The 104991-nt window shown below is 40.7% G+C and overlaps 1 protein-coding gene across 2 annotated transcripts; it reads left to right on the top strand.

The window, feature by feature from the left end:
• The first annotated feature begins 4991 nt into the window (after window positions 1-4991).
• LAMB4 (laminin subunit beta 4) lies at window positions 4992-104569 on the top strand. 2 transcript variants are annotated; one of them, XM_024249888.3, is made up of 33 exons: window positions 4992-5025; window positions 12012-12169; window positions 16232-16367; window positions 18963-19036; window positions 20398-20586; window positions 21646-21709; window positions 22187-22401; window positions 23600-23720; window positions 24985-25173; window positions 29634-29813; window positions 32956-33065; window positions 35855-35934; window positions 36496-36646; window positions 48496-48679; window positions 49969-50086; window positions 51216-51336; window positions 58383-58560; window positions 60112-60255; window positions 61668-61899; window positions 62347-62504; window positions 64272-64496; window positions 65262-65482; window positions 70329-70425; window positions 72235-72610; window positions 75993-76153; window positions 78720-78925; window positions 80126-80329; window positions 84331-84475; window positions 90498-90705; window positions 93724-93862; window positions 97065-97238; window positions 98851-99004; window positions 103834-104569. In XM_024249888.3, the coding sequence occupies exons 1-33, from the start codon at window positions 4992-4994 to the stop codon at window positions 103971-103973; spliced, it is 5286 nt and encodes a 1761-aa protein (XP_024105656.2). In that variant the 3' UTR covers window positions 103974-104569. The 2 variants fall into 2 exon arrangements, with proteins under 2 accessions (XP_024105656.2, XP_054415628.1); XM_054559653.1 differs by lacking the exons at window positions 58383-58560; window positions 60112-60255; window positions 61668-61899; ... (12 more) ...; window positions 98851-99004; window positions 103834-104569 and adding an exon at window positions 52348-52542.
• Window positions 104570-104991: the final 422 nt, after the last annotated feature.

Raw genomic sequence — 104991 nt, 5'->3', positions numbered from 1 at the left:
GTTTCTCAAGATCAGCACTGTTGATATTTTAGGATGTTTAATTCTGTGTTGTAGGGCCCAGGACTGTCCCGTGCATCGTAGGATATTTGCTTAGCAGCATCCCTGGCCTCTACACACTCAATGCCAGTAGCGTCTGTCATGCTAGAACCCTATTGACTTCAGTAGGGATGACACCATGTTTGAGAGGCCAAAGAAGGGACTTGGAACCAGCGAACAACACATAGGGTTTATTGAAGGGGACTTATATACAGGGCAGACCCATGGCTGTATGTAAGGCTGGACTGGAGAACCGCTCCTGCTTGTAAAAATCATGCAGTTCATACAGCATTTTCACTGAGCACCCTCCCTCTAACAACCTCCACCTGGCAACCTTTGTTTACAAAAAAACAAAGGGCCTCGATCCCCTGTATCGGCCGTGTTCCATGGAATGGGCCAGGGGTTCAGATGTTCCTTATAGATAAGGAATGAATCTTCAGGTTGGCTACTCCTGGATTCCTTAGCTTGGAACTCCAAACACACATTCCTTTTAGACCACAGGTCATTCTCAGGGTCCGCTTAAGTTATTGCTTTCAGGTGTGTCTGCCATACAGCATCTTCCTCTCATTATGACAGCCAAAAATGTCTGCAAACATTGCCAAATGTCCTGTACTCACCCCAACACGACAGCCTGCAGAGTCTTACTACTGAGGAGCCGTCAGTCTTTGTAGTGCAAAGACTTGGGAGTTGCTTAGGGCAGTGGTTCTCAAGCTTGAGCGTTCATCAGACTCACCTGGAGGGCACGTGGCAGCATGCTGAGCCCCATCCCAGAGTCTGTGAATCAGTAGGTCCCTGGCTGGGCCCTGATCATTGGCATTTCCACATGATGTTGATGCTGCTCATCTGGTAGGGTGACCAACCATGTAAGTTTGCCTGGGACTGAGGGAGATTGCCGAACCTGGGGATTTGCAATGAGAATATCAGAAAAGTCCCAGGCAAACTAGGATGAATTGGTTATCTTATTAAGTCCATGGACTATGCTTGGAGAACCACTGTTTAAGGAGATAAGATCAAATGGGCTTGATGAGAAGAATTTAGATTTGAAGGGTAAGAAAAGGAGGAATCAAAGGTAACCCTCAAGTTTCTAGTCTGAGACAGTTGGTCCATGCTTATGCAGTGGGTTTCAAATTTTGCTGCCCATTGGAATCACCTGGAATCTTTAAAAATACTGCTGTCGGGACCTTATCCCCAGATATTGTGGTGTAATTGGTATGGAATGTGACCTGGGAAGCAGGATTCCAAAAAAAAAAAAAAAAACCCTGGTGATTTTAATGTGCAGTAAAGTTTGGAAAGCACTGGGTTATGCCCTTCTCTTAGAAGGGAATCCAGGAGCAGAGCAAGTGTGAGGGGCAAATTAATCAGTTTTAGGTGTTGGCAAGCCATCAGTGGTTCTCACCCTGGCTACATCTCAGAATCCCCTAGGGAGCGTTTTATACACATTGACACCTGGGTCCCACCCCAGAGATTCTGACTTAATTAGTCTGAGTTGGGCCTGAGCATTGGTGGTTTAATATCTCCTCAGGTACATACAATGGTATATTATTCAGCCTTAAAAAGGAAAGAAATTCTGACACATCCTACAACATGGATGAACCTTTAGAACATTATGCTAAGTGAAATAGGCCAGTCACAAAAAAGACAAATATTGTGTGATTCTACATATATTAGATACTTAGAGTAGTCAAATCCATAGAGACAGAAAGTAGAATGGTGGCTGCCAGGGGCTGGGGGAGACATGAAGACTTCTTGTTTAATGGATACAAAGTTTCAGCTTTGCAAGATGAAAAGTGTTCTGGAGATTGGTTGCTCACAATGTAAATGTAATTAACACTACTGAAGTGTACAGGTAAAAATGATTAAGATGGTCAATTTTATGTAGGTGTATTTCTACCACAATTAAAAATAAATATTTCAAAAAGGAAGTCATTAAAAATATCTTCTCAAGTGATTCTCAGTTGCATCCAGGGCTGTGGCCTGCTAATCTAACAGAATTATTGGCAAGCTGTGTGATTCTGTCATTTATCTCTTCACATAGCAACTGTGATAATCCTTAACCAATTATCAGTAAGGAAATGGTATCTCTTCTAGTTCAGTTTGGGATCTGCTTCTGACTCCTCCTGCTGCTCCTTTGGGGCAGGTCATTTTTAAACCTGGCTGATGTACACTGGGAAGTCCAGTAGTCTTTGTACCATGACCTTTATTGTTGCTTGAAGAGAATTCCCATATGGACTGAAGAAATTTTCAGCAGGTCATTTTTATCATAGAAATGTGGTGAACTGTGGTACTGAGGAAGCTTTGTTTCCCCAAATGCTCTGCAAAAGGCATTCCGCTTGTTCTTTTACTCCTGCACTCAGCGTTAGAGTTCCACCTCCTGTCTTTCTAAATCTGAGTCCTGGGAATTCGGCAGTCTGCTTCACTCCCACCTGTCCGATGTAGGAAGAGATTAGCCCATCATTTGTAGCTGGAAACAGTCTTTTGCTTTGGACTCTGCCCTGTGAATAAGTTCTCCATTGGAGAGAAGCAGGAATGCCATGATATATCCTATGTAGCACTTTACCCCAGCAACTCAGAGCCTAGATCATTACAAGCCCTGAATCGCAGGCTATTCACAGAGATTGTCATCTCACTGAATTCAGTTTCTTTGGTTATAGAGAATCATATTTTCAAACTTTGCTAATAATGCCCATTCTTATTAAATGACCATAATGCCAATCATTTTGCATTTCTGGACAGAATGAAGCACACTGGCAGTTCTAAATACAGGACAGCATCAGAATTAGATATTTCATTTATCAGAAGTGTATCTGGGCGGCTGAACAGAAGCCAAGCTCCTGACTTGCCTGTGAGAAAAAAGCAGTAAGAAAGTACCACCTAGAAAAGTGCCTGTGCAGGTTCAGGTGGCCTATACAGAATGGACCTTCCTATAGCTGCAACCTGGATTCTCCTATAGGTCTTCACAAGGTTTTGTATGAGGCCATTAGCCCAAGATTGCAGACTTTTCCAACAGGTGGGGCTCATTCTGATGGAGCTCCTATGGGAGGACTGTTTCTCAGTGAGTCTCTTTCCAGCATTGGACTTCCAAAGCGAACCCTAGGCTTCATAAAGAGCCTGAATCACAGAATGGGATATTTGCCTAAAATCAGGCATTGCAAAACACCCTAAAAAGACTTCATAGGGAGGCTGACATTTGGGCTTAGGAGGGTGACATTCAAGGCAAAGGAAACAGCGTGCGAGGTAGGTTCAGAAAACAGAAACCGGAGTGCTGAGGCTGGAGCGCAGGGACTGTGCACGTGCAGGGACTGGGAATATGGGAGTAGGAGGGTAATGGATTCACCAGGAAAAGCCTCGAAGGTAGAATGTGAAAAAATAGTCCCACTTGAAAATACATGAAAGAGGTTTTATATTTCCTACTATTCAAATAAATTATAGTGAGGTGTTTTTTGTTTTTTTTTGCCTTTTAAACTGACAGATATTTAAAAATAATACTCCATGTTGGTAAGGGCTCATGTTAGCAGTGCTTGCAGTCTGGTTATAAGAGTGTGAATTGGAACAAACTTTCTGCATGGTAGTTTGACAGTGACATCAAAAGCTTTATACACACATATACGTATGTATATTTGTATATATGCGTGTGTGTGTGTGTATATATATATATACAGTCTTTGTATACATATGTGGTTATATGCACACACATATATGCTCTTTGGCTCATTATTTCTGTTCCATTTACTATATCCTAGTGAATAAGGCTATAAACAAAGATTTAGCAGAAATATTTATAATAGGCAAATATTATAAACCAAGTACACATCAACCAATAGAGAATTCATTAAATCAATTCTAGTTTCTACATTCAGACTAATACTATGCAGTAATTAAAAATACTGGTGTCCATCTTACAACACAGTGAGATTCCATCTCTACAAAAAATAAAATTAGCTGGGTATGTTGGCACATGCCTATAGTCTCTGCTACTGTGGAGGCTGAGGTGGGAGAATCAGCTTGAATCCAGGAGGCTGAGGCTGCAGTGGGCCACCATTGCACCACCGTACTCCAGCCTGGGCAACAGAGTGAGACATTGTCTTAAAAAAAGGAAAAAAAAAAAAACCATTACAAATTTTACCTTCTTTTCTCCAGACCCACTGAAGTGTATATATACCCCACTCTGGATCAGAACTCTCTTCAATGGTAACTTGGGGATGGAGGGAGGCCTTTCTCTCAACGGCCATGGCCAAATCTACAAAGAAGAAAATCACAAGTTTGCTTTATAGGAGACTCCAGGTGATCTTAATCTTGATAAAATATCACTAATTAAAAGTGCATTTGTTAGTACAGAAAGATGCCTGGAATGTATTGATCGAAATAAGAAAACAGTGTGATACTATTTTTGAAAATTATTTGTGCAAGGAAAAAGTATGGAAGAAAAGGCTCTTGAGAGAGGGGCCTCCCTTCATCCCCAGTGTCTTGCTCTGTTGCCCATGCTGGAGTGCAGTGGCGCAATCATGGCCCACTGCGGGTGGTATTATAGGTGATATTTTTCTTCATTTTTCCTGTCTGAATATTCTACTTTTTCTATAATAAGTATGTATTAACTGTGTAATTTTTAGAAGAAAAAGTTTCTAAATAAGAATGGGCAAAAAGTAGGTTAAAATTAAAATATGCAAAGGAAATTATATTTGTTTCCTCTTATTTCCCACAAACAGTTGAATTCTGTGATTTCAAAAAATGGCAAACATTAAGAGCAAACAAATATTTGTTAAAATGTTTATGCACTCTTATTTTTTGAGGATCTGGACAGTATGGTTATTTCGTATGTCTAAAGCATAAGAACCATTCAATAACTCTGAGCACTTTTACATGACATGTGATGATGGCAATTATTTCTTCTATCAGTGATTGACTTTAACCTTTTTTTAACCCAGTAGAATTGAATTTAATCATCTCCTGACAAAAGAATGCAATTTCAACTGACCCTTTTTTTGCACCTTGGTGAGTATTCGTTGTCAAAATCTATTTACTGCTTGTACTGTCCTAGAATATTTAGTGGAAATAGTTTTTAAACATATTCATTTCTTTCTTCTATAGTGCTGTATACTTGTATAGCTATTCTGTTGTTGTTGTGTAATTGTGTCAAGCAACTGAAAAATTCCACTCCAACATGTTTAGTATCCACATATAGCTATTTCTATCACTTTTTAATGGAATGTTATCTTCAGATAAGTAAAGTAAAATATTAAAGAACAGATAATAGTTTCAGTGTCTTAATTTACAAATACAATGCATCTAATTTTTTAAATAGCTATGCTTTCCATGTAACACTTGTCCCAGCAATGAGGTCTTGTGAAGAAGTTACAGGCAAAATTCCCTCTTCTAAGTAAGCAGCAGCTCTAAGCTAATAGGCCAAATTCTCCATGCTCCCGCCATCTTTAATAAGCTGAGAATAATTTGCATTAATCATAGAGAAGATGTTTCCAACAATTACTCTCTTTGATCTGACTTTTCTACGTCGAAAACAGGCCTGCCTTTGGTTACTGAGTACTAACTAAATTGCTTAGAATCTTCACTTCAAAGATTTATGCTGAATTTCTTTATGACAACAAGCCTTCAGAATCTCACCTTTTTTTTTTTCTTCACAATTTTCCAACCCTGAGGTAATTTTCCAGTTAGATTTGCTGGTAATGGTCCAGATGGTAAGCACTCATTTGTTCTCTGTTGAAAATCCCCTGCCTTGGAGAGGTGAGCCACAGCCCAGTGGGAACAGAAACTTGTCATTCATCTGGAGCCCTCAGTTCATCTTCCACATCCCAGGACTGGTCTCATTCAGAAAAATAGTTATTTTAACCTGCACCTGCCTTACATGTTCTCTTTGAAACTAAACCAATATCCAAAATCAGAAGGGACCACTGAGGATCACTCTACCTTCTCCCCAGCCTTTATATAGAATATCTTACTCACATCTTGCAAAAGTTCTAAACCGATCCACAGTTGCTGAGAGAGCCTTCCTCAATTAGGGGACTCCTCTCTCTGGAGAAGGAATCTTCTAAACTAAATTAGCTTGGGCAGAAAAGACCTCACTACAATCAATCGTACATTTCTAAATGTAAGCTTGCCCTGACCTAAACCAAACCTCTTGAGTTGCCGATGGTCAAACTCCCAAGCAGGTTAGCTACATATCATCAGCTTGGGAATTTTCCCATTGATAGTTTGAACATAGACACTTACATAAACACTGCAGCTTATTTAAACACTTAGTTTTGCCTTCTGACTGAGCAATATAAGGAGATATAATCATAAAAAGTACACTGCCCCATAGGTTTTAGGAACTTCACGCAAAGTGCAAACCTTATCTACATGCGTTCTTTTTTTTTTTTTTTTTTTTTAAGACAGAGTTTCATTCTTGTCGCCCAGGCTCGAGTGCAATGGTGTGATCTCGGCTCACTGCAACCTCCACCTCCCGGGTTCAAGCAATTCTCCTGCCTCAGCCTCCTGAGTAGCTGGGATTACAGGTGCTCCCACCATGCCCAGCTAATTTTTTGTATTTTTAGTAGAGACAGGGTTTCGCCATGTTGGCCAGGCTGGTCTTGAACTCCTGACCTCAGGTGATCCACCCACCTCGGCCTCCCAAAGTGCTGGGATTACAGGTGTGAGCCACCGTGCCAGGCCGCATTCTTGGTATTTTTTCTCACCCATTATAATCTGCATGAACGTATAAACATGTGTTTACATCCTCTAAAGCTCTGATGTGAACTCTAAAGTGTGAGAAAGCATCTCGTGTTTGAGAAAATTATGACAACATGCAGAAATACTAGAGAAATTATATAGTAACAGTAATTTCTATAAAACAACTCTTTACAGAAAATTTACTGTATATTTTCCTTAAATGACCAGATCTCCTAAATTCATTTTGGAATTTCATAACATTCATAAAATTCATAACATTCTATCTTCAGGTTGCGTCATTTTTTAGGAACGTGTTGATTGTCAAAAGACATAATCATGTTTCTTTTCTGAATTAATTCCAACCCGTTGCTAATGTGATTTGGCATTTGGAAACTTCATCCCAGGAAGGATATTGCTTAGTCTATGTTCAGGCATGAAACTTTAAGTTATTTACATTTCTAGTCACTTTTTACCAAATATTTTAGACAAGAAGTACATATTTGCACTTATAATATTACAGGAATAATAGTTCAATTTCCCTAAGTCCTGGAATATATTTTCTGGAAAAAAATTTCTGATGAAAACAAGTTTGGCCAAGTCAGGTTATAAAAACATGTTAAATCTCTAAGGCAACAATTCCAATTAAAAAAAAATCCAGGATGGAACTTGTCTAAAAGAATAAATCCCTGGAAGGGAAGTCTTCTTTTATTCACATGTAACATCAACGGAAATATTATACCTGATATTGTCCTTAAAAATCTTTGGTCTATTGGAGTCCAAACTTCTGAATAGCTATTTATCCTAGATACCAATTCTGGAAAACAAACAAACAGACAAAATATGAATGTGGGTTGCTGGTTAAATAAAAGTCCACATTAACCATTTATTATATCACAAAACAGCAAGTGTCCGATGGAGCTAGCTTTCTTCACATAGCTATCTCAGAGAAAGAGAAAGAAATGTGCCCTTCCTTTAGAATAATAATCTTTACATTGAGATTGAGAATAGAAAATTTCCTGTTCAAAGTGTCATTTAGTAACTTGTGTGGGTGGAGACATTATCACATTCTTAGCTGTAGAACTTATGATCCATGTCTGTTTCATGCCTAACGATACAAAATGACCAGATTAATAGTTCATGTGAATAATGTTTAAGTAAGAGAAATAACACGGTTTTTTCAATAACCATATAGGCTATTTTAGAGGTCAAACTGAAGGAAAGAAAGCCATTAAATGTAAAACAAGTTCATGAAAAGATTATTATATTTTTTAAACAGAGAAAACTGAGAAGAAACCAAGCTGATTTCACTGTATGGTTATTATTTCTTATTATAGGCCCATCCCTGTCACTCCTGTCTACTGAAATAAGCCTTGGCATAAATTTTCATGTCTCAAGGATAAAGTGTATAAGAGCAGCTAGAACATGTCACATGTGTATTTTTAGAGTCTGGGATTTGCTTGGTTTACCATCCAGAGGCTGATGGGGGTTGGGGATTGTTTGACTCTTTTACTTTTTATTTTGAAATAATTGTAAGGTCACACACAGCTGTAAGAAATAACACAGAGAGAGACCATATACCCTTCACCCAATTTCTCTCAGTCATAGCATCTTATATAACTATAGCACGATATCACAACCAAGAAATCAACACTGATGTCATTCACTGGCCTTATTCAGATTTCACCAGTTATACATGTACTCATGTGTGCATGTATTTGAGTCTATGCCATTTTATCACCATATAGATTTATGTGCCCATCACCACAGTCAAGATACAGAACAGTTCCACCACCTCAAGGATCCCTAGTACTACCCTTTTATAGCCACAACCACCTCCCTCCCCACCTGCCTTCCTAACCACTGACAACCACTAATCTGTTCTCTATCTTTACAATTTTGTCATTCAGTAATGTGATACAAATAGAATTATGCAGTACATAACCTTTTTTCACTCCGCACAGTTCCTTTCAGATCCATCCAAGTTGTTGCTTGTATCAATGGTTCACTACTTTTTTTTGCTAGGTTCCATAGTACAGATGTACCACACTTGGTTTAACCCTTCACCCAATGAAGGACATTGGGTTGTTTCCAGTTTTTTATTATTACAAATAAAGATGCTGTGGACATTTGTATAGGATTTTTGTGTGAACATAAGTTGTAATTTCTCTGCGATGAATACTCAAGAGTTCCCTTGCTGAGTTGCATGATCAGCACCTGCTTAGTTTTGTAAGAAATTACCATATTCTTCCTAGGAGTGCCTCTACCATTCTTCATTCCCACCAGCAAGGTATGCGGGATCTTCACATCCTTTCTAGCATCTGGTGTTATCACTATTTTTATCTTTGCTATTCTGATTGGTGTGTCGTGATATCTCAATGTGATTTGATTTGCATTTCCCCAGTGGCTAATGATGTTGAACCTCTTTTCATGTGTTTATTTGCCATCTGTGTATCTTCTTCACTGAAGTGTTCTGTTCATGTCACCTGCCATTTGCTCATTTGATTGGCTTTTTTAATGTTGAGTTTTGAAAGCTCTTATTAAATTGTAAGTACAAGAGCTTTGTTGGATATGTGGTTTGCAAGTATTTTCTCTTACTCCATAGTTTACCTTTTCACTTCTTCACAAGGTCTTTCTCAGAGCAAAAGTTTTTAATTTTGACACGGTCCAATTTTCTAAATTCTCCTTTTATGGATCATGTTTTTTTTTGGCAATTCTAAAAAGTATTCACCTAGCCCTAAATGCCAGATTTTCTCCTATGTTTTATATGAGTTTCATAGCTCTATAGTTTCACATTTTACATTTAAGTCTATGCTAAAGTTTTTAATTAATATTAATATAAGGTGTGAGGTTTTGCTTGCAGTTCATTTTTTCTTTTTCTTTTTTTGGCTGTGGATCCAATTGCTCCAGCACCATTTATTGAAAAGGCTGTTCCTCCTCCATTGAGTTGCATTTGCACCTCAAAAATCAGTAGGACATATTTTTGTTGGTCTATTTCTGGGTTCTCTATTCTGTTCCATTGATCTAGGTGTCTATTCCTCTGCCAAAATCGCAGTTTCTTCTTTATTATAGCTATATAGTAAGACTTCATATTGAATAGAGCTATTCCTTCGCCTTTATTTTCCTTTTTCAAAATGTTTTAGCCATTCTAGGTCCTCTGCCCATCCATCTAGAGGCTATTTTACGTCTACAAAATTATCGCTATCATTTTGAATTGCAATAAAGAGAAAACTAGTGCTTAGATTTGGCCTCCAGAATCAAACAGGATCCTAATGCTTTAACTGAATTAACAATAAAATAATATTGTCCTTTTCACATATAGTTTTTTAAAAGAAAAAATAAAACTATTTCTATAAGTGTCAGAGGCATGTGAACCAGAACAACTCCATCTTGAATAGCAGCTGGGTAAAATGAGGCTGAAACCTACTGGGCTGCATTCCCAGATGGTTAAGACATTCTAAGTCACAGGATGAGATAGGAGGTCAGCACAAGATACAGGTCATAGAGACCTTGCTGGTAAAACAGGTTGCAGTAAAGAAGCCGGCCAAAACCCACCAAAGCCGAGATGGCCATGACAGTGACCTCTGGTTGTCCTCACTACTACACTCCCATCAGTGCCACGACAGTTTACAAATGCCATGGCAACATCAGGAAGTTACCCTATATGGTCTAAAAGGGGAAGACATGAGTAATCCACCCCTTGTTTAGAATATCATCGAGAAATAGCTGTAAAAATGGGCAACCAGCAGCCCTTGGGGCTGCTCTGTCTATGGAGTAGCCATTCTCTTATTCCTTTACTTTCCTAATAAACTTGCTTTCACTTTACCATATGGATTCGCCCTGAATTCTTTCTTGTGTGAGGTTCAAGAACCCTCACTTGGGGTCTGGGTCGGGACCCCTTTCCTATAACATAAGTGGCTACCCCCAAAATACAGTAGACACTCATTATATATATGTTTAACTTTGTGTGTTAACTTTAGATCTTAACCCCCAGTAGGATTCCACTTTGTTTTATTCAATCTTCCCAACAATTAACAAATCCATTAATAAATTATTGCTTACCAAAGTGTATTAGATAACATGACAGAAGAAACCCTGCAGGAAAGAACTATTTCAGATCACCCTACTTGCCCCTCATGCCCGTATAGATGTTTAACAGTTATCTTAACTCGGAATGATTGGAATGCTTGCTCATTTGCATGTAGAGTTTCCTTTGTTTCCTTCTTTATCTAACTTGATAGTTCTCAAACGTTATGTTAGGATTTGTCTACACAAAACTATGTATGCTGTACTATATAGGTAATTTATGAAATTTTCCAGAATAATTTGATTATATGGATTTATAAATTAATTCCTGAGATTTAACTTTAAATTCAATCTCTAAGTAAGACATGTTGACCTCCCCACTTCCAAAATGATAGGATTGTTTTTGGTGTTGCTTTTGAGATAGGGTCTTGCTCTGTCACTCAGGCTGGATTGCAATGGCACCATTATAGCTCACTATAGACTTGAATTCCTGGGCTCAAGCAATCCTCCCGCCTCAGCTTCCTGAGTAGCTGGGACTACAAGCATGCACCACCATGCCTGGCTAATTTCTTTTAATTTTTTTGTGGAGATGGGAGTCTCACTATATTGAGGAGGCTGGTCTTGAGCTCCCGGCCTTAAGTACTTCTCCCACCTCAGTCTCCCAAGTGCTGAGATGTACAAGCATGAGCCAATGCACCTGGCAAAATTCATAGGGTTTTTAAGACTGGAAGACACTTAAACAAAATTGAGTTTAGGATTTCCCAAGTGTTTTCCTAGTATTGCACAAAATGTTAACCTGATTTGAATAAAAAATGCCTTCCATGGCGAAATAAATTTGGGAAATGCTAGACTAAACAACTTTAAAGAGTTTTGTTTTGTTCGTTTTATTTTCATGGAAGCATCTCTTGGACTTTCATATGCGGGTGTCCATTGTAAATAAGAGAGGGATACAGAATGCAGTATCTTTCAAGTGTATTTTTCTTGGCATCTCTTTTTGATGGAGAATCCTGCTGATATGGAGTTCAGTTCAACACATTTTAGAAGTATTTATCTTTAATCCAAATCTGTATTTTGAAATACAGATTTCAAAAGACTCAAAGAGTTATTACACCTCATGCCACCCAGCAAGCAAAGTAGGGACCATTTGTCATCTATTAACAAACTTAAAAGTCTGATACATCTTTGGCCAATATTAAATAAATACATAACTTTCCCCCTTAACCAGTCATTTCTGCAGGCCCTGTGCTATCCTTAGACTGCCTTCCGTGTAAGCTATTTCTGTTGTGTTCAAGGGTGGCTCAGTTACTCAAAAGCTCAAGATGACTGCAACAGGGGTGCCTGTCATCCCACCACTGGCGATCTCCTGGTGGGCAGGAACATGCAGCTTACGGCTTCTTCTACCTGTGGGCTGAGCAGAGCCCAGAAATACTGCATCCTCAGTTACCTAGAGGTTGGTTGGCTCTTTGTTTATTTGCTGGGACATTATTTAATCAATGATGTAGATTTTTCCAGGTACACCTGGGGCTACTCAGACATTAAAGGAGACAATTTCCTTCCTAAACAATGGAGACACTGGTGCAGTTGTCCCTCAGTATCCATGGGGCATTGGTGCCAGGACTCTTTCCCCAAACACCGAAATCCATGGATGCTCAAGTCCCTGATCTAAAATGGCATAGTATTTACATGTAACCTACCTATATCCTCCCATGTACTTTAAATAATCTCTAGATTACTTGTAATACCTAATATAATGTAAATGTTATGTAAATAATTATTACACTACATCTTAAAATTTGTGTTCTTTTGATTGTTATATTGTTATTTATCTTATTTTTATTTGATTAGGGACAGGGGTCTCACTCTGTTGCCCAGGCTGGAGTGTACCTCAGCCTCTGAAGCAGCTAAAAATACAGGCATGCACCACCACACCTGGCTAATTTTAATTTTGTCTTTTTAGAGACAGGGTCTCACTATGTTACCCAGGCTGGTCTCAAACTCCTGGCCTCAAGTGATCTTCCCACCTCAGCCTCCTGAGTTGCTGGGATTACAGGCTAAGCCACTGGGCCTACCCTGTTATTGTTTTATTGTTGTTATTTTTTCCCAAATATTTTCAATCCTTGGTTGGTTGAATCCACAAATATGGAACTTGCAGATACAGAAAGCCAACTTTCATATAGTTCAAAGTCCAGGAAACCTTAACTAATCAAAAATAAGGAAGATTTGCTTAATTTCCATTTCCTGTTACCTTCAGAATGAGACATAAAAGTCTTTTTGGTTAATCTTTGTAGGGAATTGCTATAAAATTTACTAGTCTACTTGGCTACCTTAGCCACTCCCATAGAGGAAACCTAATTGACTCATTTAATGAAGTTTGAAGATTCATCAGGGCCTGCTGCCATTATGCTGAACATGAGTCCTCATTGCTCTGCCTTGAGATGGAAGAGGTGTAGAACTTTGAATTGATTGTACACCAACATAATACCACTTGGAAGTTATACTGTCTAAAAATCATAAATTCCCAATGTGAACATATTTTTATGCCTTTTCCCCTTAAAGACTAGTTTTATAAAAGGATAAGTGGCTTTTCAGGTTTCTTTTCCTCTCCATGTACTGGCAGCAGAACAAGCATCCAAGGTCACCTGAGTATCGTCCCTACTGAAAACCCTGAGGTAATCACGTCCACCCCTTAAATGAGAGGATGTGCAGGAAGGAAGTTGGACATAAGCCTAATGTTAGTGGTCCAGGCTTTTCCATGTATTGTTCATTTAAAGCAACTGTTTAAGTCTCTGGGAAATGCTTTGTATTCAAATTGGTTTCTAGTAAAAGGTGACTATTATAAATAAGTGGAGACAATAGTTGGGTGCATATCACTGTTCTAAGTTTGGGAAGTACTTGTGTAAGAAAGCAAATTCTCTACATGTGCAAGGAAATTACATGGTGGAAGTTCTGCTCAACTCTAGGCCAGGTGACTACCTACTCCAGGTGCTGTGGACAAAGAAGTGGTTCTCAACTCAATTTATTTTTTAGATAGGGTCTCACTCTGTCACCCAGGCTGGCATGCAGTAGCATCATCACAGCTCACTGCAGCCCCAACCTCCCAGACTCAGGTGATCTTCCCACCTCAGCCTCCCAAGTAGGGGAGGCTACTCCACCTACTGGTGGAGTAGGCAAGCACCACTATGCCCTGTTAATTTTTGGTATTTTTATAGAGACCAGTCCCACTATGTTGCCCAAGCTGGTCTCCAACTCTTGGGCTAAAGTGATCCGCCTGCCTCAGCCTCCCAAATGCTGGAATTGCAGGCATGAGCCACCGCCACTTTCCAATATGAGCACCACCCATCTTGTTCTCCCACTGGCATTTGCTTACTGTTGCCTGAGCCAACATACTCTGATGGTAATTAGAAATTGGTGTTCTTATATCTCAAAGTTATACCACCAAAAATAGAAGTAACTCCAACTGTGGAGGCTTCTTTTGTCTAGAGAATGACAGAAATATTAGAAAGCTTAGAGCTGGAAAAAACCTCAAAATATTTCAGGCTGACAAAGTGTATTACAGAAGGGGCTACGACCACTGGTCTAGACAAACATTCACGCAGCATAGAGGATGATTTTTTCCCATCTGTTATCTAAGAAAGAGCTACCAAGCAAAACATTTTGTTCAGAAGCTTCCAGTCAACATTGACCTACTAAATTATCCAAGATTTAGTAGCCACAACTAAGCATCCTCTGAAGCCAACCTCATCAAAGATTATACTTCTAAAATGTTAACCAAAAAAATGGTTCACAAGCCCTGAAGTTAAACATTTTCTCAAGTAATTTCCATAGTATTATTGGAAATTATTTGAAGACCATTACTTCTGATAGAATCACAAAGCTTCTACTGGTCACTGGGATGAGCCTACCCCTGTGCAAAATTTATTCAGATCCATTTTGCCTTAATTTTCAAAAGGCATTTTGGCTTTCTTCAACCATAAGGCCTATAGTGACCAATGATGCTAAGATACACTGATTATATGAATCTCTTGAAGGGTTGATTTGTTTTGACAGACTGTAACTGAAATAATCATTAAAATCATCCTGCATTTAATAAATTTTACTGAACATCTACTATGTACCACACACTATTCTAGGTTATGGGGATACAGCAATAAACAAAACCAAGTCCTTGCCTCATTCAGTTTTTATTCTCATTATAGAGACAGACAATAAACCAACAACTGTATAATATAGCCTCAAGTAGTGATAAGGGCTTAGGAAATACATAAAGCAGGACAAAAAATAGAGAGTGGCAGAGGCCTACGGGGGTGAAAAGATGGTGGCATTTTAATAGGGTAGTCAGGGAAAGGCTCTTTGAAATGAAGGCATTCAAACAGAAACCTGAAAGAAGGGAAGGAGCAAGAGATAAGACTAACTGGGAGGAAGAACAACTTGAACTCTTCTGACTCTAAGTGCTTAAAAAATAGCAAGAAGCACGTGTAGCCAGAGTCAAGAGAGTGAAAAGCCAAGTAGACATAAAGGCAAAGAGGTGGCCTTGGCCAGATCATGTTGGGCCTTGTGAGCCATGGCTAGGACATACAAGCAACGTGCACTGAGTGCCACCAGCTGAGAACCTACGCTGTTGTAGGCAATTTCCAGCACAGAAGGTTATAATGATCAGCCCCCGCTTCCCAGAAGCTTTGCAAAAGAGCTCCTTCAGAGTCCTCTGAGTATTAGCCAGGAATAACTGCAGGCCACTGACAGTGCTTTGGAAATCCTTGTAGAGCCCCTTAGGAGTTTCAAGTATAGCTGCAAGTAGATGTATTAAATTAAGCAAACTCGAAGGCCAGGCTTTGCTGTTGTAACCTTCAAAAATCCATCCTAAGCAGGCCGGGGCGGTGGCTCACACCTGTAATCCCAACACTTTGGGAGGCCAAGGCAGGCAGATCACTTGAGGCCAAGAGTTCAAGACCCAGCCTGGCCAACATGGTGAAAACCTATCTCTAATAAAAATACAAAAAAATAGCCAGGTGTGGTGGTGCATGCCTGTAATCCCAGTTCCTCGGGAGACTGAGGCACAAGAATCTCTTGAACCCAGGAGACTGCAACACTGCACTCCAGCCTCAGTGACAGAGTGAGACTCTGTCTCAAAAAAAAAAAAAAAAATCCTAAGCAAAACTAGTTCCAATTCACTAAGACCTTCTAAGAGGTCTATTTCTAGTTTTTTATTTCTTCATATTAGTTGTGTACAGTTTAAAATAACTTCCAGATCCTCTGCCTCTTATATGACAGAAAATTAGTTTTGCATAAATTTGCATTTTTATTCCAAATATATAAATTTATAAAATTTTAGTTCATAGTTTATTGTTGTACTTAGGCACCTATTGATAGGCATTTTGATGTCTTGTTATTTCCTCTGCTTTTTATTTTTAGCCAGTTTGGAAAACAAATATAGTAAGTACAGCTTGCCTTTAATTTAGCCCAACAATATGTAATTCCAATTTTTATTTTTAATTTTAATGATGGTGTTTTCCAGGGGGAACAAAAATGCTTCATCTGTGACTCTAGATTTCCATATGATCCGTACGCCCAACCCAACAGCCACACCATTGAGAATGTCATTGTAAGTTTTGAACCAGACAGAGAAAAGAAATGGTGGCAATCTGAAAATGGTATGATTTAAGTTCCTTTCCAGTTGTTTATTTCTTCAATATTTTAATATGACATCTTATTCCTTGTATGGTTTTAATAATGTCACAGCAAAGTATTATATTGGAATGGAACAGTATACTCCAAGAATATAGAGACCCATGTAAGAATACAATTTATTTTCATTTTAACAAGAATACTTTCCTTTACAGGAAAATCAAAGTGTATTTTAAGCACATAACTCAGAATGTTTCACTCTTTCCATGTGGAAGAAAGTATCTCTGCATCCTTTTGTTCTTTGTAAAAAAATAAGAAGAAGAAGAAAGTTTATGAAGTGTTGGTAAATTAAGCCTAATACAAAACACTGATATAAACTGAATGAATAATGCCAAGGGAAGTCTGAGAGTTAGCGCCAAGTGCTTTTTCCTTCAACACATGAAGGGAAAGAGAAAAAGAATATTTTGCTTCTTACTGTAAGCCAAAGTAAAATCTCTGAATTGAAAGGATAGCTGGCTACGGACTGAAGTTCTTTCCTTCCTGGATGTATGCCTTTCTCTCTTTGTGAACAATTGTGATATTGAGCCTACATTGGCGCTGACCATCCAGATTCCTAGATGCTCACTATAAATGTGGACCTGATCAGGGATCCTCATGTCCCACCCCCAGTCATGGGCCTCATGTGCCCGAACGTACGTCCATCCAGGCCGGACTTTCCTAATGCAGGCTTGTATACTCTTGATGACCCCTCTTTAACACTAGTCAGAACTCTTCAGTTTTCCTTAACCCCCACAAGATGATTTCATTCACTACATTGCTATGTGTTGAACTTTGGACTATAATTCCTCTATTCTCTACAAACTCCTGAATGTATTTCCTTTAGGAGATTTTAGACCATTAGAAGGGAGTGTAGGAATAATCATAATATATGAGATAGTTTAGGGCAAGCATAGTATGAGGTTGTTTTATTTATGCCATCCACTTGACCAGTGATTGACTGGTGTCTACTAAATGTCATTTCATTTTGGATCCTAGTTATTGATCTCCAGCTGGACTCTCCTTAATGAATGTGAGGTGTTTTTTTCCACAGCCACCTGTCCTCCTGATGAATGGTGCCATTTTTGCTTAATGACTGTTTTGACCCCCACATCTAACATTTGTTCCACATCTCCTCACAAAGGGAATGTCACTCTGTCCAAGCCAATGACATAGAGCAAGGATTCTCAACCAAGAACCTTAGAGAGAGGGACAGATCTGTTTCCTAGAAAGGGTTAGGACCCTTGACACTCAGCCTGCAATGTGGCTGCCCACTCAGCAGCAAACACGTACCTAAGCTTTTCACCCTAGAACTCTAGGCTGAACCCCAATTCACTGTAGTGCAGTCACTGTTGTCTGGAGCCATACTGTCCTGTGTGAGCACTTGAAATATGTCTAATCCAAATTGAGATGGGCTGGAAGTGTAAAAACACCCCAGACTTCTAAGACATAGTTTTGGGAGAAAATGTATAATAAAGAATCACTGATTTTCTGGCAGGGTGCGGTGGCTCACACCTGTAATCCCAGCACTTTGGGAGGCCAAGATAGGCAGATCACTTGAGCTCAGGAGTTTAAGACCAGCCTGGCCAACATGGCAAAACCTTGTCTCCACTAAAAATACAAAAATTAGCCAGGCATGGTGGAGCAAGCCTGTAGTCCCAGCTACTCAGGAGGCTGAGGCAGTAGAATCCCCTGACCCGGGAGGCAGAGGTTGCAGTGAGCCAAGATCCTACCACTGCACTCCAGGCTGGGGGACAGAGCAAGACTCTGTCTTTAAAAAAATCACTAATTTTTAAAATATTGATTATATGTCAAAATAATTTTTAAATATGTTCGTTTAAGTATATTATTACAAACAAATTTACCTGTTTCTTTTTACCTTTTTTAATGTGGCTGCTAGAAAATTTGAAATTACATACATGTCTCATATTCTATTTCTGTTGGACAGTGCTGCTCTAGAGAGATCTGGGCTTCTCTTGTGTCCAGGTTAGGGCTGATACCCCACATCTGTGCTAGAGATGGATCATAACCAGCTCAGTGCAAAACCCTGACCAGGGTACCTCTGCCACCACCACAGCCACAAAGGAGCCCACAGGTCCCCACTCCAAGGGGAATATTCCAAGCTGTGTTATATGCCAGGTGACAATGAAATTCTAGTTCAAATGACTGTTAGCAGCTCTTGAAAGAAACGGGTGCATTGGTTTTTACCATCCTCTGGCTAGCTAGCTCATGTTTATGTGTAGTCAAGATTTCAGTACAAGGAAATGAACCCTCTCTTTCTCTCTTTCCACCTAGGACAAATGTCCTGAAACTCCCTTGGTCGTATGTAATGCTGCCACATAGTGGCCATGTGTGTTGCCACTAAAACACAGATGTGGGCACAGTCAGGGTGAAACCTATCCTGCTCTGCACACCTCCTGGGCTTGGAGTGGCATGGGATACCACTCCAACAGACTGGGAAGAGTGATCATCAGCCTTGTGGCATCAAAAAGATTTTATTACAGATAAGCCACAGTGGGGAATTAACACGATAAGCAGGAGTCTCTCAAAATCACTGATTTTCTTCTTTCTGGATTCTTCCTTAGGTCTTGATCATGTCAGCATCAGACTGGACTTAGAGGCATTATTTCGGTTCAGCCACCTTATCTTGACCTTTAAGGTACAGACAAATAGGCTTGCTGCCCCTCTTTTATCTATTCCCCAAATGCTCAGTGTTTATCTGGAATTTCACTGCCTTGCTTCCTTGCAGTGAACAAAAACAGAAAAAGTTCAGACTTGACCTTTGCCACCTGAGCTTTGACTCTTACATGAAGAAAAAAACCCACTTTTTAAAAATCAATGACCATGACTATATGATTTTTTAAAAAATTAGAAGACACAGAGAAAAGGAAAACTCCTAGTACTGAGGTGATAGGAACCACAAGAACTGTAAAGATAATTTTTGGGAGTAAAGGGCAAGAACTGGAAATTATTTAGGTAAAAATGGAAAGGTTGTAATCAAGGGGAAAGAAAAATTAAAAGAGTCTTTACTAAGGTTAGTCAGATGCCAGAGAAAATCATTGTGCTATAGTGCTTCTTTAATCATTCAGGGAAATTCTAATTTTGATGTCAGACTTTATGCTCATTTTGGTAAGAAAAAATGAATATGAAATTTAAAAAATGAAAAAAAGGACACCAGTCTTTGTCTCCAAAGAATTCACAATCTAGTCATGGATAGAAACATATAAATATAATAGAAAATTGTAATACAAAGTGATAAGTACAGAATTAGTGGGATGATTGATTTAAAATGCTGGGGAATTTAAGAGGCTAAATCTGCTGTGGGGAACCAGGATAAACTTCATGGATAGGGTTTGAAGGATGTATAAGAGTTTGCCAGAGGAAAAGCATGCTTGGCAAAGAGAATCACAACAAATTGTTGTAAAATATTAACTACATTAGCTTTTCAATTTATATGCCATCTTTCTTCAATTAATAATTCACAAAGCCATAAATATCTTTACAATGTAATTAGATTATGAGGACAAAGTGTGTAATACTGTAATACTCATAAATACTGAAAAGAGACTGTGGTGTGTGTATTGTGTAGTAGATTTTAAAAGATAGACCTTGCCAGGAACAGTGACTCACACCTATAATCCCAGCATTTTGGGAGGCTGAGGTGGGCGTTTGAGCCCAGGAGTTTGAGAACAGCCTGGGCAACACGGCAAAACTCTGGCTCTACAAAAAAAATTATCTGGGCATGGTGGCATGCACCTGTAGTCCCAGCTACTCAGGAGGCTGAGGTGGGAGGATCACCTGGGCCTGGGAAGTTGAGGCTACAGTGAGCCAAGATCATGCTACTGCACTCCAGCCTGGGCGATAGAGTGAGATCCTGTCTCAAAAACAAAACAAAACAAACAACAAAAAGATACATCTAAAGTTTTTAAAAATGGAATTAGAAAATATAAATATTCAATCTGAAGTTGATAATAAAATCTGCCTTTGTGAAATGTGCCAACTTTTACTCATTTTTCCTAGACTTTTCGGCCTGCTGCAATGTTAGTTGAACGTTCCACAGACTATGGACACACCTGGAAAGTGTTCAAATATTTTGCAAAAGACTGTGCCACTTCCTTTCCTAACATCACATCTGGCCAGGCCCAGGGAGTGGGAGACATTGTTTGTGACTCCAGATACTCGGATATTGAACCCTCAACAGGTGGAGAGGTAGCATTTCCTTCCTTGTATTTATTTTATATAAATTAAACTTTTTAAAAGTGTAATTAACTTAAATGAAAAACTTTTGATAGTGTTTACTGTAATGTAAGTTGGGCTGTTGCTTTTTTAAAAATGAAAGTGTCTAAATTGAAATGAGTCCCATATAAATACTAAATATGTTTTTAGAAGCAATCCTGCACAAGAGTGCTCAGCTGAAGGTGGGCGTGGGATAAAACTTAAACGGGGCACCATGGCACCAGGCACCCAGAAGAAGGAACGCCCATTTCTAATGCTTGCAAAGGAGCCATGTAAGCTAGCAGCAGCCTGGCATTAGCTATCTCATCCCCGTGCTCTGTAAACCACCACCCCAGGAGAATCTGCCAGGAACATCCCTCTGAGCAAAGCTGGTGCCTGACAGAAGGTTGGAGTGAGTGGGATTGAACAGGTACTATTTTATCAGGTAGAGCAGAAAGAATTAGTGGCAGAAGACAGCTCCAGAATTCACTACCAAATCCGAATTGATCATGGCTTGCCAAATTATCCGTCACTCCATCCCAACCCAGCATAAGCACTCTCTTTGCCTTTTCTGCCTGTATGAACCACTTGTACATAAAGAGCCGGAAATGACTGATAATACCTTTCATTTATTTCTGCTCCTGGTACTTCTATTCATATGGTAACCCAAATGATAATCTGTATTCTATGCCAGCTGGGAAGCAATGGCTCAGCCTTTTTGTAAGATCAGGGTCTCTTCTGTAAGAGTGCATTTCACGGTCAGGTGTGATGGCTCACATCTGTAATTCCAGCACTTTAGGAGGCTGAGGCAGGAGGATCACTTGAGCCTGGGAGTTCGAGACCAGCCTGGGCAACATAGGGAGAACCCCACCTCTACAAAAATCTTTAAAAATTAGCTGGGCGTGGTGGTCCATGTGTGTGGTCTCAGCTACTTGGGAGGCTGAAGTGGTAAGATTGCTTGGGCCTGGGAGGTTTGAAAAAAAAAAAAAAAAAGAGTGTGTTTGACAATTACGTTTTCGCGTAATATACTATAAATTTATATTTGTTTTACAGGTTGTTTTAAAAGTTTTGGATCCCAGTTTTGAAACTGAAAACGCTTATAGCCCCTACATCCAAGGTATGAATTCCTTTATATTTTTCATTTCAGCTTTAAAAAAATTTCACGTTTGGCATATTCCTTGTAATTGCTTTTCTTTTTTTTTTTTCTTGAGACGGAGTCTTGCTCTGTCATCCAGGCTGGAGTCCAGTGGTGTGATCTCAGCTCTTTGTAACCTCCGCCTCCTGGGTTCAAGCAATTCTTGTGCCTCGGCCTCCCGAGTAGCTGGGATTTCAGGCATGCACCACCATGCCCAGCTAATTTTTGTATTTTATGTAGAGACAGGGTGTCGCCATGTTGCCCAGTCTGGTCTTGAACTCTTGAGCTCAAGGGATCCTCCTGCCTCGGCCACCCAAAGTGCTGGGATTACAGGCGCAAGCCACCGCACCAGGCCTGTAATCGCTTTTCTATAGTATATTAAGTGTATATCAGTCAAGAAGAGTCCCTTGAACTGATGCACCTCAAATTCACTTTGATTCATTATTTTCCTTTCTTTAGACCTTGTGACATTGACAAACCTGAGGATAAACTTTACCAAGCTCCACACCCTTGGGGATACTTTGCGTGGAAGGAGGCAACATGATTCCCTTGATAAATACTACTATGCTCTGTACGAGATGATTGTTCGGGGAAGCTGCTTTTGCAATGGCCATGCTAGCGAATGTCGCCCTATGCAGAAGATGCGGGGAGATGTTTTCAGCCCTCCTGGAATGGTGAGTTATTAATCCGAAAGAACAGTGGGCTGTCCTACCTGCCTTTCACTGTCCTGGTGCTATATATAGATGAGACACTCCACATGGAGATCAACAAATCTAAGTGCCAATTTTATGCTGAGATGGGTACCATTCAACCTATCCTGATAGGCCACCTAGGGTCCTCCAGTTCCTCCAGCCACAGGTGCTTGTGGATTCTGCGGCATATGGACATCATTGAACTAGTGAGCAGAATTTATACTTTAGGATTTCAAGATACTTCATCTTGCCCTCTTTTCATTTATTTTGTAGAGCATGGAGATTTGGTGGGGAGGGATCATATTGGGTTGGTGCAAAAGTGCTGTTTTTGCCAACACTTTTAATTGCAAAAACCGAAATTACTGTTGTACCAACCTAATAATTTCACATTCATTCTCTCACAAAAATCTACTGAAGGACTTTTGTGTGCAAGACCCTGTAGTCAATGCTAAGGTGTTTCAGCAATATCTGATATCGTAAAATGTTCAATCCAAGTAGCATTCTTACACTGGGAATGGCTGTGTCTTAATACGGCAGATCTCTCTCATCTGGGGGGACTAGCCTTAAAAGACATTGTAGAAGAGTTGCAGTTTTATGCAGAGCCCCAGGGAGTGTGTCTACTAAATAAATGTCAACTGTTTATTAGGCCATAATTATACAAGGCTTAATGTTGAGCTAGTGTGCCTTCCCGTTCAGCTACCTCTGTTTCACTGGAAACAGAGCTTCTCTCTCGCATGTGAGCCATTTAGAGCATTTTTGGGAAAATCCAGGAGAATCACATGGCTTTCCTCAGCTTCGTTCCCTTTTCTAACTCCCTATTTTCTCTTATGCTCCTAACCAATCCCATATACTACTCTCCCCCAACTCCCCACAAACCCCCTAGCCATCCTGCCCCTCATTTTATTGAGGGCTGCAATGTGCTGCCCTGAAACTAGAACTCAGAAAAGCCAAAAAAAAAAGTATTGTATTTTAGAAGTTCACTGAACTTTTAAAATTTTTATAAAGTTTAAAGCTAGTTAAGAAAATAATAGAAGATAATCAAGGTTGGTATTGTAATTAACATATGGGAAACTAAGGATCAGAGAGGTACCAGGACCTGGTATTTCATTTCCCATTTAAAGAACCCCAACGTCCCCAAGGACAAGCCCTCTTTCAACGCTCTATTTATTGCACAATGCAGGTTCACGGTCAGTGTGTCTGTCAGCACAATACAGATGGTCCGAACTGTGAGAGATGCAAGGACTTCTTCCAGGACGTTCCTTGGAGGCCAGCTGCAGACCTCCAGGACAACGCTTGCAGATGTGGGTGAAACTCAGTTCCCTGCATAGACTGAGTGTGCTCTGCATTTCCTTATTTTGAGAAACACTTCGTTCACTTCTGTGGGGCTGCAGGCACCAAAGTGGGGAGGCTGTCCTCCCAGCTCCTATAGTGTGATATCCCGATGTTCCCAATTATCCCACATAGAAGAATCGCCAACTTCTCCAACCCTCCCACCACAAATTAAGTTTAATTTTAAAAATGAAACAGTAAGCATGTTGTGTGGCACCCTTCCAGTAGAGGGATGGAGCCATCTAATGGCAATATCAGTGGGGACAAGGCAACTTCAAGAATTTGGTGAACACTAGGCTTGGTTCAGAGATCTGTACTGCCATCCTGAACAGTCATATATTCCATGAACGTGAACTTAAACCCATCTGTAGGATAATAGGAGAAATGAGGCCCAGGAATGAGTTTGACAGGCCATTGTATTGTTTTAAATAAAATACTCAGGCTAATAAAATGCTGGTTTTGTTTTGGCTAACATGTTTGCTGCCTCTGAATTTTAATGAACTTCCAAACAAATTTGTTATTCAATTTCTTTTCCCAGACTAGGAAAAACAGAGTTTAAGGGAATGAAATGTCCCTAGAAGAGCTCTAATAAAAAAGCCTCATCCATGAGAGTCACAGTATACAAGACCCGGGAAAACGCAGCCTGACCTTAGACTGTTTACAGGAAAAGAACCAAAAAGACAAACAGTGTAGACATTACCATAAAGACAAATTCCTCCAAACAGACTGCCTTTCCCTCCAGGCCTCTGGCCTAGCCTCAGATGAGATAAAATTGACCGCAGCCCTTGCAGCTCTCTGCTCCTGTGGAAAGAGGGGCCAGGCCGGTTGAGCTCTGCCGTCTTCTCTAGGAATCCCAGAGCATGCAGAACATGTCATGTAAAAATTTCAGTTGCACAAAGCATAAGTCAGTAAATGCATCCTTTAATGAACACCACAAATATTGCACTCTGTGGCTTTAGATCACCGAAATGATTTACTTTTGTTCACTTGATTTTTAAAAACTACATATTTAACGTATAGGGAGCACATTTTATAGAAAGCGTAGGAGCAGAATCAGAGTGTTAGAACGATCCCCCGAGGACACACATTTTGGCCCTTTGTTTGGTGCATCTATACAAAGAACACGAAATGGCAGGAGGACAAGGAGGACTAGCGGGTGCCCTGACCAGTGCGGGGGCACTGGCTGTGCCACCCGAGGCCTTAGTCTACCTCTCAGTCACTCTCTTCTCCTTTCAGCGTGCAGCTGTAACAGCCACTCCAGCCGCTGTCACTTTGACATGACTACGTACCTGGCAAGCGGTGGCCTCAGCGGGGGCGTGTGTGAAGACTGCCAGCACAACACTGAGGGGCAGCACTGCGACCGCTGCAGGCCCCTCTTCTACAGGGATCCGCTCAAGACCATCTCAGATCCCTACGCATGCATTCGTGAGTCCCCGGGCTCTACCTGGATCCTACCCACTGTCTGAGCAAAGTTCAGTTTGATCTTACTGGAGCTGCCTGCGCCCCCTCTGCTTAACGGCATCTCCAAACTACCCTATTTTGGAGAGTGGAGGATTGCAAAAATACCTCAGCTTTAAGAGCTCGTCCTTCTGCAAACAAGTTGATCCAAATAATCTGTGTCTGTCCTGGTAGTTGGGAAATTATGCAGGATTCCACCAGGAGAGGCAGACACCTTAAGTATCATGGAAGCCTGCTGGGGGAGGAACCAAAGTGGTAAATTGGCTAAAACATTCGACTGGCTGTAGACACTTCAATTTTGCTGTTAAGATGCATAAGCTAACATGTTACTTATCTTGCACTTTTTAAAAACCTTTAAAAATCTTTTATCTTGAATTCAACTTCTTAAATGAAATATTTCAAGCATGTATAAAAATAATAGAGAATAATATAATATACACCCTTATACCCCACCATCAGCTTTCTCTAAAACAGTCTTAGCCTGTCACTCTTGGGACTTTCTTTAATAAAACATGACAGGCACTATATTGATGTCTCAGGTACACAACTGTCCCATTTGTCTACCCTCCTTGCTAGTGGTAAACTCATATATTTTGCATTATCATGATTTTTTGTCACACTTTCACATGTGTTTTTATCTATGAACAATATATGTTGACATGTTTTCAAAGTTTAGATAGATTATGTCATTTTGTATGTGTCTTTCAGCAACTTGGGTATTTCATTCGACATTATATTTTTGAGACTTTTCTATATCAGGTAGTCTTAGTTCTTCCATTTTAATTTCTTACAGAAGTTTTTCCTTTAAGTATGACAAAACTTATTTGTTCATTTTTCTTTGGATGCTGCAGTAAACGTTCTTGTGTATGTGACCTTGTGCATCTATGCAAACATTGTCCCTAGGAGATATACCTAGCAGTGGAATTTCTGGGCCATGGAGTATGGACTTCAAATTGATTAAATAACACTGCATGGTCCCCTAAGTGAGTATGCCAATGGCCACTCACACCAATAGTAAATGGGAGTTCCTGGGGCTCTACATCCTTGCCGACACTTGGTTTTGTCAAACTTCAATTTTTGCTATCTTGGTTTTATCACACTTTAATTTTCACTAATCAAATGGTAACTTATCATTGTTTTAATTTGCATTTTCTTGCAGGACTGGGACTAGAGTGAGCCAAGGAAGGCACTTAAGTTCCAAAATGTAAGGAAGAACTCGCTATCAGGGCGATGGAAGTGCAGGGCTAACACTTGCTGTTTACACAAATCTGAGAGTGGGTACCTCCTTAAATGTTGCACCCCAGCCACCTTGCTTGCTCACTCTCGTCCCATCACTGCTATACATTTTTTTGCCTACAGAAATACTCCATCCTGATTTCAAATACCCAGTGTCAGTAACTGGGTCTGAAATCTTACTCTACTTGCAGATGACCAAGTTAGCCTGTTATTGTTTCATGGATACAAACAGAAGACACAAAACTCTTGGGCCAAAGACAAAAGACTTTATAACTCATGGCATAGCAAGCAACAAGATCATTGTATTAGCCTGAGTTTCCATGTCCCCATGTCCCATGGGAGTGACACAAAGGATACCATGTGAATAATGCATATCTAGTGAGTTGATGATACAGCTGAGGAACACTGAACTTGGAGGATTCATTGCTTTATAGTAAGTGGAAGCAAGCCTATTTTTTATTCAGGGAAGATGCCACTCCATCCCTCAAGGTTGCTTACTGCAAGCACAACTCTAAGAAATGGCTAGGTAAAGAACCAGTGGGGACTTGAACAGCTGGCACACTTAGCAAGAACGTTCACAATACCAGCACCCATGGAGGATTGCCTCTCCCAGTACTCAGGGATCCCACTTCTTAGGGTATATCCATATAATGCTGAAGTGGGGGCAGGGAAGCTGCTATAAAATCTAACTTCAACTTTTATATAATCATAATATATAAAATGAAGTCTTATACAGTGTAATTCACTGGCCACCTGAATAGATTCAATGTCCTAGATTTCAAACTTTAAGTAACCACAATATAGAAAATGCATCAATGAAATGTTTTAGCTTGGATTACTCAGTAAGCACCTGACTATATAAAATTTACCTTATGTGACCTGTTCAAAATTGATATAAAGAACTAGATTCTCAGAAAATGTATTTCTTTAGAGCAATTTGCTAAATATCCTACAGTTTTTACCACAATCTGTAATCATGCATACACATAACTTTTATTGTTTTAAAAGCTATGTATTTATAAAAGAAGATTAAATTGCTCTCTTGGGTAGAATCAGGGAAATACAATTATTGAAACAGATAATCTAGTAATCTGGAAAGAGATTTGGAAATAATAAACCAAATATTTTGAGCACATCAATCAAAGTCTTGTTCCTTAAAAACCACTGAGTATTAACTCGATAGTACTTTGGAAAGAAAACTAGTACTCCTGGTATGAAACTAAGAAGTCATTCTTTGTAAACAAGGAATTTTTCCATAAAAGGTAGATGAGGAGCTTGTAACAAACTACTATCATGAGACACCCCAGTTTCTCCCAGTTTACCTAAACAAATGTTTATGTGTATATATACAAATGATGTGTATTTGAAGATTGATTAGCATTCTCATATAAATTTTCTCTAAGTTGTCCTTGTTCGAACCTAAATATTTACATAAGCAGATTCCAGGCATAAGAGTTGACTAATTTTAAGTTTTCTACAATTAAGTTGCCATTAAATTTGATACAGAAAAACCAAGATTTGGTAGACTCAACTACTGATAATGAAAGTTTGCTAGAATTATGTGACACCAAGACGTTCAATTAGACTTCTAAAGGTCATGACATAAGGCTATTTCAAAGAACATTTACTATCTACCCTTCCCACATCTCTTTCCCAAAGGATACTTCTGTGCATAATTAAATGATTCTCTGGAACTCAATACTGATTCTTTGGAGTGTCTCCCAAAGAAATTTTAGCTTTTTCCTTTTGGCCACTTCTAAGATGAATCCAGTTTGTTCCCTTCTTTCTAGAAGCAACTGGCTTTAATTAGAAGAAAATTGTGGCTTTTCCAAACTAAACAGAACTCAGTGCTATTTTTTCATAGTAAGTCACCAGTCACAAAACAATAACAAATAACAAATGATTGAAATTTGAAAGATTGCGTCAGAGAGCAAACACCAGTTGCTTCAATAATGCGAAACAAGTGGTTTGACTGAATTGTTTTCACTAAACTCACTCACCTAAATGGTGGTTATAGAGACATGGTTTTAGACTTGACAGTTTTGTTTTTAGTAATCCAAAGCAAGCATGTATAAATGTGAATGTGACTGTTCCTTAAAATCAGGATATTCATATTTTTATTTTTACTGCACTCCTTAAAAGTGGAACCCCATGGAAACACAGAACCACAAAGGTACAAGAGACCTTGGTGGTCATCTAATGTCCAACAACACATTTGTCGTCCATACCAAAGCCACAAGTGCTGTTTCAACATCTACCTGGACACCTCCGATGATGAGGGGTTAGTGCAGTATCGGGCACCCCTGACTATTAGAGAGTTCTTCCTTAAACTCAACCAAGTACTACCTTTTGTGACTTCTACTCTCTCCTGATTCTACCCTCTGGAATTGATTCACACGGTCAACATTCTTTTTCATATGACACACCATCTTTGAGTTGTTCAAATGTCTACAACAACAACAGAAAAAAGGTTGCTACCATTGTTGCTCCTTTGCTGCAAGTGACTGTTTATCCCATTTTCCAGAATCTCTTCCATCAAGCTCTTGACCTGTCAGCAGATTTCCCCCAACAAAACCAAGGATATGAATACTTCTCACTATTCCCTCCCTTTCCTTCTTACAGGTGTTTCTTCCAGGAAAAATAAAATAGAATGTCACTTTTCCTTGTGACATATTTTTCTGTCAGAGAGGAGAGACTTACTTTTTAACCAGGTTTCAGAGATTTTGACCTTATTTTCACCTTTAGAGTCTTCTTTTAAATCTATTTTTTAGATGAAATTCACATAACATAAAATATTAACCATTTTTAAATGAACAACAGTTCACCAGCACAATGTTGTGCAGCCATCTCTTCTACCTAATTCCAAAACGTTCTCATCATCCCCAGAAGAATCAGTCTATTCTTAACACAATCTAGTCTTAATTTTTATAACAGCAGTCTTCCTCTGGTCCTCTGACTTTTGAATCATTTAAAAGTCTTTTAAAAACATACGCATGGATTTATTCAACATTTTCCAAGGCTAGAGATCTGGGAGACATTTCTGAATAGCTCTTACCAAGTGGTCTAATTATTTAAACATTTAATTATTTAAACAAAGCAAGATAGTTATAGCATGAGTAAAATGCTGTGCTTATATTTCAGGCTTCCCACAATTTGCAATGAACTAAAACAATGAATGTCTGTGTCCCCAGCTTGTGAATGTGACCCTGATGGGACCATATCTGGTGGCATTTGTGTGAGCCACTCTGATCCTGCCTTACGGTCTGTGGCCGGCCAGTGCCTTTGTAAGGAGAACGTGGAAGGAGCCAAATGCGACCAGTGCAAGCCCAACCACTACGGACTGAGCGTCACTGACCCCCTGGGCTGCCAGCGTAAGTCCATAGTGGGGGGGCGGGGAGAGCGTCCATCAACCCCTATGTGGTTCGTTGGTTGGTTGGTTGGTTTGTCTGTTTTTGAGATGGCGTCTCGCTCTCTCGCCCAGGCTGGAGTACAGTGGCAAAATCTCGGCTCACTCCAACCTCCACCTCCCAAGTTCAAGCAATTGTCCTTCCTCAGCCTCCCGAGTAGCTGGGATTACAGGCGTCCACCACCACGCCCAGATAATTTTTGTATTTTTAATACAGACGGGGTTTCACCATGTTGGCCAGGCTGGTTTCAAACTCCTGACCTCAAGTGATCCGCCTACCTCGGCCCCTATGTGTTTTAAAGCTTGGGGCTGTCTCTGTCTGCCCTAAAAATTGATGATCATAAATACCTAAGAATCCTGCCAACCTCTGGGTTTTAAAAAGTAACATAATGGTTCCCGTAAATTCTAAGCGGTTAGTGGAGAACTTTTCTCTGTGGTTTGCTGGGTTTATCGTAAAGGACCAGCAGGGGGCATTCACATTTTCCCCACTGGAACAAACACAGGGAAATGGCAAGAAATTTAACGCCAAGTTGCAAAAGTTTTTTTGGTTTCCACTAGACCTCTACATACAAATCCATTAAATTACATTATGCATTTCTGCAAGACTGATGTCATCTTAGGCAATTTTCAAGTGGTGGTTTGTTTATTTATTTATTTATGAGACAGAGTCTCGCTCTGTCACCCAGGCTGGAGCGCAGTGGCGTGATCTCGGTTCAAGGCAACCTCCGCCTCCCAGGTTCAAGCGAGTCTCTGCCTCAGCTTCCGGACTAGTTGGGATTACAGGTGCGTGCCACCACGCCCGGCTAATTTTTTGTATTTTTAGTAGAGACGAGGTTTCACCTTGTTAGCCAGGATGGTCTCTGTTTCCTGACCTCGTGATCCGCCCGTCTCGGCCTCCCAAAGTGCTGGGATTACAGGCATGAGCCGCCATGCCCGGCCTCTTTTTATTTTTTAAATTATGTTTCCCCTTTCTTCTCATACCCCTTCTAATATTGGTCCATATGTTCTCTGATAAAAGAAAAAAAATTAAAGAGCTCAGGGAAGCGGGGGAGCGGAAATAGAAAAACACCTCAGCAGTTTTCTAAGGCTAAATGAGGAGACCCTTAGCTATAGGATCACAGAAATTTAGAGCTGCTCCGGGCCTCTGTAGAGCTACAGATTCCTCAGAAACCCTGGGTAAATAATTTCCATTTGGTCACAGCCTCCTGCTCCATATTTTTGCCCATATAAGGAACTGTGGCTTATTTGCATGTTTAGAAAACATTGGGCTGAATCTTTCTGTAGTAAAACGCTCTTCTTGGGTTTGATGGCAAAATTAAATGTCATGATAATAAATTATATAGTCAAACCAATTTCCCATCATATCTTTCAGCATTCCACATGTTTCTCTGACTCTGACTAAACTGATGTCCTCCAAGAACAGGCTGAACATTATTTTGGTGTGTGTGGGTGTATACCAGCTTTAAATTTTTTTTTTTTTTTTTGAGAGAGACAGAGTCTTGTTTTGTCATCAAGGCTGGCTTACAGTGGCACAATCATAGCTCACTGCAGCCTTAAACTCCTGGACTCAAGCAACTTTCTCACCTCAGCATCCAAGTAGCTAGAACTACAAGCATGTGCCACCACAGCCATCTAATTTTTTTTTTTTTTTTTTTTTTTTTTTTTGAGAGATGGAGTCTCACTGTGTTGCCTAGGCTGGTCTTGAACTCCTGATCCCAAGCAATCCTTCTGCCTCACCTTCCCAAAGTGCTGGGATTCCAGACATAAGCCACTGTGCCCAGCCCATAACAGCTTTATTGAATATAATTTACATACCATACAATTCACCCTGTAAACAATTCAATAATTTTTAGTATATTGGAAGCTGTGTAATCATCACCACAATCAATTTTATAACATTTTCGTCCCCCCACAAAAGAAACCCCTCTTCTACATATATACCCAAAATAATTGAAAGCAGAGCTTTGAAGGGATATTTGTATTTCCATGTTCATAGCAACACTAGCCAAAAGGTGGAAGTAACCCAAGTATCCACTGATGGGTGAGTGGATAAACAAAATGTGGTATTTACATACAATGGAATCTTATTCTTCCTTAAAAAGGAAAAAAATTCTGACACATCCATCAACATGGATGATCCTTAAGAACATTATGCAAAGTAAAAGAAGGCAGTCACAAAAAGACAAAGACTATATAATTCCACTTATATGAGGTACCCAGAGTAGTCAAAATCAGACAGAAAGCAGCATGGTGGTTGCTACAGATTAGAGGGGAGAAGGAGTGGGGAGTTATTATATAAAGGGCATAGAGTTTCAGTTTTGTAGGATGAAAAGCGTTCTGGAGTTGGTTTATGCAACGATGTTAATGTACTTAACACAATTGAACTGCCTGCTTAAAATGGTTAAGATGGTACAGTTAGTAATGTTTTCAAGTTTTATCCATATTGCAGATTACATCAGTCTTTATTTTTTATTGCTGAATAACATAACTATTGTACAGAGGTGCCACTTTTATTTATCCATTCATTAGTCAATGAGACATTTGGGTTATTTCCATGAACATTGGTATTTGCTGCAAGTGTATTCCTTGCTCTGGTAGCATGTCTTCTTAGCCTTTGCAACATATGCAGGGCTCAGAAATGTCTACCAGTAGAGGAGAAGAAGGAGGGGGGAATTAAGAGAAAAGGTAACAAAGTACTAAAGGAGAGAAGAGAGAGCGGGATTCCAGATGCATCTGCCAGAGAAGGAGCCATCAGTAATAACCATGACTCCCAGAAACTCCTGCCTCTGAGTCACCAGCCTTGTCAGCATCACTTAGGGTTACTGTGCCAGTACTGCAGCATGTACAACTAGCTACACCTACTTGTCTCCTCCTCCTAATTGCCATCCAGTAAAACTACATAAGGCTCTGGAAGTGTCTGACACAGGATTTCCTCTGTGAGGTTATGTGCAATACAATAATCACACAGCCAGGCACACAATAAACCTGGCAGGGCAGGCTTCTCTGTGTTCTTGCGGTTATGCTTCTTGCTTTGTGTGAGCTATTAAGTATACTCGCTAGAGCGGAGGAATTAAGAATGAGAATAATTGTGTATGCTGTGCTTTCAGCCTGCAACTGTAACCCCCTTGGGAGTCTGCCATTCTTGACCTGTGATGTGGATACAGGCCAATGCTTGTGCCTGTCATATGTCACCGGAGCACACTGCGAAGAATGCACTGTATGTATTTGCCTATAGTTTCCCTTTTATATAGTGATGTAGATTTCTATTGCCATTGCCTAGGTGAGACTTGGTTTTGCTAATCTCTTTCTTGTCCTATTGTGTTTTAATACTCCAGTGGTATGAGTATTTACACTACAGAAATCAGCAAACACTATCAGCCTCCCCTCACCCCTGCATTGAGCTGCCTGTTAAACATTTACCAGCACACCACTGGACTGGACTAAACCGACCCAGGCACAGATGTGATTAGGTTTATCCACTGTTTTCCTGAAAATGCCAAGCGGTAGAATAGAAGAACATTTATCTGCCCATGTTTTGGGCCACCAGAACTTTCTTCTATCCCTTGTACAGAATCCCCTTGTCATCCCTACCACTCCCTTCCTAAAAATGTTTTGGATAAGGTCTTATAAAAAAACAAACTTAGGTTTAATGTATTTTAGATTCCTGTGGGAAATAAACTCTTGGATTTTTCACAGACTCTACTAAACATACAAGCATGTATCATCTAAAATTAGTAAAATAAAACATATTCACTCTATAAGAAATGCATGATGCAATTGGGGAGTTCAAACCCAACTCTTTTCTTTGTTCTCCAATCTTGGCAGCTCACCATGACATTTTGAAAGAAAAAAAAAAAAAAATCTTAACCTAATAAAAGAACAGTGACCTCGATGTGTCTGAAGAAATGTAGCTGATGAATAAGAAACATATGCCTATGAAGACACGGTTTTGTGCTCATATTTTAAGTCATTTTACTGAAAACAGGATGGGGCAGAGAGGGTGGGGGAAAGAAGCAAGGAAGGAAATATGAAGAAGGGATTCTGGAAGACAAGTCAAAAATCTGAAAATTGTACCTTAAAGAGAAAGGTCAGCCACGCCAATCTCCATGACCATAAGTGTATAACACAAAAAAAGGAGCACAGTTGGTTACAGGATCAACAAATCCTGAAATTATGTGATCGACCAAATCATGTAATTCCAGACAAAGCTTAGGCTCAGGCTGACTTTTTTCACTGGCTGGTTAACTGCTACGTGTGCAGTACAGACTCACTTTTGCTTGCAGGGCAAGCAAGCAAAATAACTGAACAGGGACACCCCATGGAGGAACTGTCCATCGTGGCTGAGCCCATGAACCCACTAGGTTCTCCATATCCACATCTCTCTGCTGGTGCCCTGGATCTGCCCTGAGGTGGCCAGCATGGCAGCATTCCCTGTCCTAGAGGAAGTTTTCACAACCACATCCTGTGGGAAGCAGTTCCTATCACATCATTTTTTTTTTCTTAAACTGAAGTTTTGGTTTGGGGAAAAACATCAAGTCCTTTGTCGCATTGTGTCCAAAGACATCAATATTTAATATCTAAAAGACATCTTTTTGAGTAAAATCATGCATAAAATTATACCAAGATACAAAAAATATGGATGCCTAACAAGACCATTTCCAAAGAGAATTTCATACCTACTAAAATTTAAGTTTTATCGGAGCATGTTCAATTGAGATTTGTGGGAGGAGAATTTTTTTTAGCATTTTGTACTAAATATTATAACACTTAGAAAATAGTTATTTGTATCTCACCAGCTGTTTATTTTGAACAACGGTCAAGATGTTGCAATGATGGAAAAAGTCTGGAAGAATGGAGTTGACTCTCTCACATGGATTCACGTTATTACGCCAGAACAACTGATTGATAAACAAATGCCTATGCTAAAGTGTGATATTCATGTAATATCTCAAAATTAGCTTGAATGATTTCTCTGCCTTCAAGTATTTCAGTATTGTATGGGTAAAATTCCCAGGGATTGTTGTGGTAAGGGAACCTATCAGTTTTTTAAAAAGCAGTTACACGGCCGAGCCTGGTGGCTCATGCCTGTAATCCCAGCACTTTGGGAGGCCGAGGCAGATGGATCACGAGGTCAGGAGTTCAAGACCAGCCTGGCTAACATGGTAAAACCCTGTCTCTACTAAAAATACAAAAATCAGCCCAGCTTGGTGGCAGGCGCCTGTAATCCCAGCTACTCAGGAGGCTGAGGCAGGAGAATTGCTTCCACCTGGGAGGCGGAGGTTGGCTGAGATCGTACCACTGCACTCCAGTGTGGGCAAAAGGACAAGACTCCGTCTGTGGGATGGGAGAAATAAAGGCAGTTACACATAGGCTAGTAGAAGAACTTCTATTCCGATAGGACTTATATAACCCAGCTTGAGCATAAACTGATGATGTTAGAGGAATTGTAAGGCTCCCATTGCTTTTCCACTTGACGCATTACATGGACAACCTTCCTGTCCCCTTCATTTTATAAAATTTTTTTGAGATGGAGTCTCACTCTGTCACCCAGGCTGGAGTGCAGTGGCACCATCTCAGCTCACTGCAGCCTCCACCTCCCAGGTTCAAACGATTCTCCTGCCTCAGCCTCCCAAGTAGCTGGGACTACAGGCATGTACCACACCCAGGCAATTTTTGTATTTTTAGTAGAGATGGGGTTTCACCATGGTTGGCCAGGCTGGTCTCAGACTCCTGACCTCAAGTGATCCACCCACCTCGGCCTCCCAAAATGCTGGGATTGCAGGCAGGAGCCACCGCACCCAGCCCTGTCCCTTTACTTCAGATCCTGGAGATGGGAGATGTGTCCATGGAAGATCATTAGCCAAGCGCACAGGCCAGGAAGGCTTCTCTGGTGCAGGCTGTTTGGCTATTTGATGTGTGGCAATTGCATTGTAGTGATTTCAATATTGCACTTCAGAGCAACAGCATCTTCATAGCTGGAATCAGCTGAGCCTTTTTTCTCTGTAGGTTGGATACTGGGGCCTGGGAAATCATCTCCATGGGTGTTCTCCCTGTGACTGTGATATTGGAGGTGCTTATTCTAACGTGTAAGTCAAATGAGTAAGTTTTATAGCAATATTCCTTATTTAAACATAAAAGCACATTTTATCCTGATATGCTCATAGTCAGGTGAAAAATTTCATTCCATGACAAGCAATGATCTTGAGACATTAACTACAGCCCATTGATTTCTTTCACTTCAAATATTTCCAAGGGTGAGGTAAACAATCCTTCTGCTGGGTATCCCACCACAGGCTGGTGGCATGGGTGCTTGAATACGTGTGACCTGCCTAAAACGCCAGCTTTTTGCCATGTTGTAAAGAGAGATCCTAATGCCCCCTTTTTGCCAGATTTTAGAGCAGAACCTGGCGGTGGGGGTCGGGGGCAGGGAGTGGGGAAAGTGGCCACCTGGGCTCCATGGCCCTGGATTCACTGTTCAAGACCAGTTATGTTAAACCCATGGCCTTTCTGCATCTGCCCACAGGACTGTTGATTGACTGATTCTAAGGATTGCTCCAAACTCAGGAAGCATTAGCCCAGCACCCCTACACCTTCATTTTACACTCACCTACTTTGCATTTTTTCATGATGAATTGCTTTTTCCTCAGGTGCTCACCCAAGAATGGGCAATGTGAATGCCGCCCACATGTCACTGGCCGTAGCTGCTCTGAACCAGCCCCTGGCTACTTCTTTGCTCCTTTGAATTTCTATCTCTATGAGGCAGAGGAAGCCACACCACTCCAAGGACTGGCACCTTTGGTTCGTATTTCATTTACTTTCCCTACAGACTGTGTTTGAATGATACATCAGTAAACACACACAGCGCATACTTGAGATCGTGGTTAAGATACCTAGAAAATAATGCTTTTGCCCAAAGATGCAGATCAGAGTTTATTATAACCTGCAAATGCAGATTATATAAACTCTTGAGAGCAGAGTCTCTGTTGAATTCATCTTTGTGTCCGAGGTCTACCACAGGATCTGGCCCATAAATGTGAATGGATCAAATTATGATGAAACAGACTTTACTTTTGCTGTTGCAAGGTATACCCATTAGACAAAATGTGTTTATTGAGCATCTACTTCTCCATCTCCCCATGATACTATAAACTATAAAAGGGTGAGGTGGATGTGTATAGCATTCATCATTGTTGCACTAGCGCCTAGCACAGTGCCTGACACACTGTAGGAACTTTATCTGCTAATAAATGTATGATGAAGGTATAGAAGGTTCTCAAGAGTGTGACTCCAGATAGGAATAGGAATATGACAAAGAAAGGGTAATTCAAGGTGAAAGTCTTTAAGGAGAGAAAGCATGTGAAAGTTGATCCCAAAGACAGGATTTGGATAGATAAAGAAAACAAGGGGGACTAATTCTAGGTTCCAGGAACCGAGTCATTCCTGGAATCTCTTCCTTATCTGTAAGGACAGATGGGGAAGGATGAAAATGCCCCTTAGGAGGCTTGGAATTTGCTCTTTTACTGACTAGAATCAAGACCATAGCAGGAGATTTTCGTTGTCCCTACTGAGATGTAACAACTGCAGCAGGTGGAATCCAAATGAAACAATCCCTTGTCTGGATTCTTCTTCGTGGTCTTGAATATTGCATCTTTATGATGGTGACTGAAAAAACAATTTTAGAAAGAAGTATGGGTATTTCTGTTTAGGTCATAACTAGGTCTCACTTTTTAGATAGGAAAACGGAATAAACATAATTATCTAAAATAGATGGATGTAGCACCCCCAACACGGCACATACTGAACAAATGTTTATCCTATTACCAATTAAATAGAATAATATCAAATATGCCAATACAGCTCTGAGCCAGGGGTTGTAGGTAAAGCATCTGAAACAATGCCGATTTCATTTGTGAGGGGGGTTATATCATGCATGATATGAACCCTTACCACTCCCTCCGTGGCTTAAGGAAAAATATCCAGGACATGGAACAGGTTTAAAGGGCAGGTAAAATTTTCTTAACAAGTTAGAAAGTAATACCTATGACAAAAGAAAAAGCATTCAAGGTGGGATTGATATTAAGAGTTTAAAGGGCAATAATGTGAATAATTTTCTTTCTCTGCTGAGGGTATGATCTTTAATTGTAGTAGAAAAGATTTAAGTTGGTTAACATTTAATTATTTGCACATTCATTAACAAAATTTTATGGTATGCTTGCTATGCTGTTACTGTTGCTGTATTATTAATATTCCATGTATTTAATGTGCTATGCTTTGCCCTTTACATACATTATCTCATTTAACACTCCAAATAACCTATTATCCCTAATTCCCAGATGAGGAAAAAACATTAGAGAGGTTAGGTAAGTCACTCAAAGTCATACATCTAGTAGATAGTGGGGTTGGGGGAGACTGGATTGAAACCCAAGTGCGTCTGGTTTCAAAACTCTTACTCTTGGCCAGGCACAGTAGCTCACATCTATAACCCAGCACTTTGGGAGGCCAAGGCAGGAGGATCACTTGAGTCGAGGAGTTTAAGACCACCCTGGACAACATAGTGAGATCCCATATCAACAAAAACAATGACAATAAAATAGTTGGGTATGGTGGCACATGCCTATAATCCCAGCTACTCAGGAAGCTGAGGTAGAAGGATAGTTTGGGCCTGGGAGGTTGAGGCTGCAGTGAGCTGTGGTCGTACCACTGCACTCTAGCCTGGGCAACAGAGCAAGACCATGTCTCAAAAAAACAAACACAACTCTTCCTCTTAACCCGTTAAGATGTTGTATAACGTGCACACAAAGCTGAGCTCCAGGCTAAGGATAGTATAGATAAGGATTAGTTAGGGTCACTGGCTCCAGGAGTTTTTACTACAGCTAACACATTTACATAGATAGCTTAGGATGGGCCAGTGACAAATGATAAGGAGAATCAGTAAGTATATTAGGATTTCTAAGCCATGAGTGAGACTTTATGAGAAGACAGTCTAGCCAGAACAAGTTATAAATAACAGTTCAGAGGAGAACCAAGGCAGGTATAGTCACAGGTACAGCAGGGAGTGTAAATAGAGAAGAACTATTGTAAAATAAAATTATGGTCTCCTGCTAAGGAGGCTAAACTTTATTTTTTGGGCATTGAGAACTCATTGAAGCCTTCTGTCATGCTGGGCCCCTATTGACCTCAATAGATACTGCACCATGTTCAAAGAGACCGAAGAAGACACCTAGAGCCAGCGAATGAGACATAGAGATGATTGAGGGAACTTACATACAGGGGGTCCATTGGCAGCAGGCTAGACAGGAGCACTGCTATTAAAGAAAGTGTAGTTTATATAGCATTTTCACCTAGTACCCTCCCCCTAGCAACCTCTTCCATGCAACCTTCATTTAAGCCAAAACAAAGGGCCTCAAACCCCTGTATGGCCTGTATTCCACAGGATGGGCCAGAGGTTCAGATGTTCCTCAGAGATAAGGAATGAATCTCCAGGTTGGCTACTCCCAGATTCCTTAGCTGGGAACTCTAAACACACATTCCTTTTAGACCATAGGGTCATTCTCAGGGTATGCTTAAATTATTGCTGTCAGATGTGTTCACTGTACACCTTCTGTGCAAGAGAATAATGTGACGGAGGCCATCCTCAGTGTTCTTACAAACTTAATCTAACAGAAGTGAAGCCCATTTCTGGACAGACTGCACTAGTCCAGACAGGAACAAATAAGGACCTAAGTTAAGAGGTAACAGAGAGAAGAGAAAGGTTGGAGATGAAACTATGAATATGAATAAAAGCAAACCCAACTGCATCTTATGAAGAATTGTTTCAACATTCTAACTGCAGAACTAAGAAGAATTACAATTAACTTTCTCCATGGCTCACTGGTGGAATAATCTGAACCTCTTGGTCCATGGTATAATTAATACTTCTGATGGGTACTTAAACTGTCATTTCTTTTTAAGACGTTAGGCCAGGCATGGTAGCTCATGCCTGTAATCCCAGCACTTTGAGAGGCTGAGGCGAGCAGGTCACCTGAGGTCAGGAGTTTGAGACTAGCCTGGCCAACCATGGCAAAACCCCGTCTCTACTAAAAATACAAAAATTAGCTGGGCGTGGTGGCACACGCCTGTAGTCCCAGCTACTCGGGAGGCTGAGACACAAGAATCACTTGAACCCAGGAGGCAGAGGTTGCAGTGAGCTGAGATCATGCTATTGCACTCCAGCCTGGGTGACAGAGGGAGACTCTGTCTCCCAAAAAAAAAAAAAAAAAAAAAAAAAGGTTTTAGCAACAGCTTTGCCTGGAATGTGATGTGTATTTCCAGCAACAAGGAAGTGATTTCCTAATTGACAAAGAAAAGATAATACTGAAGAGACATCAGAAGCAAAGCTTACATGCTGATGAGCAGAGTGAGGTAAACCATTTATGAATGGCCACAGTCACATGCCGTAAATGAATGATATGGTAATGAATGCACTTACAACTGTGCTTGGTCCATGCATGTACTCAGTTAGTAAAAGCTCTTATTACCCTCATGAATAGAAATGGAGGAAAGGAAAAACCAAGCCCAAAGAAATCAGAGCCTCTGGGGAAAAACATCAATAGCTTTATTTCTTTGCAAAACAAATAATTTCTAGAAATCTGGGTTCTGAAGGGTTAGACAGTTGGACGCTGTGAATTCACAATTTCTTGTCATTTTAGTAAGGAGAGGTAAAGTGCTGAGGAGTGGCTCTCCTCTTACATGGAGAAGGAAAGACACACTGATGGCCCCTGGGTTGGTGCTGTAGCTGTGCCTCAGACTTTGAGACAGTTGCAGTTGGTCAGTGCTGGTATCAGTGGCAGAATGATGCCACTTCCTCACGGCCCAGCCTCCCATGGCTATAGAAGCTCCAAAGAGTCCAGAAGACCTTGTAGCCATCCCTTGTTATTCACGTAGGCTTGTTTTTAGGTTGGTTCATTCCTTCATTTATTAGCTTTACTGAGATTATTACTGAGCCTTCCTGTGTGCATATGCACAAATGGGTATGTTGGAGAAGCAAATGAAAGCAGACGTTGGCTGTCTTGTTCCCAAACCCAGTACCTCTTACACATAAGAGACCTTCTCAAGTGAATAAAATGGCTGAATGAAAGAAAACAGAAACATTTAAACATGGAGACTGCCCTCATTGTAATGGGAAGGAGCCGTGGACACAAATGGCTAATGTGTGGTGGGGTGGGCTAAGGGTCATGAAACAGCTGCATGTAACATGATATGGACTTCAGATTATGGAGAAATACCCCAGCTGAGAAGTTCAGAGAAGGCTTCGTGGGCATTGCTCTCCCTACCAGGATCATGTGCGCCAGTCATGGGGACTTGCTTTCTCCTACTTGTTTCTATTCCTATGCTACAGCCCCATGAGGCCTTCTCTGACTTCTAGGCTAGAAGTGGCTCTCCTCAATCTGAAGTCCACCTGAGTCGCTACTCCCCTCCCCTAATTCCCTCAGTGATCCTCAATTTTTACTGTGCATGTTACCTAGGGAGTTTATTTAAAATCCAGATTCCAGGTCTGACCTGGGGAGATACCACATCCAGGAATCTGAGGCTGGCCAAGAAACCTGCATGTTTGCCATGTGCCCCAAGGTGATTCTAATATGGGTGGTTCATGACAGCACTCTGAGAAACCCTGCTTTAAGCATCCACAACATACTCCTCTCTTTCTTGAAATGACCACATCTGTGTTATTGATTGGGGAAACTTCTTCTCATCCCTTAAAGCCCAACTCAGATTTTTCTCTGACAGTTCCTACCCTGACATCTGGACATAATTGTTTTCATCTCTGGGGTTCCATAGAGCCATAATTTTTCAAATTGTAGGCCATGCCAATTAATAAGTAGGCCATGGGACCAGTTTAGTGGGTCAGTTTAGTACAAGAGAAGAATACAAAATAGTCATATTTTTGTGAAATTTTTTTCAGTTTTATATAAATGTGTGTATGTGTGCATGTGTACAGTGTCACTGTCTTAGGTTGGGTTCCTGGAAGCAGATGACAACAGGGATTCAGGTGCATGTGTTTTATTGTGGGAACGTATGTCAAGAAAAACCTATAATGGAGTGAGGGAAGTAGGCTAGGAAATGAGAAAGGGGGAGGCAGGTATGGGGTCAAGGGTCAAGTTTAGCTTTGGGTCTCATCCCCCAGGGAAGCTCTGAAGCATAAATTACACCACAGAGTTGTCACCCACTGAGGCACAGGGCTGGCCTGTTGCATTCCTGCATTAGTCAGTCATTGGTGCTGGACTGCCAGGGCAGACGCAGGTAACCTTCCAGGTGAGGTGGCTCCCATCAACCAAGAGCAAGGCCCAAGAGAAGGGGTCAGGAGCCATAGCAGCAACAGTCCCAGGAGCTGGCAGCTGCATGCACTAACCCAGTAAAGGGGATCTGGCAGCAGAACAACAGCACCTACAACACCTACTCATTGCATGCTTGGACCCACCTGCAGGGCCCAGCGCAAAATAAAAATGCAGGGCTGGGCGCAGTGGCTCACGCCTGTAATCCCAGCACTTTGGGAGGCCAAGACGGGCGGATCATGAGGTCAAGAGATCGAGACCATCCTGGCTAACACGGTGAAACCCCGTCTCTACTAAAAATACAAAAAATTAGCCAGGTGTGGTGGGCGCCTGTAGTCCCAGCTACTTGGGAGGCTGAGGCAGGAGAATGGTGTGAACCCGGGAGGCGGAGCTTGCAGTGAGCCAAGATTACGCCACTGCACTCCAGCCTGGGCGACAGAGCGAGACTCCATCTCAAAAAAAAATACATAAAAATAAAAAAATAAAAATGCAGAGCTTGTGTTCTAAAATCAGAAGGAAACACAGGGCCATTGAAAGTACTAAAATATAAAGCTTTATACTTTCTTTCATGGTCTTTCTCTCAGTTTGTCAGAGCATTTTGTTATTTGCTGTTCAATGTCATTCTATGTAAAGATTTATTAAAATTTAAAATTATTAGTATGAATTGTACCATTCATCTTTGCAGAGTGCAGTGCCAATTTTAACTGCAAACATAAGAACGTTTCAACTCACACATGGAATCACTGAAATTACAAAATTTGTATTCATATTCACATTGTCATTTTGTAGTCATATATACATATGTATTTCATTCTTAACAGTACTGTGAGAACACTGCACAAAACTAAGTCAACTGTTTTCATTTCACTTCCTGCTATGTGTTCAACCAGCACTCTACCTTCAGCATACTGATGAGTAAGGAAGGACTGAAAGGAAATGAAACTGTGGGTTGTCCTGACTTTCTCTTTCCTTCTAGTCATCCTTTTCAGTGGAAGTAGTTGGCTAATGCAGGGAAGTCACATGAATAAGAAAATATATGGGGCCTGGCATGGTGGCTCACACTTGTGATCCCAGCACTTTGGGAGGCTGAGATGGGAGGATTACTTGAGCCCAGGAGTTTGAGACTAGACTAGATTTGAGACCCCATCTCTGCAAAAAAATAAAAAATTGGCTGGGTGTGATGATGTATGCTGGTGGTCCCAACTACTCAGTAGGCTGAGGTGGGAGGATAACTTGAGCCCAGGAGGTCAGGGCTGCAGAGAGCTGTGATTATGCCACTGCACACCAGCCTGGGTGACAGAGCAAAACCCTGTCTCAAAAAAAAAAAAAGGATTCCTTGGTTGTTTATGTTTCTTAGAATGCCTTTCTTTCTGCATTCAAAACAAGTCTGGTTCTAACAGAAAGCTCGGCTTCTCAGAGCTATCGGCACTCCTGCTAACTCGCTCACGTTAGTAACACACTTACCTTGCACTCACTTTGAGTCTCACTGAACTCCCAGGCATAGTAGGTCCACCAGAATTCTGTGTTCATTGGCCGTGATGTGCACTATCTGCAAATGGGGCAACAAGGAAGCAGACACAAATGACGTGCATATCTCTTCTGCTCACGTGCATGCTCCACTGTCCCAAAAAACTTCACTTACAGAACAAGTTCAAAGAAATAAAATTATTAACTATATCAAGATGGTGACAGCAAAGCATCAAATCAAGCATAGGGGCTTTCTTTGGGGGGTTGGGGGGTGCTCCTAGGTAACCATGAAGCTGGCCCTGTCCATTTGCTTCTTACATTAAGTTCACTCCATGCAGGCACAGCTTCTCCAGGATTCTGATTAGTCATAATTCCTGAGGAAATTTACAAAATGACACTAGTGAGACAAACTACAGCCTCTGGCTGCTGCAGTTGGTACCAAGGCTATAACTGATACCATCTCCCTCCCTCCTCTCTACGCATTCTAGATTCCCCTTATCCTCAACTGGCACTTCTGAATGAGATGACTCACACTCTCATCCCTCATGGGCTGGAGCCCCTGCGTTGCATGCCTTATCAGACCACATGTATGGGAGCACTAAAGGTGCCCCAGTGGATCACGTCAGTGCCATACATATTCCTTGTGTCCCCATGATATAGCCACAGCCCTATAGTTATGGTAATTCCTTCTTGTGACTACTGGTCTGCTGGCATGAGGAGCCCAAGAGACCATGTAGCAGCCATAGCTTTAAGATTAGCAGAAGGAATTCTGTCCCCCTCCAAGAATCAAGACCTCTAGACCCACAGAGCCTAACGTTACAGTGACAAGAAGCCCAGATTCCCATGGTCACTGGGAGTGGTAGTGGGCATGGCTAATCCTACTTGGTTCTCCCAAGCCCATGTATTCTATCTGTTAGGGACACAGCATCAAATAAATGCCTTGATTTAAGGAGTACATAACTTCCCAAAGAACGCTGGCCCATCTCCTGGGGTTTCATTTCCAAGTTTGTGAAGCTAATGCTTCAGCTGCATCTTTAAGGGACCCCATTCCACTGCCATCTCAGGTCAGCATCTTCCAGGTAGTATGGTTTGTGTAAGGGCAGTGAATCCCAAAATCACATGACCACTGCTGAACTTGTTTTGCTGGAAAGTGGATCTATTGTGCAGAGGAGATATTATGTTTTCCCACCTTGGTGAATCAGCCCTCAGGAAAGGGTGCTGCCAAGGCCACAGAACGGCTGGTTCTCACTGTAGGAAGCCATGTAATATCAACTTGGGCCCAGGCACCCACTTCACTAGCCCTCGATGTAGGGGATTAATGTGGTATTTCATAGAATATATGGATGGTCCAGATCCTTTTGGGCTATATTGTGACAGAGAACAAGAGAATTAAAATAGGCCCGGAGCAAGACTGTGAACATACACTCTTGCCCTTCCCAAGTATTCTTCTCAGCACTCTCAGACTACAGAAGGAACCCACTTGCCCTTGTTGGAAAATAGAGCCCAACCATTCCACCCCACCACATTTGCAGACAATGTGGAAACATCAAAGGACTGACGATGTTCCTTTTTCCTTAAAAGTATGGAAGAGAAAACATTTTTGCATATCAATATCTACATAGCATTTTCCAGAGGCTGTATTAATCTGCTCTAGTAAAGACACTCCATCCAACCCAACAGCTGCAAGTGGGACTATACCACAGTTAAATTTGTGGTAATTGACTTCCATCTGCCAGTGATCCATCCAATGACTGCAGAAACAAGACTGGTGCTTTAAATGGGGATATGATGGGAACCACCACAAATTCATCCTTTAAGTCTTGAGAGTGGCACTCTTGAGGATGCCTCTGATTTGCAATAGTGTTTTTATGTACTGTCTTGGCTTGGGGGTGGGGCAGGGGGCTCATTTTACAGGATTTTACCTGGCTTTTCCTACTACAAGAGCTCTTACCCTACAGGTCAAAGAACCAGTGCCAACTGAAAAGCAGGTTCATTCCATTGTATATATTCAAGAATTGAAGAAAATTATCAATAGGTAGTTCTGTAAATCCAGTGAAGTCGCTATGAAAGACACCTGAGCCAGCAGTCCATTTATTACCTGACCCACATATGTCCCTGTTCTAACAAGGGGACCATGGTGGCACTTTGGATACCTGTTTATCAGCATAAGCTTAGGTCCTGTATCCACTAATACTGAAAGATTATGGGTATGCCCCCTTCCCCAACAGACAGTTATCTTTGTAGAAGTAATTTACCTAGGCTGGTAATTCAGCCTCTTCTCTGAAGTTCTGCAACTCTATTTTTTTTTTTTTTTTTAAGACGGAGTCTCACTCTTTCACCCAGGCTGGAGCGCAGTGGTGCTATTTCAGCTCACTGCAAGCTCTGCCTCCCGGCTTCATGCCATTCTCCTGCCTCAGCCTCCCGAGTAGCTGGGACTACAGGTGCCTGCCACCATGCCTGGCTAATTTTTTGTATTTTTAGTAGAGACAAAGTTTCACTGTGTTAGCCAGGATGGTCTCGATCTCCTGACCTTGTGATCCACCCACCTCGGCCTCCCAAAGTCCTGGGACTACAGGCATGAGCCACTGCATCCGGCTGAAGTTCTGCAACTCTTACAATTAATGCTTGTGAAGAATCTTCAGCTCTTCTTGCCCTCTAGTTTGAGGAGATGAGAGTCTCTTTAAACACGCCCCTAAGGAGGCCCTCTGATTCTCACACTTTGCTTTACATTGGTGATTGATTGTCCTTACCCTGTCATTTTCTCTCATCAAAGACATTCAACAACAGCCACCCATTTCCACAGTTCTTACTGGAACATTAAAGGATGCAGATGCTTCCCGGATCTTGCAGTGCCAGAAATACTGCTCAAGTCAGTGCCTCCCCTTCCCTGCCTATATTCTGTCCCATTTCTCCACAGGTGACAGTTTTAGCAACTGTATCACTACATCATGCCAGGGATCATCAGTGCATGTCACCCACCACGGTCCTCACTGCCAGTCAAACAGTAAATTATCCACCTCCAGAACTGCATCTTAGGATCTACTTTTAGGTAAACTGGCATTAATTATGTCAAGTCAGGTGCCCTAGGAGAGCCTAAGATGGGATTCAACTGCAAGTGATTTATTAAGGAAATGTTCTTCAGGAATACTCTTAAGAGAGTGAAGGAGAAAAGATGGAGAAAAGGAAAGAGCAGAGCGAGACGTGGTCTCAGGTAAAACAAACCTTGAATTGATCCTCAGAGGAGCTCAGGGGCATACACTGGAGGCAAAGTTGTCCTGCCCTTTGAGACAACCTGGTCAGCCTTGTATCAGTCAGTCATTGGCTGTGAGCTCCCAGAGGTTGTGTGGGTGGTTAGGGAGGGAGATGAAAGAGCAATCCTCCAGAGCAAGGGTCAACTGTGAGCTGTCAGAAGCCACACACACAGCAACTGGGGGATGGGTGCACCAAACAGCTGAAGGAGATCTGGGAGGGGCACCTACCGTGTCTACTGCAATTGCAAGGGTATTTTATTTTATTTTATTTTATCTTATTTGAGACAGAGTCTCGCCCTGTCACTCAGGCTGGAGTGCAGTGGCGCGATCTTGACTCACTGCAACCTCTGCCTCCCAGGTTCAAGCGACTCTCCTGTCTTAGCCTTCCGAGTAGCTGGGACTACAAGCGCACCCCACCACTCCCAGCTAATTTTTGTATTTTTAGTAGAGACGGGATTTCACCATGTTGGCCAGGCTGATCTCTGACTCGTGACCTTGTGATCCACCCGCCTAGGCCTCCCAAAGTGCTAGGATTACAGGCCTGAGCCACCGCACTCAGCCTTACAAGGGTTTTTTTTTTTTTTTTAATGTTTGAAAAACATTGTATATGGATGACTTTACATATACCTATGTCTGTTAAAACCCAATCTGACAGTACAATTTCTTATTTACATTTCTGCCTCAGATGTGAGATTCTAAACTCCTCTGTGGCAGAGGCTCTGTCCTATTTATTTTGCATTCCTAATTCAGGAGCTGGCACATAATTGTTACTAAACATTTATCAAATGAAGGGCAGTTTGGGGTAGATCACAGAGCAACTAGAACTCCAGGCTAAGTAACTTGGGCATTATTCTGTTGGCGGTTAGAAAGAGTTTGAGATGCTTGGTTGGCAGCAGTACATGATATATATTGGACCAGAGAGAGAGAAGAGAGCAGCACCAAGAGACTATTGCAGCAACACAGGCAAAAGTAACAAGAGGAGGAATTTGAGCGGAGGCTGTGAGTGTGGAGAGGCAGATGCAAAAAGTAATTAAAGAGGTTTTATCTACAGGGTCCAGATGGCCTCAGGCTGACATCCAGTATAGAGACCGTCAGGGATTCTAATTAATCATGTTAGGAGTTTTATACTTACATGCTCCCAAGCAGATAGAAGAAGAGCATTTCTCATTTTGCATGGAAGAAATATCTAGAAAATAAATCCATGTGGGTTTTCTCATTGTCGTGCCCAATTAGGCAAAATCCGTAAAGTGGGCGTGGGAATAGCCTCCATATTTTGGGAAGAACTCCGCAGTCATATCCAAGAAAACCCAAGGTTATCAATGTGGAATTTGCTCAGTTCATTAGCACAAGGGGTACTTAAAATTAAAGTCACTTCCCGGAACACTGCTTTCAAATCAATCATTTTATACAGTAACATATGTTCCAAAGCTGCAGTATTAGCACATTATTCTCAGCTGGATTCTGGACTGTATCCTGCTTAGCATAATTTATCTGTGACTCATATGAATCATATACACAGCAGAAAATACAGGGGGTGGTGCAGTGGGAGACTGGTTTTCTTGAACTCTTTCAGGCCTTGACTGTGGGCAAAGCTATTTACATTCCTCTCCCATTTTAGGGCTCGGAGACTTTTGGCCAGAGTCCTGCTGTTCACGTTGTTTTAGGAGAGCCAGTTCCTGGGAACCCGGTTACATGGACTGGACCTGGATTTGCCAGGGTTCTCCCTGGGGCTGGCTTGAGATTTGCTGTCAACAACATTCCCTTTCCTGTGGACTTCACCATTGCCATTCGCTATGAAACCCGGATATCCTTTAACTCTCCAACTTCGGTGGTGAAAAGCTGACAGAAATACATTCTTGAACTGTTTCCATTTCAGCCTTGCTAGAATAGGTTCATCAGAAAAGGATTTGTAAAAAGTGAACATCTGGGGAGCATTATAAACCCAAGGGTTTCCTAAAGATATTGAAGCAGCACAGTGAACCATATGCATGGCATGCATGCTGTATCCCATGGAGAGAAGCTACAGTTGGAGTTACAGATTTAAGGTGCCAGGTTTAAGGAAGTGGTGACTGTTTGTATAAGAAAAATAACCAAAATAACACAAATCCTGCCCTCCTGGTATTTTTCTTCTAAAAATTTAATAAACCAACACATGTGCAGAGATTCAGACTCACAGGTGATACAGCAGAGGCATTTGTTTGCATTTGCATCTTAACCTGCAACAAGACAAAGACAAAAAGCAAACTGCCCCTCTTGTTTCCCACTACTAGACCCCCTGATGCCCACCTTTTAAGAAATATCTGAAACAGAATAGAAGCCAAATTAGAAAAATAGTTGGTTTACACCAATAGTTCCTAACCTTCCTTTGGATCTGAAACCCACTGAACATCTACTTTGAAACATGTTCGATATGGCTGGAGGGGGGTGTGGTCTTAGAGGCTCCCAATCCCCACTAGGGACCACATTCTGGAGGCTCTCACAGTGCATCACATGCCCAGAGCAGCTGATCTGCTTTGAAATGTGTGATAGGACATAATTCTCTATTTCTTACTTACAAGCGAAAGCCAAGGAACTTCAATGAACTTTGGCTCAGTGAATATGATAAGAAAGCCATTAAAAATATATGTAGATTCATTTATCTGTAGAGAGAATATGGCCCTGACACCTTAAAAAAGCTTTTCCAAATTGTAAGCTTCAGAATAGAGCTAATTTTCCTATCTCCCCAATATATAGATTCCTTTTGTAAAGGATTCCAAATTATTATTATTTGTTCTGTGATCCAGAGCCATGATGAATGAGTCAACTCCCCAGGAAATGGGGGTTGAGGATTAGGCTTGTCAGGAGAGTTATGGTTTTTCCAGGCTCATCAGCCCATGAGAAACAATGCTTTTTCTGCCTGGATCACAATTCAGGCATCAGAGAGTTGGGCCTGAGAGTGAACCTCTAAGACTCTTTCAACTCCAAAACTCTTTGCCAACTGGCCTAGGGGTTGCAAATTCAAGTCCATGCACTTTCCATTAGCTATATGTGTGTAAGTGCAAAACATTTTCCTGCTTCCTTGCAGTGACATGCCTTAATGTCATGCCTGTCTAGTCTGCAGCTGACTGGACTGTCCAGATCGTGGTGAACCCCCCTGGAGGGAGTGAGCACTGCATACCCAAGACTCCACAGTCAAAGCCTCAGTCTTTTGCCTTACCAGTGGCTACCAGGTATGTTTCAGACCTGTCCTCAAACATTGGAAGCTTCTTAGAATTTTGTTCACTTATCAGTAATTTGTTTCTGGGAACTAAGTGGGGAAAGAGGAAGACTGAAGAAAACTATAACATATATTAAGCACTTACTGTGTATTGCATTATGCATTACATTTAATATCACTTTTAATCTTCATAACAACTCAATACGGCAGGTTTTGTCTTCATCAGATGAAGAAGAAATTGAGAAGGAGAATACTTAAATGGCTTACCGAAAACTCATTGCTAACGTGTAGCAGAACCAGGATTCTAGCCAGGATATCCTGACTCTAAATATTGAATGTTCCTTTTCTGGTCCCCAGGTGGCTTTGAAATGTAAGAAAGCAAAATGCAGCAAGAATAACAGTAAAACATTCAGCTTGATTACTCTCAATAGATGAGAGTCTTTGAGGTAAAAGACTGCTAATTTTGAGGCCGCTGATTTTGCCTCAACAGAAACTTGTGGCAAAATAATTTTTTTTTTTTGAGTTGGAGTCTCGCCCTGTTGCCCAGGCTAGAGTGCAATGGCACGATCTCTGCTCACTGCAACCTCTGCCTGCTGGGTTCAAGTGATTCTCCTGCCTCAGCCTCCTAAGTAGCTGGGATTACAGGAGCATTCCACCATGCCTGGCTAACTTTTTGTATCTTTATAGAGACAGAGTTTCACCATGTTGGCCAGGCTGGTCTCGAACTCGTGATCTGCCCACCTCGGCCTCCCAAAGTGCTGGGATTACAGGCATGAGCCACTGCGCCCTGCCGCAAAATAATTTTTTTTTTGAGATTTTTTGAGATCCTGTTGATGTTAGCATGAGAGATGGGATGAGGACCTCTGTCCCATCCTTTCCCCAGAGCTGTCATGACAAACCATAGCCAATAGTTTCTCAGATTTTGCTACTTCACACAATCGTATGGAAGAGCCACAAAGGATCTGAATGTGACTTTACCATCCAACCAACCCACCTGTGCTGGTCTAGACCTACACTGGCCTCAGCCTCACGGTGGAGGTCACTGCCCAGTACAAGTGCAATGCTACCAAATACTATGGCCATTTAGCTAATATAATGGTACTTCTGTGGTCTGAATTTTTGCTTTATCTTTCTTAATACAGAATCATGCTGCTTCCCACACCCATCTGTTTAGAACCAGATGTACAATATTCCATAGATGTCTATTTTTCTCAGCCTTTGGAAGGAGAGTCCCACGCTCATTCACACGTCCTGGTGGACTCTGTAAGTATCACAGAGCTTTGTGGGTGCTTTCTTTGCTACTAAGCACCGTTATAACTACTTTTAGACTCGCTAGTGAAATATTTCTTTAAAAATGTAAATGTATTTGCTCAATTATAAAAGCCACCTAATAGCATCTGCAAATCTTATGTAACAGTATGTCCCAGTAATGGTTTGGAGTGTTTTACGTATTATTTAATCACAGAAACCCTGTGTGGTAGGTATACTTTCATAATTTTACAGATGATGGAACAGAGCTAGTGGTCTGTGACCCCGTGGCAGGGTCAGAGAGCTAGTGAGTGAGGAGTCCAGAATCAGAGCCACCCTGCCTGCTTCCACATCCCTGCCCTGAGCCACGACAGCACACTGGCGGTGTAGGAAATGTGGGGAAGAAATCCAACCACATTAATCAGTATCATTTTCTAAGTTCCCATTTTATACATCCTACACTTTTGTATCATTGAAATCAGAGTGCTTATACAATGTTGTAGGCCAATTTTTTTCACCTCACAGTTCATCATAAGCATTTTCTTATGGTATGTATGCAGTCTTCTTATCTTCAGAAACCATGCATCATACTTCCTGAGTGACTTCTTCCAGCGTCTTTCCCCTACAGAGTGGGGCGATTGGCATTCCTTCCAAACTTCTTACTCTGTGCAGTCCTTCAGACCCAGGCTTGTCCCTGGACAGAGTTGGGCATTGAGTAGATTTACTTAAGTTACTTATCTATTTTCCCTATTCCTGGTCATATAAGTTGCTTCTATTTTTTACTACTACGTATATTTGATACATGTTTGATCCATATGTATATTTGATGCATTTGAAATATACATATATTTGATATATATTACTACTATGTATATTTGATACATATTTTTAAAAATATTTTAAAGTATTTTCCTACTTTACCTAAGGTGTTATGGCTCTGAAATAATTTGTCAAAATATTTTCTGGAACATATTTTCCAATTAATTTTTTTTTCTTTTTTGAGACGGAATCTTCTCTGTAACCCAGGCTGCAGTGCAGTGGTACTATCTCGGCTCACTGCAACCTCCGCCTCCTGAGTGCAAGCAATTCTCCTGCTTCAGCCTCCCGAGTAGCTGGGATTATAGGCACCTGCCAACACACCTGGCTAATTTTTGTATTTTTAGTAGAGATGGGGTTTCACCACATTGGCCAGGCTGGTCTCAAACTCCTGACCTCAAGTGATCCACCTGCCTCAGCCTCCCAAAGTGCTGGGATTACAGGCGTGAGCCACAATGCCCAGCCTACCCAATTAATTTTTAAGATCATTAATGTGGTATGAAGGTACTAGTTTCATCCCACCTTCAACAGAATTGTATAGAATTGTGTGGGATTTTTAAAAAGTAATTTCATGGATAAAAATAAAATTTCTTTGTTAAAATTGCATTTTTGCATATTTGTGAGAATCTTCTAATATCATTACTTAATTGGCAAACTACAGCTCAACAAAGTGTTATTGGGCCACCGCCAGTCCCATTTGTTTCTATATTATCTATGGCTGCTTTCAAGCTAAAAGGCAGAGTTGAGTAGTTGCACAGAGACTTTATGGCCACATTTCATCTGGCAACCATAATCAAAGGTGTTATAAATCCTGTACCTAGAAAGCTCTGTAACAGTTCAGGTGAGAGGATCTACCTGGTAGATTCTACCGTATTATAGTAGGAATAAAGTAGAAAGTAGAAACAAACTTCTTCATTGGGAATTTTAAACTGTCATGATTTCCCTAACCATATAATCCATTTCTCCACTGAGGAACTTTAAATAGAACTGCACTCATTAACAAACATATGAGTTACAAAGGGAAGAAAATCAAATCTGATAGGTTTAATTTGAGGGGAAATGCCAAAAATTGGGAACCCAAGCAAATTAAAGAGAAAGGAAGAAACTAATGAAGTCCTAGATCACTAAGGGATATTACTGTTATTATAATAATCAGGAAACTCAAATTTATAAAACCCGACATACTCTTGATTTTCAATCTATATCCTAAATATTTCTACACTTTGTAAATTCCAACGATTATCACTTGATGCTGTACTAAAGGCATTCATCCAAATTATCCACTCATCACCCATTCACTGAGTGTATATGGGCCAGGAAGTATGCTGGTCCTGGGGTGTAAAATATGGTTCCTTATTAAAAAATAATTCTCAGCCTAGTACAGAAGAAAGACTTATATATAAAATCATTGCAATGATGTTTAATAGATGCAATAAGTAAATAATTTGGAATTAATTTTAAAATATTGCATTTGGGCCGGGCATGGTGACTCACACCCATAATCCCAGCACTTTAAGAGGCTGAGGCAAGCAGACCACTTGAGGCCAGATATTCAAGACCAGACTAGGCAACATGGCAAAACCCCATCTCTACTGAAAATACAAAAATTAGTCAGGTGTGGTAGCACATGCCTGTGGTCCCAGCTACTCAGGAGGCTGAGACACAAGAATCGCTTGCACCTGGGAGGCAGAGGTTGCGGTGAGACAAGATCATGCCACTACAATCCAGCCTGGGTGACAGAGCAAGACTCTGTCTCAAAAAAACAAATAAAATAAAATAAAATATTGTATTTGATTAGTTTTCAATTGATCATTCTCTTACATATAGCTATGGAAAACCTGAAGTATGAATAAAAGTTAAGAGAATAACCCATAATTGGTAACTGTCAGAAATCTTGGAAGAGGCCCAGACCTGCTTTAGGTCAGATTCCCTAAAGCAGAAGCTGAGACAGGGACTCAGGTGGATGTGATTTATTGAGGGTGTGTTCCTGAGAGGAGAGGAGTGAGCAAAATAGGGGAGGACAGGGGAAGGAACCAAGCAAGGATGTGGTCTCCATGGAAGTGTGGCCTCAGGCTGATGCCACCTGGAGCTCTGGAGCCTGGATTGCACCACCCAGTTGAACCTCCCTGGAGGCAAAGGGGTGCCTTATAAATGCTCGGCTACAGGTTCACCACCACCACCACCACCACCCGCCCCACTGTGAGTGCATAAACCCCTGGACCAGTTGGCTGAGTGCAGTTTTCTGAAGAAGGGAACAGCTATGAGCCTTAAGGAGCCAGTGCCACACCCACTACAGGATGAGTACACCAGCCTGCCTAGGCCGACCTAGGGCGGGCACCTACAGTGTGCACTGTGGTCTCTGACCCAAAATGTCCAGGAGGAGAAAGTCCTTGCACATTTCATTGTTACAGACTAACATGACTAATGCCATACCACCAATTTTGTTGCTCTGGGAAGATAAGATACTTGACTGCTTGGGATGCAGCCCTTTCCAAGTTTATTCTTTTCTGCAGCCAGATTAACATTTGCATCTAAGACCAGGGGACATTACCAAGAAGACCAAAGGAAACCTTTGTTTAACCACAGTGCTCCTTCTGCACAAATGCCTTGTTTGGCAAGCGCTGTGAGATCACTGAAATTTGTTTTCAGTTACCCAGATTACATGGTATGTGCATTTATAAAACTGTGTTTAGAGTAAAAAATATATTAGGCATTCTAGAATATAAAACTGCCATTCTTCTTTTTAAACCATGGAATGGAATATACTTGGTAAACATAAAGTCCTTAGAAGTTTCTGGTAGAAGAAGTGAGTCATGGCATTACAAAATCCTATAGCTGGCCGGGCGCGGTGGCTCATGCCTGTAATCCCAGCACTTTGGGAGGCCGAGGTGGGTGGATCACCTGACATCAGGAGTTCGAGAACAGCCTGGCCAACATGACAAAACCCCGTCTCTGCTAAAAATACAAAAATTAGCTGGGTGTGGTGGTGTTTGCCTGTAGTCCCAGCTACTTGGGGAGGCTGGGACAGGAGAATCACTTGAACCTGGAGGCAGAGGTTTCAGTGAGCTGAGATCGCGCCACTGCACTCCAGGCCTGGGCGGCAGAGCAAGACTCCATAAAAAAAAAAATCCTATAGCTGACAGGGACTCTTGTCATCTGGTCCATCTTCTCAGTTCCCAGAATGGCCAACTATCAGTGGCTCAGACCAAGAGCTGTAAATAATCTCTGGTTGGCTACCCTCATCCCCAACCCCAGCCCATCTGGCTTTCTTCTTCATCTCTCCCCACTTGGTTTGTGTTTGGAGAGCACAGAGTCATTTTCATGTCAACTTAAGAATAGAGTAGTAGACCTGTAAATATTCTTTACTGAACAAATTTTTATGAAGCTCCTACTACAAATTAGACACTGTGGTAGGCATAGGTGTAAACAAGACATGCGCAATCCCTGCCACCCCTGTTCTTATTCTCTGAAGTGGAGACACAGACAAGCAGGCAATGACAGCATGGGGTTAGAGGTCCTGGGAACTGTGACAGGGCACAGACCCAAAAAGCTCAGTGTGACTCTCGCAGTGGTTCTCAGCCTCATCCGACCCAACCCCATGCCCCCTTTTTTAACTTTTAATAATATTTTTATTACAAATATTTTCTAATATTCCTTACCATCCTGAAATGAAATTCATAGGCGCTATAGCCTATCTGGACACATGACTTCCAAATAACATCAATGTAATATGCTAATATTAATACAAAGGAAAGTATGGATAAATAAATCATCAGACTTCAATGTGTACATGTACAGGCATGAATACACCAGAAGACGCAATGAAGCAGGAAGATTCTCGCATAGGTAGAATCACTGCAGGGGAGATAGCCATGAAAGCAAGTGTGTTGTAAACATGTTTAAAAAACATAGAGTTAGGCTCTCAACTCAAACTATACACAGGGTTTTCTCCTTCATGAATATCCGATGGAACTTGCAAAAGCTGTAGGGGCCATTTTGTGAGAATGTCCCACGTTTCTGACTGCGACCTGCTAAATGCCTGTAATAAACATCACTCTATTGCTGTGACAACTAAAACCACCTCCACAAATTTCCAAAATGCTCCCTAGAGGGGCAGTACCTCCCATATTGAGGACCATGGGGTTGAGAGGATGAGCAGGAGGAACATAGCAAAATGAAAAAAAATAAATAAATAAGTTCAGATTTTTATCCTGAGGCAATGGGAAGCCACTGAAAAGTTTTAAGAAGGAGATTATCTGGACAAACTGCATTTAAAAAGATCACTCTGACTTTAGTGTAGAAAGTGGATTGGGTGTGGCAAGAATGGACGCTGGGCCATCTGTTCGGCTGCCACTGTAATCATCCAGGTGGCCTGAATTAGGGAAGTGGCAGGGGAACAAAGAACCATAAATGCGACCTAGACACATCTAAGAGGAGGAATTGGCCAGGCTTGTGATTTGATGTGTGTGGGATGTGCGTTAGGCAAAAGTGTTGATAGCAAAGAGGCAGGTGTCAAAGATGACCTCCTTTAGTTTTCTCCACTGAGCAGCTTGTTAGATAGTGGCATTGTTTACCAAGAATAAGCACAGAAAGGAAAGTAGAGTTCAGACATGTTTGTTTTGCAGTGCCTGTGGGGCAATTAATAGGCATTAGATATCAGTGCAGATCTGGAGCCCACGACTGACAGGTACACAGGAGATGTAAATTCAGATGCTGGCACCCATTCAGACGGTGGCCCAGTGCGGCCAAGATCACCTAGGAAGTAGGTGTGGAGTTAGGAGGGGGTTGATGAGAGAACCCTGAGGAACTCTAACATTTAGGGATGGGGTAGGGGAGAAGTATTGCATTGGCTTGAAGGGTGAATGGGAGATGAGGCAGGGGTGATGGCAAGGAAATGATTTTTTAAAGAAATTTGGCTATCAAGGAGTCAAAAGGCAGAGACAGGGGCAGTGGCAAGAGGAATATGTATGATTGAGGAGGTGATTTTACAGATGGGAGAGACTTGAGCACATTTAAATGTGAGTTGAGAGGAAGAGAGCAAAGCAAGCAAAAATAATGTGCAGAAGAGTTTTGTGAGGTTAGAGGAGTTACCAATGGGACACTTCTTCCACTCCCAATACCTCTTCCTTCTTGAGCACTAAATGTTCCAGATGGGTGGTAAGACTCGAGAGCCTGGAATTTGGGAGGCAGGTAGTAGGAAGCTCCAGGCCTTTTGCTGGGGTCTATTTCCTCTGTGTAGTAAGGAGGTAACAACATATGCTTAGAGTACAGCAGAAAGAGGAGACACTGGTAAATACAGTTGACTTTTGAACAATTCGGGGGTTAGGGGTGTCAACCCCCCCCCATGCAGTCAAAAACCTACATATGATTTTTTTACTCCCCAAAAACTTAACTACTAATCACCCACTGTTGACTGAAAGCCTTACCAATAATGTACAGCCAATTAATATATATTTTGTATATGTAGGATATACTATATCCTACAATAAAGTAAGCCAGAGAAAAGAATATGTTATTAAGAAAATACAAGGAAGAGAAAATATGTTTATATTCATTAAGTGGAAGTGGATCATCACAAAGGTCTTCATCCTCTTCATCTTCACGCTGAGTGGGCTGAGGAGGAGGAGGAAGAGGAGGGCTTGGCCTTGCTGTCTTGGAGTAGTGCAGGTGGAAGAAAATCCACATAGAAGGGACCCGTGCAGTTCAAACCTGTGTTGTTCAAGCATCAGCTCTGGTCACCTAGGGTTGTGATGCCACCAGCTGGGTGTGTCAAAGGACAATTAGGGAAAGACTGAAGAGGGTTGAAGTAAAGGGCTATGAAAACTGGTTTCAGGACAGATAAAGCAAAAAGAAGACGAGGAGATGTATCTGCACAGGTTTAGTCTCCAGACCTTACCTGCTGAATTAAAACCCATTTTCACTGCTGCTTTTAACACCAGTTGTTCAAAATGACCAACCTGATGTTATTACTCTTTCAAATCTAGACAAACGTATTAGCAAGTAAAAAATATGACAGTAAAAAGATAAAGGCTTTTTTTTCTTTGCCACAAGTCCAGAAATATAAATATTCAAAGATTTCTTAAATAAATTGAAAATCTTTAAAGTCTTCAGTCCTAACCAGTTTAAAGGATTGGGTTGAGTCTTCTTCGAACCATTATTTTCATAGATCTAATTTTTTTATATATAAGTAGAATCTTACACAGCAGATAGTTTGAATGTTAAGTCTTTTTGCATTCTTTCAAAAGCTTGGCCTTATTCCCCAAATCAATTCATTGGAGAATTTCTGCAGCAAGCAGGACTTAGATGAGTATCAGCTTCACAACTGTGTTGAAATTGCCTCAGCAATGGGACCTCAAGTGCTCCTGGGTGCCTGTGAAAGGCTGATCATCAGCATGTCTGCCAAGCTGCATGATGGGGCTGTGGGTAAGTATCTGTTTAATGGGCTCTACTGAAGCACTGACATCCATACAAATGCTTTTTGGAGCAAATCAATTTATGTTAGCATCCGCTCCAAACAACAACCAAAATACCCATCACTCAATGGTTAGATACACAGAGTGGTCTGCTGATGTGTTGGAATCATAATGCACAGTACACTGAGTGTATAAAAGAGGAACTTTGCAGCAGCATTTATAGGCTAGATGGCTGGAACAATGATCCTAAAATATTCATTTGGAATTCTAGGGCTGGAAGGAACTCCAGACATCTTTCATCCCAAAATATTCATTTAATAAATGAGCATATTGGGGCCCAAAATCTGTATGTAACTTGCCCATTTCATTTAGCTATGGAAGGGTTTTTCTCCCTCAGCACTACTGAAATTTTCAGCTGGATAATTCTTTGCTGCAGGGACCTGCCCTATGCACTATCAGCTGTTTAGCAGCAGCCCTACAGATCTTATACCGGTACTGCCCTCCCCTAGTTGTGACATCCAAAAATGTCTCCAAACTGTATCAAATGTCACCTAAGGAACAAAATCATCCTTCAGTTGAGAAGCATGGCTGTCGAGTGACAGCCACAATGAGAGCTGAGGCTTCCTGAATGTTAGGCAAATGCTTTTTCTATTAGGACAGAGCTATGAGTTCAGGGTACCCACCATCTCATGAAATATATGGAGTAGAGGGAAATAAAAAACTAGTAAGGGGGGCCGGGCATGGTGGTTCACACCTGTAATCCCAGCACTTTGGGAGGCTGAGGCAGGTGGATTGCTTGAGGTCAGGAGTTTGAGACCAGCCTGGCCAAAATGGTGAAACACCATCTCTACTAAAAATACAAAAATTAGCCAGGTGTGTTGGCGTGTGACTGTAATCCCAGCTACTCGGGAAGCTGAGGCATGAAAATCACTTGAACTGGGAAGGCGGAGGTTGCAGTGAGCCAAGATCACGCTACTGCACTCCACCCTGGGCCATAGAACGAGACTGTCTCAGAAAAAAAAAAACAAAAAAAAAACCACTAGTAAGGGGTATGGTGGCAGACACCTGTAGCCCTAGCTACTTGGGATGCTGAGGCAGGAGGATTGCTTAAGCCTAGGAATTCAAGGCTGCAGTGAGCTGTGATCACACCACTCCAGCCTCAGTAACAGAGTGAGACCTCGTCTCTAAAAAATAAATAAAGTAGTAGGTATAATTCAGCACCAATGTAGAACATCAGGAATTGAAGTATTAAGAACGCCAATAGTATTAATTATATTAGAATAATTGTTTAAAACCAATTTTAAGTCTGTTAACTTGTTAAGTAATGTTTATTGAGCACCCTATGTACCAGCACTATTCTAACTACTTCGCAGAACTTATTTCCTTTTATCCATTCAATAATCCCACAAGGCAGATTCTATATTAACCCTATTCAACAGATGAGGGAGTTGAGTATTAAAGAGGTCTTAAATGAGGGAGAGGTGAACTATAGCTACTAACAAGGTGAGGTGCTTCTCTGCCTCTTCATTAATTTCTACCTCCCTTCCATTGTTCCTTGCAGCCTGCAAGTGTCACCCCCAGGGCTCAGTCGGATCCAGCTGCAGCCGACTTGGAGGCCAGTGCCAGTGTAAACCTCTTGTGGTCGGGCGCTGCTGTGACAGGTGCTCAACTGGAAGCTATGATTTGGGGCATCATGGCTGTCACCGTACGTAGCAAAACACACAACGGGAAACACTTGCTCACAGTCTTGACATTTTGACAGCAGGCAAAGTCATGGGGGGAGTTTTTAAGGGGAGGAGATTGGAAACCTGACTACATTATTCAGACTATCTATGTAGATAAAATACACTGAACATTTTTTTGCTACACTTCATTCATCCATTCATCAATGGGCCCTGACTGTAGGCAGAGCCGCATTAGGAACCAAGAGTAATGAACAAGGCATAGTCCATGCCTCTGGAAGTTTGCAGTCTGTATCAAATGGTTGGTAGTTCAGGTAAAATGTGGAACACCATGAAGGGAGCTGGCAAAGCCAGCTTGAGGATCTAGCTCACAAGCCCAGTGGCTGGAAAAGCTAAAACAATAATAAGATTGGGGAGTCAAGAAAGGGACAATGCTGTCACCACAGACAAGACTTCTCCCAATGAAGGTATCACCCTTTCTGATGCGAGGTTTGCAAACAGCCTTGTAACTCATTTTATAAATCACCCATTGATAAGGTTTTAGATGGGGCTTCATCCACAGCTGATAATCCAGCTCTCATGGCTAATATGTTCAGGTATATAGTTCTCTCTTCACAGTGTAAATCATTAGTTCCCTCAGATTCCTACCTTAGGAACCATGAAAACCTACAGGGAGGTTAATTTCCTTTCCAAGTAGGGAAACATATCTTTTCAGTCATAATCCAGAGAGATGGTTCCCCTTCCTGGGCATTGCTTAGGCATGGCCACCTACCCAGCCCATCATTGGACCCATCATTGCTTTCTTTTCTCTTCTTTTTTTTTAAAAAAAGTTACAAAATGCCTGAGATACACAGAGGGATCTAGACAAAGGAACAAACATTTCTTCCATGCGCCACCCTATCAAATAAACTGGCATCATATTTTGGCACAGGAAGATTGGCTCAAGGGATTCAACAATTTATCAGAAAAAGATTGGGCCTCTTCCATCTTGTCTAGGAAAAGGAAAACTCTGACATGTTAAGATGGGCTCTTACATGGTTTATAATCTAGAGGTTATATTAATACTATACCATTATTTTAGTATAGTATTTATATATACTATATTAGTACTAAAATATTAATACTAGAGGTTATATTAATATACCTAAGATATATGGAAGTTTAAGTCGTTAAAAACATGTTACTTGTTTGGTTTCTCTGTATAAACAACAAAAGTTCATAAGACCCAATTGTTCGCAACATACTGTTTATCCAGTGACTCAGTGAATTGTTATTTAACGTTTACCTGGAACTCATTATATGCTGTGTCCTAAGCACGTTACAGGCTTACTTGGTTCACCGGGATTAGGACAGGAAATGCGACACCAGAACTGTAACTCTCACCACCACACACCACTCATCCCTGCCCCAGCATACTTCTCTTTGCTTTATCCAGCATGTCACTGCCATCCTCAAGGATCAAAGGACACTGTATGTGACCAAGTAACAGGACAGTGCCCCTGCCATGGAGAGGTGTCTGGCCGCCGCTGTGATCGCTGCCTGGCAGGCTACTTTGGATTTCCCAGCTGCCGCCCTTGCCCTTGTAATGGGTTTGCTGAACTTTGTGATCCTGAGACAGGGTCATGCTTCAATTGTGGAGGCTTTACAACTGGCAGAAACTGTGAAAGGTATGGAATTCATTTGCTCTTTAATTTTTAGGTCTTTGACACTTTGTTCCAATCTCCTAATGGAGATCCATTGAGTAGAGACTCAACAATATTTAAGTGTGGGAGGGAGGACTGTTATAGGTGGGGGAGATCATTGTTTTCTCACCCTTCAAAATCATCTTACCAGCCAGAAAATGCTGGATTAAATCAATAACACACATTTGTCTGGCATGTTACTTTCTATGTTCCTCAAATACGACATGTAAATCGAGTGCTATTACATAGAATTTAATTGACCATACGTTGAGACTTTTGATATAAAACCAAAAGTCGTTTTGCAGAGCAAATGAACATCTTCTAAAATATTCAGTTTTCAGAGTTGCACTGTTTTAAAGCATAGCAAACCCTCATTGGCTAACATGTGATCTTTTCCTGGAAACATTTTGGTGAAAGGAAATTGCTTGACAGGTGTATTGATGGTTACTATGGAAATCCTTCTTCAGGACAGCCCTGTCGTCCTTGCCTGTGTCCAGATGATCCCTCAAGCAATCAGTATTTTGCCCATTCCTGTTATCAGAATCTGTGGAGCTCAGATGTAATCTGCAATTGTCTTCAAGGTTATACGGGTATGCGATATAGTGCTTGATGCAATGTTTTCTCTTTATCCCACACTGTAATCTATAAAATGATCATATATTCATGACTTATCTGTCTTGGACAAATGTGTGGTGCAGAAATGGTAAGAAGACACAATGTGATAATTTGCTGCTTTATTGAACAAAGAATTTGAATGATTCACAAACCAATGACAATTAAAACTCATCAGCCACTGAGCTATAATTGTTTGCAAATAATGTTCTAGAAAACTGATTGACCAAATGAGACCAAATCAATTTATTTAAAATAAAATTATCACGTTAAGTAAGATATAAATGTGATAAAGTAGCATATATATTATATATAACAAGCAACTAAAAAATAAATGGAATTAGTCAAATGCTTTCTTTGCATAATTTCAAATATTCAATTTGATATTTCACAGACATTACTAATTTTTTCAGGTATCTTGAAGCAATATTTGGGCATTCTACAGCCATCACATAAGTCTTAATTCAAAACATGTATCTCTTGCTCAATTAAAAATTTTATTTTAAAGACTTTAAGAGGGCTAGGCACAGTGGCTCACACCTGTAATCCCAGTACTTTGGAAGGCCGGGAAGTGGGTAAGGGAGGATTACTTGAGGCCAGGAATCCAAGACCAGTCTGGGCCGCAAAGCAAGACCCTGTCTCCACAAAGAAATCTTAAAAATTAGCTAGGCATGATGGATTGCATCTGTAGCCCTAGGTACTGGGGAGGCTGAGGCAAGAGGATCGCTTGAGCCCAGGAGTTCATGGCTACAGTGAGCTCTTATTATGCCACGACACTCCAGCCTGGGGCCTATGCAACAGAGCAAGACCCTGTCTCTAAATTAAAAAAAAAAAAAAAAAGGTATTTAAACATGAAACATGAGTGTGAATGTTTACTGAAAATAAGAAGATAACTTATGAAGTCTATTTGATTTAATGATATGTAGAACATATGGCAATACTAATGATAATTACCATCATGATAAATTACATGCCTGATTTTCCCCTCATTTGTTACATCTAAGGTTAACAGTTAATTCTCACCTCTTCCCTTGCAGCCTCTTTTCCATGCACGGTTTGGTGTGTTTGGTCATTTTTAAGAACTGAGACCATGTTTGGGCTAAATGAACATTTCCAAGTGGGATGAACCAAAATGTGGAGAGTGGAGCCACAGTTCAGGCACCTAAAAATCTGCAGTCATCTCATGGTTGCAAGGGTAAAGAGTGTTAGAGAGAAAGGTGGTTCCTCCAGACTGCTTAACAGAAACACCCTCAAGGGCTCATATGTCATGAAAACTGCTCTTGCTCATCTTCACTTCTAGAAGTGACAGCTGTTGCTGTTTGGGACTTTCCCTTCAGGCCTGCTTTATTTTCACCTTAGTTCACCTCTAGGATCAAATGAGAGTGGGTTGCCCCAGGAGACCAGGGCTGAGATTAGTCTTGGGTCCTGGGGCACGCTAGTGTGATGCTGATTATATAAGGATCTAGAAATCCTGTGCCCACAGCTCCATGGTATTTGAAGAAAGCCTGGAATCCATTCTCCACCAAACACTTTTGAGAGCCGAATAATCATTTTATTCTTTAAATGAATAATAATGAAAACGAAGGTTTTGTTTCACTTAGAACACTTTTCCTTATTCACCCCGAATGTGTGATTTCTCATTATTCCTAGAGGAGCCCAATAATTTTCTATTTACAACGTCGATCTCTTCCTCTCTCCCAACACTGATACCTCACCCCATTCCTTTTCCTCCCACTTTCTTTCAGGTACTCAGTGTGGAGAATGCTCTACTGGTTTCTATGGAAATCCAAGAATTTCAGGAGCACCTTGCCGACCATGCGCCTGCAACAACAACATAGATGTAACCGATCCAGAGTCCTGCAGCCGGGTAACAGGGGAGTGCCTTCGATGTTTGCACAACACTCAGGGCGCAAACTGCCAGCTCTGCAAACCAGGTCACTATGGATCAGCCCTCAATCAGACCTGCAGAAGTAAGTCTGCAAAACTCCCGGGGGGAAATGTGTCAGCTGAGTGACAGCTCATAAGTGTGTTGTCAGCTCTCCCATGCTCATTTCAGTTAGGCCAGTCCCAGTAGGCAAAAGCAGCACCCACTAGGTGACAGGGCTGTTGTACGGAACTCATCAACAGAAATTAGTGCAATGCAACCACTGGTATTCTCAGATGCAGCCACAATGTTCTCACTGGTGTTATTAGTTTGCCTTTTGTGTCTGTTGCCTGAAATACCTGTCCTAGTGGATTCAAAGCATTGTTTCTCAGAGTTTAGTCCGCAGTTCACCTGTGCCAGAGCAGTGGGGAGGTGAGGTGTACTAATATGCAAATTCCTAGGCTGTACTTCAGACCTACTGAGTCGGAATCTCTGGGAGTGAGGCCCAGGAATCTGCATTATAACAAACTCATCATGTGACTGTAATGTATAAGTAAACCATTGTTTTCAAGTAATTTAAATAAATGGAACTTTGGTGAGTGACATGAGGGAAAAATGAGACTTAGTCATCCTAACTGTGAGCTCTTGGCACAAGTTTGACCACATGAACTTGCCATTTGGGGAGATCAGAAACCATTAAATGGGTTCAACCTACTTAGATTCTTTGGTAAATTCTTTACCATTATAAGGTGTTTGTTCTTTGAGCCCCTTGGAGAAATGATACATCCAGGTCTAAAACGCTGTTTGTATGGTTTGCTAAATGCCACATTTATCATTGAATTTACCTCTGATGATGGTTTTATCATCCCAGGATGCTCCTGCCATGCTTCCGGCGTGAGTCCCATGGAGTGTCCCCCTGGTGGGGGAGCTTGCCTCTGTGACCCTGTCACTGGTGCTTGTCCTTGTCTGCCGAATGTCACAGGACTGGCCTGTGACCGTTGTGCTGATGGATACTGGAATCTAGTCCCTGGCAGAGGATGTCAGTCATGTGACTGTGACCCTAGGACCTCTCAAAGTAGCCACTGTGACCAGGCAAGATACTTTAAAACTTACTAGTGCACTCAAAGTGAGCATTGATAGTGAGACATAGTTTCTAAATGTGTAAAGAAAGTTTCTTTTATGTACTGTTGTTAATTAGTGCATTTAAACAGTATTGGCCTTACAGGGGAAGGAGTCAGCCTCTATTAAGGAATGAAAACCAAAAAAAGAGAATGAGCATCTCAAAGTTCAGCTTCACCTACTTCAGTTTTCCCTCTGTAACTGAGGAAGTCAGAATTCATACACAGTGAAACACAGACATCAACCTCACCTTTCACTATTTCATACATGTAACCATAGGGAAGACCTAAGAAATAGTTAATCAGAGGAGATTATTAATCAGAATGAAAATAAACAGATACCTTCAAAACCCACAAGTCCATTTAAAAAACTGAACTGTTGTTTCCTATTGCTCACCAATTGCTTTACATATGGGTAAAATAAGAAGTCTTCTTGACTTCCAGACTGGCATCAATCATATCTTAAGAATGTAGGCATGTGTACCAGGAGAAAATCTTCAATGTTTTATATACAACTAATACTACATAGATAGATGCATGTGTGATTTTTCAGTCAATAAACCAGTGAGCACAGAATTTTTAATGAGGATAACATTACTTGTGGGAAAAAACCTATTTGTTAATAACATGCTTCTTTTTTTTGGTGGTTGTTTTGGTTTTTGTCTTTTGGCTTAATCTATTCTTTGAAACAATTTTCACATTAATAGAGTTTGCGGGGGAAAGGGTAAAAACAATGACAGGAAGTGTTAGAAAAAGCCAAATTCACAATATAGGGATCAGGATTTAATTGGAATGAAAATGCGAATTTAAGAAACTGGAGTCTCCAATTAGTAAGCATGGCTCACCTCCAATTTCAGCTCCACTATTCAACCTATTATTCAAAGGTCAAATCTTTTGAAGGTAGTTCTTATATGGAGAATGTGTTTTTCCTTCTCTTCTTTTTCTTTCTCTCAATCCTCATCCACCAACACACACAAACACCATATCTTTTTTTTTTTTTTTTTTTGAGACAAGAGTCTTGCTCTGTCGCCCAGGCCTGAATGCAGTGGCACGATCTTGGCTCACTGCAACCTCTTCCTCCTGGGTTCAAGCGATTCTCCTGCCTCAGCCTCTTGAGTAGATGGGATTACAGGCGCCCACCACCACACCCAGCTAATTTTTGTATTCTTAGTAGAGACAGGGTTTCACCATGTTGGCCAGGCTGGTTTCAAACTCCTGATCGCAAGTGATCCGCCCACCTCAGCCTCTCAGAGTGCTGGGATTACAGGCGTGAGCCACGACGCCCAGCCCCCACAACATACCTTTTAAAAATAAGCTTTTTATTTTAGAATATATTTGTGAAGTTGTAAAGATAGAACAGAGAAAATAAACCCTATACCTAGTTTCTTCTATTATTAACACCTTATATTAATTTAATAACATTTGTCACTATGAATGAATATTGACACATTATTGCCAACAAATTTAGTCAGATTTCCTTAACTTTTACCTAATGTCCTTTTTCTGTTCCAGGAGTCCATTCAGAACACATTATATTTAGTCATCTTATTTCTTAGGCTCCTCTTGGCTACAATAGTTTCTCAGGCCTTCCTTATTTTGTAGAATGTCCCTCAATTCAAATTGATCTGATATTCTTCTCATGATTAGACTGGGTTTATAGGTTCCAAAAACACCAGAGAAGTCAAGTGCCACTCTCATCACATCCTATCAAGGGCACATATTATTAACACGACTTATCACTGTTAATGTGAATCTTGGTCACCTGGCTGAAGCAGTGTTTGTCAGATTGTTATATCATCAAGTTGCTCTTTTTCCTCCTTTTTCTACTGTGCTCTATGGAAGGAAGTCACTATGTACAACCTACTTAAGGAGTAGGGAGCTATGCACTTCCTCCTCGAGGACAGAGTGTCTCCACGAATCATTGAAATTCTTCTGCACTGGAGATTTGTCTGTTGTCTTACGTTTATCCATTCATTCGACCATTTATTTATATCAGCATGGACTCATGGATGTTTATACTTTTGGGGATAGTCCAACACTACTTTATTTTGTGGTTCAAATTGTTCCAGCTTTGGTCACTAGAAGATTTCTCAGTAGCTCCTGTGTCCCTTTGACATAGGCCAATACTGTAGAGTTTTTAAAAGCATTCCTACTTTCTGGCGCTGCAAAACGTTTCAGGCTCATCTTGTGTATTCTCTGCCCCAGTCCTAGAATCAGCTATTTATCTAGGGAGCACTGATTCCTTTACTAGAGAATGGCATTAGAAACCAAGATCTGGACACTGGACGGCCATGCCTGTTTTATAAGCTCCCCTTCACTCCCCACACCTGCAGCCACCAACCACGGAATAAAGTGGTAGATCTCCACGTGACCACCTGGCTTCCCAATACTAGAGGGACTCCTGGTGCTCAAGACAACACTATGTGGCAAGTTTCTTAGACCTTTTGGGAAGCATGTTTGTAGCAGCATTCAACAAAGACCACAGTTCCAAGGTAGCCTATGAAGCTGAAAGTTAGATGGTATTGGTTTAACCAGGAAGCCCCTCATGACAAGGGTCCTTTGGGTTATTTGGTGCATAGGGGATCCCATGGGGGAACACTGGTCTCTACAATCAAGAAACATGTTCACTGGAGTACAGGGAAGACATGTGGACATTTAGATTCCCACCTGTTTAAACAACTACTGATAGATGTCTCTATGTTAGCCAAGAGGTGGCTCCTGGTACATTCCCACAGAGAGATCCAAATGTGCCATCCAATATTTTCATCAACACTTTAGATGGAGTTGGAGAAACATGCTTCTCAAATTTGCGGATATTATAAAGCCGTAAGCTAATATGATAAAGACAGAACAAGATACCCCAATAGGCTGTCATGCAGGCTGGAAACAAGGAGATGAAATGTTAACAGGGTAAAAGTAAAGTTTTGCAATTGGGTTTTTAAAATCCCTTGCATAAATATGGGGTGGGAGTAATAACTTGGCACCAGCTCTTGTGAGAAAAATCTGAGGATTTTCATTGCGTGCAGGCTTCCAGTGAGCCAGCAGCGTGGCAGGGCTGCCAAAGAAGCGACGCCTGGACAGGCTGGAGTAGGGGGGTGCTGTGCCCAGGTTGAGGGTAGTTACTGTCCCATTATCTGCTCTACTGGCCTGGTGGTTCCAGGAGCATTGTTGTCATTTCTGAGCACCATATTTTAAACATTATACTGACAGACTAGTATGTGCCCAAAGGGAGACAACCAAGATAATGGACAGAACTATGCTATTCTGTGATGAAGGCTAGAGGGAATTAGGGGTGATGGGCCTGAAGAAAAGAAGCCAAGGCAGGTTGGAATGGCCATCTCTAGTTGGGAGAAGGACTGTAAGGGGAAAGAGGCAATTGCAAACTGGTTTGTGAAATTTCGTAAGGACACAGAACAATGGGAACAAGTTAAAAGGTGGCAGATTCAACCCCGTCTCTACTAAAAATACAAAAAATTAGCCAGGCGTGGTGGTGGGCACCTGTAGTCCCAGCTACTGGGGAGGCTGAGGCAGGAGAATAGCATGAACCCGGGAAGCGGAGCTTGCAGTGAGCGGAGATCGCGCCACTGCACTCCAGCCTGGGCGACTGAGCAAGACTCCATCTCAAAAAAAAAAAAGTGGGAGATTCTACTTCGGTATAAGAAAGCACTGCCCAACAATTGGGTCAATCAGCAGTACGACAGGCCTCGGGGCAACAAGCACCACCTAACTCCTTATATTTGAGCAGAAGCTGGCAGGAACTGCAAAGATATTGAAACTTGGCAGATCCAGGCCAGGTGTGGTGGCCCACACCTGTAATCCCAGCACTTTGGGAGGCTGAGGCAGGTGTGTCACTTGAGGTCAGGAGTTTGAGACCAGCCTGGCCAACATGGTGAAACCTCATCTGTATTAAAAATACAAAAAATTGCTGGGTGTGGTGGTTCATGCCTGTAGTCCCAGCTACTTGGGAGGTTGAGATGGGAGTAATCACTTGAACCTGGGAGGCAGAGGTTGCAGTGAGCTGAGATTGCACCACTGCCCTCCAGCCTGGGCAACAGAGCGAGACTCCGTCTCAAAAAAAAAAAGAAAAAAGAAAAAAAGAAAAGAAAAGTGGCAGATCCAGTCACTCTATGAATCTAGCCACTTATTCACAGGAAACTTACGGAGTTGTTTAAGCAGCTAATTTAGGACTACAACAATAGTGACTTGCTTTCATATTTTCTCCTGTTAATTTTCCATCCTCCTCAGTTTTCAGAAAAGCTGGTCAAGAGTTCAGTTGGGAGGGTAAAGAAAAGTTCAGCCCTCTCTGAAAAACACAGTTAAGTAACTCTCATTAAATCATTAAGCCTGAAGTACAAAAAAAAGATTTTTTTTTAGCAAAACGCTAATCCAGTTGGTGAAAACTACATCATACATTCCATAATGAAAACATTACTTGACACATTAACTGATGAATGTTAGACCAGGTGTTTGGCCTCACTCACTTATGGAGGAACTCCCATAACAGTTGAGGAAAAGAATCTGGCCCGTTTCCCGTTATGTGTTTTGTTTTCATTTACGTCTGTGTATGTTTCCCAGTTTGGGCCACCTGTCCCTGAACAGCTGGAAGCAGGTGATATATTCAGGAGCTTTAGGCCAAGGCACATTAACTCCTGATCCTTGGTATTGTCGGGGGTGGCTGCTGGCCATGGGAATCATCCTTCCACCGCCTTTGCACAGCTGTATGTTCTAATTCACTGGAGGGGAAAATATTTCCTATTAAAATGCATTATTTTTTTAGACCATAAAGCTTGTCAATTCCTCACCCATGACTGTTCTCACAGCTTACAGGCCAGTGTCCGTGTAAATTAGGCTACGGCGGGAAACGTTGCAGTGAGTGCCAGGAAAATTATTATGGTGATCCACCTGGGCGATGCATTCGTAAGTACTGGGAGTTCTAAAAACTCATGCGTACAGTCAGCCTGGCCCTACCATGGACATGCTATGAACCAACTGAATTTTAAATTTCTCTTTTTGGTTGCTTTTAATAAGGTGGACTTAGAAAACTCACAAAGTTTAATTCCACATTTTGAAAATAATCTTCCTATAGCCCTGCAAAAAGATTATTTTCCTCCTATGTTAAAAATTTGGCCTATATTAAAATTCGTAGCCTGTCTTAAAATTCCTAAAATTCATTACAAATGGAACAGTCAGCTTCCAAAAGAAAATCCAAAGAAATATCAGGTATCATGGGCTTATCACCATGGTCAGCCATACATAGCCACGCATGGCAACTCTTTCCTCCTCTCCATTCCTTTATAAATGTGCCCTTGTGGCTAAAAAATATTGCTCATTCCCTTGCCCCATTCAAATGCACATTCTGAATGATTTTCTCTGGGCCCCACTTATTCAGTTTTCTAAGTGGAATTGCTGGGTTAAAACCCAGGGTGAAACTTTGGCTCTTGGAAAATCTATCTTAGAGCCTCTTTCCCTGTGTCCCTCTACTATTTTGATAATCTTATTTCATAAAAATGCTTTCATCTTTTATAGAGAAGCAGTAGAGGAAACTGCAAATAATCAAGTCAGGCCACAGACCCCACTAAAGCTCCTGGGGAAGAGCAGCTAAGGATGGGAAATGGCCTCCGGGTGATGAAGTGACATGACACCACCCCTCTGGACCAAGGCCAATGTGCTGGACAGATGAACTAGCTGAAGCGCCCTAGTGTGTTAACTAGTTTTTATTTGTAATTGGCATTATTTTTACATAAACTGACAAAGGTTTTTTTTTTTTTTTTGAGACAGGGTCTCACTCTGGTTGCCTGCACTGGAGTGCAGTGGCATGATCACAGCTCACTGCAGCTTCAGCCTCCCTGAGCTCAGGTGATCCTCCCACCTCAGCCTCCAGAGTAGCTGGGAATACATGTGTATGCCACCACACCTGGCTAATTTTTGTATTTTTTGTAGATATAGGGTTTCACCATGTTGCTCATGCTGGTCTCAAACTCCTGGGCTCAAACAATCCACCCGCCTTAGCCTCCCAAAGTGCTGGGATTACAGGCATGAGCCACTGCACCCAGCCTCAAATGCATTTTTAAATTACTTGTTCCTTGCAGTTAGTCCGAAAACATAGGCTAGTGATTCCCTAACCTTTTGGAAATTGCAGTAAGATCAATAGATCTCCCTATCCTCTATCTTCAGGCTTGGTCAGAAACCTACTCAAAGAAAGTACCGTGTGGAGCCAGTTATTTTTTAAAATTAAGATAAAATGAATTTAATTTCCCCTCCTTTTTAGAAAATGCAATTGTTTTCCTTATGTAATGGAAGACAGCATGGTCATCACACCCAAGCTAGGCTTTACTCAGAAGAAGTGTGACCATGGGACTTCTTAGAGAGTCTGGACACACCTGAACCACCCTCGGAGGCTGTAGCAGCACAGTTACTATCATGTGTCCATCATTAAATCATACTTCTTACTCAAATAGTTGAGGATCCCACTTGTAGACACTTGCACTCACACATCTGATATTTGCCAAATTGAAACAGTAAACTGATTTGCTAGTGGAATATAGAGAGCCATGCTGTCTTGTAATGGCTATTGCACAGATCTCTGAAATTATATTGGCTTTAAATATTCATCTTAGAAGTGTGAGTTGGGAAGATTTTCAGGAGAGAGGAAAAGACCTGATTCTTGAGCTAGTCATCAACAAAAGACCCAGTGACATTCTCTGCTCCTTCTCTTTTCCTTTTTAGCATGTGATTGTAACAGGGCAGGTACCCAGAAGCCCATCTGTGATCCAGACACAGGCATGTGCCACTGCCGGGAGGGTGTCAGCGGCCAGAGATGTGATCGCTGTGCCCGGGGTCACAGCCAGGAATTCCCTACTTGTCTTCAATGTCACTTGTGCTTTGATCAATGGGACCACACCATTTCTTCCCTCTCCAAAGCGGTGCAAGGGTTAATGAGACTGGCTGCTAACATGGAAGATAAAAGAGAGACCCTGCCTGTCTGTGAGGCAGACTTCAAAGGCCTCAGAGGGAACGTGTCTGAAATAGAAAGGATTTTGAAACATCCTGTTTTCCCATCCGGGAAATTCTTAAAAGTCAAGGATTATCATGACTCTGTTAGGTAAGATTTATGCTCAAGCAACAGACAGCCAAACTCCTGATTTACCTTAACTCCCACCAAGCTTTAACATCCTCAGCCTTCAATTTAGAAATGTACCTTTGTTGACTTTAGGGGACTGATAGTTGTTCAGTTAATAACCAGGCTGGGCCGGGCACCTTAGCTCACGCTTGTAATCCCAGCACTTTGGGAGGTTGAGGCAGGTGGATCACTTGAGGTCAGTTCTACACCAGCCTGGCCAACATGGAGAAACCCCGTCTCTACTAAAAACACAAATATTAGCCAGGCAGGCACCTGTAATCCCCGCTACTTGGGAGGCTGAGGCAGGAGAATCTCTTGAACCCAGGAGGCGAAGGTTACAGTGACCCAAGATCGTGCCATTGCACTCCAGCCTGGGCAACAAGAGTGAAACTCTGTCTCAAAAAAAAAAAAAAAAAAAAAAAGTTGGAAATCATGTATGTCTACTTTTTTCTCACCTAGTTAGGGTTATATGTGATTTTTCCAGATGCCATTGATTGTAACAAAAAGACAGTCATTAATGGGGAAGCCCAAACTCAGTAAAGCTGAAAGATATAAAATTGGAAGTATGGTAGTTTCAAAAACAACATATTTTTTTTCAATGATACACCTAGGGAAAATTTACCAAACCTTCCCAAGTTTTTCAGTTGTTTAGAAGCCTACACATTAATATGAAGTCTTATACCAAGTATGGTCATTTCTTGAAAATGCAAGCTCATTTTTATTACGTATTACTGAATCTTTTTTTAAAATGTAACCATTTGTTGAGATTATGTTGATAGTTTTGGGCCACGGCTCAGCAAACTACAGCCCACAGGTGGAATCTGACACAGCCTTTGTTTATGTAAATAAAGTTTCTTTGGCGCACAGCCACGCCCATTTATTTACCCCTCGTCGGTGGCTGCACTCTCCACAATGGCATAGTTGAGTAGTTATGACAGAGACGCTATGATTCCTAAGGCAAAGTTTGCCAACCTGTTATGGGCAAAACCAGGATGAATTGGGTATAGTTTCTACCACCATAGAAGCACACAGTCTGCTAAGAAACCCCAAAAGTGTGCTTATCTAGCAAAATGTCCTTCCTCCCCAAGAAAAGGTCCTGGATTAAGGAATAGTTGAAGCTGCAGAGGCTCGTGTCATATATAACATGAGTGTAAATATAAGGTAACTCATTATCTATAGGGAAATATCCCAGAAATATATGATAACTGCTTAAAAGGTGCACAAGGAAGAAGGTATCACCCCCCCTAGGTAGTTCAGGGAAAGGGCCACCGCATCATAAATGCAGTGACAGGGCCCAGGGAGGACACATGGCCAGGGTCAAGCTGGCAGGTGACAACAGGCACATCTATACCTCTCTAAAGACTTCTGGGCTGGGCACAGTGGCTTTCGCCTGTAATCCCAGCACTTTGAGAGGCTGAGGCAGTAGGATCACTTGAGGCCAGGAGTTCGAGACCAGCCTGGGCTACATAGCAAAAGGATCACGTGAGCTCAGGAGTTCAAGGCTGCAGTGAACTATGATTGTGCCACTGCACTCCAGTCTGGATGATAGAATGAGACCCTGTCTCTAAAAACAAAAAAGCAATAAAACTTCTGCATTGCAGGATCTGGACCCCTATGTTAACAGATCTCCTCAATTTTCAAGAGATATCAGACATCCATATTTTTACTGAACTATCCCCACTTCAAAATGTATACAGCTAATCCAGTAGCACTTGTAAGAAGCCCTACTGTATAGCCCAAAGAAAATTTGTCTGAGAATGAGCTTTGGCCCATGGACCACTGGCATGTGGTTAGACACCATTAGGAAAATGTCAGACAAAGTAGTACGAAGAAAGCAGAACGAGCCAATCCACCATGGGCATTCTGGACAGAGACTGCAAGAGCCACAGGCAGAGCCAAACAGAAAGAGCGAGAAAGAGGCGTGCCCAGCCCAGGTCTGGAGTGAGGAGAAAGCAGTGGCTGCTGAGCTTCTTCAACCAGCAGCCCAGAGGCCTGTTCCCTCTTAGCCCACCTGCCAAACTCTTACTTCTCTTTAACAGCCACACAAACATCACCTCCTCCCTGAAGCCTTTCCTGACTTCCTCACAGAGAAGCCCATATTTCCTTCTCCATCTTCTCACCTCTTTCTGCTCCTTTGCCATTGCCTCGCTGTGGGGCACCCTGGACAGGGCCTGCCCTCTCACGTGCTTGTCTTCTCCAGGTCTCATGTAGTTCTATTAAAAAAAATGTTGCTGGGTAAACTACAAGTGGAAGGGGAACAGGAGGACAAAGAACCCCAGGTGTCATGAGCATAAATTCAGAAGTCAAACCACCTGGTTTAAATCCACTTACTAGATGTGTGGCTTTCGGCAAGCTACTAAACTCCTCCAAGCTTCAATTTCTTCATCAAAAAAGAGAGAGAAAGTCTGGATTTCATAGGATTCTTGCGAGAATTACTCAAGACCCATCACTTAGCATAGTGTCTGGCATATGTAAGTGCTTAAGGAGTCCCAATTAGAGTAATTGTCATTATTTTTATTGTTATTATTGTTAGCCTGAAGAATTGCAGTTGTGACAATTGGAGCCTGAAGGAAGAGTCTGTAGATTAGAGGGGAGAGTTACAGCAGAAAATGGAAGGAAGCATTGCCGTTGTGCCACGATAAATTAGTCCCATAAATTCATTTTATAACTTCCCCCAACTGTACACTTCAAGATTTGCACACAGTTTCTCCATCATGAGGAATGTGTTCATTATCCCCTCGAAGCAACAGTAGGTGCTAAACCCAGCAAATTGAAGCATGACAAAGGTGTACCCCATCAAAGAAGAAGGTGATGGAAAAAAACCCAGGGGAACACTCACCAGCAAGAAAACCTCCCTGTCACTAATGGAAAATAAGAGTTGGGACCCTGAACAGAAGTTACACTAAAAAGAACCTTGCTGAATACAGATTGATTCTAAATGAAGACCTGATTTGACCCCAGGCTAAGTAAACGGTTCTGTTTTATCATATGTTGAAAGCCAAATATAGACTAGCTCCCTTAGATTGATTTAATTGAGGCATGTCTGAATGCATGTTTTGAAACCCAAAACGAAGAAAGACAGAGCATAAACAGTCAAAATGGAATGATTTGAGAGCCTTTATTCTACTAGACCTTGTATGCTGTCCATATTTTAAATGAATGTTGCAATAGTCCAGGAAGGTGAATTAAGATGAAAGAGATGAGACATAAACACAATTATAAACCGTCAAATGAAAAACTTGAGTAGAAGGAATCCCTTCTAATCAAGAATACCTAACAATGAGGGCAATTTTGGTGGCATTTTTTCACCAATATATCAAATGTAATACAAGCTTAACTACATTTACCCTCATTTTCTCTATAGAAAACAAATCATGCAGCTAAATGAACAATTGAAAGCAGTGTATGAATGTCAAGATCTGAAAGATACAATAGAAAGAGCAAAGAATGAAGCAGACCTCTTACTTGAAGACCTTCAGAAAGAAATTGATTTGCAATCCAGTGTCCTTAATGCAAGCATTGTGGGTAAGGGAAAAATGCATTTTTGACTGTGTCTGCACAAAGTTTGATGAAATCCATAGTGCATTCCATTAGTGAGTCATCCTGTGCTTACCACCATAGTGCCTGAGCACTTTAGAACATGCAAACACAACCATTAAAGGTATTATTTGTTCATGGATATTTCAACTTTTTAAACATCACAGAGCCTGGAAAGCATTCACTCAAAAATAACAAGTAAACAATGTCTGATATTAAACAAACGCTAACACCCAAAGTAATCTAGTGCCAAACCCATGTAAGGGGTCTTGAATAATCAACAACTTAGAAATTCTAATATGGCCATAAGCAAATGGGAGAGACATGTTTATATGCCTTTCTCGGTATAGGCCACTCCATTTTCAGTGACCATAAATGCAATGAAATGTGAGGCAAAAAAAAAACCACCACAATATTTCTCATAAGAGCTTTGTAAGGATGAGAGTCATGCAACATACTACAAGCCCTTAACTCATATTGCATAGTTCTTAAAACTGAATGTGAGCTATGCCTAAGCCAAGATAATTTGCAAGAGAAATGGAACTCTAAAGCAAAACTTTGATTAGTTCATCTCCTATTCAAGATCATACCCCTGTTATATTTGGAAATGGACAACCTGTTACTACTGAGAGAAGCATCACTGAGTTTATTCACACCTAAGCCATCCAATTGAGAGGCAAATGGAAAATATACATGAATCCATGTCAGGAAAAAACTTTGGCTGCTTTCGTTGTCCTATATATATACTCCTGTGTTTTATCTGATTTTGACCTAGAAGAGAAAAAAAAAATAGAAGGCAGGTAGGAATACTAATTTCCCTAAAGGAATGCCTAAATTTAGTGAAACAAACCCTAGCAAAGATGTATTGATGATGTTCAATAAATGCCATGTAATGAGTAAGGAATCTACTCTGATTCCTAATCTAGAAGACAGTTCCCACTGAAAGAACTCAAAATCCATCAGAGGTCACCCCATGCCAGGTAAAATAAAGTGAAACTGCCCCCATGCTAATCCTCTCAAATTTGCAGTCCAACAGCAGTTACTGGGCTTTTTTCCAATGCCTGACATTGTGCAGTAGAAACAGGCAGATCATTATAGCAAGTCCCTACCTTTGAGTTATTTCTGTCTAATGGGGGCAGGGGACAAGAATATAAACCATCCCAAACAGCATTAAGACTGTTAGAGCATCTTCAAGCTGCTTCAAAAACAGAGTAGCAAAAACGGAATTCTTCCTGGGTTCATTAGTAAAGCCTTCAGGGAATAGGTGGCAATTGAATTATCTCCACAGGGTAGGAGAAAATCTGCCATAAAAATGAAAGAAGAAACTAATTCCGAACAATAGGAACATTTTTTTCCTGATAAGTGAAAAGCATGATATATTAAGAGTATGGTCTTATAAGAACCAGAAAAGTTTGAAAGATAAGGTATGGTTGTCTCCTGCCTGGATTATGGTTCTATAGGGAGTAAAGATCAGATCAGGACCGTGGGCCTCTGGTGCCTAAAATATGGAGTTATAGTTTAAACACCTAATATACTATAATTTACATTAAAATATACCATACATACCTTATTACTTTCACAAATTTGTATTAATAATGCAAACATAGAAAATGTAGAGAACTGCTTAAGAACACAGGCTCTGGAGTCAAACACCCTGGATTCACATCCTGGCTTCATCTCTTACTATCAATGAGAACTTAGGCAAATAACTTTCCTCAACAGAGCCTCAGTTTCCTTATTTGAAAATGAAGATGATCATACTAATGTGCATTTCGCACTGTTTTGTGAAGATTGAGGAAGAAAATTGATGGGAAGTATAGTACAGGCACCTACAAAGCACCCAACTAGCTGTTTGTTAGCTATTGTTAGCAGCCTCAACATCAGGGTTCAGGAAACCGCAGCATCAGGGTGAATCCTGCCCACAGCCTGTCTTTGTAAATACTGCTTCAGTAGAACACAACCTCACCTCTTTATTTACATACTGCCTGTAGCTGCTTTCACTCTACAATGGCAGAGGTGAGTAGTTGGAATAGAAGTGCTATGGCCAGCAAAGCCTAAAATGTTAATTATTTGGCCTTTGCAGAAAAAGTTTGTCAACTCCTATTCTATACGGTCAAGTAAATTTAATTGGTTTATTATATTTGAGTGTATATAGGTATTCATAGTTAATATATTTGTGGAAAATATTTACAGAATATATTCATATTATCTCAATTGTCACAAATTATTATCACCAATTTACAGAGGAAGAAATGAAATATAAGAGATGAACTGATTTGCTCAAGGGTATGCCCAGGCAGTAAAGGGTGAAGCCAGGACTCACACCACATCTGTGGACTTAAATCTCAATGCCCTGTATCTATTCTGTCCATATTTATTATACTATAGCTAATCCTTCCCCCATCAATTGCAAATTCAAGGAAGATGTTGAAATTTTATAGTGATAGTTGAGACCAAGACAGTAGCCAAATTATAGAATGATTATCTTAATAACTTATATATAATTTCATTTGTTTTCACAAAATTTACCTTACTTCAATTTGCATTGACGTAGACTCCTCAGAAAACATCAAGAAATATTATCACATATCATCATCTGCTGAAAAGCAAATTAATGAAACTAGTTCCACCATTAATACCTCTGCAAATACAAGGAATGACTTACTTACCATCTTAGATACACTAACCTCAAAAGGAAACTTGTCATTGGAAAGATTAAAGCAGATTAAGATACCAGATATCCAAATATTGAATGAAAAGGTAAATATTCATGATGGTAAGGTCAAAGCATTTGTGGTTTTTACTTGGTATATGAACCTCTTCAATGATATTTCCCTAGCTTACATTTTAAATTGCTTTTTCATTATATATTAGAAATATATAAATGTATGTATATAAAATATATATGTTTTATTATATACTATAAAAAGCCTTATTTTTATTTAACTCAAAAATTGATCAAAGAGTAAAGATTGTGGCTTGATTTGATTATTTGATATTATTTACTATTTCTAAAACAGTACAGGCTATGAACATTTGCTCCTCTTGCCTCATTACAGGAAAAAGGCTAATTCTCTCAAAAGAATAAAAAGTGCAGGCTAGGCGTGGTGGCTCACGCCTGTAATTCCAGCACTTTGGGAGGCCAAGGCGGGCAGATTACTTAAGGCCAGGAGTTCAAGACCAGCCTGGCCAACATGGTGAAACCTCGTCTCTACAAAAAAAAATTACCTGGGGGTAGTGGCGTGCACCTGTAATCTCAGCTGCTCAGGAGGTTGAGGCAGGAGAATCGCTTGAACCTGGCAGGTGGAGGTTGCAGTGAGCAGAGATGGTGCCTCTGCACTCCAGCCTGGGTGAGAGAGCAAGACTCTGTCTCAATAAATAAATAAATAATTAAATAAAAAGTGAAACTCACATGTAATTCCTAAAATTTTAATGTTTTCTCAGAAAACCATAAATATAAAGGATGACAGACTGACACAATACTGATAAGTAATTTAGATGTTTAGTTACCTAGGAAATGTTTGATGGGTTACCCCCATGTACCAAGGATGAACAACTATTGAAGAAACATATGAATAAAGCAGTGCCTTGACTCAAGGAGCCTGAATGGCATTAGAGTTCTGATAGCCAGGCCACATGCCTGTAATCTCAGCACTTTGGGAGGCCGAGGTGGGCGGATCACCTGAGGTCAGGAGTTCGAGACCAGCCTGACCAAAATGGTGAAACCCCCGTCTCTACTAAAAATACAAAAAATTAGCCAGGCATGGTAATGGGCGCCTGTAATCCCAGCTACTTGGGAGGCTGAGACAGGAGAATCTCTTGAACCCAGGAGGCGAACGTTGCAGTGAGCCAAGGTCACGCTATTGCACTCCAGTGGGCAACAAGAGCAAACTGCGTCTCAAAAAAAAAAAAAGCTCTGACAACAAGTTGCTATTTAACGTAAATCATTTCTCTTGCAAGGTGTGTGGAGATCCAGGAAATGTGCCATGTGTGCCCTTGCCCTGTGGCGGTGCTCTCTGCACGGGCTGGAAGGGGCACAGGAAGTGTGGGGGTCCCGGCTGTCACGGCTCCCTGACCCTCTCAACGAATGCCCTCCAAAAAGCCCAGGAAGCAAAATCCGTTATTCATAATTTGGACAAACAGGTTCGTGGGTTGAAGAATCAGGTAAATATCTTCTCTTGCTTTATTTGTAAAGTTATAGCAATAAAGAAGCAGACTGCTTAAAATTTATAAAACTGCCATATAACTTCCAAGTGAGAAGATAGATTCTAGATAGTTGGTGTTCTTGTGCCTGGAAATATAGGATAAAATTACAGATGATATGAATGTAGATTTAGAAACAGAGGTGAATATTGATATATTTCCTGTTATATATATGTATACAGTTGACCCTTGAACAACATGGGGGTTAGGGGCACCAAGCCTCCACTCTACAATTGAAAATTTATGTATAACTTTTGACTCCCCCAAAATTTAACTGCTAATAGCCCACTGTTGACTGGAAGCCTTACCCATAACTTAAATAGTCAATTAACATATATTTATGTATGTATTATATACCATAATATAACCATAAAGTAAGCTAGAAAAAAAGAGAATATTATCAGAAAAATCAAAAGAAAGAGAAAATATACTTACTATTCATTGAGAGGAAATAGATAATCATTAAGGTCTTCATCATCATTACACTCAGTAGGCTGAGGAGGAGGAAGAAGAGGGGTTGGTCTTGCTGTCTCAGAGATGGCAGAGGTGGAGGAGGTGGAAGGGGAGGCAGAAGAGGCAGGCACACTCAGTGTAAGTTTTATTGAAAAAAATTTGTATATAAGTGGGCGTATGCAGTTCCAACCTGTGTCATTCAAAAGTCAAGTGTGTATGTGTGTGTGTAAAGAGAGAGAGAAAGAATTCAAGATACATTATCATAGGTCATAGACTCGTGTGGACATGTTTGTTTACAGCAAAACCTACATAGAAATGTCAAGACCGCAAGCCTTAAAAATTTGGAAACAGGCCAGGAGTAGTGGGTCAGGTCTATAATCCTAGCACTTTGGGAGGCCAAGGCAGGAGGATCCCTTGAGCCCAGGGGTTCAAGACCTGCCTGGGAAACATAGGGAGGCCGTATCTCTATTTTATTAAAAAATAATAATAATAATAAAAGAAATATATAAATTAATTTTTAAAAGGGTTGAAAACTATAGATCTCTCAAAGCGAAGAATAATTTTTCATAAATTCATAAATATGTAAGGGTATATTTGAAATCCTACTAAATATACAAATTGTTATGTTAGAATTTAATGTTAGAAAATAGCTTAATAGGAATTAAACTGTGCCTTGAACTCCTTCCCCTGTTGATAGACTGAGAAAGTTGTTTTAACATTTAAGTACCTTATAATTAAATCTATAATGATTTGAAATAATTTCATTTACTTTTCTAGTCATATTTATAAATGAGCATCATTTTTAATTACCTAGTTTTCTTTAGACTTTTTTTTTTAGAATGCATTTTATTCTGTGGTTTGAAAACAAGATAGTGGTGTGCTCCCCAATCTGTTTCTTTTTTGACAATATGCAAAGAGCCTCTGACAAAGAAGAAAAAGCTTTTAAAGAGCTGAATTTTTTACCACTATATGTTGAATATTATATCAGTAAGCATTCTTGTTTGCAAGCAAAAAAAGCCCACTCCTGGCCGGGCGCAGTGGCTCACACCTGTAATCCCAGCACTTTGGGAGGCCAATGCAGGTGGATCACCTGAAGTCAGGAGTTCGAGACCAGCCTGGCCAACATGGTGAAATCCCATCTCTACTAAAAAATAAAAATAAAAAAAAAATTTAGCCGGGCGTGGTGGTGCATGCCTGTAATCCCAGCTATTCGGGAGGCTGAGGCAGGAGAATTGCTGGGACCCGGGAGGTGGAGGTTGCAGTGAGCCGAGATCATGCCATTGCACTCCAGCCTGCACCGACAACAGTGAGACCTCGTCTAAAACAAAAACAAAAACAAAAAGACCCACTCCTGAACAAGAAGGAAATATATGTAAGGACATCTGGGCCTCAAAATCCAGTAAAGGATAGAGCGCCAAGCTTGGGAATGGGGTAAGAACCACAACCAAGATACACACACATACACACACACACACGCACGCACACACACACACCCTATATCCTTGAGCAAGCATCTGACTAGCCAATCTGGAACATATCCCTGAATAAATATTGAAACTTTATTTACATAGTCACAATTCTGTATTGCCACATCATTTTCCATTCACATATGGTTCTTCATTGCTTTAACAAATATCCACCTACTGTGTGCCAGGCATCCATCTACGAGTTGAGAATACAGCAGCAAACATAGCAATGTAAACCCTGGTCTTATGTCCCAGTGCTTAAAACACACCTTAATTGTTTAATGTAATTTTAAACTATTATATTTCTCCTTCTCAAAAAAATAGAAATCTCACCCCCATTTAAAGGAGTCCTGATTGCTGCTTGATCATATCATTAAGTCAATAATATGTTAAGCGATCAATGTTAAAAAATTAACCTTGAAATCCATATTAGCAGAAGCTAGTTTAATCAGCACATAAATGGAGAACTGGAAAACGATGAGAGGGGATGTCATGTTGATGAAATGGTGTGCTATTTTCCTCTTGATTAGAAGGAGGAAGAGTGCCAGAAGAGATTGTGAGAGAATTCTCAGGAGTCAGTTGTGACAGAAAATGGATTGCAGAGGGATGTTTTTAGAGTGAAGTAATTTCTTGATCTCTTTCTTTCTGAATATGGTATCAACTAATCTAGGCTGAGATTTCCTCTGTATCACTTGGTGCTTTGCTGCCTAGGGTATTGTATTTCTGGAATTCTCATTTTACTGCAATCCATTCTTACTGCTATCCATTTTAAAGCTAAGAAAGTTCTAGAGAATTAAGTATCAACTCTGAAAAAAAAGATACAAATTTTTAATCATGTAAATACTTTTTTGTTTCATCATTTGCCAATGACTATAATTTAAATCCTTTTCTTAAAAATCTGTGTGGCTCAAATTAAGCAGGCTCTTTTTGTGGGGAAATAAAGGGAATTTTTTTCTTTTTTTTCTTTCTTTTTTTTTTTTTTTAATTGAGACAAGAATCTCACTCTGTCTGGCCCAGGCTGGAGTGCAGTGGTGCGATCTCGGCTCACTGCAGCCTCCGCCTCCTGGATTCAAGCGATTCTCCTGCCTCAGCCTCCCCGGTAGCTGGGATTACAGGCATGCGCCACCACGCCTGGCTAATTTTGGTATTTTTAGTAGAGATGGGGTTTCACCATGTTGGCCAGGCTGGCCTTGAACTCCTAACCTCAAGTGATCTGTCTGCCTTGGCCTCCCAAAGTGCTGGGGATTACAGGCGTGAGCCACCGTGCCCAGTGGATTTTTTTTTTCCTAATTATGTTTGATCCTAACTAGCCCTACTTCTGTCACAATTAATTTATTCAATAAAGCTCAGCTTGTTGGCAATATTGTCCTATTGCTTCTGGGTTTTTTCTCTCTCTCTAATTTGTTGGAATCCCAAGAAAAAGTCCATGACCCTTCTCAGATCACAATTAAGAATTTGAACTTCCAGTTTGCTAGCCTATTATTCCTGTCATTCCTCTACCAAGAGTACAAAGTGTCTGGAATTTATCTTTGTAGCCCATTCTCAGTTCAAGCTCATTTATTAAGAGGAGGAATGCTTTTTTGTTAGTTTTCAAAGAAAGTACATTACTTGAATTTGAGGAATGTTTAGAAGAGTAACATTTTAACTTACATAAAAGAAAATGCTCTCAACCTATTAAACGTGATGACCACTGCAGGTAAGTAGTCCTATGTAATTTATGGGAAAGTTGTTGGTATTAAAGAATGCTAAAGCCCCATTAAAACAAAATTTGTGTTTTAGACTTATATTAGAAAAATTCGTTAGTGCTAAGGCAATAATGTTCTAAAAGATAAATTAATGATAAATTAAAGAAAACATGATAATGAGAAGAGATAATAATCACCTTATAAAAGATTCCTTGCAAATGAATCTATGGCTTATCTAGACTTTTATTTAGTCTTTAGTGACAGTTTTATTTGGTCCAGCTAAGTAATTAAACATCAAAGAACATGCCTTTGTTGAGTATATTGTTGAGTATTCTTCACTGTGTTTTTCTCATTCCAGATCAAAAATATAAGTAAACTGGCAGAAGTCTCCAAAAACAATGCCTTACAGCTAATGGAAAAACTGGGAAATATAAGAAACCAAAGTGACTCTGAAGAAGAAAAAATCAATCTTTTCATCAAAAAAGTGAAAAACTTTTTGTTAGGTAATTTAAAAATATATATTCGGACTAGTTTTTGTTTTTTTCCCTTTTTAATGTATAGTCAAACATCATAGCCAGTTCCAAATTATATTAATTGGAAATGACAAGCCTAAATCAGAAAAATGATATACCCTTTGGTTTTTAATTCCTTAATGAGAATAATCTCAAAATACCAACTCTGTGCCAAAAAATTACGGCTTTCTGTAAAAGATAAGTGTGGTAACAAATGCTAGAATTTAGTTAAAATTCCAAACACATGAACTTTGTGTTTAAAGTTATTTTATATTTTTTTTAAGGGAAGTTCAACATGACAATTCTATCAGATTCCCTAACATCAGGATTCAGTAATTTTCTTTGCTAACAGAAATGATATGAGATCAAGATATGCTGAATTTTAGTTAGATATCAAATATCATAGTGAGTTGGCATCTAAAAAAGTTGATTATTAGCTATTATTGACTATTTTCCAAGTCTTCTTTTGTTGGTTCTCTGTGGCTGACCAAAAGTGGCTGATTTATTGTACATTATGCCTTACTTTGGGAGAGGCTCATTTTAAACTCCAGAGAATTAGTAAAGATTTAAAAAATCAAGTACTGAAGCTGGAAATTGACCTGAAACCTCACTCTCTATACACATACATACACACACACACACACACACACAGAGAGAGAGAGAGAGAGATGATTCATGTGAAGAGGCTTTATTTTCCATAACCATTTTCCAAATTCAATAATTTAACATTTTATACATGAATTGGCAATTGGAGCATCCATTACAATCTCTTCAATCACTTCATTACTCTACTTAATATGTGTGAGAGACCCCTGTGGCCAAGGTTTTTTGGGTTTCTTTGTTTTGTTTTGTTTTTTTTGTTTGTTTGTTTTTCCTGTCTCAATGTTTCTAGAAATTGAATTGGCAGTTTCTAGCTGTTGTTTTCAAGATAAACAAAAATTAGGTGGAAATTACCTTTGACAAAAATAGTCAGTAAAAACGAATGGGGTAGAATCAGTCTACTGGATATTTTGTTTATTCAAAAGCAAACTTTCAATGAGTAAGCTGGATGAATCGGTATTGACTGGACCCAGGTCTAGGATTAGGCTGGACTAAGAAGGCACCAAAACAAACATCAAAATCAAAGTTGCTAAACTAATTGCATGAACTGGTAGAACAGGGTCTACATGACCTCCTTTCTACCTAGTTTGCTGGGTCATAGAGCCTGTCCTCTTATTACTCTTCATTGCTACTGAATACATTTCTAATAAATATTTTACTTTAATTAACTTCAGGAATTGAAAGAAATCTATGTCCAGATTATTAAAACTAAAGGCATAAAGAACTATTATTACAACTAGGCATAGAGAAAAAAATCCTGTTTCTTTCAAGAAACTTCTCACCGCTCAGTGTCCCTAGAGCCCTGGTGACCGGGAAGCTTTCATGCCTTGCAGTACCCTCCACCCACCTCTTGCTTCTCCTCTTCGCCTGGCTATAAAGCCCCAATAAAATTATCATTATGTTAGATGATGACCATACTATTCAGCTCTTCTTTGACCACCTTAATATTTTTCTTGAAATCTGAATGCCTTATTAACAAAGGGATGTATTACTTCTCCTGAAAGTTCTATATATAAAAATTTGAATCTATAATCTCATAATAAATATGAATAACTATTTGATGAATGAATAAGTGATGGAAGTAAATTCACTTTTCATTCAAACTTTTTTTTTAACTTTTAAGTTCAGAGGTACATGTGCAGGTTTGTAAACTCGAGTCACAGGGGTTTGTTGTACAGATTATTTCATCACCGAAGTATTAAGCTTAGTACTCATTAGTTATTTCTCCTGATCTTCTCCTTCCTCTCACCCTCCACCTTCTAAAAGGCCCCAGTGTGTGTTGTTCCCCTCTGTGTGTCCATGTGTTCTCATCATTTTGCTTCCATTTATAAGTGAGAACATGTGGTATTTGGTTTTCTGCTCCTGTGTTAGTTTGCTAAGGATAATGGCCTCCAGCTCTATCCATGTTCTGGCAAAGGATAAGATCTCATTCTTTTTTATGTCTGCATAGTATCCATGGCGTATATGTACAACATTTTCTTTATCCAGTCTATTATTTATGGGCATATAGGTTGATTCCATGTCTTTGCTCCTGTGAATAATGCTGCAATGAACATGCATGTGAGTGTGTCTTTATGATAGAATGATGTCTAACCCTTTGGGTATATACCCAGTAATGAGATTGCTAGGTCAAATTGTAATCTTCTTTTAGGTCTTTGAGGAATCACCACACTGTTTTCCACAATGGTTGAACTAATTTACACCCCCACCAACAGTGTATAAGTGTTTCTTTCTCTCTGCAATCTCATCAGCACCTGTTATTTTTTGACTTTTTAATAATCACCATTCGGACTGGTGTGAGATGGTACCTCATTGTGGTTTTGATTTGTATTTCTCTAATGATCAGTGATGTTGAGCTTTTTTTCATATGCTTGTTGGCCCCATGGATGTCTTCTTTTGAAAAGTATCTGTTTATGTCCTTTGCCCACTTTTTAAGGGGGTTGTTTTTTTCTTGTAGATTTAAGTTCCTTATAGGTGCTGGATATTAGACCTTTGTCAGATGCATAGTTTGCAAAAATTTTCTCCCATTCTGTAGGTTGTGTTTACTCTGTTGATAGTTTCTTTTGCTGTGCAGAAGCTCTTTAATTAGATTCCATTTCTCAGTTTTTGCTTTTGTTGTAGTCGCTTGTGGCGTCTTTATCATGAAATCTTTGCCCATGCCTGTGTCCTGAATAATATTGTCTAGGTTGCCTTCCAAGGTTTTTATACTTTTGGGTTTTACATTTTAGTCTTTAATCCATCTTGAGTTAATTTTCATATAAGATGTAAGGAGGGGATCCAGTTTCAGTGTTCTGCATATGGCTAGCCAGTTATCCCACACCATTTATTGAAGAGGGAGTCTTTTCCCCATTTCTTGGTTTTGTTGACTTTGTCAAAGATCAGATAGTTCTAGATGTGTGGCCTTATTTCTGGACTCTCTTTTCAGTTCCATTCGTCTATGTGTCTGTTTTTTGTACCAGCACTATGCTGTTTTGGTTACTGTAGCCCTGTATTACAGCTTGAAGTCGGATAGCGTGATGCCTCTAGCTGTGTTCATTTTGCTTAGGATTGCCTTGGCTAGTCGGGCTGTTTTTTTGTTCCATATGAACTTTCAAATATATTTTCTAGTTCTGTGAAGAATGTCATTGGTAGTTTGATAAGAATAACCTTGAATCTGCACATTGTTTTGGGCAGCATAGCCATTTTAATGATATTGATTCTTCCTATCTATGAGCATGGAATCTTTTTCCATTTGTTTGAGTCACCTCTGGATTCTTTGGGCAGTGTTTTGTAGTTCTCCCTGTAGAGATCTTTCACCTCCCTGGTTAGCTGTATTCTTAGGTATTTTATTCTTTTTGTGGCAATTGTGAATGAGATTGCCTTCCTGGCTTGGCTCTTGGCTTGACTGTTGCTGATGTATAGGAATGCTAGTGATTTTTGTACATTGATTTTGTATCCTGAGACCTTACTGAAGTTATCAGCTTAAGGAGCTTTTGGGCCAAGGCTACGGGGTTTTCTAGATATAAGATCATGCCATCTGCAAACAGGGATAGTTTGATTTCCTCTCTTCCTATTTGGATATGCTTTATTCTTTCTTTTGCCTGATTGCTCTGGCCAGGACTTCCAATACTATGTTGAACAGGAGTGGTGAGAGAGGGCATCCTTGTCTTGTGCTAGTTTTCAAGGAAAATGCTTCAGCTTTTGCCCATTCAGTATGATGTACTAGAACTTTTTTAATTAAAAAGCTACTGTTTCTGGCCAGGCGTGGTGGCTCACGCCTGTAATCCCAGCACTTTGGGAGGCCGAGGCAGGCGGATCACCTGAGGTCAGGAGTGTGAGACCAGCCTGGCCAACGTGGCAAAACCCGGTCTCTACTAAAAATACAAAAATCAGCTGGATGTGGTGGTGCGCGCCTGTGATCCCAGCTACTCGGGAGGCTGAGACAGGGGAATCACTTGAACCCAGGAGGCAGAGGTTGCAGTGAGCCAAGATTGCACCACTGCACTCCAGCCTGAGTGATACAGCGAGACACCATCTCAAAAAAAAAAAAAAAAAAAAAAAAAAAAAGTACTGTTTCTTTAAAGAGCCAACTCCCTGATTCTATTTAAAATGTCATTTTACTTCCCTCACAAAAAAATTCTTGTCACATTGCTTCAAAAATATTACAGAAAGTAAAATATTTCATTTATATTAAGAAAAATAGCTAAAGCAAAATGACTACAAGCAGAATATGTATTCATGTCATGTCACTCAAATGCTGAAAATCATTTTTGGCTCCCACTGTTCTCTGAACAGTCTAAGTTCCTCAGCCTCTGACACAGGGACTTGTGCCATCAGCTCCCAGCCCTTCTAAGCACACTACTCTCCTGCCAAGAGTGATCCATGCACTGTTTCTTGTACCACCCTGAGCTTTAGCTCCTGTAATTCTCTCAGTTTAGAATATCTCTTACCCCTCCCCACACCCTACAGTCTCCACAAGTTTAACCTGCTGTCCTCCCAGGTCCAGTTTCAATGCATCTGAAGTCCTTCCTGGAGTATTTTCTCCTTCCTCTGAACCCCATCGCATTTTGCCTTATATTGATCACTTCTGTTGCTATGTGATCAATATTTGTATATAATGACTTATAGGCCCTCACCTGACGGCAAGCCCCCTGAGGATAAGAGCCTTGTCTAGTTCATCTCTAGCTTCCCTATGGGAATTGTAGGTGTTTGGTAAGTAGCTGGAGAGTGACAAATGCCTTTGCTGTAACACAGGGGTATCCAATCTTTTGGCTTCCCTGGGCCACACTGGAAGAATTGTCTTGAGCCACACATAAAGTACACTAACACTAACAATGGCTGATGAGCTAAAAATAAAAATAAAATCATACACAAAAAAATCTCATAATGTTTTAAGAAAGGTTACAAATTTATGTTGGGCCACATTCAAAGCCGTCCTGGGCCACATGTGGCCCCGGGCTGTGGGTCGAACAAGCTTGCTCTAACAGTTCATCTTCCACTTTAGTTCTCAATAGGGGCCAAATTTACTTTTCTGGAAAGTAGAGCATGGATGTATTTGAAAGTTTCTTTGGGGGGCACAGTGGCTCATGCCTGTAATCCCAGCACTTTGGGAGGGCAAGGTGGGCGGATCAGGACTGCAGGAGATCGAGACCATCCTGGCCAACATGGTGAAACCCCACCTCTACTAAAAATACAAAAAAAATTAGCTGGGCATGGTGGTGCGTACCTGTAATCCCAGCTACTCAGGAGGCTGAGGCAGGAGAATCGCTTGAACCAGGAAGTTGGAGGTTGCAGTGAGCTGAGATTGTGCCACCACTGCACTCCAGCCTGGTGACAGAGTGAGACTCTGTCTCAAAAAAAAAAAAGTTTCTTTATAACATGCTATTAACATGTTCCTTTACTCTGTATTGTCTCACTCCAATCCCAGAATAGGCCTTTGAGTCATAGCATCAGGTATAGTTACCCAATTACATAGATGAGCAAAAATTGTGAGCCTTTTTAATGTCATGGAGGACCAGAATCCAGTTTTGTTGACTTCAAACGCAGAGCTTCTCCAATGTCTCATTCATTGTGCTTAAATTTTCATGACAGTTATCTAAACATGTTAATTGCTTTTGAGTAAGTACTTATAATAAATCATTCTCAGGACATTTTGTAGAACATACACAATGTTCCAACTCTTTAGTATTTTGTTTTTCCAACAAGCACTTGTTCAGCAAGTATTCAGCACTCAGTGAGCAGTGTTTCTTCCAGAGAGAAGGGACAGCTGAGGATGAAGAAGAATCTATAGGACACCTACACTATAATCCCTGTATTCTAGGGGCACATAATCAAATGCAAGTGCATTTGGCTGAGACATCATTGTGGTTATACTTTTAAGATACAGTGTTTGTTAAGGAGACATGATTACCTAAAACCCTGCTTCTTATTTAAGAGGAAAACGTGCCTCCAGAAGACATCGAGAAGGTTGCGAATGGTGTGCTTGATATTCACCTACCAATTCCATCCCAAAATCTAACCGATGAACTTGACAAAATACAGAAATTTATGCAACTCTGTGAGGATTACAGGACAGATGAAAACAGGTTAAATGAAGAAGCAGATGGAGCCCAAAAGCTTTTGGTGAAGGCCAAAGTAGCTGAGTAAGTACTGTATTAATATTCTTATCTTGCTCTAACAGACCATCTGCTGAAAGGACATCAGGAAAATGCCTAGGGATCTGTAGCATTCAAATGAAATTACCTTCTGATAGTTCAGTGCCCAAGTTGAGGGCTGAGCTCTCTTTGGAGATTCCCCGGGAAGCTGGGTGACTCGGTGACAGGGTTCAGGGATGTTTTCTTCCTGTTTTCTTAGACTCAAAATGCCTTTCCAGTGGCCTGATACCTTTTTATACCAATGCATACCAATAAATGTGAAATACTCATTATATGCCAATATTTTAACAGGTGGTTGGAATATTGGTATAGTTTTTCCCTTATTTATCTATGTTTGGTATTTTCTAAGTTTACTATACTAAGCAGTACTTTGAAATCAAAATTATTTTTTAAAGTCTGTCTGATATTTCACTTCCTCAGTGTATTCTTAGTAAAAAGATATTAGGTTGGTGCAAAAGGAATTGCGGTTTTTGCCATTATTTTCAATGGCAACCCATTATTTCCAACCCAATATAATGATGAGGAACTGAATGGACACCAGAGCTCCAGGAGTACTGCAAGATGAAAATGATATCTATAGTATATTGAGTTAACTAACTCTTGCCTTTTGTCCTGTTGACTTAGCCAACCAAAAAAGAAAAGCCAGGTTGATGTTTTTATGAGCATGGAGTGCTGTGAGTCAGGGTTACAGGATCAGTTAAGTGGTAGTATCATCAACACCCACCATCACTGAGCTCTGAGCCATTGTCACTGTCTCATCATCCACGTGTATAAACGAAGTGCACCAGATTCATCCAAAAGTCCAACCCCTGCTAGGTTTAATATTTAAAATGAGGAAGATTAACTAACTGCACAGCAATTACTTTAAAGATTAAGTAGGCCAGGCACGGTGGCTCACGCCTGTAATCCCAGCACTTTGGGAGGCCGAGGCAGGCAGATCACCTGCGGTCGGGAGTTCGAGACCAACCTGACCAACATGGAGAAATGCTGTCTTTACTAAAGATACAAAATTTGCCGGGTGTGGTGGTGCATGCCTGTAATCCTAGCTACTTGAGAGGCTGAGGAGGAGAATCGCTTGAACTGAGGAGGTGGAGGTTGCAGTGAGCTGAGATTGCGCCATTGCACTCCAGCCTGGACAACAAGATCGAAACTCCGTCTCAAAAAAAAATCAAGTAATCACACAGCAATTAAAAGTGATACTGATGGGCTGGGTGAAGTGGCTCACGACTATAGTCCCAGCACTTTGGGAGGCTGAGGCAGGTGGATCACTTGAGGCTAGGAGTTAGAGACCAGCCTGACCAACATGGTGAAACCCCGTCTCTATTAAAAATACAAAAAGTAGCTGGTGTGGTGGCATGCACCTGTAATCCCAGCTACTCGGGAGGCTGAGGCAGAGAACTGATTGAACTTGAACCTGGGAGGCAGAGGCTGCAGTGAGCTGAGATTGCACCACTGCACTCTAGCCTGGGCGACAAGAGCGAGACGGCATCTCAAAAAAAAAACAAAGCTGATAAAAGATGTTTAATAACAGGCAGAGATTCTTATATTGCAATGGTAATGCTTTTTAAAAAGCAGGTAACATCCAAACTGAACAGGAAGTTGAAAATAAAAAGCAGGTAACAATTTATACATGAAAGAGGATCTTAATTATGAAAATAAATAATTTTGCTACAATATCCTAACATTTTAAAAGATGGCAAGATTACTGGTATTTTTTCCCCTTCTTACATTTTTTTTCTTTTTTCTTTGGTACTTTCTAAATTTGCTATAATAAGCAGTACATTGAAAATCTTGTTTTTTTCTTTTGAGACAGGGCCTCATTCTGTCATCCAGGCTGGAATGCAGTGGCACGATCTCAGCTCACTGCAACCTCCGCCTCCCAGATTCAAGTGATTCTCATGCCTCAGCCTCCCAAGTAGCTGGGATTATAGGCATGCACCACCAAACCCAACTAATTTTTTGTATTTTTAGTAGAGATGGGGTTTCACTATATTGGCCAGGCTGGTCTCGAACTCCTGACCTCAAGTGATCTACCTGCCTCAGCCTCCCAAAGTGCTGAGATTACAGGCATGAGCCACCATGCCTGGCCTGAAGTCGTAAATTAAAAATCTAAAGGAAAAAATAATATAACAAAAAGATAATGGTGGCAGGGAATAAAAAAAATGGACACTGGTACCCTGGGAATGTTACAGAAATGAAATGCTGGTGACAGTGGGATGATGAGGAGGGAAGGCTCCTGAAGGTTAGAAAGGGACACAGAGATTACCACTGGAGGAAAGAATAGGCTGGGTGGTAAAGGGAATATTTTGCAATTTAGCTAACTCTACTGTGGGCACACTCATTTCTAATGATGCTTCTGCAAAGGTCTGTCTGATATTTCACTCCCTCAGTACATTCTTCTCAAGGTGGTCTTGAGCCCACAGATCTAAGTATTTGGTGATTGTTGACTTGAGGTGAGTTCTTTTCTGCAGAAAGACTGTATCACTTGGAATGCTTGTGATTTTAACCTTGGGCTTCTTAGTGGCTGGAATGTCAGTGAAGCTTAGCTAACTCTGAATAAACAAGCCTGAAAATGCAGGGCCTGTCGTACTCTCTTTGCTCTCTGTGGGGCCTCTTGACCCTCCCAACCCCCACTCCAATAGAGATTGAGAAAGTGTAGCTTACATTTGAGACATCAGGGAAACTGGAATTCACGGCATAGTTTTTATGTGCAAAGATTGATAGTTATATCACCCCAAACGTCTCCCCAAACCTGTATCCTTCATTTCCATATTTAACAAAATATGTATCTATTGGCTATGAATGTATACGTGTGTGAGTTTTTTTATTGGCATTTAAATACACCTATTTCTCAAAATGAAGACTTCAGCACTTTCTCTTAAGAGTAATTTATATTTACTTAATAATTCAGTAAAGTATTTGGTTGAGTCAAATGAACTCTCTCAAGGTGAAATAAGTGAATAATTGTGTATTTATCCAATCTGATATGTTAATATCTTACCTTAGGAAAGCAGCAAATGTTCTATTAAATCTTGACAAAACATTGAACCAGTTACAACAAGCTCAAATCACTCAAGGACGGGCAGACTCTACCATTACACAGCTGACTGCCAATATAACAAAAATAAAAAAGAATGTGCTGCAGGTATTTGTTTTCTTTGAAACTAACCTGAAATAGGTTTTGAGGGTAAAAACAACAGTACTTTTTATGTATGCCAATGCTATGCTTGCTTTACGAGTCTGATGGGATTATTATGAGGATAAAATAGGATTTGGGTAGTATTATGCATGTATTTAATGTTCTACAGAGCACGTCTCACCGTCATATTAATTGCAACCAATTCTGGGGTTGCACCAAGGCAGGTACTAACACCAGCTTGGAAATGAGGAAACTATGACTCAGGAAGGTTAGGTGATTGCCTAAGGTCACACAGCTAATTAGTGGTAGATATGAGGCCAGACCATCTCCCTTCCGATACCAGGGAAAGGAATAGACTTTTTAAAAGCTCACAAACCAAACAAATGAGTTAACTATTATAACATTCTTATAATTAAATATGCATGAAATCTCATCAGAGTATCCTAAAACTAAAAAAAAAAAAAAAAACTCATCCAAAAGAAATGCTCCATCTGGCCAGGCATGGTTGCTCACACCTGTAATCCCAGCACTTTGGGAGGTCAAGGTGGGTGTATCACCTGAGGTCAGGAGTTAGAGACCAGCTGGGCCAACATCGTGAAACCCCGTCTCTACGAAAAATACAAAAATTAGCCAGGCATGGTGGCGGGCACCTATAATCCCGGCTACTTGGAAGGCTGAGGCAGGAGAATCGCTCCTCCAGGAGGCGGAGGTTTCAGTGAGCCGAGATTGTGCCACTGCACTCCAGTCTGGGCAACAGAGCGAGACTCTGTCTCAAAACAAACAAACAAACAAAGCAGAAAGCAACAGAACAAGAAGTAATACACGAGGAAATAAAGGGGTTGGATAGGAAGAGGTTGCATATATGGGGTAGTAAAAAGGAAGGCCCCAGGATTTCCCCTTCTAGGCATATACTTAGAACAAGGGATGGCAAAACATGACCACAGGCTGTATTGTCTATGGATGCTTTGCACTACAATGACAGAGAGTTAAATATTTGGGATAGAGACTTTATAGGCCACAAAGTATAAAGTATTTACTAGCTGGCCCTTTACAGAAAAAGTTTGCAGGTTGCTGCTCTAGGCAAACCCCCACATATGCCCAAGGGTACAGGAAGGGACTTCCATTTCTAAAAATATGGTGAACTAATATCTTAAGGAATGCTGGTAGTTGAAAAAACACATAAAAATATTAGATTGGATATTTAGATTTTTTTAATGCATTGCTGAATTCGTAAGAAACTTTTGATATTCTCAGAGGCCAAAAATGACAGGAAAGCATGAATTTAGAGGTAATCAAGCACTAACTTGACAGCAGGCAGCAGGCATCTGCCCATCCCTGGAGCATTCAAGCTTTGGGTTTTAATGGTCACTGTGCATATAAGACAGAAAGCAAAGGCCACACAGGAGGCAACAAGATTCTTGCATAGAACTGGGACCCCAAATGGCAAAATCCTTAGTGAAATGTTAAAATCTCTCTGTCACACACACACACACACACACACACGCACACACACAGAGCCAGTAGAAAAACTTGCCCCTGGGTTGGGGAGTAACATCTCCATTAAGATTTGGTAACCACAATTGTGGCTCTAACACAATTTTGGGGCTAGAATTTATACTACCTGGGTAGCCCTCAAAACCCCGGTATCATTTGAAGTAGCCCTGGGTTGGTAGGGCTCCCAGATGCCTGACAGAGGCAAGCAAAAATCCTCTCCAAAGGGATGACCTTAAAAACTAGCCATCAAGAATTTCCCCCAAACGTGTAAAGAAACAAATTGCCTTTTAAAAAAATTTTTTTTATTTTTTTGAGGTGGAGTCTCGCTCTGTCGCCCAGGCTGGAGTGCAATGGCACAATTTCAGCTCACTGCAACCTCCACCTCCTGGGTTCAAGCAAGTCTCCTGCATCAGCCTCCCAAGTAGCTGGGATTACAGGTGCGTACCACCACGCCCAGCTAATTTTTGTAATTTTAGAAGAGACGAGGTTTTGCCATGTTGGCCAGGCTGGTCTTGAACTCCTGACCTCGGGTGATCCGCCCACCTTGGCCTCCCAAAGTGCTGGGATTACAGGCGTAAACCACCGTGCCCAGCCACAAATTGCCTTTAAACAAGAGTCATCAGAAATAATGAACAACAAAATCAGGACACAACAGACAGAGGATATTACCATTATTGGATACAAAATACAAAATAAGATTGTTTACTATGTTTAAGAAAATCTAAGAAAGTATGAAAGTATGACCAACAAACAAGAAACAATGTCTAACAACCAGCTATATTTGAAAAATATTTAAATAGGACTTCTAGATATGATCAATATGGTCACTGAAAGAAGAAACAAGCATAAAGTGTTATTACTGTTTGTAAGCGGAAAAAATTAGAAGCCACTTGCACCAGCTGGAGAATAGAAAATACATTGTTGTATGTTCAAACAATGGAATGCTTTAAACTGGTAAAAATCAATGAACTAGAGCTATGTAAATTAGCTTAAATGACCTACATAAGCATAATTTTTGTAACTTTTCATTTTAGAAAATCAACTTGCAGAAATATACATTTGTATAAGGTGAAAAAAAATTTAAATACTATATATTGTTAGGAATACTGCATAGGTTGTAGAAAAAATGCTATAGAGATACATGGAATGACAGAAATTAGATTCAAGATAGTGGTTGTCTTTGAGGGGAGAGAGAGAAGATATAATGGGGAGTGGTACGCTGAGGGCCTTAGCTCATTGTTAATGTTTTATTCTTAAACTGGCTGGTGGGTACATGGGTATTCGTTATATTTTTTCTTTTTTTCTCTTCGCTCTTTTTTTTCTTTTTTACTTTTTCTTTTTTTTTTTTTTTTTTTGTTGTTGTTGTTGTTGTTGTTGAGACAAGTTATCTCTTTGTCACCCAGGCTGGAGTGCAGTGGCACAATCATAGCTTACTGCATCCTCAACCTCCTGGGCTCAAGCAATCCTCCTGCCTCAGCCTCCTGAGTATTGGGACTACAGGCACACACCCCACACTAGGCTAACGTTATATTTTTCCGACCCTTTTGTATGTCTGAAATATTTTATTATAATATTTTAAATAAATGCAACAGAAAAAGTGGAGGCACTATTTTCTTTTATACCCAGCATATTTTTCAATGGGTTAATATATCACTTATCTTCTTGTTTGTTTCATAAAGAGATTTTCCGTTTCTGGTCTTTAAATCAACAACAGGCTGAAAATCAAACCAGGGAAATGAAGAGTGAGCTGGAGTTAGCAAAGCAGCGATCAGGGCTGGAGGATGGACTTTCCCTGCTGCAGACCAAGTTGCAAAGGCATCAAGACCACGCTGTCGATGTGAAAGTTCAGGCTGACTCTGCCCAACACCAGGCTGGGAGTCTTGAGAAGGTCATTAGTTCTACCACTGCCACCAAGAGCAGAAAAACAGGGCTTCTTTGAAAGATAGTCCTTTAACCCCAGATTTTTGTGCCATTTCTCATCATTTCCTTTGTGCTGGTCCATGACTCAATGGTATATCTTCGAGGGGATCCTGATGCACAAAGGATTTTCTATCTGTAGAAGGCAGAAGTCCCTGGCCAAATCATGTTGGAGTGTTTCCTCCCCCATCTCTCTATCCTGTTATTCTTAGAGGTATCCTGGTCAATCAGTCCATAAATCAAATTTGCCCTGAACTTCCAAACTTTCACAATTTATGTTGTTTGTCTGTATTGTATGTTTTTGCCCTCTATTCTCATTCAGTCACACAACATATAAAGAAAACAATAAATGAAAGTCATCTGTCAAAGAAAATACATCAAGTTACAAAAATCAGAATGAGTTAATTAAACAGTTGTGGAAAGTGGCCCATTAATTTAGGTTGCTGAAAGAGCCTATCAGCTCATTTTCCTAGCAAGAAATCTTTGGTTGGTTGCATTAATATAGTTGCCTAAACAAAAGAAAAATGTTAGTGTTTTTACAGTTGGTCTATTCTCCTGCTTTTAATTCCTAATGTGCTGGGTAAATTTTCCACTGACAGGAACTGAGAACATTTTCTGTGGAACAGAGATTGAGAAAAGTTCTTTTTTTTTTTTTTTTTTTGTGAGACAGAGTCTCTCTCTGTCACCAGACTGGAATGCAGTGGCTCAATCTCAGCTCACTGCAACTTCCGACTCCCTGGTTCAAGCAATTCTGCTGCCTTTGCCTCCTGAGTAGCTGGGATTACAGCCACGCGCCACCACGCCCAGCTAATTTTTGTATTTTTAGTAGAGACGGGGTTTCACCATGTTAGCCAGGATGGTCTCGATCTTCTGACCTTGTGATCCGCCTGCCTCGGCCTCCTAAAGTGCTGGGATTACAGGCGTGAGACACCACGCCCAGCCAAGAAAGGTACTTTCTACTCACCCCATTCCCACTTCCATATTTCATTTCTGGCTCTGGCCTTTATTCATCTACTTAAGCTTCTAGGTTGTCAACTCACAAGGTAACCCAAAGATTTCCATTCTATTCAAGGGGGATCTCCATACTACACTTCTACTTCCCCACCTGCCTCCGTTCCTACCTCATTTCTCTCTCACCTTTTTGCCAACCAAATAACATATCCTTGCTGTTTCTAAATCTTCATCACTCACTCTGTCCTTCATTTTACATGTACAACTGATTGACCGAACTGAACCAGAGATTTGTCAAGGATGGGATTGGGTCATTTCTGTCTTCCATATCCTACCTTAACATAGTGCAGAACAACCAATTGGTGCCTCAGAAAGAGTTGCCTTAACATGCAATAACAATTGCTATTTTGAACAAAGAAGTTTTATTTTTAATAGAAGCTGAGATTTTTTTCAACCTGAAAAAACAAACATGCAAATAAAACTCTGCTGGAAATATCAGAGCAACTCAAGGGTATTGACTGGATTAAGGTTTCCTCTGTATTCCTTCTATGAATGGTATTAGGAGAATCATCATGCATATATGTACATGCTTGATACATATTTTCTCATGATGGAAGTGTTGCTTGTTACAGGAATTTGTTGAGCTGAAAAAACAATATGCTATTCTCCAACGTAAGACAAGCACTACAGGACTAACAAAGGAGACATTAGGAAAAGTTAAACAGCTAAAAGATGCTGCAGAAAAATTGGCTGGAGATACAGAGGACAAGATAAGAAGAATAACAGGTATCTGTTCTTTTATCCATCCTGCCAATTTGATAATAACATCATGGTACTTTACCTTACCAGTAGAATTTATACCAATGTCAGCTTACAGTTTTATCACATGGGTCCACTGAGGAGAGAGAAGTAGAAATTGGTCTTGTGTTTTGGGGACTGTGAAGTTAACAAGCCTCTTGCATGGATTTGCCTAGAAAGGTTAATGAGCATCTGCCTTGCATTAGTCAAAACAAACTGAGATTTCCTTTGGTCACCTTGAAATGCCCTTTTTTGGCTGGGCACAGTGGCTCACGCCTATAATCCAAGCACTTTGGGAGGCCAAGGCGGGTGGATCACCTGAGGTCAGGAGTTTGAGATCATCACCCTGGCCAACATGGAGAAACCCCATTTCTACTAAAAATACAAAAATTAGCCAGGCATGGTGGTGGGTGCCTGTAATCCCAGCTACCGGGGAGGCTGATGCAGGAGAATTGCTTGAACCTGGGAGGCAGAGGTTACAGTGAGCCAAGATCATGCCACTGCACTCCAGCCTGGGCAACAGAGTGAGACTCCATCTCAAAAAAAAAACACAAAAAAATGCCTTTTTTTTCTAACTCTGTTCTCAACTGGGGGTGAGATGTCTGAAGACATTTCTGCTCGTCACCCTAGAAGGTACTACTACCATGTACTGGGTAGAGGGCAGGGGTGTTGCTAAAAATCCCACAATGCACAAGACAACTGCCTAAACAAACAATTGTCCTGCCCAAAATGTCAATAGGGCTGAGATTAAGAAACCCTGTTCTAACCTACGTCGTTTATTTTTCCTCTCATGAAAATAACTCTCCAAAAGAGTCAATATAATCTAGGGCACTAGGTCATCTAGCATATATCTTTGGATAGCAACCCAGAAAGAATCATATTCTAGACAAGGATTTTGATCTAAATGGACATTCTGATGCACACAAAGTGTTGTAAATATGGAATACCGGCCGGGCACAGTGATTCAGACCTGTAATCCCAACACTTTGGGAGGCTGAGGCAGATGGACTGCTTGAGTCCAGGAGTTTCAGACCAGCCTGGCCAATATGGCAAAACTCTATCTCTACTAAAAATAAAAAAAAAAATTGCCAGGCGTGGTGGCACATGCCTGTAATCCCAGCTACTTGGGAGGCTGAGGCAGGTGAATCGCTTGAACCCGGGAGGTGGAGGTTGCAGTGAGCCAAGATCATGCCACTGCACTCCAGCCTGGGCAACAGAGAGAGACTCTGTCTCAAAAACAAAACAAAAAACAAAATACATACAATCAGAAAGCTAATCAGAATCTTTTTTTACACAATTGATATTTATGATTTTGGGGGGCAATCATCATCTCTAACCATCAAGAAATATCAGATGATGAGTGTATAGTTTTACCCTTGGTTGTATTTATTATCTTCTAAAACTTTAAAACTAGGAGTGTAAGTAACTCTCAAAATATTAAAGTAACCAAAACTCCTCCCTTATAAATGCCTCTTTTTTATTATCAAATGAGTCTTTGGCCTTACATCCACTTATATCATCACTATGACATGAAAAAACTGAAAATGGAACATTAGTATGGGCCAAAGTCAGGAAAAATACATACCAAACTGCTAACATTAGTTATCTCTAGGGAGGCAGTGGGAGTGAAGAAGAAACCACTGCTTCTTGCACTTATATAATTGTTTTAAAAGCAGCAGGCTTGTGGGTAATTTTTTTTCATTTTTAAGTATTTTCGTTAAAATGTTATTTTAACTATGAAATACTAAGAAAGATTCAGAAAAACAGATTTTTTTTTAATCTTGCATTCAACACCTCCGTGCTGAACTGAGATGGAGACTGCTCACCCTCCCATCCTCTGACCACTTGTCAGACAATACCATGAAACTCAGTTTCTATTATCCTAGAACTTGGCCCTTACTCTAGGGGTACAAACATGGGGAGAATATTTCTGTCCTGTTTTTATGTCATATTGTTTATGTCATACACAAATTGTTTCCACTGATCCCTATTGACCACAGCTTTTATAGTTCTTGAAATGAGATTGGAATAGAAGTTGAAGTTAGAGGGCTTCTCAGGGAGGTCTAAAATAAGGCATTCTACTGCCTTTTCTCTTTTCCTTTTGAGGCTGTTTTCAGAACTCAGCAAGACAGAAAAATGAGACATTGATTTGGCTGTCTTCCCCATGCTGCCACTTGAGAAGGGGCGGAACCATAAGGCTGTGCCTGTTCCTCTCTGTTAGGAAGAGGAGCCCCTGGATCCCAGTATGGAGCCCTTGGCAGCAACAATGTTCAGAGAGTGGGGAATGGACTCCAGTCTTTAGGCAGGGTCCTTCCACAGAACTTGGTGTCAGTCGGGGTCCCAGCAAGAAACAGAAAGCATACTTGGGCATAATTTTGGATAAAGTATTTAGAAGTGGAGTTGTCTCAGTCATTTATTCACTGCATAATAAATTGCCCCAAAATGTAATGGCTTAAAATAACCATTTCTTACTTTTCTGTGGGTTGCGTGGCTGGTTCTTCGGCAGGTCTCACCCGGGTTTCTCAAGCAGCTGCGTTCGGCTGATGGCCTCTTAGGGGCCAGGTGTGGCTGAGATGCTGGCACTCTCTCTACATTGTCTGTTATCCCAGGCTGCTTTACAGCTTGGTTGTTTCAGGGCACCACAAGAGTGAGAAGAGAGGACGAAAGGTTCTTGAGGTCTTGCAACATCCGTTCTTCCACTTTCTATTGGTCAAAACAACTTATAAAGCCAGCCCAGATTCGGGGGCATGGGGGTAGGAACGGGGTAAGTAGATTCTACTTCTTGATGGGAAGAACTACAAAGAATGCCCAAGAATGAAGGGAACCCACTGAGGCTGTGGAGGTACTTGGTGACTAGCAGCAGTGAGAAGGCATTAGCCTCTCTACACCTGAAGGGGCCAGGGAAGCAGGAACGTTACCAGAGCCCTGTGAACAGCAGAGTGTTAGGAAAGAGGCCACCCCACAGGAGCCTGAGGGATGGAAGAACTGCCTACACCTCCGTGCTGAACTGAGATGGGGACTGCTCACCCTTCCATCCTCTGACCACTTCTCAGCACTGTCCATTGGCCATGTGTGAATGAAAGCCAGAGGTCAAGGGAGCCAAGTGCTGTCATCCAGGAAGGGTAGCTTTCCAGAACACAGACAAGGATGGCGAATGGGTCTGGTGTAACCAGCTCAATCATATTAACTTTCCCGGTACAAGCAGAGGCCTTTATTTTTCCTTTAGTCCAAATATGGTTTCAATGTTGAATCCCCTTTTCAATCCCAAATAACCTATATTTGAAAGTTTCGGCCAGGTGCAGTGGCTTATGCCTGTTATCCCAGCACTTTGAGAGGCCGAGGCAGGCAGATCACCTGAGATTGGGAGTTCAAGACCGGCCTGACCAACATGGAGAAAACCCATCTCTACTAAAAGTACAAAATCAGCCAGACGTGGTGGTGTATGCCTGTAATCCCAGCTACTTAGGAGGCTGAGGCAGGAGAATCGCTTGAACTCGGGAGGCGGAGGTTGCAGTGAGCTGAGATTGCGCCATTGCACTCCAGCCTGGGCAACAAGAGCAAAGCTCTGTCTCAAAAAAAAGAAAGAAAGAAAGAAAGAATCTAGTGACAGAACACTCACCACCTTCCACAGCAGCTCTTTCGTCTTTGAGCAGCGATGACTCCTAGAGAGTTTTTTATATTTAGACAAAATCTTCCTTCATGGAGCTTCACCTGCTAGTTTCCATTTTATTTCCTCAGGTTGACAGAGAACACATTTACTCTGCTTTCCTAGGTTGGCCCTTCAGATACTTGAAAACAGCCACGGCACATGCTCTGAATCTGCCTTCCTCATATGAAACATCACCAGTTAATTCTATGTTTGTTTACAGGACAGTTTCAAGTATCTTCAGCAATCTGATTCTTTTGCCTAAACACATGTTAGTTTGACAATTACTCCAAACCAACTCGGTATTCAGGTGTGATCTGACCAAATGAAGTGAGACATTTACCTTCCCTCTTCTAGAAGTTATCTTCCCTCTTTTAGAAGTTTTGCAAAAACTCTAATGTCAGAGTTTCTTTGCAAAATGCTGCCTCACATTATTAACTGTAGCTCTCTATGCCTCTTGTATCCACTAATATGGGCTCCTTGTTAAGGTTTACTAGAATTTCCAGATATTTGTTGAATGAAGAATATATAAATGAATGTATAGATAGATGGATGGATGGACAGATGGACGGACGAACGGACGGATGGATGGATGGATGGATGAATGGATGGATCAATGGATGGATCAATGGATCGATGGATGGGTCAATGGATGGGTCAATGGATCAATGGATTGATGGATGGATAGGAGTGAAGCCAAGAAACGCATCACTTAGCTGTTACTGTTCAGGGACTTCAATATCAGCAGGGAGGAATGAACACATGAAAGTCAGTCTTTTTTTCTGAAAGACTGGAAAACACTAAAGTAAAGAACATGTTTTAAAATGAAGCTAAAATAATAAGAACAAACCTTTGGAAATATAGCACTTCAGCACATCCCATCAAGGATGTTATCTGTCTTTTCATTTCTAATGAATTCTAACCAACTACAGCCTCACACTGATAAATGCATTTAGATATAAAAGTTTTTAGACAAAAATGTCAGTTTGCTCTAATTTATGTGAAAACCTTGAGAAGCCTGATGAAAATAGATGATTTATCCATTGAATCCAAACAGAAAACTAAATATATCTTTGAGAGGCGCATAAATCCCTGTGTTTGGTATAATGTGGATATCCAGGAGGAATCTATCAAATGGAAATATATCATTTCTTTCATTTTCTTCTTTCAGATTTAGAAAGGAAAATCCAAGATTTGAATCTAAGTAGACAAGCAAAAGCTGATCAACTGAGAATATTGGAAGATCAAGTTGTTGCCATTAAAAATGAAATTGTTGAACGAGAAAAAAAATATGCTACTTGCTATAGCTAGGCAGAGTTAAAGTGCAAAAGCTTGTGCCTTTGTTTCTGGTTTCTGATGTACAAGCCCCTGGGGCTCTGTTGAACCTGTGAAATACTGACAATGTCTTCTACCTTCCTTCCCCACACCCCGTCCTTATTACACACCTGCTCAGTGTGGCTGGAGGTTGAAATGCCACTAGGAAAATGCCACTTCATAATCAAAAGGGGAAAGTAATGAGATTGTCTCTAGTTTCCGAAACTTTTCCTCTTACCTTCCTTTCTCTTTCCTAACTTAAAAATAACAGGTTCCATATAACAAGTAGAAATTTAAGTAAGTACTCTACTTACTAATAATCATTTCAGTCAGATAAACCTAAACATTAAATAAATATCTCCAATATTAGGATGGAATACATATGTGTGGCATGTACTAGATTGTCCTATATTTTATGTTTATTTGGATTTGCTTTTATTTGTAAAATTATTCTTTTCTGAATAAACTGCATACAATTCAAAATGCAACTTGCTTTTATACCTACGTTCCTACATGCTCATTCTCAACCAGGGGATTCTGTTTTCCCCAAGTAGCACTGGAACAATATTCAAAAGGATAAATATTGAACTACTTCTCCTCATTTATCAGTGGACATTTTTGCTGTAAAATGTGTTGCTTATTTTTAAAAGACTAGCAATCATGTTCTTATTGTTTTGTATAAAAGATCAGATTGTCTCATTTCAAAATGAGTCTGATTTCATACTAACTTTTTTTGCATGTATGATTTCTAATAGAGCAAATTGCTTCTGTTTATGAAAGCGATCCTTCAGAAAGTTTATTTTAAGGGAGTGTGGTTTCACATTTTTGAATAAGAAATAATATACATCAACATTGATAAATGAAAAAGGAAGATCTGCTGGAGCATTTCCATTAAGGACTGACTCATAAAAAATGGATTTAAAGCCAGGCGTGGTGACTCAGGCCTATAATCCCAGCACTTTGGGATGCCGAAGAAGGCGGAATATCTGAGGTCAGGAGTTCGAGAACAGCCTGG

The sequence above is a fragment of the Pongo abelii genome, chromosome 6, assembly GCF_028885655.2.
Source record: "Pongo abelii isolate AG06213 chromosome 6, NHGRI_mPonAbe1-v2.0_pri, whole genome shotgun sequence".
Lineage (NCBI taxonomy): Eukaryota > Metazoa > Chordata > Mammalia > Primates > Hominidae > Pongo > Pongo abelii.
Note: the sequence above shows the minus strand (reverse complement) of the source record. Positions and strands in the feature narration are given on the sequence as shown.

Excerpts from the sequence above, each read along its gene's own strand:
- LAMB4 (XM_024249888.3), top strand. The coding sequence starts at position 4,992 with ATGCAATTTCAACTGACCCTTTTTTTGCACCTTG. Across the intron at positions 16,368-18,962 it reads ATGGTGGCAATCTGAAAATG|GTCTTGATCATGTCAGCATC; the intron begins GTATGATTTAAG and ends ATTCTTCCTTAG. Across the intron at positions 90,706-93,723 it reads GTGAAGGCCAAAGTAGCTGA|GAAAGCAGCAAATGTTCTAT; the intron begins GTAAGTACTGTA and ends ATCTTACCTTAG.